The 144,179-nt window shown below is 34.7% G+C and overlaps 5 protein-coding genes and 1 long non-coding RNA gene across 6 annotated transcripts in view; 4 read left to right on the top strand and 2 right to left on the bottom strand.

Annotated features, from left to right (window-relative positions):
* LOC123669906 (protein krueppel-like) overlaps positions 1-6,556 on the top strand; it is a 10,194-nt gene extending 3,638 nt beyond the window's left edge. Inside the window, exon 3 of the mRNA XM_045603422.1 lies at positions 5,688-6,556. Coding sequence (XP_045459378.1) covers positions 5,688-6,556 — 869 coding nt within the window. The remainder of the gene's footprint in view (positions 1-5,687) is intronic.
* Positions 6,557-28,137: 21,581 nt separating this feature from the next.
* LOC123669905 lies at positions 28,138-47,271 on the top strand. The gene is made up of 2 exons (XR_006745823.1): positions 28,138-28,260; positions 47,034-47,271. It is a non-coding gene; the product is annotated as an uncharacterized LOC123669905 (long non-coding RNA).
* Positions 47,272-53,790: 6,519 nt separating this feature from the next.
* Positions 53,791-66,958, bottom strand: LOC123669904 (cysteine--tRNA ligase, cytoplasmic). Its single transcript, XM_045603421.1, has 12 exons — positions 66,861-66,958; positions 66,545-66,748; positions 64,834-65,100; positions 64,527-64,743; positions 64,002-64,212; positions 63,511-63,743; positions 62,314-62,547; positions 61,952-62,087; positions 59,608-59,810; positions 58,457-58,619; positions 55,324-55,520; positions 53,791-54,411 (listed from the first exon to the last, which is right to left on the bottom strand). Exons 2-12 carry the CDS (start codon positions 66,724-66,726, stop codon positions 54,289-54,291), a joined length of 2,166 nt encoding a protein of 721 aa, XP_045459377.1. The 5' UTR covers positions 66,727-66,748; positions 66,861-66,958; the 3' UTR covers positions 53,791-54,288.
* A 7,862-nt stretch (positions 66,959-74,820) lies between these two features.
* LOC123669903 lies at positions 74,821-82,560 on the top strand. Its single transcript, XM_045603420.1, has 7 exons — positions 74,821-75,057; positions 75,606-75,776; positions 75,892-76,205; positions 76,895-77,048; positions 78,125-78,242; positions 79,604-79,737; positions 81,184-82,560. Exons 1-7 carry the CDS (start codon positions 74,935-74,937, stop codon positions 81,283-81,285), a joined length of 1,116 nt encoding a protein of 371 aa, XP_045459376.1. The 5' UTR covers positions 74,821-74,934; the 3' UTR covers positions 81,286-82,560.
* A 5,447-nt stretch (positions 82,561-88,007) lies between these two features.
* Positions 88,008-121,158, top strand: LOC123670214 (intraflagellar transport protein 88 homolog). The gene is made up of 19 exons (XM_045603723.1): positions 88,008-88,220; positions 89,466-89,605; positions 98,044-98,170; positions 98,258-98,362; positions 98,455-98,568; positions 100,216-100,319; positions 100,566-100,675; positions 101,294-101,412; positions 103,150-103,307; positions 104,017-104,272; positions 104,634-104,889; positions 105,732-105,906; positions 106,582-106,684; positions 107,398-107,508; positions 108,404-108,512; positions 108,952-109,047; positions 115,260-115,331; positions 118,429-118,474; positions 120,980-121,158. Exons 1-19 carry the CDS (start codon positions 88,008-88,010, stop codon positions 121,098-121,100), a joined length of 2,535 nt encoding a protein of 844 aa, XP_045459679.1. The 3' UTR covers positions 121,101-121,158.
* Positions 121,159-121,363: 205 nt separating this feature from the next.
* Positions 121,364-132,314, bottom strand: LOC123670401 (branched-chain-amino-acid aminotransferase, cytosolic). Its single transcript, XM_045603899.1, has 8 exons — positions 132,299-132,314; positions 125,422-125,669; positions 125,073-125,282; positions 124,550-124,780; positions 123,570-123,753; positions 123,342-123,464; positions 122,909-123,063; positions 121,364-122,782 (listed from the first exon to the last, which is right to left on the bottom strand). The coding sequence occupies exons 1-8, from the start codon at positions 132,312-132,314 to the stop codon at positions 122,594-122,596; spliced, it is 1,356 nt and encodes a 451-aa protein (XP_045459855.1). The 3' UTR covers positions 121,364-122,593.
* Positions 132,315-144,179: the final 11,865 nt, after the last annotated feature.

The raw sequence follows: 144,179 nt of genomic DNA, 5'->3' as shown, positions 1-144,179 counted from the left end.
GGTATCTGGTTTTTTATTCACATGTCTCTCGTCAACAACGTGAGGCAAGTCGAAAGTGTGTCAGCAGGGATAGCGTACCTTATACTCAGAATATCGAAATGGTATTCATTGAAGGTCATACAGGTATATGCACCGACCTTGACACACTCAAACAACGAGGTTGAGGCTATGTATGAGGACGTCAATAGCTATACATGCTTCAAAGACTTACTTTACGGTGGTGATAAGGCATTTCAGTGCAAGAGTGGGCACGAGAGTGGAAGAACGGAACCACCGATGCTGCTTGCTTGCTAACTTCTTGGAGAAGGAGAAATTAGTCATGATAAACTCCTTCTTCAGGAAGAAGCCTTAAGAGATTAACTTCATATTGGCAGACAAACGGCACATATTTAATGATGTCTCCTTGATCAACAGGCTCAAAACTAGAAGTGATCACCAAATGGTAAGAGGCACATTAAATATAAATGTCAAGCTGGAACGGTCCTACCTAATGAAGTGTACACTCTGACTATCATTGGCCTAGTCCGTCTATTACAGACGATTTAGACAGTGTCAGACAGACACTGTGTTACCTAGGACACTCTTCAGGAAAACGCAGAGTTGCCTAAGCTTAGCGCCACCCTCTCAACCTTACTAGCTAGGCCCACAGGAACGACGATACCTCCTCTAAATCTCCCGTTGCCAATATGGACAACGACAAGAGAGTCAAATTAACCCCACACTGTACTGAAGATATCCCGGACGTCAGCCAGTACAAAATCAGAAGGGCCCTTAGTCAGCTAAAAATAAATAAACCACCGAGAGATGACGATATCAAATCAAAGCTGCTACAAGCTGGAGGCAAACCCCTCCTAGTGGCACTCCAAAAGCTTTTTGATGCCGTCATAGTAGCGGAAGGCGTGGAGCAGAAGCGTGGTGGTTTTGTTCTTTAATAAGGGTGATAGAGCCTTATTGAAGAACTATAGATCCATCACGCTTCTGAGCTACGTCTATAAGCTGTTTTCGAGGGTCCTTACTAATCGTTTTGCTCGCAGGTTAGACGAGTTTCAGCCTCCCGGACAAGGCGGATCCCGAAAAGGCTACAGTATCATGGACCACATACATACGCTGCGGCAGGTTATACACAAGACCGAGGAATAAAATCTGCCATTGTGTATTGAGTATGTGGACTAAGAGATAGCCTTCGATTCTATCGAGACCTGGGCGGTGCTAGAGTCTCTCCAGCGGTGCCAGATTGACTAGCGGTGTATCTAAGTGTTATAGTGTATATACAAAGCCGTAACCATGACAGTCCGCGTACACGGCGGAGGCACTGAACCTATTCCACTGCAGCGCTTAGTTCGGCAGGGGGATGTTATATCCCTGAAACTGTTTACCGCTGCACTGCAAGACGTGTTTAAGCTGATGGAGTGGAAAGGGCTAGGTATAAACATCAGAGGCGAACACCTCAAACACCCTCGATTTGCCGATGACATAGTAAAACTGGTGTAGTCCCTGGAAGAGCTCAACACTATGCTAGGTGACCTTCATAGCGCCTTAAAACGGGTGGGTCTTAAAATTATGTCTAATGCCCATGTCACACCCGAACCCGTTGTTGTTGAGGGCACAGCTCTCGCAGTTCTCGACGAGTACATCTACCTGGTACAACTGATCCGTACGGGTAAGTCCAATTTCGAGAGAGGTAACTCGTAGAATCCAACTTGTTTGGACAGCGTTTGGCAAATTACAAAATATTCTTTCAATATACGTCAATGCCTGAAGTCAAAGGTATTTAAGCAGTGTGTGTTACCAGTGATGACCTACGGCGCTGAGACGTGGTCTTTACATGTTTTTTTCCATCGGCTCAAGGTCACTCAACGAACGATGCAGAGCGCTATGCTTGGTATTTCGCTACGTGACAGAATTTGAAACGATGATATTCGTAGATAAGCGAAGGTCACCGACATAGCTTTCAAAATCTGCAAGCTAAAGTGGCAATGGGCAGGCCATATTGTTAAAAAAACCGAAAAACCGATGAAGAAGAAGGGTTCTTGAATGGCAACCACGTCTCGGCAAAAGAACCACAGTCCGCCCTCCAACCAAATGGTCTGACGACCTAAGGAAAACAGCGGGAAGCCGCTGGATCAGAGGGCACAGGACCGAATGGAGTGGTGAGCATTACAGGAGGCTTACATCCAGCAGTGGACTTGTAAGGGCCGATGGATGGATGGGTGGAATTAAAATTTTAATAACGACACCATTTTATATTGTAATATTTATTTGAAAAATAGTTATCGTGTCAATTTGCGCAACAGGTCGGGGCGGAAGCAACTTGCAACGGCATGATTGCGACCAAATGTTTCCTTCACTGCGTCGGCGTAAACATAGAGACGCAGTGAAAGAAATACTGTCGACTTAGTTTTTGCTTGATTTTTTTCGCTTCTCATGCTGATAAGTATGCTATCGATAGTTTTGGGATTCGTGTTAGTTTAGGCCAAGTTTTAACCCGCGACGGAAGTGATCGTGACAAATTTAGGATTAGGCGATATAAAATATATTAATACTAGCAACCCGCCCCGGCTTCGCACGGGTGCAATGCTGATACTTAGTATTTCTACAGAATGTCTTTATATATAATGTTTACAGCTTTTTTCATTAGATAATACAAACATGTTTACTTTAGAGGCTACTCTTTAAATAGCGACATACATATATTGGCCATGTGAAAAACACTCAACGCTCAAATCTAAACCTGCAACGTTGATGGTTGGACCCTGCGATTTATTAACGATTTATAAAATTTTCTCAGTTCTTTTTTGAACGCACACCATAAAACTAAACGTATGATTACACAAGACATTATTACAATTATACGAGTATATACAAATTGCCATACTATTACTGTATGTTGCAGTAAAAAATATATTTTACTTACTATTCGACGACGACTATGTTTTTTTTTTTTTTTTTTTTTTGAATATCATATCAAAAATTGACCGCTCCAGCGGGGTTCGAACCCGCGTCTCCGACGTACCGTGTCGGCGCTCTAGCCAATTAAGCTATGGAACGATACACCCGCTCGAGCGAAATTTTCGATATGATAATTTTAAATTACGGTTTAAGCGAACCGTGGCGCCGTCTATAGTGAGCTCTTTACAGAAACCCGTAACTATTCAAAGTTTCATATTACAATGAAAATCTTTGACAGGAGACGACACCGTGCTATTTTTAATATCTAAGATTTTATTTTTATGTTACCCACATTAGGAATTCTAAACATTTTTGAATATCATATCAAAAATTGACCGCTCCAGCGGGGTTCGAACCCGCGTCTCCGACGTACCGTGTCGGCGCTCTAGCCAATTAATAAATTTTATATAATAATATAATTATTATTTAATATAATATTAATGGAGCGGTCAATTTTTGATATGATATTCAAAAATGTTTAGAATTCCTAATGTGGGTAACATAAAAATAAAATCTTAGATATTAAAAATAGCACGGTGTCGTCTCCTGTCAAAGATTTTCATTGTAATATGAAACTTTGAATAGTTACGGGTTTCTGTAAAGAGCTCACTATAGACGGCGCCACGGTTCGCTTAAACCGTAATTTAAAATTATCATATCGAAAATTTCGCTCGAGCGGGTGTATCGTTCCATAGCTTAATTGGCTAGAGCGCCGACACGGTACGTCGGAGACGCGGGTTCGAACCCCGCTGGAGCGGTCAATTTTTGATATGATATTCAAAAATGTTTAGAATTCCTAATGTGGGTAACATAAAAATAAAATCTTAGACGACTATGATTTTCGATAATTAAAAATACTTGCCCTAAAGTAAATTACCTTAACTCTAAATTTAAAAAAGATCGAAATACAATTGATAAATTATGGTTATAATCTAATCCTATCCAACCTAATGTACTTACTATAAGTGCGGTTTAAAAACTACCCTTAACACCCACTAAAGTACGAAAATATAATTCCAAAAATGGAAAAAAATTGTCGCACTGAAAAGCACATTTTGCCTTAAAAAAGAAATTTACTTCAGTATTTAAATACTATCATACAATTTCGAATATATATATTTTTTAAATTTATTATCGCGTACTTATAAGTTCAGATTACGGTGTCGCGATGAAAAGCAGGTTTTTTATTAAGCAATAATTGTTATTTTCTTTACTAGAAAGCTCCGAACAATGCGCGCGATCGCTCGGCGTAGTGCGCTTTTTTTCGGAGTCTAGTGCTATTAGCCCTAGCGGCCTTGACAGCGTCACTGCGTGTGGCCGGGTACTGCGACCCAGCCATAAAGAAAAAAGCCCTTTAGGGGGGCACAGTATGTCCGTTCGTCCTGAGGGTGTCTCCTAGCGAGATCGCACCTCGGCTTAGGACAAAGTCGGTGTGGTGTGGCTCTTACGGGCCGCCGACCCTCCGGCTGACTGCTACAAGTATGTCCCTGTATTTTAGATTATAATCGGTATTAGAATATAATCGGTAATATTTTCGAAAATATTCATTAAATTTCATGTTGTAAAGCGCCATAATAATGTATATTAAATGCACAATGTATTTAAGGTTCTTAATTGCGTAAGGTTTAATGCTATATGGCTTAAAATCGCTACGTTAATAAGCCATTATTTCTCGAAAAAAGAATGGATAAAAATTGGTAATTGTGATTTACCCCTAAGAGATTAACATATACCATCGCAGACTTTTTTGTAGACCTTTTTAAAGTGTATAATACTGTATTTAATTATTATTTGCAATGTAAGCGCAATAATGTGCTTATTAGAAACCTCTACAATTATCAGTGATTCTCTACTATATTGTACACATGTATGATCTTCTATATATAATAATACGTGAAGCAAAAAATTTGTACCCCTTTTTACGAAAATTACGCGGACGGAGGAGTATTAAATTTTGCACACTTATAGTTTATATAGAGAAGGTTATTTTTAGCTATGCATCACCAATCAATTCAGCTTATCGCAGTCCACTGCTGGACATAGGCCTCCACAAGCTCGTGCCAAAAATGGCGTGAACTCATCTGCGTTGCCCATAGTCACCACGCTGGGTAGACGGGTTGGTGACCGCAGGGCTGGCTTTGTCGCACCGAAGACGCTGCTGCCCGTCTTCGGCCTGTATATTTCAAAGACAGTAGATTGTTAGTTATCCTGCCATCGGTCTGCTATTTAAGTTTCAAGGTTGTAGTAGAACTGTATTATCCCTTAGTCGCCTCTTACGACACCTACGGGAAGAGAGGTGGCTATATTCTTTAATGCCGTAACCACGCAGCAAATTGTGCATAAAAATACATTAAAAAAAACATGTGACATAAAAAAAAAAACATTCACACACTACGATGTATTTGACACACAGACGCATATTATATTATTTTGCTGATTATCAGTCTGTAAGTCAAATTAAAGAATTTAAAAAAAGGATCTTTATTTTTATATTTTTTTTAATTAAAAAAAATAATTATGGTCGAATTCTGACCTCTGGGCGACCACTAGTACATATAAACCTTTCTCTTAATCACTCTATCTATTAAAAAAAACGCATCAATATCTGTCGCGTAATTTTAAAAATCTAAGCATACATAGGGACAGGCTGACTGGAAACGACTTTGTTTTATACTATGTAACTAGTAATCTTTAATTTTTTTATGTAACTTTGTTAATTAAATAATAATTGTTCGCAGGTGTGTCGGTAAGGTCGCTGTCAAGTATGCGTGAAAAGGCATTGCCAATGTTAGCGGAACACATACTAGCTAGCCGAGCTGCTGCCTTGGTAGCTGGTATTCCAGCTAATCTCTACTCGGGAGCACTATTGGCTGCTTGGCCACCGTCGCCTCCCGCTCCATTACTGCCACCGCCTGCGCCAGAACTGGAACGTGTGCGCAAACGCCGACGCACTCCCAAACTCGATGATAATTCATCTAATGCACCCCCATCACCTCCGTCGTCTGGATCTTCCCCTGGTGCTACTGATCCACCCCGAGATAAGCTTTTCACTTGTAAAGTTTGCTCTAGATCGTTTGGTTATAAACATGTCCTTCAGAATCACGAACGCACGCACACTGGCGAAAAACCGTTCGAATGTGGCGAATGTCATAAACGCTTCACACGGGATCATCATTTAAAAACACATCTTCGTCTTCATACAGGAGAAAAACCTTACAGCTGCCCACATTGCCCGCGACATTTCGTACAAGTTGCAAACCTAAGAAGACATCTTCGCGTTCACACCGGTGAACGGCCATACGCGTGCGCTCGCTGCCCCGCAAGATTTTCAGATTCAAATCAGCTCAAAGCTCACGCACTAGTACATGAAGGAGACGCGCCTTTTGCTTGTCGTTGCGGAGCAAGATTCAGGCGGCGACAGGCTGCTGCCTTACATCGATGCTCAGGTAACGGCTGTGAGCCAGGCACACCGAGTCCCCCAGCTGCTGTTGCACCAGACTGGCGCTGGGATGAGTGGCCTGAACAGACGGAACCAGAAGACTTGTCGCTCCCGCGAAGACCGGCAACACCGGATTCGCCAACTGATTTACGCATGCACTCTGCGTAGTGGGTGCTTGCGTCGGGCCTAGCGCCTCGCGACGCTGAGCCGGTATACGAGTTCCTCCCATGTAGAGCCGCGCCGACGTTGTTCGACACCAACTTTTACTCACTGGCTCTCCTCGACATTATTTATTATTATTATGTTAAAGGAATACGTCTTACTGGTAAAGTAATACAATTTTAACGGTCTTCTATCCTTTTTGTGTAAATTCTTTAAAAATTGTAAAACATCTTATATTACCTTGCTAGATAGTGATCTTTTAAAGTAAACTTTTTTAAAACTTCTATTGTATATCATAAAAAAATGTTTTGTGAATGTTATACTCTAGAAGTTAACTGTCGAACAATTTGCATAATCGCAAGGCGAGGTAGTGCAAAAACCAAACTACTTTTTGTTCTTTTGTTTCCAATAGCAGAAAGGACATGTTACACAAAAGATATTTTTTGATTTATTATTGTTTTTGTTCTTTATAGTACAAAAAAAAACGTGTTCACTTCAGCCGACATTTATTGATCTGCAATCGATGTCCTTCCTTACGCTCGACGAACGGTAACCGGAATACGACTGAGGCTGAGAAGGCCACGACATTGCTTCATTATTTCAGCTACAATGATTACTTAACAATCGTTGATTATTAGGTATTGATTCAGTTGAAGGGCTTTCACGACAAATACATCGCTATTGTCTGCACCCTGATCCATGCGCCTTTCAATAACCAGTTCTCCATTACCCTAATTGTGCTTATTTCTTATATTTTTTTTTTTGTGCATTTGATTGTTTTACAAGTATTTATTTGTTTGGTAACAAAAAGCAAACCGTTATGTAACTGATTCTATAATAATGCTTTGATAGGGGACTGTTATTAGAAATCAATGGAGGTTTAGATGTAGTAATTACTCTAGATTCGAGTCAATTTCGAGAGAGCGAGAACGAGATAAGGGACGAGCCGACCAGGCGCGGCAAGCTTCTGTATATAAAGCTATTTCTATAATAAAATTATTTATTATTTATCCGATAGTTTGTAGGAATTGATATATTTTACGACTATCGTAAAAACGATTACTGTTAATATCGTATCTGTATATATTTACGGCCAAATTGCACGGGTCATTGTTGTGCGCATATTTCTAAGATCACCAGTCAACACTGCGCTAGTGTATGTCGAACGACGGACACAAATATTTATAAAAGTGTAAGCTGTTAAGCAATGTACATTGCAAACTATTATCTCTAAAGAATATATTCTTAGATTAAGATTCTGTCTAAATTTTTAATTAAAAAATACTGTATATAATATGAAGATGAATTTCGCAATGTACATGGTGTTACATGTGCGTGTGTATACGTATATGACGGAAGACATGGCGACGTTCGACGTTACGGTAGGTAAGTATGTAAAGATACTGAATATTATGGCAATTTGTTCTACGGGTATTAGTTTCCTATTAGAAGTAGTATGATTATGTTCTTCGTTTTAACCCAATTTAATGAATATTAATTGTTTTACATATTTTAGCGCACATAATTTATACTTATTGTATAAATATAGGTATTTAAGCAGTATTGATTGTTGATTATTATTATTTTATTTTTCACTAGTGGTAAGGGATCATGAAAGGGTTTTCTCTAGAGTAACATTTCAACGTATGTTTAAGAAAATATTTTTTCCAAAGAAATTATAGGTACAAAATTAAATATGTACAAAAAATAAAATAAACTAGAATTAGTAATTTCAATGTTACAATGTTGTAATTATACTATTGTAGTTAGCGTAATAATTATTTAGTGCTGTGCCATTATCTACCTCATTCGAGTGGTGACATCGTGCCAGGGTAAAGAGCCAAAGTTCTCCAAATATTTTCTAATGTTCACCTCTTTTGAGACAGTGTTTAAACGACAAGTATATCAAGCACATAGATCAAGTAAAAAAAATAGATAATGCACCTAGAAAAAAAAAAACTGAAGCCACTTTTTTAACTATGTGTGAGTGAGTGAAGTGTTGACACTTGTTAAAAAAAGTTTTTGTTTAAAAAAAGTCCCTAAAAATTTGACTAAGTGGTATTAAACACAATTAATTTAATATAGTTAAAATGTGAAAATAAAAATTTGTTTATAGTTTTAAATATATTTACTCCTTTTCTCGATTCAAATTGTTAAACAAATCTATTGTAGCCATGTTTTGATTTATTTAATTATATTAATCTGTGTCAATGAAAATTGGCGTTTTTGAGTAATTGATGAGAGGCAAGTTCCTGTTTTAAGGACGTCGAACTCTTTGCTGTAATGAATTAATTTTATTTTTACATTTTTTTTTAAATAAAGTTCCTGTTTTTTTTTAACTTTTCTCTTAGTTTATGTTTTTTAGTACCAAAAATTGAATCTTGGTTAACGACTGATTTAGACTCATCCGGTAGGTCCTTGAAGAAAAAATACAACATTAAAATACGTAGTAGTAAATAGCAGTATGTACTTGATGGTACTCTGCGAACTCCACGTTTTGTACCGTACATGTCAGCTTTATCAAAATGGTTTGAACAAACTACGCTAGATGAGGATGGCTGTCGTTGTAGTTCATTTCGGCTCAGTCGTAAAGCAGCTACCCATTCATTTCCTATTAAAATATTCGTTGGAAACCTAAAACCATGACATTTAGTAGTAAAATATGAGTAGTTAATTCACAAATTTAAACAGAAACAAACGAGTTAAAAATTCATATTTAACTTGACTTCAATTTAGGTAAAACATAAAATCACACGATAAAAAAATACAATAATGACACCCACTTTATAAAAAATGAGCGTAGTTTGATGCATATGACTGCGTGAGCGCGTGTGTTTACTTGAAGGAGCCGAGTTTTGTGGCTTCACTAACAACAAAGGCCGCGCATTATCTACCTTTTTTTACTTGATCTATGATCAAGCGTTATCAGTAACGTTACATCGAAGACGATTTTACTGTTTGAGACTGATTATTCCAATGTACTTTTAGTTTGGTCCTCGCCAAGTATAACGTTTTTTACTTGTACCTATAGAATTATATTTTTAAAAATGTAAACTATTATGTGATCGTCTTATAATCTGCAATAGATTTGAGTTCCTATTTTATTAATAATTTTTAAATTTATTGTTTCATTACAATGTTGTTTATTTTAATAGTTATTGAATGTCCTAGAGTTCTGTGCCATGTTAACTGATATTTTTTTAACTGACAAATGCCTATACAAAAATTTGTGATAAAAATAAGTAACATGCCATTTTCCAACAACAAATTAACTGCCATTCATATAAACTACCTCAAACGGAATTCAGGTGTTCTATTCTAAAATAGACTTGATTTTAACCTAACCATTTTACTTGTACAAATTATTATAAGGTATGAATATGACGTAATTATGGTATCACAATAAATGTATTTCTTTATAAATGTCCATTACATGATTATTAAATAAAGAGATGTTTGTTATTTAATTTGTCTTTTATTATTCTTTTGCTGGAATATCGACATTATTTTTGGCTCGATTTGTAATGCTTGGTGCAATCAGCTCATCCTCATTTGTAAATGCAAAAATTTATTCCTAAAAGTAAATTTTCATACAAGTTGAATTCATCGTCGCTGTAGGTAGGGCACAGCAACTGAGGTAGGGCACAGCAGTAATTTCCTGCTCAAAATATGGAGCAGCCCGACTGGGGTAGTACCTCGACCTTACAGAAGATCACAGCAAAATAATACTGTTCTCAAGCAGTATTGTGTTCCTGTTGGTGAGTAAGGTGACCAGAGCTCCTGGGGGGGGATTGGGGATTGGGTCGGCAACGCACTTGCGATGCTTCTGGTGTTGCAGGCGTCTATAAGCTACGGTAATCGCTTACCATCAGGTGAGCCGTACGCTTGTTTGCCGACCTAGTGACATAAAAAAAAAAAAGACTATCGTGCAATACCTATGCATAAGCTAAAAGTAACTATCAACTCATACATAGTACACGTGCTTCACAAATCACAGTTTACGTAAATACAATTGAACAATAAATAAATCGGGAGCGTGGTGTTTAATAATAGCTCTCCAGGAGTCTTCTGCGGATCATGACGATTTTATGAGTTTCTTCTAAATAAACCTTCTTTTTAACGTCTCTTACTGTAGTAACAATGTAATTTGTCTTTTTGCTTTAAACATCCATGGAAAGGAAACCACTATTATTGCGTTCAGCTTCTACCTATGAATGCTTTCTGCAATCTACAGGAAAAAAGTAAACAAATTGTTAATCATTCCAATAAATTGTGTAACATTTTTTTCCTCATAATAAAATTTTAATTATGCTTTATGATATGTATGATATGACGAGTATGGTTTTGGAATTTTAAGGGAAACGTTGAACTCTTTAAATATAATTTCACGCACTGTTCTCAAATCAATCAACATTGAAATTTTTTTCTCATAAAAATAAAAATAATCTTCAAGTTTTCAAAGAAATATCACTTGATGTACAGAGTGGGTGACAGGTATAAAACGTATTTTATTTTTACATTGTTCATTAGTCCGGTTAAATAAGACCAAAAATGGGTGGGGTGAGGTTACAGAAATTCACGCTTGGCTGAAAATTGGTAGGATTGTTCAAAACACTATCATAAATGAACGGGGTTTTCATGATTTTCAGCAAAACGGTAACTTTTATGATAAAATTAGTCCAGATAAAAATTGTAGATCAGATAATTATCTAAAAAAAATCCTGGATATTTTTTTTTCTGAGAGCCACCGTTTTTGAAATATAACGATACAAAAAGTTTTATATATCTATACTCTATACAAATAAATAAAATTGGAGTGTTTGTTATGTTAAAATAAGAGCTTTTTACTAAATGCTTATGGATGTATACACGGTACATATACCAAAATAACATTTTTTTCAATTTTTGTCTCTCTGTCTGTCTGTCTGTTTGTTCCAGCTAATCTCTGAAACGGCTGGACCGATTTTGACGGGACTCTCAGTGGCATATAGCTGATGTAATAAGGAGTAACTTATGGTACTTTTCCACGCGGAGCAAGTCGTGGGTACAGCTAGTGTATATATATATATTACTACACATATAGTGTCGTATGTTTAACTACATATTTTATGGTTCAGATTTCTATATAACGAACTGAAATACATTCATCTGGATCTAAGCTTTGCTTTCTTATTAAGCTAACAGAAACTAGACCTTTGGATAGAGACCAAAAAATATTAGTATATTCTAAAAGATTAGCAGGCTGAAGTGGTTATGAGTTAGCCACATTTGTTGGAAACCAATAATAATAGTAGTAGACTTTTTTAAAGTAGAGACAGCGCCTTAAAAGCGTTTGAAGTGATCGAAAACCAAGAACTGACGATTGTGTTTACTCGCAAAAAAAAAAACGACTTCAATTACATCAACAAGTAATACAACGTAAGTAGATGAACAAAATTAACAAATTTTCGAGGGTTTCCCTCGATTTCTCTGTGACTCCATCATCAGAGCCTGGTTTCCTTATCCACCTGAGATATCTCCTTTCCAACAAAAAAAGAATTATCAAAATCGGTTCATAAACGACGAAGTTATCCTCGGACATACATTAAATATATATCTTTTTTTGAAAACGGTTAAAAATCAACCTAAATGGAATGACCTTAGTGAACCTATAGATGTACAATCTATCAATCTGGCTAGTCAGCCAGATATATAAAAAGTTTCATTATTCTAAGTTAGTTATTAAGCGTTTTTATTATTATTATTATTTTAATTCAGTCGAGTTTAATACACCATTTCTATCAAGATGTTAAGGTTGGCAATCCTTATAAAGTTTGAGATTTTTTTTTTAGAAAAACTAGAATCATTATTACGACTACTTTTTTCATTTTTCCGAAGATGATAGTTATTAAAAGGCGGATATTTATTAAAATGCTTGATTAACACATTCATATAAACTTAATATTATATTATAAAAATATAAAATATGTAAGTAATAAATATTTATCATTCAAGAGAAAACTTGTACGACGAGACCTCCGCTGCTCAAATACGAGAGAGATCACTACTCTTACGGTCTTACTTATAAACGTTTCTTAATTTTTAATCAATTGCTTAACAACGGATTAGCAAAAACCTCACTTATAAACACTATTTAGCCTTAAGAAGTCGCTAAGTAGTGTTTAAGAGCCATTTCACAAAAATCGGTAACAATCCGCGAAATTGTAATATTTTGACGTCGTTAATCTCAGTGTTGGATGCAATAATGTAATTTATATTCTTGAAATATAATAGAGCAACCTTTGTTGTAGTCCATAGTCAGATCAGAATTTTGATTTATATTATGTGTATAAAATTATTAACCTTTTCATCAGCCTCCTCCCTGGGTAAACGGTCGCAATGTATACTTTGAAGTCCTACTTTTCAATAACCTCTACGTTGAAACCATTTTAAAAAAATATCATAATATGTGGAATATAATTTTGTTGTCCACTATCATAGATTTTTATTCCATTTGTATCTCTATTAAACGATAAAAAAAATTTAAAGTTACGAATATTTTCCAAATAAGTACAATTTTAAAAGCGATATTTCTCTTAGAAACCTAAGAAATTTTAACGAACTATCTTCATCAAAGTAAACTTACATCATTAAGGAATACAAAAAAAATAATTAAAAGATGTAATTATTTTTAATACATTTTATATTAAATAATAAAAAGATAGTATATATTGTCACGCATCAAGCCCGGTAAATCAGTCGAGCGCTAGCGCTCTTAGAGGTAAGGTTCACGCCAAATTCTGCGCAGCCGTCTCTTTCGCTCACACGCGCCAAGCGCCTGTTGTTATAGCGGATAAAACGCATTTGATACTTTCATAATAAAATATAAATAAAATAAACATATTACGAAAATGACTGTAAAATAATATAATGATAATTTCTGTAAACAAATGTATAATTTAATTTTCTTTTCTCACACTATCAATACAAATAGGCATTTCAATCTGTTTGTCTTGTTATTTGTTAATTAATATGTTTGTCGGTGTCGATGTCATTAAATGCTTTTTTATTCATATCGTAAATATTAGATTCATTCGTAAACTGAAAAAACTAAATCAATTTAAAAAAATTGTTTCATAAAATTGATTTTTTTAATTTTATTTTAAATTTATTGACTGTTGTTATATAACATACTTGAAATTTTTAACAAATTAATTATGTAAAAAACATTTTATACCATAGTTATAATTTTTATTATACATCAGAAAATGATCACGATGGTCTTTTGGTTGTCACACTATACGTACTAGCACAAAGATCGCGCGGCTCGTACGACTCGCGCGATGCGACCAAATTTACCTAAACTTGCAGAGCGTAAAATTGTGAAATGGCTCTTAAATAGCCGTCAAAATTACACACTGCCGAGACATAGTTTAACTCCTGCTAAGCGGCAAGATGGCGGATTTCACATAAATCAGCTGTTCTATTATGACGTTTGATCTACTTACTTGCGTGTGTTTGTTAGAAGAAAAAAAAATTATCATTCTTTGTTCGTTTCTTAACTAAGTAACAGCTTATCAACGTTTATAAGTAAACAAAAGTCAAACATGGATTTATAGCTTAAGAGCGGTTTAACTAAGCGGTGGCTAAGTATTGCTTAGCGAGATTTTTATAAGTAAGACCGTTATTGAGCAGAATAGGTGGACCAAAGTTTTCCAAAAAGCATTGGGTAGAAGCCTTCTTGCGAAGCTCAAAACAGCGGATAGCAGAACCGTTTGCTCCCGTCCTCAGGTCTGAGAGGAGGTCGAGAAATTTTACGGATAGCTCGTCGAGCTCACACAAGCCTGAGACTTGGGATACCAAAAATCCACGTGAACCATTGTTGTACCATTATTCGGAGGACATCCCGGATATCGAGGTAGGTGAGATTAGTGCAGCGCTCGGGCAGCTTAAAAACGGAAAAGCCCCGGGGGATGACAGAGTTACGACTGATCTCCTCAAAGCCGCAGGGTGACCTGCCCTTAAAGCCTTGACTTGGTGAGACTCTTTAACGCCGTCATCCACCGAGGTACAGGAGTGTGACGGTGCTGTTCTTTAAGAGAGGCGATAAGTCTCTGTTAAAGAATTACAGACCGATCTCACTTCTGAGCCACGTCATAAGTCTCATCATACCTCATCGTCTCGCCTCTAGATGTTTCATGCGTGCCAATGCGTCGCCACGGACTGTATCGCCACGCGTCCAATCAGGTTTACCGCTCGCTCACCTATAGATGTTTCACATCAATAACATTTTAAACACTTGAAATTATTTATATTTCCTAAGATAAGATAGATAATGAAGTTTTAAGTTTCTGTCGAGACCGAGGCTGGTCTGCACTCTCTGTAGAGATGTCATATCGACTGACGATATATAGAGGTACTGAGATGTATATACGACGCAGCGACGATGACCGTTCATATCCAAGACCAGAAACTAAGTCCCATTTTTCTCCAGCGTGGGGTAAAACAGGGAGATGTAATATCACTGAAACTGTTTACCACTGCGCCAGAGGATGTCTTTAAGACCTTGGATTGGAGGAACGAGGAATTAACATCAACGGCGAATACATCTCTCACCTTCGTTATGCCGACGATATCTATACTAATATTATAAAGCTGAAGAGTTTGTTTGTTTGTTTGAACGCGCTAATCTCAGAAACTACAGTTCCGATTTGAAAAATTCTTTTAATGTTAGATAGCCCATTTATCACGGAAGATTATAGGCTTATATATCATCACGCTAAGACCAAAAGGAGCGGAGCACCAATGAAGAATGTTATAAAATCGGGGGTTCTTTTTTCCTTTTGAGAGCTTACGCTGCGTGCGCTGTGAAAACAGTTAAAGTTTCGCAAAATTCATGCATGACAGCATACATATTAAAAATTAAAAAAAAATTGATATCTGTTATTAGTCACCTAAACTGAAAAAAATTGATGTGAACTATTTACAATGTACATAATTGTGTTTGCTCGCAAACGAAAAAAAGCCGACTTCAATTAAATCGACAAGTAATACAACGCAACTAGTCGATAAAATAGTCAATTAAATGCGCAATTATTAGGGAGAGCTCATAAAGTACTCGTTTGGTCTTGTTCAAATCTATATGAACCACATGACAAACACCAGCTTTCATAAAAAAAGATCATCAAAATTGGCACACCAAGTAAAAAGTTGTGAGGTCACATCTAAATTAATATATATAAATTACGCGTCACGTTGTTTGTCCGCGTTGGTTACCTAAACTACTTAGCCGATTTTAATGAAATTTTGCACAGATATGTACAGCTGCCCAATTTATCTAAAACTAGGTAAGGGACAATTTTTTTTTAAATTTATTTATATATATGTTCACACGACTCCATTGGAACAAAAAATGCTAAAAGATCGATTTCGAAAAATTTGTCCCTGTGTTTTGAAATAAGGCAGCCGTGTAACTTTGTCTAACTTAAAAAATAGGCTGTATTTTATTTTGATATATATATAATTATTATGTTCACGAAAAAAAATAAGGTGGTGCAAAGTTAAAATACAATCGCATTGAAAACCTTTTTCTTTTTTTGAAGTCGCCTAAAAAGAAATATTAGCTAAAAATAACTACTAGTTTACTTATTATTAAATATTAATTGATACAGATCTAATATTTATTATTAGTAATTAATTAAATATTTTTTGTTTCGTTTTTATTACGCTAGGTGTATCTAAACGCTCTGTAGTCCATCAGTAACGTAGTTCCTCGTTGGACGGGATTCTACGGGTGCGCCGGATGGGGTAAGAAGCACTAATGTGGAGGTGGGAGGAGGACCCGGCGGAGCAGCCGTATGGCACACGCGTTACGGCTGCCTTGCGCCCAGTCTTAGAGCGGTGGATGCGCCGTAAACGCAAGCCGTCTGACCTTCCGTCTGACGCAAGTTCTCCTCGGGCACGGCTGCTTTGGTGACTACTTGTGTCAGACGGCCCAAAGTGAGCCGACGACTGGATGAAATGATTGTGGCGCGGCGGTGGACTCGGCCCAGCACACCCTCGAGGTGTGTCCGAGAGGGGAGGTGTTGCGTCGCGATCTGACGACAGTCCTTGGAGGGGATTTGTCACTACCGAGCGTCATCACCGCGATGCTCGGCGACGACGAGTCCTGGAAGGCGATGGTAGACATGATCGTCCGCGAGACAGTAATGTCTCAGAAGGAGTATGACGAGCGGGTGAGAGAAGAGGCCGCCAACGAGGCCTCTCTCCGCAGGCGACGAACGGGGGTGTGTAGGAGGCGCTACTTAATGCGCCTCCAGTAACGCCCCTGTGCCAGTGTCGGGGCGGGATGGAAATCAGGCCCTGCTAGACATGGCGTCATCGGGATCATCGATTGTTCAGTCGTGAGCCGGACAGTCCCCATGGAGGAGAAGTCTGGCCTTTTCGCCGAGGCCAGCCTGTCACTGGAGGGATCCTGTTGCCTGCAGATCCGAGACCCCTCCAATTAAAGCGGCTGTAGGCTCCTCGTAGGGATTTGGTCGGTATTGCACCCCCAAGTGCTGAAGCCGACATTCGGTCTAGGCCTACCCGGGCTTCCTGGATATCACCCGTAAATCCCCCTGCGATAACAAATAAGAAAAAAAAAATCAGTAACGTAGTAACGCTCTTTTCTTGCGTTATAGTAAACGTCTTATGATATGTAAGCAAATCCCTGCAACATCTATTGGTTGTACCAAAAAACTCTAAACTTGTTATAATTATTAACAAGATAGAAAAAGTACTAAAAATACTTTTAATTGGTCACAGATAAAAACAATACAAATACCTACTAAGTACCTGCTATTGCATAAGTTTATCACTAGATTTATTCCTTTAATGAGCTGAAAACTTTAATAAATTGCAACATTTTGTTTATTGAATGTCAAAACAAATCAATGTTGTATCTATTGATGAAAACTTAATCAAGATGAAGATAATGGGTGTCCTCAATAATAGTGTCACAGAGGCATATCAGCGACAGAGGCGAAGCGGGTGAATTATAATTTATTTGGAGAAGTGGCAACGAGCCGCCCGCGCCCTACACGCCGGCCTACCCTTTGCTTTCGCCCTTCGTTACGAGCTCGCTACAAAAGCGTTGCAACTCTGATTTAAAAGAATTTATGAATATTTTTTTGCAACTCCAATACATTAGTATTTTTTTAATTGCCGCTTTTTCGTGTGAAAGTTTAGCAAAATAAATTACATAAAGTTATAACTTTTAATTTAAAAAACAAATAGGAAAAAATTGTAAATGTTTCATTGATTATTTTAAGCAATAGGTAGACGAATATCGTAGTCGAAAATGAAGACAAATGATTTTATTATTAACAGTGTAATTTAAATAATGTAAAATCCGAAATTGAGTTTTGTTTGGATGTTCTGTATTGGTTTAAGAAAAATAAAATGTAGCTGTGGATTTTTGTACAAATAATTAAATAAATAAATAAATAATTTTTTCGTTTAAAAGTGTTTTATGAAATACGTGTCTTGCTTGATTTTAGTAGGAAAAAACTCAAATTGTTAAATATTGCATCGCCAAAAAAGTGTAACTTATATTATTAAAAAAAGATTTCAGCACAATTAATAATTATAATTCAAAATGTTTGTAAAAAAGTTAACAAATGAAAATCTCAAATAAATATAAACATCAAACAAAATAATTATTTTAAATTAAAAAAGCAATTACTTGATACGTACTTATGTAAAAAATAAAAATATAAATTTATTTCCAAGTACTGAGTGAGATACACAGGTCAAAATAATTGAAATATTAATTAAGCTACAACTCTTTTGTAGTGAACTTCATACTTTCTGTTTTTTTAGGCAGGTTACGTTCAAAGGAGCTTGCGGGGCGCGGGTCCTGCGGGGGGAGTAGAATTAAGAGGGAGACGGGGGGAGGCCCGCCCTGGATACCGAGAGGAGTTTTAACCAATTAATTTTGTTCCTCAACGCAAACTCCGCTATATAATAAGGTATAAGTAGGCATTAACTGAGGCGCGCCGATAGCTGGCCCGACCGGGGGCGACTTTGCTTTCTCCTTGCCTCTTATAACGATGTTTTATTTCTTGTTAAGCTCTCCGTTTCTCCACTTTTAATATTTAATAGCATTTTCATGGCTCATGTTTTATAGCGTTCTTACGAATTCCTAACATTATTGATGTTGTTTTATCGATGCCATTGTTTTTAAATGATTCTATCATTAAAATGGGACGCGACACTCATTATATGGAGGTGACGAAACATTAAGGTCTAATTTTATTACTCGAAGACAATTAAGTGTATATTATTCAAAATATTAAGGATTGTATTTTGTCAAAATTTTACTATACAGAGAAACACTTTTGCTGGGTATACGCACTATTTTTTTCTAACGTATCACGTTCTTTAAGAAAAACACACATCTTTCCAAAATTCATCCTTTAGTAAATAGTAGAAGGGATTCCTACCGTACGCTGCAAGCGTAAAATTATTAAAAAAAAATTTTTTTTAGTAAAGCAACCGCTCGCGCCCGACGTTTGATAGCGACTCGCGCGCGTCAACATGACGCTCTTAAAACATCCTCAACAACGGTATTGTATTGTTAAAAAACAGAAACTCATAAGAAAAAACAAACCACGGAATACGGTTAAAAACAGAACGCAGCACGCGAGTCGACCGAGACACCCTTTCCCCTGAGCGTCGCGAGCTACGTTTTTTGTCTAAGTGGGGTTGAGTTTTTTATCGCGATGCTACATAAAAATTAATAAATGAACGTGCTCATAATCTTCGGCTTGGAACACTTTCGTCTTTTGTATGTGTTTTTTTTTTGTTCATTTGTTTTTATGCATAGTGGCGGAAACGAAACGTGGATATTGATTAAGGTACGTCCGCTCCGTTCCTAGCCTCGCGGTGACAGGTGTTGCACTACATACCTTCATAAGTTAAAAAAAATGTAAATATTCTAGACACCAAAATAATTTTTTTTTTTAAAATATGAGCAAATTAAATAGTATATAGAGACACAGTAGCAAGGAACTCCATTATACCTACACATACGTAATACCGTGAACTCATGTTTAAATATTTTTATTACATATGAAACAATTACATATACTGTAAAACGCAAAAAATTTACTCTCAAATAATCTCTAAATTTTAATAAGTTGGGACTATTATTTACAGATTTTTTAAGAATTATTCCTTTAAAAAATATTTTAAAATCTTTTACCTACTTAGAAAATCAAATAATAATAATCGTTATGAATGCCGGAAGATGCACCGGGAAGCCACTTTTTGTTGCTCGGCTAATAACGTGAAGATATTCTTTTTACCCACATTCTGTTTCATATGAGCAACATTTGCCACTCCGTCTGTGCTCCCGAGACGAAGTCGTACCTACTGAAACCTATAATTAATCTGCAGTGTTTGAATCGTTTTGATTGACCATCTCTCTAAATCTAAAGTTTAATAGTTAACTTCATTTAAAAAATATATTGATTTGCTTTTATTATTTCAATCAAACTGCATGCAGCGTGGTGGGAGTTCCAATCGTGTCACATCGACATTTTAAAAACACAATGATTTTAAAGGATCTTTGATAAACGACATAAGGGTTCAATCCGCATCAATAGTTCATAATCAGGGTAAGCAAATACTCGTCAATACGTTCGACGCGCTTTGTGCTTACAAAGAATTTGTGATGCATTTTGCGAGTCCGCTGCACGTGTGTCGAGGATGTCTGACGTTGCAACATACTTAATCTCATGAGTTTTTATTTGCATAAGTAGGTATTATTAAAACTTTCTAAAAATATATTATCCAAAGTAATCGACAATAATAAAACTATTCATAATATGTTCAACGCATAGTAGAAATTATTAAGTGAAACAGATAAAATATTAGAATACTATTAATATTGATAAATGATAGAAGATAATCCTTTTAATAAAGCTTCAATATAGTGAAATATTTGTTATTGTAGAGTTTTATAAGAACGATGAAGTATAATGGCGCGAGCTCGTCCCACCACTCCAGTTCGAAGCGATGATGATAAAAAAACCTCCCGCGCACCGTCACGCAGCAGACTTTATTTTGATAGTGAATTCGGTTTACCGCCGGCCATTGTCGCGATGTCGTTTGATTATTGATTTTTACGCGAAATATTCCCTTTTTAAAACATCCATTCAGCGAATTCATATTTCCTTTAACAAAATATATTTAACGTTGACGTACAAAGGAACTGCACAATGTCATTAATAACGCGTATGGAACTTGTCGCGATCGAGTGTATTCTTGTGAACAAAAATTCCTCCTGCGATTGTACCTATAGGTGATAGCAAGTCATCTTAGTGTTATTGTTCAACGCGTTGCATCGACAAATCAAATACTTAATTAGTTGCTATATAAAATAAATTGATAGGTAATTCATCATTCAGAAAGAACTGCGGTAAAAGAATCTGTGAAATCTAAGAAGGGTAACTCGTCATAACATTTCACCGTTAACCTAAAACTGTATAATAATATACTTACTGTTATATTTATGACACTAGGTGCATTGTTTCTATTTTCAAAAAAGTATTTTAGTTTGACTTTTAAAAAATTCTGTATTCCTCGTATTCTTTTATAACCTAAAGGTTCTAAGAATACTTACAATAATTTATAATACTTAATTTTAAAGCTTGACGACCAAAACAATTCGACCAAAAACAAAAAATAATAATATAAAGATAAAAATTAAATGTTCGAATCCTTCGGTCACACATCAGTTACTATACTGCTCTACATACTTATTTTTAATCGAAAATTCTCAGAGCCAGTTTTACCAGTAGTGTATTTCGAATAGGACCTGTTTCTCCTCAATTAACAAATTACAACTTTTAGATTAATATTTGCGAATAGAAATATTTCATAAATAAAGTGGAACTCGATGGCAAAAAAGAATAATATATCAAAAACTTTTTATCTGTTGGATAACATCATCCGTTATTGAAAACGTGTACATATTTCTGGTCACCCCTTGGTCAAATTGAAGAAACTCTTTGAAAAATGTTAAAAACCAGCTTATATTTTATTCAGAGATAGCTACTCGTATATGAAGCCGCGATAATTTATGTATTGAGTATGAAAAGAATGATGACTACAATTTCATACTCTTCTTTCTTACTGACAACTATATTTACAAGGTAGTAGACCTATGTCAAAATAAATACTAGGTCTACTTTATTATCATAGGTAATTTACATTGTGTGTGTTAGATGTAAGAAATAAAATAAATTTAGAAACTTTTATTAAAAATTGAAATACATTTTATTATTTACCATTACTTCCATTTCACGTAACAAATACAGACACCAAAACCTTACATTTATTGAAAAAAATAAAAGATGAAAAGACTTTCGCGCAAAGTTGTTTACTATACGCATAATCCTTTAATCCTCCAAGTATCACTCCCGTACGCCGCCCAGTAGCCCGGTAACAATGCCTAATTGTCACTTGTATATTGCTCTGTGTAGCTACCACGCCGACAGACGCCCGACAAAGTGTTTGTTTGTGTTCTCTCTCCAGTTGTTTAATGTAACAACACCGTGACCACTGGCTATGTTTGCATTTAATCCGTTTGTAATTCCCTTTATTCAATGTTTCTATGATAGTACAAAACACCCTTTGCGATTATTATTTAAGGCGTTTGTGTACTGTAAACCGTAGCATGTTTTTATACACATATTCAATTTATAAATATTTCTTATGAATTTTGACAACTAAATACAAGAATACGAGTATGGCTTGACTAGCCCGTTGGCGCAGTTGGCAGCGTGGTCATGCTTGCCGCTACAGATTTTGTGGGTTTGTTTCTTGCTTGGAGTTTGGATGCAACATATGTACATAATACATATATTACATATTATGAATTACTATCAAAAATATATATATTGTATCGGTGAGCTGGTGCCTATAATAAAGGCATTTATTTCTTTAGGAACCATATGTTTTTTTTTCTACAGTTCTTCACTGTTTTTACCCCTAAATAGATTGCATCGTTTCGCGCATTTTTATTTCGATTGTTCTATTTCTCACAGCGTGGCAATGAGCATTTTTAGATATTTTATGAAGTTACAGTCCTTTTGGCGCGTTAGAGAAAAATGATAAGAGTACATTTTTAAGATGCACGCGCACACCGTCACAAAAAAACCGACACCCTGAAGTTAGCTAATCAACGAAGAAGCTAGCAGCTTGAAGATGGCTAGGCAATGAAGTAGTAGTAGCAGCCAATGAAGTAGCCAATGAAGTATAACTTCTTACGTGCGTAAGTTCGATCTCGCACATGAAAAACGTTTGTATGGCATACAGATGTTTCCGTGGTCTGGGTGTTTGTGCAGTTCTTGTGGGTCTAACCACCGTGCCTCAGAGAACACGCTAAACCGGTCGGTCTCGGCTGTTATCATATACACCTGATAGCAATCGTTACTCATAATATGGAAAGGGATTAAGTTCAGATCCTTCTTCTACATGGGGAAAGAGGCCTATGCCCAGCGTAGAATATTACAGGCTAAAGCGATGTGCGTGCATAAGTGCACACACACTTTTTTTGTAGATTAGTGCTTTAAAACAAACGGACAAACTCTTACGCTTTATAATATTCGGGTAGATAATTTAATTTCCTCTTCACCTTTATTCAAAACAAAGATTAGAAGAATAAAGGAGGCACCTGAGCCATGACCTCGTTTGAGGAAGACAGATTATAATTAAAAAGATCTCATAAAATGTCCTGAGTTCTCAAGAAGGTCTCTTTATCTTTGAGATAGAAGATACGAGCGTAATGAGATATGTAAATTGTTTCGGTTCATATTATAAGAGTCGATAGCGATCTAATTGGATTATCTAATTTAATATTAACACTGTCGCTTGCAAATAAACATTCAATGTACGTACTTAACAAGTACATAAAAAACTATAATCTTATTATGACTATAAAAACTGAGGAAAACAATAACAAGAATTGTTCAGTTTAGTGCAGTAATTCAAAGATTATCCGCTTATATTATTTTAATTTAATTCAATAATTATTGAAGATATATAAAAACTATATACAATACTATTATAAAAGATATATAAAAACTTTTTTCTTTGTTTATATTTTTTATTACACAAAATATCCATAAAATATGAAGGTATTAGGTAATACGATAAAATTCCATTGAAATACATATAGGTAGTATCTACAAATTAGACAATGCCATCAATTTCTGTTTAAGCTGAAATAACTTTCAAACTGACTTCACTAATAATATAACTAATTAAAACGACACAAGGTGTGTTAGATTAAATACGAATCTTTTCTTCTCTATAACCTTTTAAAAAAAGGTCACAACTAAAGGGGCCATTTTTTTTTGAACGCCAAAAAAGAGTTTAACAAAGGTTTAAAAGAATGATTGTGCACTAACGGGCGCGCAACTTGATAACTTTAACACCTTGATCAATGTGGGTTACTAGAATGCTGCAAACTGTAAATTTTTTACTCCGATTGCCAAAAAATGAACGGGTGTTGCGTCGGAGTAAATTGACACCATCCGGCAGCGAGGTCTAGTTGAACGATGAAAACTATAAATAGTGCTATAATAGATATTTTTCCAATTTATTTACTTCGCAAATAATATTGGCGAAAAAAACTTAAAGTACAAGTACTTACATTTATATACGATTATAATATAAACTCGTATACTTATCACGTTAGGAAACAAACTCCACTGTTTCGTAATAACACATTTTATCGGTCAATATTTTCTATTTAAAATTTTAAAAAATAGTGTTACAAAGTGATAATATAAGTTTTAACTTTTGAACCTATATACATATAATGATATTAATTAATTTGTATTATTGTTACTACTATACTAATTACTAAATGCCATACCGATGTTACTGGGTTACTTACTGGAGAATAATTAGGAAACAGAGATAAAGATATGAACTGCAGTGTTTACAGATAACAATATAATGTAATAATATTCGCTATCAGTAAGTGCAGCAGTATAATGGAGCGACCTTGAATAATAATAAAAATCAATAGACTAAAGGGACAAGTGCATTAATACGGCATCAGCTGATGTTCTATTGAAGAGTTCAATGCACTTTCTATTGTTCTCTGCACTCGCTCCATAGAGAAAAAACGTGTGTAAGCGTTATAAGCATGTCGGTCCATATAAAAAAAACTTAACCCTTCCGTACTGCGGCAGGTACCCCACATACAACCCTTTAGAAAAAAAGCTAACAAAAACGTTCAGGGTAGCGAAAGGGTAAAAAAGGGTTGTTATTACGCATGCGCCGTGTGGGATCACTGCCCTCGTTTCACTTTTCAAAATGATTTTTGAATAATATTTCTCATTTTAATGACATCGGATGAAATTTAAAAGATGAAAGCATAAGTTGCTTTGCGACACAGATTTTGTATTTATTAGGTGATTTATATTAGTGTATCTGTACCTATTAATATCTATTTTTAATTTTATAAATATGTATACCTTTTTCTATATATTTAATCTATCCTAAAAATATAAGAAACTTTGTAATACTCGAAAAGAGAGTATGATATCTTACAAATCTTTTGTGATCGCAATATTATTCACAGTTCATTGAGGTCCAGTGTGTTGGCGAAGTCCTGTAAAAGAAGAACATTTGTATGTGACATCATTATTACAATTTCACGAGTCGTGCTTTGATCTGTAAAAGTTTTGTCATAACTATATAAAACTTTTGCAAATCGACATAATGAATAAATTCGAAAAGTATTTCCAAAACAAAAATGACCAAAATATATACCTACCTGAAAAAGTATGTCACAGAGAAGTTACAATTTAATAAATAATGAGTACCTATGTATAGTTTTGAATGAATATAGGTAACATATATATTTCTGCGTAAGTACCTACTGGAAAACTCCAAAAACCATTTATAAAAAAATGTATATAGTTTTACATACATATAATTAATCTAAAGTTGTCATAGGAACAAAAACCTGAGATGCCTCAGTTATGTCATCAGTGTATCAGCATGTTTTTACGAAATAAAATTAAAATTTTGCACACTAAAATTAATTACCTATAAGAGATATGTGAGTAGGTATCTATACTATACAAGTAAGTACCCGGCAAGTAATTCAAGTCACCTGCGATTGAGTTTTTATTTTAATCAGACTCATAATTTTTATTAGATTTAATATGAAATAGTTAAAACGGCAATATGATTATAACTTTAAAAAACGGTCAAAGTAATAACATATAAATATAAAAAGAACGTTAGCGACAAATGCGCATAATTTGATAATAACATAAGCAGTCATAGTAAAAACACGAACATTGCTACCAAATAACGGAGTGAGACTATAATTAAGAAAGATAAATATCGTTTATTACTGTTAGGAAAGTCGATTAGAAAAAAACTACCCCTTTCACCCCACAATTTGTAACCCGTTGTGCCCGTGCAGTGGGCGCCGCGCCACCGACACGCATAAAAACCTACGCGGGCTAAATGTATGGAATACACTTCTTATTTTATTATATTTTACTACCTGAAAAAGTACATAGAATCAAAGATAATATTGTAGTTTGGCTATCCTTAAAGTTAAAAAATTTCAAACGTAAACACATTATTGTCTGTAAGTTCATTTAAACTCAATAAATATTTAATCATCAAATTTGTAATCATTACAATAGTTTAGATAAACGAAATGTATCTATTTTTAACTTTAAGAATAAGACTTTACATAAACCTACATGCACATGACGACAATTGTAAAAATTATTAAAATACATAGTTTTGTTTAAGGAAGCTTAATACTTATTATATAAAGATAACGATTATGTAAACTATACTTATAATATAAATGTACTAAGCTAGAAAATAAAAAGCGCTTTCCATTAGAATATATCGTCGAGTAAAAAATGTTGCAGTTACATAACGCTTTTCCATAATAATAGAATCATTATCGAAAACAGAAGAGTGGGCAGCTGATTTATTAAGCGGTAATGGTCTCTGTCATAAATAGTTTTTTATTAGAAATTTTTGATATGCGTGCAGTTACAGCCGGCATTTTTATATCTAAACTTTTTTTTGGGGGTTTTGGTTATTTAATACTTTTATGAATATTCTATGTACCTATTATAATTTTTAAAATATGTGAAATGTTTTGTGTTTTTTACGAGGGTTATTTCATTTTTTTTTTAATAAAATTCCGCATACTGTCTGCACTTTTCTCTAATATTCTTACTAAGTATAAATCATATTGTTCTTTTATTTCTTTCCGTACGAGTATTTACGTCAAAATCTCGAAAACTACAAAAACAATTTTGGTGAAACTTATCACAATTATAGCTTATCAACTTGTTCTGAACTGAGCTATAGGCTACATTGCATCACTCGTCTTCCGTCTATCTTCCGAGTGGAGCTATGATAATTAACTATGAAGCTCAACTGTGGACAGGGGCTAATATGAAATTGATTAATAAGAAAATTAGTGTTAAATATTTTACATTTGGATGTAAATCTTATTCTTTTTAAAGTAATTAGGAAACATAAATTTAGTTTGTAAAAAAAACTATGGTACCTGAAAAACATGGACTTCGTAAAAAACTATGGACTTCGTAAGTAGGAATTGATTCTTGAATAGTTTTAAATTAATAATATCCCTTAATGTATTTTCGTATTAATTTCGTCATATATATAATTATACTATAAGAGTTCTTAGTTTCTAGTCCAAGTGAACTATGTCTGTACGTCAGTCACATATGTTGGACGACCTTGACTAATGCACGAGAGTTGAATAGTAAATCGGCGTATCGCGTAGCGTGAATTCGTGATTTATAGTTCGAGTCAGAACAAATATTAGCGGATGCAGTCGGAACTTCGGGCGCCGTGCGCGGCAAGTGTGCCCCGTGCAACGGCCTACGCAGAACTTTTGAAATCTCGACACATCTACTTAAAACGACTTTAAAATCAGCGATTCCCCATTGAAAAAAAGAGTTAATATTGATCGTAGATTTCTCGTCGTGGGGTGCAGCGGCCGGCTGAGTCACCCCACGGTTTTTTAACTCACCCTAAGTTATATTTTTTGTAAAGCCCCCCTCGCCCTCCCGGCCCGCTTTAAAGGATGAGTAGTCTCTATGGAAACGGCTCGATCTAATTTATAGCCGGGAGAAAGTACGAATTGCTTAATTAAGAATTTAAAATGTGTCTACTAAGCAATTAATTAAAAATTTCGAGTCTGCAAAATTTAAAGCCTACATTTCTCGTCGCTTCGTAATAATTCTTAATTCTTACTGTTGAAACTGGAACTTAATTAAAAACAAAAAAAGCGCTCCTATATTTTTACCGAATGAATTACAATTGCGAAATGAAAAAGAAAAAGATAATAAGTTACGACGAAAGTTTGAAATAAATTATTAAAATATAAAAAATTCGGAGGTGGAATGTTTTTTTTTTAGTTTATATCGGAGGATTAATCGTGTGACGTAGACGGTTTATGAATACGCAAGGGTTGTTTAGCGTGGGTGAGCGCGGCGGCTCGGCGACGAGGGCACGCGCGCCGCTCTGTGGGTCACGAACACACGAGCACGCTGGGCGCCGCGGCCAGACGGAACGCGGGCGTGCCCGACAGTTGGCGTGTTTTTTTTTTGTGTTTTCCACTAGAAACGCTTGCGCAGATAAATAATACAATTTCGGTAAGTGCATATTTCAGATTTTTTAAATTACATAACTTATCAAATACTGAATGTTATCTCGTTAAGAATAGTATAGCCACTTAAGTATTAAAATTAGGATAAGTTACTCTAATTGTAAATGAAAATATCAATGTACTTACACATATTATCAATTATACATTTTGAAGTACTCAAATTAAGTTGATGCTAACATGTTACAAGATGGCACATACATTGATAATGTTTTTAAAAATCCAAGGTTATTGTTATTATTATTATTTTGGTATTTCCGCTTAATCAATTGCACTATTCCAATCGATGAGCGCGCAACCAAAGCTGCCGTCGCGAGTTCATGTTTTTTTAGCAACGTTGAATTTTAAATACATTATTCAATTATGGAAAATATCGTGAGAAAACATGCAAATTTGAAAAGAAAATCTGAGGCATATTGAATTTAATTCACATATAAGAAAATTATCATCGATCTTTAGGGGAAATCTAGTTGATTGAACTCTATATTATTGTTTTGATTAGCATATATATATCATATCATAGACATTTTGAGATAGTACTACTAGTGCAGTTTATTAGTCTACAAGCAATTTTTTTACAGATTATTGTTTCCATTCTTTATCTCATGTAGTCTAATACCCCTGTAAACTAAACGAATGTACAATCTATGATATGTCTAAATATATGCTTACGCATACAAGACGATGACAACAACTAATACCTCTTACAAGGATACAATTCCTCTGTTTACATTTTTTTAATGAAAAGCTTAACGTGCTCTCCGAGGCACGGTGGGGATACCTACAATGACAGACATCCAAACCGGAATAATATATTTGTACAAATCGAATATCAATCCCGAGCCGAGAATTATGCCTTTTATAAAGCCTAATGTGTCATGATTTCGTGCCAAAGCTATGGGACGAAAGTAATTAAATTTTGTATATCGTTAGTTTGAGCGTGGGGAGTGGTAATAAGGAAATGAACGGAGTATGTGGAAAAGTGAACGGGCGACGTGCATGATGATGATACATATGAGACAAGATATATACATATATGAATTTTTATTATATGATTTTGGTATGATTTTTTTAAATTAATGTATGACGTATCTTTTTGTAATTTCATCAAATATTATATTCTATTAATTCATAAAACTGTAATACGTAAAATCTAGCTTATATCAAAATCTTCTAGCTTATATAAAAAATGAATGTATATAAGTGATTATTTTATTCAACGGTAGTAAATTTAATACCTGAGTTTTATTTAAGTAGCGCGCTTCAGCCTGTAATATCCCATGGCTGGGCATAGGCCTCTATTCCCATGTAGGAGAACTCAACATGAGGATCAGAGCTACGAGGAGACTGAGTAACGATCGCAATCAGGTGTACATAATAACAACAAGAACCGACGGCTTAACGTGCTCTCCGAGGCACGGTGGGGAGACCCACAAGGACTGCACAAAGGTAACAACAGGATTAATCTCCCTATTCACTGCTAAAAAAATGTGAGCCGCCACGTGACGGCTGGCAGATGTGAAACATTTAATAAACATTTATTTTATTTATATGTGTACGAAAATCTATAATTCAAAAATTTATTAAAATCGTATAGTATAGTAGGTACATATATTCCATCGAACAGCGTGGCGATGCGTCGCTATGGCTTATTTCGCACCCAAAACAATCATGTTTACCCTCGCCTATAGATGTTTCATGAGTGCCAATGCGTCGCCACGGACTGTATCGCCACGCGTCCAATCAGGTTTACCGCTCACCTATAGATGTTTCACATCAATAACATTTTAAACACTTGAAATTATTTATATTTCCTAAAAAAAGATAGATAATGAAGTTTTAAGTTTCTGTCGAGACCGAGGCTGATCTGCACTCTCTGTAGAGATGTCATATCGACGGTCATATATCAAGGTACTGAGATATATGTACGACGCGGCGTCGATGACCGTTCATATCCAAGACCAAAGAACATGACCACTTTTCCTCCGGCTTGGGGTAGGACAGGGAGATGTAATATCACCGAAACTGTCAACCCCTGCATTGGAGAATGTCTTTAAGACCTTAGATTGCAGGAGACGTCAAGGGCAAATACATCTCTCACCTTCGTTTCGCAGACGATATCGTCATCTTTGCGGAGACGTTGGATGAGCTAGGCCAAATGCTGGCCGGCCTAAACGAATCCTGCCGACGAGTCAGTCTTGGTATGAATTTGGACAAAACGAAAGTTATGTTTAACAACCAAGTCATACTGAGACCAGTATCGATCAACGGTATCCTTCTCGAAGTTGTTCAGGATTATGTCTACCTAGGCCACGTCATTCAACTAGGCTGAAACAACTTCGAGAACGAAGCTGATAGAAGGAATTAGTCGGGCTGGGCGGCGTTTAGCAGGCTTCGTCGTCTTTACTTCTAAGATTAATAGTAAAAATTACAATGCTATCACACTAGAAAATCAAATAGGTACATAATGTAACACACTTTTATATATTTGTAATTAAAAGCTTAAAAATCCATTTTTTTAGCTCTGAATTCAAAATAGCTCTTACATAAATTATCATTTTCCATTCCTGTCCTCGCGTACGTGTTACTTTTTTTCCAAAGCGATGCAACAAGTAATATTTCTAAGCTTTTGCTCAAAAATAAAATGCTGAACTTATAAGTTTAAATATAACAGCCTTTTTGTACTAACTTTCAACTGTGAAATAATTTAAAGCAACCCTAAGAAAAATATTTTTTAAAATTACGGAGCTCTCATTGTTTCATTCCACACAATTTTAAGAATTTTCAAAACCTTTCTTTATCTAGTTTATTGATAAATGATGCATCAGATCGTCACTCCTTTTAACTAGGTTTAAAATAAAGTAGGAGGTCCTCAATTTGACTGAATGTTTTTTTATGTGCCACCTCATAAATTTTTACTGGGAGTACAGATTTTTATAAATCTTTTTTATACGAAAGCTGGCGCTTATCATACGGTCAATTTTAATTTAAGGGAGATTTGACAAGTAGTTTTTGAATTATCCCTAATAATTATTAAAATATGTTCATCATAATTAGATTGACTAACATAGACCATACCCAATTATAATAGAGCGTGATTCATCACAGCGACATATTTGCTGGTCTTGCCGATGTTGATAATTAGATAGTGTGGGCAAGGCGAAAAAAAATACAATGGCTACGATGATGCCTAATGAGCCATAAAGAAGAAAACGATACGTAGAGCAAGGCGTAGACAAAAAGGGCGCGGCAAGGGTGAGGAAAGCGGGGGAAGCGCGAGGAAATGGCGGGAGAGCTAAATTAATTTGCGCGCTCCCGCCAAACAAAGGCACGCTAATGGAACGCGGCGAATGGAAAAAATGCCACCGTCCGCTCTCTGGCGACTTATTTTTTTTTTTTGCTAACACAACCTTTGACTTTCCCAAATGAATAACATTACACCCGACGAAGTTTGTCAATGAGCGTTTTGTTTAGATTTGATGAAGAAAATTAAGCTATTTTGGTTTGCCGTAATCGCTTATTATTGTTCTCTGTGACTTGTCGATCTTGAATTTTCAGTAAATGAGTAAATATTTCTTAGAAAAATAATTGTAAATAACATTTGTAAATTTATATTTGTATGTTTTTGTTTTTGAAGAGTTACTTATAAATAACACAACTAATTATAACACAGTATGGCCTTGTAATACGCTTTAGCCTTTAATATCCCACTACTGGAGATTGGCCTCTTTCCCCTGTAGAAGAAGGATCAGAGCTTAATCCACCACGCTGTTCCGATGCGGGTTGATGGATAATGCGGGTTGGCACATAACCCGGCGGTAGATTATTAACTTAAACAATATATTTTTAACGCTTATATTATTTAACATAATCACTAATATTAAAAAATAAATAAATCAGTTATATCTTTTGTTTTATCTCCGTGCATTATCTCCGCTATCCGAGGTGCACAAGCTTCCGGAAACAATGAGCGATGTTCATCTAAATGAACTAACTCATAGCTCACCATTTCGTCGCGAAATGATATAAATGCGTCCTCATTAGCTATGCTCGTGTGATTTATGAGAGCCCAATTAAAAGTTGAGAGCAGTGAAGACTTAAAATTAGTGGAAATTTTTAACATTTATCAAGACATCAGCGTTGCCTCGCGCAACGTGAAACTTCCCAAAATTTAAATTAGAGACGATTTTTACAGCTACCTCCCGAAGGAGGTAGGGGGGTACTACCCTTTCCTTATAACGAGGAAGGCCTCATGCATTTTTATGTGCTTCTTTTTTCGCCAGCGTTTTAAACAAGGGGGTGAGCATGGGGAGGCTGGGGGTGAACTTTTTTATTCGCGTCTTGATAAGTTAGGGTTGAAATTAGACGTTCGAGTTTCGCTCGCGGAATTCATAATGACTAAAATTAATAAGTTTTCCTTGGAGGGTCCTTCGAACTGCGATACGATCGAACATGATTTTCTACTCGAGAATTGGTTTGATCGACTAAGAGCTACTAGTAATTACGGTACGGAACGGTTACTAGAAGACTGAATCGAACTTATTATAAATAACGCTTTTGCTTGTAATATCCCAGTGCTGGGCTATATGCCTCTTTCCCCATGTAGGAGGTTCAGAGCTTATTGGTATAAGCTGTGGTAGTGCTACCACCACGCTGCTTCATTAATTCTCGACGAAAGTGTGTGCACTAAGGTCGGCGATTTTGATGCTGATTTTTTCCTCGAAAGTACAACTAAAAAGGAGATGATCCTGAAATTTGAGCCTGATATGTATAAATCCGGCCGCTGGAGAATATTTTGATTTTTTAAAAAAGTCAATTTTTCGGTGACTTTCAAATATTTGTATCTCAGCTTTTATATAACTTAAAGACTCTTGCTTAGCAGCATTCTTCCCAGTAAGACTTCTACTTTTATGAAAAAATTGATATTAGGTCTGAACTTATTCGGGCTTATAGCTTCCAACTAAACCACTACGTTGGTTAAATTCTACCTATTTATACAACACTATTATATATACCGTATTTGAATTTCCTCAACCTGCGGAGCAGAAAGTAGGGTCACTAAAAACTGCGCGAACGCGCGAACATATGTACTAAAACATATGAAACTAACCTAAACTTCTAACTGTCTTACTTTTTAAGCGTCTTCAAAAAAGGAAAAGGTTCTCAATTCTCATTTTTTTATGAGTATACCTCATAACTTTTTACTTAGTGTACCGATTTAGATGATTGTTTTTTAATCTTTTTGAGTTTTTTCTGAGTTTGACAAAAAAATATTCATATAAATAATGCACATTTATATGACTATTTTTTTCGTCTACCTACGTTGTATTACTTGTCGATTAACATAATATATCACTTATTGCTTCAAATTCATCATAGATATAAACAGCTTATATTTATTATTAGTGGGTTTACCCATGTAAAGATTTTTTTATTTTTATATATTAGTTATTTTATCTCACCCACAACAATCGCTCTCGTGTAGTGGTGCATGTAGTCGCCTAAAATACCGACGGTTTGCGTGTTCGATTCCTGCTCAGGGTGGATATTTGTATACAAACATTTCTTTCCGGTTTGGAAGTCTATCCTCGTGGGTCTCACCATCGTACCTCGGAGAGCATGTTAAACTATCGGTCCCGGTTGTCATCATAAATAGCTGATAGTGATCGTTACCCAAAGTTGGGAACATATACGACAACCCGCGGTGGAGCAGCGTGGTGGGTTAAGCTCCTATTCTTCTCCTATATGGAGAAAGAGGCCTATGCCCAACAGTTGAATGTTTAAAACTTCGATAATAAAGTTTTTTTCGTGTTGTGACAGGATATCAATAAAAATTACTGATATGTCCAGCTCCAATCATGGGTGGTATTTCTAAAAACGCTAAAATGTCTTTTTTTAACGAGTAATTCTCATCAAAAGAATAAGTATGAACTTTCACACTTACAACGTTATACCGCTCGATAATTGTAGAATTACCATACAAACTTTCTCCCTTTATAGCGGTCTTGCGAATGCCAAGAACTCTAAAATATTTATTTATATATTTTAATTGAAAGATTTACTACTTTCAAAATTCACGAATTTTAATAAAAAAATATACTCTATATTCACCCCCTTTAGAGATTAAATCCTACCTTATTTTCTGTATAGAAAAATTCGCCCTACTCATTCATGTGAGCGGTGATGAATCATTTACTCAGTTTGCTGCTCAAAATATGGAGCAGCCCGACTGGGGTAGTACCTCGACCTTACAGAAGATCATTGATAAATAATAGTGTTTTCAAGCAGTGTTCTCTTCTTGTTGGCGAGTAAGGTGACCAGAACTCCTGGGGGGAATTGAGGATAGGATCGGCAACGCGCTTGCAATGTTACTGGTGTTGCAGACGTCTATAAGCTACGGTAATCACTTACCATTTGTCAGGTGAGCCGTACGCTAGTTGTATATAAAAAAAATAGAATATAATTTTGTATATTTATTTCATTAAACATAATTGGTCCTTTTCTAAGTAACACATTTAATTATTTTTTTAAAGCACAAGAATCGACGAAAATCTTTATCAGGACCCGTAATTAACACAAACACAGACTACAACAAATACCTATCTAACAAACCTTTGTCATGAACCTGCAAGCACTTGTGCAACAGTGATTTACTGTGTGTACTGTGTCAACCAGTTGTCAAAAGTAAACAAGATTGATGCTATATAATATGGCAGCGTCGTGAATATTTGGGAACAATGGGTGCAACGGATATGACAAGGAATCAAAGAAACTCGATATCAAATGATATAACAAGAAGCATAATTATAGAAGATGAGGCTATAATGCACAGGCGTGAATATATATAGGTGGTTGCCGGGCAACTGTATACGTTTAACAAACGGTCTAATCAAATCTAAAATTTAATAAGAATTGTAATTAAATAATAATTGTGAAAGGACTCTGAAATAAAGCTACTTCATTGTATTATTTAGTAATGTCGGCTCCTGATGTTATATGTACATACTGCAAAAAAGTAATTAATTTATATTATAAGAATATTTGAGTACCTACTTATAATTCATTCTTTTACCTTAATTTACATTCATATGCAATAAAATATACCTATACATTTCTTTTTTATCCGTAGGCACAGTCGGCTGCTTTCCGCATCAAGGTGGGGATATGAGTTCAATTCCTACCACGGGTCTGGGTGTAATGTTCATTTTAAAATGTCGTCTGTCGTGATGTAAATCAGTTGGCTGTTAAAATAGGCATTAAGTTGCTTTACAGCTGTTTTTGAAATGGCCGTGTGTGTAGTTGTATACGTATTTAAAGGCTAAAACTGCGTATACAACGTGTTATTAAATTGGCGTCCTTCCGTTTAGAGCCATATAGAGATACATGAAGGCATACCATAGTCGAAATTATACGTGAAAAAAATGAAGCTGTGGTAAGTACAGCTCATTACTACGTAACTTTAAAATCGACAAATTTGAAAAAAAAAACGTTGAGAAAACATGGGTAAATTGACTACAAATAACCGACTTAACTGTAAAACTCGTGTAACTTGGTCATTGATACGACACTAATGTAAATTTTAATTTATTTTATTTTATTAAAGCCTCAATGCAAGTAAGTTGCATATTTAGGTTATGATACTGATTCTAATATCGCAGTTAAACGGAAGGATGCAAGCTTAATAACACGTTGCTTAATAACAAAATTTAGATGATATTACTCTTTTTATATTTGTAAGCACCTCGCGATTTTAGAGATGTTGATATGTTTGTTTCATAAAGCTTGATGTCATAATTTACTCCTTCATTACGTACCTTTCTAATGATGGTATAATTAATACAGGTTCAATAAAATCAGAGCTTGTCGGTTACTAAATAACCAAACAAAGCTTTTCTTTATATGTTTATTATCCGCCAAAAGGCGGTAGAGCAGCGTAGTATACTACGCTTAATCCATTCTTATATTGTATTTAAATATATTCTTATATTGTCTTAAACCACTGTGGGACAATTAGTTCTGTGAAAAGCTTTTCACTATTTCCTATTCAAGAGGATCTCAAATCTAATTGTCCAACAGAGTGTGAGGTAGTTCAATGATGTTTACAATAAACGACATTAATAACTTTCAATTTCATACGATTTATGATAAAAGTACCTATGTTTAAATACAATACTTTGATGTTAAACAATGTTTACCTAACGCTACCAACATTACGAGTATGTTATAGAGATCCACACTACAAACCACGGTAGCGTGAAATGTTCTCGGACACACGGAAAAACTGGCGGATATCGTACTTGAACAAGGAAAGTGAAGCACATGGCGACACTTGTTGATTTTGTGTGAGCATGCGCGCTCACACACGCTCACATGGTCCACTTTCCACGATTATTCTCGAGAATCATTAACAGCTACAGAGTTTTTTGTCGATACATAATAATGTAGATAATATTACTTACTAATAAAATAATATAATAGGACAAAAATTAGTTTGTAGAATGTTGATCGTGAACAACTAATATGTCATCTTATTTTATAGGTACTTAAAAAGCAATAAACAACTTATATTTGTTAACAAGGTACCTATTATGAAAGTATATAGGTTATCATCATTATAAATTGCTTTTAATGGCTGAAGATTTGCGAATCAGATGTTAGCAATTACAGCAGCGGCAGTAGTCATTAGGACAATCAATCCGAACTGGAGCTGCCCGGAAGGGAGGGCCGCTCGGCGTATTATAATTCGCGTCTAATAACGTCGTTAACAGCGCACATTAAAACAAAACAAACAGCAGCGAAGCGCGGGCGCGGGCGGGCGCCATCCTTCCTCGAATCCGTGTCATTAATTTACGTAATGCGTAGGTACGCGCTATCCCCAAATATTTAAGAAGCCTCCTTCGGGAGCGCCCGCTCCTCCACTATTCCTCCCGCGCCCCATTCCTCCTCCCACGACTCGCCTGCCGAGAATTATGGCGGCCGCCTTGTAATTATATTTTTTAATTTATCTTCCTTAGCGAATACAATGGAGGCGCCACCCCGCCACCGAAGCGCTTCCTTCTCATGCTGAATATTGTATCAGGCCGCTGAAAAAAGGAAAGAAAGCATTAATTACAAGCGAGAGCGCGGCCGACACTACGCGTTAAATATTTGATGTTGTCTCTTTCTTGTCCTCTCGCCGCTGGCCGCGCGCCGCGTTCCGCCGTCAATAATTAAAACACCTATCAACTCATTCCTCCTTCGTTGACCCGTCATTATCTACTTCCTGAATGGAAAATGCTGTAATAATAAATAATAGATACACAAACTACCTATTAATTAAATAGACATTAGTAATAATTAATAGTTACGTATCTCCAAATTAGGCATATTTTTTCAGTTCATATATTATAGGTATGTATCAAGTTAAATTTAAAAAAGTACTTCAAACCTAATAATTATGTCTTATAAACTTTATTAGTTTTATGGTTACATAATTAATAATAATGCGTAATTCAAACTGTTTCTTTAGTAAAATTTTGGATATAAATTTCTAAAAATTATTTTATCCTATTAATTAACAAACAGAAAGTTTGAATTGAAAAATTATGTGTGATATTTACGTTTCGTCGTACTACCATAGTAGAGCAGTTGGAAGTAATATAAACGAGATTCTACGTATTTCTAAAACTGATTTATTACTAAACAACAGTCACAAATTAAGGCAGATTCCGTAGCGCGGACACCGGGAGCTGCGAATACTTAACGCAAGGAGACAAAGTATAAAGTAGCGACCCCCATCCACCCACTGAAAAACGTCTCTAATATTCTTTTAGAAACGGTGGCATTTACGGGCTATATTTTATCCTGAATTTGCATACGCTCCTTTTTTCTTTACCCGTCCTCTATTTTATGGGTGAGTATTTTTTCATCCGAGGGTTAAGATACAAAAGGGTAAAGCGCGGGGCCGCTGCGATAATTAAATTGCACCGCGCAGTAGGCGAACAGCGTTAACATTACACGTAGCTTTCGGATTTTATACTTACTCCACTAGCAGGAACATAAATACTGCATGAAGAATTTTGTATTCATATCGGTCAAGGGACAATTGTGTAAGAATATGAGATTGTATTAATAAGCTGTAATAAACAATTCTTAACTGTTTTTATTATAATCTGTAATATAATCTTAAAATAGGTACAAAACGTATGAGCACCCCATACGAGATGTTTTTTTTTTTTTGTAATATGTCTTATAAGGAATGCTAGATATCATTATTTGAAAAAAAAAAATTATGTGGTATCATGAGACAACAGGTAGGAACGAAGTTCCTTCGGATAGTATAGAAGCAACACAATTAGGAAAAAAATTTATATATTTTTTTTTAGTTCTTGAAAATAACAAATACCGTAAAATAAAATAAATCAAACAAAATAATAATAATAATAATAATAATTCAAACTATTAGGTGAAATAAAAAAATGTGTCTTTATTTATTTTTTTCGACACGAAATTACATAAATAATTTAAAAAAAAGTTTACTAGTAATACTTTAGTTTTACAAACGTCATATTATACAGTCGTGTGATTGATATTACGTCACTTCCGTTATATATTTTTCTTACGGTTTTAGTATCACATTTTTTTCAGTTCGGTGGCCCAGCCAAATGTCAAGCTTGCCGTAAAGAACTTCGTTCCAAAAAAATAGAGTATTTTATAAAAACTAAAAAACTTGTTATAATATTTGTTTTTTTTTGCCTACGATACGCAACGTGAACAACATATATATATATATATATACTATATAGATATTTGAGAGAATGTAAAAAAAAGAAAAAACTGGCGTAGCAGCATGAAAAAATATGAGGAATTTAAAGGAAAAACATAGTTAATAATTAAGAGCGCAACGTAGTACTGATGTTAACAATGGGAATGTAAAGCTTGAAACCCATTCATCACTTGAATATCATTCACTTGTGTGTGATATAATGGTTACAAAGAAAGCAATGGCAAATAAATCAAACACGATCACACGCTGATTACGGAACTGCTTGAACCGTCGACAACTAAAAATAATTACCTACTACCTACCTACCTACTTCTCAGTCTTGCGAATGACCATTTTACTAAATGCATTAAGTTGATGAATAAAGGTGTTAGATACACCATGACAATTCCATAAGTATATATTGTCAATCGGTAAGTAAAAAACAATTACATGAACTTGTCGTTAAATGAAAATTAATCTTGATGAATCAGCTGCACTCTCAGATCAAGTAAGATATTTGTATGGCACATACAAATACTTTTTAAGTTTGGGGCTTGACCCGCGATCGCTAGGGCATCAGCTGGTTGTTGTGACCACTGCATTTGGTATATAAAAATTACTTATTACACATTTTAATGAGGTAAAGAATAACAGGATATATCCTACTCAAAATCTTGAGCTGCCTGACTGGGGAAGTACCTCGATCTTACTGAAGATCACAGCTAAATAATAATATTTTCACCCGTGACCAGAGCACCGGTGGCGAGTCAAGTTGTACAAGTCATAAGCGACAAACGGGCTTAAGTCACAGTTATAACTCTCCTCTGTCACAACTTTCCTAATACCATTAGGTTTAAGAGTTATGAATACTTTAGTAATTCATTAAAATTACTCATTTAAAGACCAAATTTTCTAAGAAGGCTTGGATCTTAATCTGCCATACAGTTCCACAGCAGATTGGAAATTATTTTATATTAGTTTTTTTATGCTAAAGTGAAATAACAAATAAACTAAGCAATTCAAGGATGCCATCCACTTAAACCTATCAATATTATAGTTAGATAGATCTGCACACCATACAAAACGAATCAAGTAGGGAGAAACATTGTACAAACGACGGCACATCAAGCCAAGCACGCGGCGTCTTATGCCATAGAGAATGTATCACCCGATGCGCAGGCGACTGAACACGCTTGCGAAAGTGATACATCTACTCTTTATCTAGAATTCTATACAATAAACATGAAACAGACGAGACCATGCACAGTTGTCTTGGAATTTCTTTCTCTTCATGTATTTTATTTAGGAAGTTTTTCCCTTAATTAAATTAAAAAAATTAAAAGAATTTAGTTTAAAGAAAGTTTATTAAATTTAAAAATTTAAAATAATTAAGTTTAAAGAAAGTTTATTAAATCTAATGTCGATTTACATGTTCTATCCGTCGACTTTACCTGAGAAGTTACAGGATACCTGCATCAATTAATCAATCGTTAATTTGTATGCATTATATTACTTGTAACAATATCTTTTTTAATGCCCGAAACCACGATTATCGCAAATTTTAGTGCCATTTTAAAATTAGTCTAAGATAGGCAAAAGACTAGATAAATTTAAAACAGAAGATTAGAAACATCAAATCATCTTTAAATTGCAATACGGTAAGGAGACGACTTACGACTTATTGTTTAAAACTAGTGGTCGCCCAGTGGTCGAAATTCGACTTAATATATTTTTATGCATACTTAAAAAAAATATTAGCATTCTGGACTCCTTCTCTCTATAAGTCTGTATAAACTATAAGTGTGCAAAATTTTATATTCCTCGATCCACGCAATTTTCGTAAAAAGGGGTACAAAGTTTTTGCTTCACGTATTAATATATTAAAAGGTAGATTATAAATTCTGGTATTAGATTTTACTTCAGTAGAAAATTATGTATTCTGTCAGCCGCGATAATAATTTAACTAACAAATTAGGAGAAATCTTACCCTGCTCTAAGTCAAATTACCATAATTGCTAATCAAATGTTGTAGGAGCAGCCGCGGCGTTGCTTCGGACTAATTAGGAATTCTAATTTTCTCTCTTGTTTCACAGGCCTTTTGAATTTGTAAAATATTGCTGTTGCTTCAGGCTATTAAATGAATTTCATTCTTGTAGGGGACATTTCTAGTCCCGCGAATTTCTAAGTAATTAAAGAATTAAGTGATTTATTTGGTTTGCTTAAATAAGAAAAATAATATATATTCTTTTTTAATATTTAATATAATTATGATAAATTGTATAAAAAGTCTTATAAGTCTTTAAAAGTATTCTTAAAAATATATATTTGTAATTATAATATACCAAATAATACTTATCTATTTATTTTATGCTTTATATTACATAAAAATAAACATATTAGGAGTAAATCCTTGAAGACGATAATGCTGAATGAGTCTCTGAAATGACATTAATTCTTTGCGTTAGTTCCTCAAAACATGACATTATATATATATGTATATATATATATATATATATATATATATATATATATATATATATATATATATATATATATATATATATATATATATATATATATGTACCTGTAATAAACAATTCTTAACTGTTTTTATTATAATCTGTAATATAATCTTAAAATAGGTACAAAACGTATGAGCACCCCATACGAGATGTTTTTTTTTTTTTGTAATATGTCTTATAAGGAATGCTAGATATCATTATTTGAAAAAAAAAAATTATGTGGTATCATGAGACAACAGGTAGGAACGAAGTTCCTTCGGATAGTATAGAAGCAACACAATTAGGAAAAAAATTTATATATTTTTTTTTAGTTCTTGAAAATAACAAATACCGTAAAATAAAATAAATCAAACAAAATAATAATAATAATAATAATAATTCAAACTATTAGGTGAAATAAAAAAATGTGTCTTTATTTATTTTTTTCGACACGAAATTACATAAATAATTTAAAAAAAAGTTTACTAGTAATACTTTAGTTTTACAAACGTCATATTATACAGTCGTGTGATTGATATTACGTCACTTCCGTTATATATTTTTCTTACGGTTTTAGTATCACATTTTTTTCAGTTCGGTGGCCCAGCCAAATGTCAAGCTTGCCGTAAAGAACTTCGTTCCAAAAAAATAGAGTATTTTATAAAAACTAAAAAACTTGTTATAATATTTGTTTTTTTTTGCCTACGATACGCAACGTGAACAACATATATATATATATATATACTATATAGATATTTGAGAGAATGTAAAAAAAAGAAAAAACTGGCGTAGCAGCATGAAAAAATATGAGGAATTTAAAGGAAAAACATAGTTAATAATTAAGAGCGCAACGTAGTACTGATGTTAACAATGGGAATGTAAAGCTTGAAACCCATTCATCACTTGAATATCATTCACTTGTGTGTGATATAATGGTTACAAAGAAAGCAATGGCAAATAAATCAAACACGATCACACGCTGATTACGGAACTGCTTGAACCGTCGACAACTAAAAATAATTACCTACTACCTACCTACCTACTTCTCAGTCTTGCGAATGACCATTTTACTAAATGCATTAAGTTGATGAATAAAGGTGTTAGATACACCATGACAATTCCATAAGTATATATTGTCAATCGGTAAGTAAAAAACAATTACATGAACTTGTCGTTAAATGAAAATTAATCTTGATGAATCAGCTGCACTCTCAGATCAAGTAAGATATTTGTATGGCACATACAAATACTTTTTAAGTTTGGGGCTTGACCCGCGATCGCTAGGGCATCAGCTGGTTGTTGTGACCACTGCATTTGGTATATAAAAATTACTTATTACACATTTTAATGAGGTAAAGAATAACAGGATATATCCTACTCAAAATCTTGAGCTGCCTGACTGGGGAAGTACCTCGATCTTACTGAAGATCACAGCTAAATAATAATATTTTCACCCGTGACCAGAGCACCGGTGGCGAGTCAAGTTGTACAAGTCATAAGCGACAAACGGGCTTAAGTCACAGTTATAACTCTCCTCTGTCACAACTTTCCTAATACCATTAGGTTTAAGAGTTATGAATACTTTAGTAATTCATTAAAATTACTCATTTAAAGACCAAATTTTCTAAGAAGGCTTGGATCTTAATCTGCCATACAGTTCCACAGCAGATTGGAAATTATTTTATATTAGTTTTTTTATGCTAAAGTGAAATAACAAATAAACTAAGCAATTCAAGGATGCCATCCACTTAAACCTATCAATATTATAGTTAGATAGATCTGCACACCATACAAAACGAATCAAGTAGGGAGAAACATTGTACAAACGACGGCACATCAAGCCAAGCACGCGGCGTCTTATGCCATAGAGAATGTATCACCCGATGCGCAGGCGACTGAACACGCTTGCGAAAGTGATACATCTACTCTTTATCTAGAATTCTATACAATAAACATGAAACAGACGAGACCATGCACAGTTGTCTTGGAATTTCTTTCTCTTCATGTATTTTATTTAGGAAGTTTTTCCCTTAATTAAATTAAAAAAATTAAAAGAATTTAGTTTAAAGAAAGTTTATTAAATTTAAAAATTTAAAATAATTAAGTTTAAAGAAAGTTTATTAAATCTAATGTCGATTTACATGTTCTATCCGTCGACTTTACCTGAGAAGTTACAGGATACCTGCATCAATTAATCAATCGTTAATTTGTATGCATTATATTACTTGTAACAATATCTTTTTTAATGCCCGAAACCACGATTATCGCAAATTTTAGTGCCATTTTAAAATTAGTCTAAGATAGGCAAAAGACTAGATAAATTTAAAACAGAAGATTAGAAACATCAAATCATCTTTAAATTGCAATACGGTAAGGAGACGACTTACGACTTATTGTTTAAAACTAGTGGTCGCCCAGTGGTCGAAATTCGACTTAATATATTTTTATGCATACTTAAAAAAAATATTAGCATTCTGGACTCCTTCTCTCTATAAGTCTGTATAAACTATAAGTGTGCAAAATTTTATATTCCTCGATCCACGCAATTTTCGTAAAAAGGGGTACAAAGTTTTTGCTTCACGTATTAATATATTAAAAGGTAGATTATAAATTCTGGTATTAGATTTTACTTCAGTAGAAAATTATGTATTCTGTCAGCCGCGATAATAATTTAACTAACAAATTAGGAGAAATCTTACCCTGCTCTAAGTCAAATTACCATAATTGCTAATCAAATGTTGTAGGAGCAGCCGCGGCGTTGCTTCGGACTAATTAGGAATTCTAATTTTCTCTCTTGTTTCACAGGCCTTTTGAATTTGTAAAATATTGCTGTTGCTTCAGGCTATTAAATGAATTTCATTCTTGTAGGGGACATTTCTAGTCCCGCGAATTTCTAAGTAATTAAAGAATTAAGTGATTTATTTGGTTTGCTTAAATAAGAAAAATAATATATATTCTTTTTTAATATTTAATATAATTATGATAAATTGTATAAAAAGTCTTATAAGTCTTTAAAAGTATTCTTAAAAATATATATTTGTAATTATAATATACCAAATAATACTTATCTATTTATTTTATGCTTTATATTACATAAAAATAAACATATTAGGAGTAAATCCTTGAAGACGATAATGCTGAATGAGTCTCTGAAATGACATTAATTCTTTGCGTTAGTTCCTCAAAACATGACATTATATATATATGTATATATATATATATATATATATATATATATATATATATATATATATATATATATATATATATATATATATATATATATATATATATATATATATATATTTATAAATGCCTCACAATCAATGGCCCCTTATAGGAGGATAATTATGTGTCCATTATTACGTCCAGTGTCTGAGAACATTCATTACATAAACACGAACGCCTAGATGACGACTAAGATCTGTGCAGCCTGTAGAAAACACTTATCATGAACGCAGATCGAACTCATGACCGCTAGCAATTAGCTACAACTTGCAGTGATCTCTACGCCTAAAATATCGACAATGACCGCTGTAGTACGCTGCAGTATGTTTGAGTAAATTTTGCTAAATAAATAGTTTAAACATACACAGACGGTCATCTGTTCCTAAGATAAAGCTTGTGTTGTAAGTAACAGCCGATTGATAAGCTTAATTTTTTTTTCAATAAATAGACATAAAGAAGTAAATAAAAACATATATTACAGCCAGACTCGGGGCGTGAATCGTATTTACAGCCCCCGGAACTTAAAGCACTGTACGAAGTCACTGCACACTGCGCCTTGGGGGTAGTCTTCGTTTGTTTCTTTTTAAAATGAAATTTTATTGGTTTATTGTCGAAATTTTGTGAATAGAATCTCTCTGAATGTTTCTCTGATATGTAAATAGTGTAACCAATACGAAATACCTGTATGGCTTCTTTTTATTTTAATTACTGGTTTCCGCTACGAATGGAATCAATACTTTCTAACATAAAAAGTACGCATAAGAATTACAGACGTTAAATTTCTTTGAAGTTCTACAAGACATGCCTCCATAAAAATCTTGGAAACTTAATAACATTAAAAGTATTCGAACTCAGCGTTGCGCGAGTTTTTAATACCCTCACAAGTCTACTTATATAACACCGGCTCCAATTAAAAGCGCGACAGGCTTAAAAGCGAAGTGAAGAAAAATATGAGTAGATGGGGAAACATGGTCGTGTTTACGGAAACCTCCTCCGGCAAATATTATCGCGAGACGAGCGCGATCAAATATTCAGAGGACGCACTGAGGCGGCGGCGGTGCGGGACGCAACCCTCTCTAACTTTCAAGCCCTTCCCTTTGCACGCCCTACACTAATTACGTTTAGAGTTCTTAAGCGAAATTACTTAGGCCCCTCGCCACCCGCGCCCGTCCCGCGACCCCCTTCCGGAAATGAGGCGCGCTGGAAAAACAAGAGGAAAACGTTATATTTATAATGCGCTCGCTGTCTTTCTGAGCGTCTCAAATCTGGGCAATCTCAAAGAGATGTTGATGTAATGATTTTTTCTTCATTTTCGCAAGTATTCTGTTCATGAGCGGTTGCTAAGTGAAAAGCAATTAAAACACGGGCGAGTGATCTCCACCCCCTCCCTGTATCCGGGGGCCGGTATCCCATCCCATCTTGAGACTTATACAATCAACAAAAAGGAATTTATAATAAACTTGATTTTCTGTTCTTACCATTTTAATTGTTGTGGCTAAATTACTATCAAAATATTGTTCTTTTATTGTTCCGAAAAATTTCAATGTATATCTTAATTAATCGTATATATTTAATATTACGATTTATACGTTACATATTTTTAATACAACAAGAATTTGAATAAATCAGCTTAATTAACATAAAACGACAATACAGCAATTTAGTTTATGTGATAATTGAAATAAATATTTATTATTCTTTCATTTTTTTTTCAATAATTTATTAAAGCATAATTGTACGTTCAAAAATGTTATTGAAATTATTTTAAATACTACACCAATTTTCTATACAAGCTTCGCTTCATCACATTTAATGCGGTGGATCTATTTTAATTTCCTAATTTTTAAATTTGCCTCAAGAGAAGAAAGCCAGGCAGATTTAATTATCAAATCGGAAACAGGCGTCAACGTGAATATTGGAGTGTTTGTCATAGATTTATCAGGGCTGTATAATTTCCTGTTAAACTTTAACATCTTTGATGTTACATACTTACTTAACTACCTACAAAAATTATTTTTAAGAATATCAAAACATTATTAAATATTTTAATAATCATCGTCTAATAAAATTAATCTTTTGACAATATCGTAATCAATCATTTGAATGGTTTTTTTGCAGTTTTTACTATAATTAAGTAAAGTTGCGTTATGTTAATAACCAAAAAATTTGAATTACAAGAAAGTGAAAAGTTATAAATAAAATAAAGTTCCTTCAACATAAAGAAAGCATTGCCACTGTTTACTGAAATTTAAATAATTAATGACTGAGTTAAATTAATATATTTTTCAGCAAGCAGCAGACAGGAGGGTTCGCGATGAAAAACAAGATGTAATTGCAACCCTGCCCGCGAGCACCACTGCCGATTTAGCTCCGTTTCCTGGTTTTAGGAGCACCAAATTAAAGGGAAACACCCATTATTCAAAATAAAAGCTTCAAAATTTTCGCTATGAATCTTAATATTTGAACATTTAAATTGGTGCTTTGTTTAATCTTCAAAAGAGAATCACTAATACAGTTCTGCATTGAAGTCTGTTTTTTTTTTAAAAAAAGCTACTAAAAATGTCTCTGCAGTCGCAAACTACTGGTTTCTTTAATAATATTATCTAAAAGACCGTTACATTAAAATTCACATGATTGCATATGAATTATTTCAATTCTGAATGTTAACAGTGAACTATTCCGGTAACTTGATTTTCGGTAAATTCAGTTCGGTGATCCTTTACAGCAAAATTACAGTATCGCAAAATCTGTACGAAATTCGAAAAAAGGAACAATTTAGATATTCAAATGATTGACATCTCGCCGGGCGGTCAACCGCTACGCGCTTTGACGTTTTGCAAAGTTCACCCCTCTTCACGGAGCTTCCGGATTTCAATTGTTAGCAAATCTGACCGCGATCGATTTGATTGTGATCGCATCTAAAAACTATTTAAATTATTTACCGTTTTTGTTATTTTTAACGATCCCTTGGGAACTTCCGTTATTATAATGAAATATCCAGCGAAAGTGACATGGTTATTTTTGCATGAGCGAGTCCCAACCATCACGAATACCTATATACGAGTATGTTTGTATTGTATCGGTTTACTATGCGTTTATCCGTATTGCTTTTAAAGTGCCATCTAAGGAAAAAGTAAGATATAATAATGATAAGATTTAATGAAGGAAGCCATTACACCAAAAAAATGCATAACATAAAAAATGAATAACATAAAATAACAATTTATTTTTTTTAAGTAAGAAGACTATTCGCTTAAAAAAATAGATTACGACATTGTACTATTAACACGCTGCTACCTATTCTGCAGTTTAGCAGTTTTAATCAAATATAACAGACTTTGTTCAAAAGTCAGTAAACATCTACTTTGTTAATCCGAATGAACTTAAATGGTCGACTCGATTAGTTATCCTTATACTTTTTGAATAAAACCAGGTCGGCAAACAAGCGTACGGCTCACCTAATGGTAAGAGATTACCGTAGCTTATAGAAGCCTGCTACACCAGAATAATCATAAGTGCGTTGCCGACCCTACCCCCAAACCCCTCAAGAAGCTCTGGTCCTTACACACCACAGGGACACAACACTGCTTGAGAGCAGTATTATTTAGCTGTGATCTTCTGTAAGATCGAGGTACTTCACCAGTCGGGCTGCTCCAGATTTTGAGCAGGATATATCCTGCTATGTCCTACCTCAGTTAAAGTTATACTAAAACAGCTTCAAAGCGTTAAGGGTGAGTGAGAGAGTTAAAAGATACTAATCTAAAAGAATGATGAGTAAATTTTTATGTACTTACCATATGTATCTGACAATTCTGACATATTAGTCTATAGATATTGGATACATTGAAAAATTTCCCCATTGTACTTCGTTTTTGCAATTTCTTATTTTCACATAAAATCCTTCATTTTAACAAATTATAATATACTTACTTAATATACATAGCTGGAGTGCATCCAGTCGGCCATCTATACAAATAAATAAAATTGGAGTGTCTGTTTGTAATATTAAAATAACCGCTTTTTATTAAATGCATATGGAAGTTTACACGGTACAATATACCAAAATAACATTTTTTACAATTTTTGTCTGACTGTTTGTTCCGGCTAATCTTTGAAATGGCTGGACCGATTTTGACGGGACTTTCACTGACAGATAGCTGATGTAACAAGAAGTAACTAAGGCTTGTTTTATTTTAAAAATTGATTTATTTTATAATTGCAAACTGAACAATAACTATTTTGTTAAATTACACGCGAACAAAGTCGCGGACTCAGCTAGGAAAGAATAATATTAGTCATAAATATAGACAATAATATAGACAATATAACACATATAACATATAGTCCTATGATATTCTACTATGTATATGTCTATATTTATATGCCTAAGCTAGGATATTATGATTTGCTCATGTACCTATGTATTTTCACCCTATCTATATAATTGTTTATTATTATTCATCTAGGTATATCCTAAATTACTATTTACTAAGATACTCTAAACTCACCACATATTATTTTTACATATTTTTAGTAATCAAAGTATGCTACAATTAGTCAACATTTGAGTAAACTTAAATTTACCATAATACATTAAGTCAATCTAATAGGTATGCAAACATATTACATTTTTAAATATATACTTATATTTAATGGATTAAAACCAGATAAATTAACAACATCATGACAAGAAACGGACATATTAATTATTATCCTGTGTCTAATAAGGCCAAAAATAGTGGCATGCGCTAGGCGTAGTTGCAGATGGCAGCCAGCGCCGGTGCAACTCGCGTGCGCTACTTGTGCCACCCTACCAAAACACCATTGTCGTTCCCCACTTATAAAAAACTCACCCAGATTGTTTACTTCATTTTTACCTTTTTTTAAACTTCTGTTCACCTTTTTATGTGTATTTTCGTCGCCGCGCACGCCGCTACCGCCTTTATACTTATCTCATTGAAGCGTTATGCGTCTCTTTTGTGATCAGATATGTCGTAGTAATTAATTTTTAATGTTTTGGTAAATAGAAGATAATCGACGGATTTGTCTAACCCACTTTATTTATTGCCTATTTGTTAATTTGAGAGTTTTATTGATCAATCAACAACACACTTATTTCCTATTTTTATTGAAAACTAGTAAATTTATTTTGTTTATTGTTTATAATGACAAGTACACATTTTATTATGTTAGTTAACTTTATATCGGCTATAATATATAGTAAATACTTAAGTTTCTGATAATAAAATCAATAATCAAAATCAAAAACAACTTTATTCAAATAAGCCCCATGAACACTTTCGAATCGTCATTTTGCTAATTAAAACTTTAAAAATGATTATTATTTTTGTAAAAGTAAAGCTACCACCGATTCAGAATGTAGATTATGCAGAGAAGAATCGGCAAGAGACTCCGCAGTTAAGTACTCTTTTGAATGTGCTGGTCTTAGAATACCTACAATTGCTTCAATAAAATTACTTACCTACTTCAGCAAGGAAGGAACAGCAACAGCACTTTTAGTATCTACTAAAGATTATTTGGTATTTTTAGGTACGGAACACAAAAAATATTTGTTACATCCATCATTCCATCTTTTAAACAGGATTTTTAAACATCAATAAAGGTTTTATTCTTAAATATTCATTAGTTTCAGAGTAGGACGTGTCACCAATCTTGATCTCATAAAAATATGGATAATTACTTCTGTCTATCGCAGTCTACTGCAGGATATAGGCATCCAGAACTTCGCGCCAAAAATGGTGTGAACTCATGTGTGTTGCCCATAGTCACCACACTGGGGAGGCGGGTTGGTGACCGCAGGGCTGGCTTTGTCGTACCGAAGACGCTGTTGCTCGTCTTCGGCCTGTGTATTTCAAAACCAGCAGTTGGTTGGTTATCCCGCCATCGGTCGGCAGTGGAACTGTGTTATCCCTTAGTCGCCTCTTAAGAACCCACGGAAAGAGGGGGGGTGGATATATTCTTTATTGCGGTAATCACACAGCAAGATTATTAAGAGTTTCTAAGTTCGACTGTATTTTTCATGTATGTTATCTCAGAACGTTTTACTGGGTGGGCCGATTTCGATGATTCTTTTTTTAAATCAAGGTCATGGTTTTTTTCTTATGGTTGTTGAGGTGGTTAATCAAGATCTGATAACTCCTTTTTGAGTAATCTTTGACACCGCGTATTTACTTGACTGTTTTTTTGTCTACCTACGTTGTATTACTTGTCGATGAAGAGGAGGGTGGCTATATTCTTTACTGCTGCTGTAGCCAAACAGCTTACTTATATACAAAATATGGCAATATAAGCCAAATTCTCATATATCTCATAGCCTCTAATAGCTCGGTAAGTCTTTGAGAATTTGATCTGCATGCATTTGGTACGCTTATAAATACAATACAGAAACAGTGGAGAATTTATTATTTTTTTGTAAAATTAAAAAAAAATTATTAACAAGAACACAAACGAACTGTATAAGGATTTTTATCATTCTACCAGTAAAGTAATGAAACTGTCCTTACGAAAGTTTTGGCATTATTGAAGCTAGAAAAAACCAGAAGTTCCTTTTTTACATTGATAAGCTTGCTTTTTTGTTAAGAATAAGAGTCTATAGCCTTCTATGAATTATGTTTGGTTCCAGAATTTACAAGCTATGTTTATGCTATATTTAGCTTCAGTAGTGGTGTTTAATCTTCAAATCCGATCTGAACTTTATTGCTATTCCGAAATGAACTCGGTCAATTTTTTGAACCTTTATTTCTTGAGAATTTATATAAGCCATCGTCACGGATACAGAAGGTCACTTAGTTAAGAGATATTAAATACTCACTTAGCAAAATGGTCCCCACTGAATTGAAACAGTCCTATGTTAATCTTCCTGTACCACGGATAGGGAGATAATTACCCTTCTACGGATAACGATCATTATTACATGTGAAGGATAACAACCGCGATCAGCAACTTTACTTTTATTGTAATAGATCACAGCGGAAAATATTTTGTACAAAGTCTAGACTTACTGGAGAATGTACTCCAACTTATGAATCTCAACCAAAAAATACTATTGAGCTTCTGAGGATGCCTGTGTTTGGTAATTCTACGAACCAGTTAATTGTCTTTTATACATTCATTTGTAGGTCATCAAATTAACCTACACCTCTTGTCATGGGTGCCGTTGTTTAAGTATATTATACCTACAGTAAATCACTATCAAGAATGGACAAGTGGCGGTGGAAGCTTTCCTTTTAATAATTGTAATGTTCATGTTTTATATATCATTTTTAGTAACGTGCCGGGGTAGGCAGTGCCTTTCTGCCTATATGAAATGCACGCTACGGGGCTGGGCGACTGAACTGAAAGAAATGTGATACTAAAACCGTAAGAAAAATATATAACGGAAGTGACCTAATATCAGTCACACGACTGTATAATATGACGTTTGTAAAACTACAATATTACTAGTAATTTTTTTTTTAATTATTTAAGTAATTTTATACTGTCGACAAAAATAAATAAAGATTATTATTATTATGTACGATTTTTATTTTTGTGTATTACATTAGGAATTCTAAACATTTTTGAATATCATATCAAAAATTGAGACCGCTCCAGCGGGATTCGAACCCGCGTCTCCGACTGACCGTGTCGACAGTCGACACGGTCAGTCGGAGACGCGGGTTCGAATCCCGCTGGAGCGGTCTCAATTTTTGATATGATATTCAAAAATTATTATTATTATTATTGCTTATTATTATTATTATGCTGTGTGGCTACGGCACTAAAGAATTTAGCCACCCCCTCTCTTCCCGTGAGTGTCGTAGGAGGCGACTAAGGGATAACAAGGTTCCACAACCACCTTGGAACTTAAGAAGCCGACCGATGGCGGGATAACCATCCAACTGCTGGCTTTGAAATACACAGGCCGAAGACGGGCAGCAGCGTCTTCGGTGCGACAAAGTCAGTACTGCGGTCACCAACCCGCCTGCCCAGCGTGGTGACTATGGGCAAAACACATGAGTTCACGTTATTTTTGGCGTAAACTTGTGGAGGCCTATGTCCAGCAGTGGACTGTATAGGCTGTAATGATTGATTATTATTATTATTGTTTGATTTATTTTACTATATTTGTTATTTTCTAAAATACTAAATTTCCTAAATACTTTTGTGTACTTAATTAAAAACCAATCAACAAAATTTAAAAAAATCAAGAACTAGAAAATATATATAAAATTCAACATTTTTTCTTTCAAATTGTGTAGCTTCGTTCCTACCTGGTGACCCATGACACCACATAATTATTTTACAGAGCTCGATATTTCGACATTAGCAGTGTCCATACCGGACTACCTACTTTCTCCTACGTTTGCTGCGTAAGCACTGGTCACCACTACCGTCGTCACTTTCATCCCCTACCATTGTCCCTTGTTTTACGTACACTCGACACTCGGTCCTGTGTTCTACGGACGAAACTCACAGTATTGATTTGCGAATTGTTCATATCATTCATGCGAATTGTTTATATCTATACTAATATTATAAAGAGGTAAAGTTTCTAACTTTGTTTGTTTGTAGGGGTTAATCTTCGCAAATACTGTTCCGATCACGAACATTCTTTAACTAACAGAAAGCTACACTATTCAGGAGTGATGTAGGCTATATTTTATTGTTATTGAACAAAAAATTCAGTGAAAAATAATAGTATATGTGATTCAAGTCGGAGAAATATGAGCGAGATGAAAACTTCACCATATATGTATTTGCATCACAAAAATAATTAACGCCCAATGAAGTGGCTACGGGTTGGGCTTCCACGGATCCACGGATCTACCCGCAAACTTTAGTCTCGTGGACAAGACATTCGTAGCTAATGTCGCAAATATCGAGCTCCGCAAAATAAAAATAAAAAACATGGTAAATACCCCGTTTTTGAATAATTTTAGCAGTAAAGTGAGATGTTTATTTTCATAATCTATTGTACATAAGCAGGTAATGCAGGTAAGTTGTCTCTGAAAGGAATAGGTCATTAAAAAAAAAACCATTATATATTAAATTAATATTAGTTTATTAGAATTTGTTTTAAAGAAAAGGTTCACCTTTGTTATTTATATCAATATTGTTTGTTATATTATTAATGTAAGTGACATAAATAATGACGAAAACGAAAATACTTTAGAATACTATATTTTTACCTAAATTGTAAAATACTCTCGAAAGTTATTTATAAGTACACTCAAATGAAACTGAAAATATTTTTAACTATGATCTTATAGGGTAATATTTATGATTGAGTGACATGACATGATACGGTGATAAATTTAAATTAAAAATACCACTATTGCCTCGATGAAAGATGCAAATGTTTTTAATAATATTTAAAATTCTGCTGTAAATGATCGCTCGTAATGTAATAAATGCATTTTTTTTTCCTTATAAAAAACAATGTATATATTAAGCTGGTAATCAACTTTAGCAAGTAGAAAAACAAATATACCATATTATTTAGTCCTAAATTATTATTATATGTCATTTATTAGATCAGCTGTCATGTGTTGACAGTCCCAAGGTATTCGTTGTATTTCTTCTCTTGTGCTTGCTGGAGTTTTTGTAATTTCTTTATGAGTCCTTTACTTAATTCTTTGCCTTTATCGTCGTGTGTTGGCAAGCCCTGAACAAAAAAATATTAACTGTGAATTCCACTAAAACAATGCATAAACAAAAAAAAAAAAAAAAAATACATAAATAAAAACTTCTCAGTTACTATCGACTTTCGTATTTACACGAAAAATAATATTGGGTGTGTTAATTAATCTCGGGATTTCGAGATTAGAAAGCCAATTAAGCAGAGTACAAACTAAAATTTAACGACATAAATCCTAAGAATGCAACACTAATGATAGACATTATGGACCTGCACCGGATAAAAAAATGTGTGTGTGTGTCAGCTTCGACGCACGACTGGAGTTTACTCCTTCAGATCGACTCTCTAAATAGGCACAAAAAAGGCTTACTAGTCAAAAAAGGCTTACTAGTCTAGTAAATAAACGAATCAAATAACGCCATGTCGATATATGAGATAATCTAAATAGATGGCGTTACGAGAAACGTAACGAGGTCATTTGTTCAGTAGATTTTACTCCTCAAATTTTTTTCATACGCTTAAGCCTGTAATATCCCACTGCTGGGCATAGGCCTCTTTCCCCATGTAGGAAGAAGGATCAGAGCTTAATCCACCACGCTGCTCCAATGCGGGTTGGCGGATATATTCCCTACTATGAGTAAGGATCGCTATCAGGTGTACATGATAACAACCGGGACCGACGGCTAAACGTGCTCTCCGAGGCATGGTGGGGAGACCCACAAGGACTGCACATACACCTAGACCACGGCAAACACCTACCTGTATGGCCAATACAAATGTTTGTCATGTGCGGGGACCGAACCCACAACCGCCAGCTCAACAGGCACAATCCATGGCTATAACCGTTGCGCCAACGCGGCGCCAAATTTCTTTCATACCGGGGGCCTTATGAGAAAATCGATTCTTAAGGAGTAGACTCCAAAAATAATATAAAATTACATTTTCATCGAATTGAGAATACTTGTCCTTTTCTCTCTTGAACATTTCTGTCGGCGGTATCTTCTTCTGTTCTTCTTTAGCCCGCTGTGCTTCCAACAACTCCTGCTTCTTCCTCTGCTTTTCCGCTTCTTGTTTCTTCTTCTCTTCTTTTTCTCTCATCAACTCCTCTTTACTTACTAGTTTCACCACCGTTCTATCTAAAAACGATATATTAAACAATGAATAAGGATAATTCGATTAAAAACTATTAAAATAAAATTAGACATTCAAACATACACGTAGAAAAAACTTTATAGCGTTATATTTTGTATAGTATTGGAATTACATTGGGTGCAAATAAAAAAACATGAGTTTCTTAATAACAGTACATACCGGGTGGCGCAAAACTACCGTTAGGGTTTGAATGTTTAATAACTTTTTAAATTAATTTGTATTTTTTATTTTTATATTATAATTTTGTGAAGAAAACTTGGGAAATTTGAAATAGAACAAATACACAATAGAACAGCGATCAAAACTTGTTGAATTTTATTTGAAAATCAACGGTTAATTGATTTGATGCAGCGTGCTTATCGTCATTTTTTTAATGTGCGTACTGGACCTTCGGCACCAACAATAAACCGCCTGGTTGAAAGTTTTCGACAACATGGTACAGTAAGACACCTTCCGTGTACCGGAAAACCACGTACGGTCCACACGGAAGAAAATATACAAACGTGTTGTGGGTAGTGTGCAGTACAGTCCAAAAACATCAACAAGAAGACTTGGCACAACTGGGGCTATCGCGGAGGTCCGTTCAGCTTGTGCAAGAATTGAAGTCGTTAGAGTACCAACAACGGCATGATTATGCCATTTCATTCCGACAAAAAGCAGAAGAAAATTGCGATTTCATTAACAATTTGATAATGAGCGATGAAGCTCCTTTCCGTTTGAATGGTTTCATAAACAAGCCAAATTCCAGAATATGACCCATGGAGAATCCAAGAACAGTTCATCAGCAACAATTACACCACAACATACACAAGTGTACTGTTTGGTACGGTGTATCGTCTGAAAACCAGATCCGGGCGGGCACGCACAACGCACCGGGCTTGTCCTCGAGGCGCACGCCCAGCGCCGGCAGCACGCAGTCGCGTGCACACTGCAGTGCGCTAGCTCTGTGGAGCGGCACGCACCGGGCTCGTCCTCGAGGCGCACGCCCAGCGCCGGCAGCACGCAGTCGCGTGCACACTGCAGTGCGCTAGCTCTGTGGAGCGGCACGCACCGGGCTCGTCCTCGAGGCGCACGCCCAGCGCCGGCAGCACGCAGTCGCGTGCACACTGCAGTGCGCTAGCTCTGTGGAGCGGCACGCACCGGGCTCGTCCTCGAGGCGCACGCCCAGCGCCGGCAGCACGCAGTCGCGTGCACACTGCAGTGCGCTAGCTCTGTGGAGCGGCACGCACCGGGCTCGTCCTCGAGGCGCACGCCCAGCGCCGGCAGCACGCAGTCGCGTGCACACTGCAGTGCGCTAGCTCTGTGGAGCGGCACGCACCGGGCTCGTCCTCGAGGCGCACGCCCAGCGCCGGCAGCACGCAGTCGCGTGCACACTGCAGTGCGCTAGCTCTGTGGAGCGGCACGCACCGGGCTCGTCCTCGAGGCGCACGCCCAGCGCCGGCAGCACGCAGTCGCGTGCACACTGCAGTGCGCTAGCTCTGTGGAGCGGCACGCACCGGGCTCGTCCTCGAGGCGCACGCCCAGCGCCGGCAGCACGCAGTCGCGTGCACACTGCAGTGCGCTAGCTCTGTGGAGCGGCACGCACCGGGCTCGTCCTCGAGGCGCACGCCCAGCGCCGGCAGCACGCAGTCGCGTGCACACTGCAGTGCGCTAGCTCTGTGGAGCGGCACGCACCGGGCTCGTCCTCGAGGCGCACGCCCAGCGCCGGCAGCACGCAGTCGCGTGCACACTGCAGTGCGCTAGCTCTGTGGAGCGGCACGCACCGGGCTCGTCCTCGAGGCGCACGCCCAGCGCCGGCAGCACGCAGTCGCGTGCACACTGCAGTGCGCTAGCTCTGTGGAGCGGCACGCACCGGGCTCGTCCTCGAGGCGCACGCCCAGCGCCGGCAGCACGCAGTCGCGTGCACACTGCAGTGCGCTAGCTCTGTGGAGCGGCACGCACCGGGCTCGTCCTCGAGGCGCACGCCCAGCGCCGGCAGCACGCAGTCGCGTGCACACTGCAGTGCGCTAGCTCTGTGGAGCGGCACGCACCGGGCTCGTCCTCGAGGCGCACGCCCAGCGCCGGCAGCACGCAGTCGCGTGCACACTGCAGTGCGCTAGCTCTGTGGAGCGGCACGCACCGGGCTCGTCCTCGAGGCGCACGCCCAGCGCCGGCAGCACGCAGTCGCGTGCACACTGCAGTGCGCTAGCTCTGTGGAGCGGCACGCACCGGGCTCGTCCTCGAGGCGCACGCCCAGCGCCGGCAGCACGCAGTCGCGTGCACACTGCAGTGCGCTAGCTCTGTGGAGCGGCACGCACCGGGCTCGTCCTCGAGGCGCACGCCCAGCGCCGGCAGCACGCAGTCGCGTGCACACTGCAGTGCGCTAGCTCTGTGGAGCGGCACGCACCGGGCTCGTCCTCGAGGCGCACGCCCAGCGCCGGCAGCACGCAGTCGCGTGCACACTGCAGTGCGCTAGCTCTGTGGAGCGGCACGCACCGGGCTCGTCCTCGAGGCGCACGCCCAGCGCCGGCAGCACGCAGTCGCGTGCACACTGCAGTGCGCTAGCTCTGTGGAGCGGCACGCACCGGGCTCGTCCTCGAGGCGCACGCCCAGCGCCGGCAGCACGCAGTCGCGTGCACACTGCAGTGCGCTAGCTCTGTGGAGCGGCACGCACCGGGCTCGTCCTCGAGGCGCACGCCCAGCGCCGGCAGCACGCAGTCGCGTGCACACTGCAGTGCGCTAGCTCTGTGGAGCGGCACGCACCGGGCTCGTCCTCGAGGCGCACGCCCAGCGCCGGCAGCACGCAGTCGCGTGCACACTGCAGTGCGCTAGCTCTGTGGAGCGGCACGCACCGGGCTCGTCCTCGAGGCGCACGCCCAGCGCCGGCAGCACGCAGTCGCGTGCACACTGCAGTGCGCTAGCTCTGTGGAGCGGCACGCACCGGGCTTGTCCTCAAGGCGCACGCCCAGCGCCGGCAGCACGCAGTCGCGCAGCTCGTCGCACAGCGCCAGCACGTCGCGCGCGCCCGCCGCCCGCGCCGCGTCGCGCACCGCCGCGCGGAACGAGCCCAGCGCCTCCAGGTACGGCATCACGGCCTGCTCCACCTGCGGACCGGCACGGCCTTACTTTATACACGCTACCTTAGGCTTGGCAAGGAAAAACTTAAACGCCTCGCCTCACACCCGACAGGACTACTGGGCTTTTCTCTTGCGACGGAAGTCAGGAAACGCAAACGTGTATCGTTTTCAAGAACGAACACCCAGACAGTACAGTAAACCACAATATTGCGTATACAAATGTATGCCTTGTGCAGGAATCGCGCTAACGCGTCGTTATTGATTTTAAGATGTGATACTAACACTCACAATAACCACTACTCACTATTTTTTACCTAATAAAAATAATATCTATACAAGTAAATAAAATTGGAGTGTCTGTTTGTTATATTAAATTAACCGCTTTTTGCTAAATTCATATTGATATTTAAACGGTGCATATACCAAAATAACATTTTTTAAAATTTTTATCTCTGTTTGTTCCGGCTAATCTTTGAAACAGCTGGACCGATTTCGACAGGACTTTCACTGTCAGATAGCTAATGTAATAAGGAGTAACTTAGGCTACTTTTATTTAAGAATTTTTTTTTTTCTTGTAACGCCACGAACTAAACAATATTTTTTTTTAATTCCACGCGGACGAAGTTGCGGGTACAGCTAGTTTTATATATAAACATTTTTTAATATCATATCAAAAATCGATCGTTCCAGCGGGGTCGAACCTGCATCTCCGACTGACCGTGTCGGTGCTCTAGCCAATTAAGCTATGGAACCATGTATCTGCTAGATTGAAATTTTTGATATGATAATTTTATACTCGGTCTAATCGACATTGGCGCCGTCTATAGTGAGTTCTTTACAGAAACCCGTAACTAGTACACCCGTAGTTTTATATATAATCTATATCTACATTGGTTTAAAAGTAAAAAACAAAAAACCTATCAAGCTGGTACAAATATATATATATATATATATATATATATATATATATATATATATATATATATTGAAGTAGTAATAAATATCTAATACTCACGCAAACGTCGCCAGAGCCGGACACGGGAAAGCCGATGCCTCCGCGCGGGCCCTCTACCGCGCCGAACACGTGTAGGATGTCGGTGACGTAGCGCGCGGCGGCCGCTAACAGCGGCGCGGGTCTCGGCGCTCCTCGTAGGAACACGTGAGCCGCTCCTACAAGCTCGCGTAGTGCGTCCAGAGCCGCGCGCGTGTCGATGTTATCTGTCGAATTATTACATTGATTTATTTTTTTATTATATGTGACACTCACACGGTCCTCTGTTCCTAAGATCAGTGTTATAGTTTATTGCTTGTGTTGTTGGGAACCAGAGGCGGCTCGTCCTAAAGAGCGCTGGTTTCAGTGCACTCCCACGAAAATTACAGAGGTAATCTTAAATCTATATTTATAATCTGTATATTACATACTATCCTTAGATTACATTCTTTCTATTCTACTATGCCTATACATCATCATTACCCTTAATCCGTCTATGGTAGACGATTTAGACAGTGTCAGAAAGACACTGTGTTGCCTAGGACACTCTTCAGGAAAACGCAGAGTTACCTAAGCTCTGCGCCACCCTCACGACCTCACTGGCTAGGCCCACAGGAACGACGAGTCGATACGTGTGGAGCCAGTTCGGCTGCAGGAGTCTTTCGCATATTAAAGCTATGCCATGAATGCTTGACGGAGACCCCATTCCGGGTTTCAAATGAAGTTTTCCTTTTCCAGGACCCTGATGAATTTGAGCCAAGTTTATCCCTCGGTCGCCTCTTACGACCCCCACGGGAAGAAAGGGGGTGGTGCTATTCTACTCGGCCGACACCACACGGCATATGCCTACAGTAATAGTCTATTATATTACGTACATTTGGCTTTAAGTTGTAACGAGTGGAGCGCCAGTGATTGCGTTCCTATGAAACGAAGTTTAGTACAATTCCTAGCATTTTACTCAATGTGCGAAAGAGACAGCCCGACGCGTAAAATAATAGATTTCATATGAGAAATTAGCCTAATCCGGAGCAACGCTCACGCGCGACGTTGCTATACCATATACCGCAGGTTCGGCCGTGCGGCACGCGGGGCGAGCCACGCGCCGCGGGGATAATTATGCACTGTTGCCGTTCTTATGTACACAAACGCGTCGGTTTCGTCAATTATTTTGCAGTTAATTTTCTTAAATAAGTATTAAAAGGTTTGTGTTGGAAAAAATGAAAAAATACATATTAGAAAGTTTGAAACACAGACCATAGAAATATACTTATATTACTCCGTGGTGTGAAGACTCAAAATATGTCTCGAAATGAAATTGTACGTTAACTACTTACTAAAAAATGTATTACGAAAACTAAATCTTTTACGCGTATTTTTAAATTTGAACAAATGCCCCTCAAACCCCCTATCAAATCCCCTTGGTTGTTTGGGTGTGAAGAAAGCAATAAATGATTTTGTTTTCCGTGTTTGGTATTTGGAGCTGGCGCCTGCAGTGGTAAGGTTGTAAATCTGCACGGACGGAATAGATTTTCTATATAAATAAATGAATGTTAAGCTCTAGTTTTTCGTTTATTTTTTTGTGAACCCCCATCAAAAAATGTCAACAGTTATATACTTTTACTCCATTTTTTTTTCTTTTGTTTCATATATGTATATCACTGGCCGTGGTAACCTTGACAGCGTTACCAGAGTAACAAAGAAAAATATGTTGTTTACCCATTATATATACAGCTAATCGATCTATGCGATTCTATCTATATTAAATTTTTAAAAAACACTAAAAAAAGCGCGAAGAGCCAAATTGTAGGACTAAGGACCGAGCCGTTATCCTATAAGTGTGTTAGGATGTTAAAACATGCGATAAACATTAACATTCGGGTTGGTTGCATCAGCCGTTTGCCAGAACTAACCTAAAAAAATTCTCTGCCATATCCCGTATATCGAAGATATATAATAGTATATGTGAGAAAGTGGATGTTTTAATGATAAATTTTGCCTTCAAAAAAGTTGTTTTGGTATTGCTTAGGGATTAATTACTTATAAATGATTTTTGTGTTTGCTGTTTATGTTTGTTTTTAACTTACTACATTTATTTTTAATTATACTCATCTGTGTTTCAATTTATAGATATAATATTTTAATAATACTAGTGTTACATCTCTTTTTGTGCATGTTGTGACAACTTAAAATGTTGCGCATTTAAGCTTAATTTTAGTACCTATAGTTTTTATGTGAAAAATGTAATGTAGCAACTACTGTTTGTCCAAATGAAATAAATAAATAACGTTATGATAGTATTTAAATTTGTAATTTTTTATCTCAGACACTCAACTCATCAAAAGTTGTGCTAAATTAAGCAATATCATACCACACAATGCAATATGGACTTGTTCTTTTGCATGACTGAGTTTTGCAGCCAGCTGTTGTTCTTCCAATCCCCAAGGGCCTCCACAACCTTCGTCGTACCCACTTCGTAAAGCATCTTTTACTGTTAAGAAAAACTCCTAAAAAATGTTACAAAATCTATATATTTAAAAATCTCGTCTCACGATGTTTTTGATGACCGCGATATTTCTAATAAAATAAAATTTAAAATTTATTTTATTTTATTAAAATTATATAATACAAAGTTCGCCAGGTAAGCTAGTATTTTCTAAAACATGTCAGATTATGTTAAAACTATTTTTTTAACTTACAGAATTATGATCAAACTCAATATAAAGAACTTACATTAAATAATTTTTCAGTCTGTATAGCCATCTCCATAGTATTTTCTGAATAGTCTAAAGTCTCCTTCCAACCATGTAGGAGAAAAGCAAAGCGTAGTTGCCTTGCTGTGTGACGTTTTAAAGCGTCCGAAATAGTTACAAAGTTCTTTAATGATTTCGACATCTTGCAGCCAGCAATCGTAAGATGGCCAGTATGAAGAAAATATTTAACCCAATTAGGTTTGTCAAAATGGGCCTGTAATCCAAAAAAATAAGTCTACCTCATCTAGTCATGGTTACGGAAACGCTAGTCAATATAAGGTATAAATGTAAATACATAGCACCTAATACAGTGCAACCTCGATATAACAAATCTGAGGGGAACAAGAAAATATTCGTTATATCAAGTGATTCGTTGAACTGAGGTTTGTTATGTTGAGGTTAGTTTGGTCTAAACTCGTTATAAAGAGGTAAAAAAATAGTTTTATTTACTTACCTCAACATTGCATACTCATCTTGTTATAGTGAACAGCTTCTACTAATAAATGATAACACATTTTTATCAAATTATTGCATGTTTTTTCTATTTAAAAACAATTAGGTAGGTATCAATTTTTTTTTCTTGTATTAATAATCAAAATTAAATGCACTAAAATCCGTAAAAGACAAAAAACCGAAAATAATCATGTTTCGCTTTTCTGTGACCAATAAGGAACACTTTTTACGTCTCTGAGCCATTTTAACTTAAATCTTTAACAATAGTGACGAGCAGAAGTTTTTACATTACTTTCCATCAAGCGACAATGATTGTTTTACGGACAAAAGCCTGTCGAAACACGTCGCGAAATTAATCACATACTATGAGATTAAGAGTTATACATTGGTCGGAACTTTATATAAAAAGTTTTGGGTTGACAAAATTCGTTAATTAGAGGTATTTATACTTTTTCTCGATAGTTGAGAATTCGTTATAAAGAGGTTATTCACAAAAAATGTTCGCAATGTAAAGGTATATTTTATATTGACTCTTATGAACAATTCAAAGGGATTACGAAAAATTTGTTAAATCGAGGAAATCGTTATTGAGGTATGTTATATTAAGGTTGCACTGTATTATGATTGTATAACTATCTGTTCAAGTTTTAAAATCCAACCAAATCTAAATAGTTATATCAAAATTGTATCAAATATAATAAGTGGGTGCATAAAAAATACATACCTCGCTTTGAGCTAATTCATTGTCATGATGAGGAAATTTAAGATCTACACCACCAGTGTGTATGTCCAGGTCTGAACCAAAGACATCGGAAGCCATTGCTGAACATTCTATATGCCAACCAGGGCGACCAGCACCCCAAGGAGACTCCCAGGATGGCTCGCCTGCTTTACTACGTTTCCATAGGGCAAAGTCATTTGGAGATTTTTTTTCAGATGTATCACTGCTGAGGTCACCTAAAAATAACAATTCTATTAATAACTTGCTGACATGATATATATTATCATACATTTATTTATATAACTTATTATAGTATTTATAACATATATTTAGGCAAATCTCACTAAATGTCACCTAGGGAGAGGTCTAAACTGATGGAAGAATAGCTCACATAATTAATGGATGTCCCTTAACACACTACTTTAGCTAATAATATTTTTAATATGTTGAATTAACTATTAAAGAATATACCAAAAAAAAAATGATGATACTACCTTCTCCTTCCTGCAATGACTTTGTATCTCCGTAAGCTTCTGGTACTAAGCGAGCATAGTGGTGTTTATCCCTACTGTCAAACTCACTAACATTGAAATAAACAGAACCATTTGATTCATAAGCCAGTCCGTTGTCAATAATCTTTTGAATAAATGAAATAATTTGGGGAATGTATTCACTAACTCTTGTTAAAACATCTGGAGGTAAAATCTAAAACAATTATGAAATATTTATAATGCATTACTACACAATTTAAGATATTAATTCACATTATCTCTATCACAATTATAAAAAGCTGAGAATTTCTTAAAAAATTTGGCATGTGTAATATACTCAAAGTAAAAAAATAATAATAGAAATATATAATAAGTATATAATATAATAGAAACTTTTGTTTAGCTTTTGTGGCATCATAGATATAACACAGCTACAACATTAGCCCATTATCATTTCATTAACATTGAGCATATTTTCTCATTCTATATCTTTTTCCATTTTTACTACATATAAAATATTAGACTTACATTAAGTGCTTTCATATCTTTATGAAATTCATTTTCCCAGTATCTAGGCAGTTCAGAGAATATTGCATTATCTGAAACAGTTGAACCATATTTACTGTCCAACCATTCAGATATTGGATCTTTTGCTAATTTTAACATTTCACACTTTGATGAATCGATTTTAACACTATTATTCTCCTCTACAGCGGCTTTAAGTACTTTCACAGCAGAGGCAACACTGTGAAACGTAAATAACAACATAAATTTTAAAGGTGTTAGACTAAATTGATATAAATAAAATATTTGTAGTACTTTAGTTTTTACTTACCTATCTAACATTTTTTGCATTGTATTTTTTTTGTCTGGATCTGTTGTTTGCTTTACCACATCCTCGTAGAAATTTACAACAGTAGTTGCATCATCTATAATGTCACTTAATGTTCGATTTTCCCTGACATATTTTTCATATAAATAATTTTGTCTTGCTCTTTTTATTATTTTATCATCAATATCTGTTATATTCATGACATATAAAATATCATATCCGAAATAATTTGACAATACCCGTCTTAATATATCAAAAGAAATGTATGACCTGCAAGAAAAACACAAATATGAGACCTTATTCAATTACTACTATTTGTTCATACTCTATGTAAAGAATTATATTTATTAATATAAGGTGTTGGACTGCTAACTGCATTCTTTCAAATGGGGGTTCTATAGGTGTGTTCTATTAGATCATGTTCCACATTGAAAAAAAAAAAATACTAGCCTATTCTTAAATTTGGCTTTATTTTAAATACATGAGCTACTTGATCTTGATCAACTCATCCCGCATACCTTTCGTGAGCGCATAAGCACGGCTATAATTTACAATAAAAAACATTCTATGAGAAAAAGAATTTGTTTCCATATGTGGCAGATAGTATTAATATTTCACTCTATCAACATTTTTAGTGCTAAAAAAATCGAATTGAACAGTTATGACGAATGACAATTATAAAAATGGGTTAGGATTTTTATTTTTACATGGAACATGATCTACAACACTTGCAGCCTATTTGAAGAAACGTAATTAGGAATCAAACATTCTATAATTATATTTATTTAAATTTTCAATTGTTGACATGTATATACATATATAATGTTTTTGATTTATCCACTCAAGTTCAAATATAATTTATAGTGGATTACACTTGAAGTTAATAAAGTGTTTTCAATGTGTTTAGTGTTTCATATGTAGATGCGTTGAAGAAATAAAGGTTCACTGCTCGTTCCCCGTAGGTGATAGCGTGATAATTTGTAGCCTATATGTTGACCCGACTTCTTAATAATATTTGTGCTAAATTTGAAGTAAATCCATGCAGTACTTTTTGAGTTTATCCCGGACATACATACAGACAATCAGGCAAAAATTCTAAAAACTATATTTTTTGGCTTCAGTATCGATTGTAGATCACACCCCAAGTATTCTTTTAAAAAAAATATTCAATGTACAGTTTTGACTTTCCTACCATTTTATTATATGTATAGATTATGTATGAAAATAAATAGTAATAATTGCATTGTAAACACAAGAAGGAATAGCAAAATTGTAATTCCGAGTTTCCGACTGCACAAAGTAAACATCTCCTTTCTGGGTTATGGTATTCGCATGTATAATAAAATTCCACCAACAATTTTGGAATTGTCTAAATATAAATTTAGTTTTTATTAAAAAAAAGTTAATAGATAAAGCTTATTATTCGGTGGAGCATTACATAGTTGATAAAGATGTGTGGACTTAGTTGTGGTGTTTTATACAACATGTTACTAATTTTGTACCAAAATACAGTTCATATATTAGTTTTCAAATGACTAACTGCGGAGTTTCTTGCCGATTCTTCTCTGTAGAATCTAAATTCCGAATCGGTGGTAGTTTTACTTTTACAAAAAAAAAAATAATTTGTAAAATGACGGTTCGAAAGTGCTCTTGGGGACTATTTGAATAAAGTTATTTTTTATTTTGTTTTTGATTTCTGTAAGTTTCATCTTACCGCGCATGGCCCATGTGGGATGCATCGTAAACTGTTGGACCACAGCTATACCAGTTGACACGATTGCCGCTTGAACACAAAAATACTTCTTTCTGCCTTGTCAGACTATTCAAAAGTTTCAATTTTGATCTTTTTTCGTCACTAGTAGGCGGTGACCAACTCGGCTGAATTCTTTTAGACATCTTTAACTATAAATCAAATGAACTGAAAATACGAAAAAAACAATTAGTAAAATGTGAATACAGCATAAAAGTTATATATTATAATGTTTTCATTTATGAAATGATAATTAATTTGTTATAGATGTGCCACGTACTACTTAACTAAAGAAACCATCAGCATTTCTCATAAACCCATATGCATTTTAATGAATAATCACGAAGTGATGACTGATTTGACTGATGATCAATTTTTGAACTATGACACTTTCAGTTGTCATTGTCATAAGAACCTTTTTTATTAAAGCTTCGAGCTCAAGTCTTTTACAATTAATAGTATTGTAATTTGCTATTGCAATCTAAATATTATAAATATACAGATAGGTTATTTTGTATTATTAAATTTAAAATACAACGTGAACAAGGATTGTAAACAATTCTACGAAAGCAATATTTGATAAGTATCGAGTAGTTACAAAATCGATTATACACTATCCATTTCTATAGTGCGTTCAACGAGCCGAGATACCAAATGTAAACAAACCAAATGCGAGGTCATTCAACTATGCAGGGTATTGTAACCCTTTTTTTTCTCACACAAATTTTTAAAATGTAATACATATTTATGTTTTGATAATTACTGAATTAAATATAATTATTTATATAAGATTTAATACTTCTCAAATAATAAGTATCGAAATATAAAAATCACCCCGAGCGCTTCAGGACACGGAATGAAATAAAAATAAATAATACAAAATCAAAGGGCCGTCCGCGCTTCGATTGTTTTCAAAGCCAGTTAAAATATCATTTGACCTTGCAGAGAGACGTGCAGGAGATAGCAAACAAAAAAGATAGAAAGAGATAGACTGTATTTTGTTTGTTCCGTCGTCGCTACGAAAATATGATGGGCTTTGTTTACATTTGGTATCTCTTCTCGATGAACAGACTTTAAATACTTTCTTTTGCAGGTATCATCACGGGCACGTTCCATTAAACGCCCGCAACGATTGTAACACCCTCTGTATCGTTCCGCCTAAGGCCCATGGGCGTTGCGAGCGATCGCTCGACGTCATAGATGACGTCACTGTTGTCGACCACATTGCCCACAAAATATTGATGGGTGGGCTTTCGACATAACGTGGCGGGAATTCGAAAAAACAACTGTCAATGTCAAATTGTGAATGTCATCAGAACTTAATGAACTTTCCGAATCGTTATCTCTCATTCGTTTCGTCAAAGACAAAACTATAAATTCACGGGAATCCGCGTTGAATTTAACTCCAATCCATGCGGAATATTTACTAACAACCCCCAAGGCTGCATGTTTTTTTCATGCTGCCATATTGTAAGTACACAGTACTCAAATATGCGTTCCACCTATAAAATTCGCTTACAACGCCCGCGGCGTTTTTTACATTAGTCGAGCGGAAATTTCAATTTTCAGCGGTCTTGGTTGGTGGCCTTAAGCACGTAATACGTAACCCACATGTTAAACTGATTCGTGATTTGATACGCGTTAGTGTTACTCCAGTATAAAATAATAAAACTTAGTCTAATTTGTATAAATCTTTCGTGATTTAAATATAAAGTAATTAATCAAACACAATAATAAACTTAAAATTATTATTTCCGTTATTGGTACCTATATGCAATCATTCCTATAAATTGTTAATACAATTATACAGAAAACAATTTAATTAAACTATGATAAAAAAACACGTGAGTAATTTTATCATTATAGAATTATTTTACTACACGAGTTGATCGATTGATTATGAGTAATACAGCGCAGTTTTTTTTTTTTGTATATAAGTAATATACATCCACGGGCTTTTAAACCCATGTCCTTTTTTATTTCTCAAACATGCAATTTTTTTTTTTAATCAAAGTAGGCGTTACTCAGCAACATCATTGTTTAAGTTGGACTAACTTAATGTATCCAATAGAGACGTGAGTCCGCCGACCGGTTCTTGTTCTAACGTATGATATATTTTTTTTAACTATTCTAGTATTTATTCTAGATGTATAAATTTATATACGATTTTTTTTTTATTACTATTATATTTTTTTTTTCTTATTTTTTTTTTCTTTTTTGTTAAAGTTATTTTATATAATGATATCTTCCATTATCTAACGAACAACACATTTTCCTAATAATAATATACTTAACATTTTTGAATATCATATCAAAAATTGACCGCTCCAGCGGGGTTCGAACCCGCGTCTCCGACTGACCGTGTCGGCGCTCTAGCCAATTAAGCTATGGAACGATGTACCCGCTAGAGCGAAATTTTTGATATGATGATTTTTATTTTCGGTTTAAGCGAACCGTGGCGCCGTCTATAGTGAGTTCTTTACAGAGATCCGTAAATATTCAACGTTTCATATTACAATGAAAATCTTTGACAGGAGACGACACCTGATATGCACATCATGCACATGCACACCTGATAGCGATCGTTACTCATAGTAGGGAATATATCCGCCAACCCGCATTGGAGCAGTGTGGTAGATTAGGCTCTGATCCTTCTGCTACACGGGGAAAGAGGCCTATGCCCAGTAGTGGGATATTACAGGCTAAGCGTAAACTATACTAATAGTATAAATAGAAAAAGATTTGTATATGTCGGCACCTGTGCTATCGTAGGTAATTAGCAAGAGATTTATAAACAACAGATGTACCGATCACGCCTCTTAGTACATCATTCGATACTCACCTACCCTCACTCATTCTATTACTCGAGTTATTCTGACGTGTATAAAACGTCCGAAGCAACCGCGGCTATGGCAGTCTTGACTCTAGCTCGGCACGCTGCGCTTGTTGTATCCTGCTAGTAGCTTAACCTAGACTCTTTCAATAATTAATTTTTGCAAAAAAATTAATTTTTATATGTTATATTACGATACGATCTATAATTTGACTAGGCAGGGCAGACAACTCGAGCAGTGAAGGTGAGCGTTGATGCGCATCTCAAAGGGGGCCTCCTTAAGCCTAGACCTAGGTTGGAATTCCTGGGAACTGCTTTGAGTTTCTCAATCTGCCACACGATGGATCCAGCACCTATACGGTTAATACATCGAATGTTAAGAAGTTAGTACACCCCCCCCCCCCTAATAACTATTTAGTGTTACCTTACTTTACTATTAACCAGTATGACCTCATTTCTACATATATTTTAGTTAGATAACAATCGGCCAGATATTTAAAAATATTTTCCAATCCAACCACCAAGAAAATCCTACATTATTAATGAGAAACATAGGCTAAATGTCAACGGGAGTAAACGGAACTATCAAAATCACAAAAGCAAAGTTAGTAATTCATAACATTATCCTTACATACCGTGCATCATAGCTATCACCAAAGATAATTTTCTTCCAGTATAGACAGAGATTTGAGTAAAGGGGCCTACTCAAAGCACTGCCTGCAGGGCCTGCTTGCAGTTACTGCCGCAGAGGATGTTGCTCCACAAAGCACTGCAAATCATTTACGCGGCATACGTTGTCGTGTTCACTGGTGTTCTCTTTGTCCTTGCCTAAATTCGCCAGTTTTTATAAAAGGCTCCTAAATTATTCAAACACCAAAAAATAGCATTGGGTTTGACTGTATTGAGTACTTGTAGCGTTCAAAAGAAAAAAAGGAAGCACTGGTGTAAAAAAGTTTTATATTTTTCATGTAAAAGCGACATAGCCTGCGACCGCATATCTTTGTTATGATAATGATCATGGTTAGTTTTCCAAAGACATGGCAAATCCCTATACAATTAGATTACGTCCCTCCACACGTCTTTTTCTCGCTGGCTCATTTTTCTTGAAGAAAACAGAGCCAAACAAATAATATAATAAAACCAAACCAACTAACCACCAACTAACTGATTAATTGCTAAATGACAACCACTGACAAGACAAACCCCAGGTCAAATAGAGTAGACAAACGTCGCAATGTACCGACATAAACAAAATGGTGGTCTAAATCGGCCCGACCGAGCTACACATGTCCCTGATTGCAGTTTACGGAGTGGGGAGATCGTGTGTCGGGCTGGCAGAACGACACTGCGGCCCTGCGACAGGGTGAACAATTAAAATATCGGCCCTGCATGCATACATACAATACGATCGGCAGTGGCACTGCAAGCAGGGCCCTGCAGGCAGTGCTTTGAGTAGGCCCCTTAATTTTACTCTGTGTTCGGGAGATACCGCGTTGTCTATTATTGATGATATGTCATTCACTTCTACGGAAGTAGAAGAGACCTACCCCACCCCAGCCCGCAAAATAATGATATTTGTAATAAAAAAAATACTAATTGATAGATTTTGAATTGCTCAATTCAACTACGTTGTCCTTTTAAATTGCTCACCTCAAATTATATAATTAAAAATCAAAATTTAAAAAAAAAAATCAAATATTTTCAAACTCCTATATCTTTCGATGTATACAATATTTTAAATTGCTCAAAGTGTTAAAAAACTGCTCAAGTTGCATTTATAATTGCTCAAGTATAGTTTGGAACAGATCCACTTCCCTTAATTTTTAAATAAATATAAATAGTTTGCACAAATAAAATATTGATATTTGTAAAAAAAAATACTAATCGATACATTTTCAATAGCTCAATTCGACTACGTTGTCCTTTTAAATTGCTCACCTCAAATTATTTAATTATAAATTTAAAAAGTCGTTGAAAAATATTCTTTTATCAATATTTTCAAACTCCTATATCTTTTGATGTATACAATATTTTAAATTGCTCAACGTGTTAAAACCCTGCTGAAGTTGCATTTATAATTGCTCTAGTACAGATTTGAACAGCTCCACTTTCCTTAATTTTTAAATAAATATATAAAGTTGGAACAAATTTAACGTTTATATCGATAAAGTGAGCGCTGCAGATGCGCATAGACAACGATAGGAAGCCAAAAAAATTGCGGATATTCGTAATAAAAAGATGCTAATCGTTCGATTTTCAATAGCTCAATTCGACTACGTTGGCCTTTTAAATTGCTCACTTCAAATTATTTAATTAAAAATCAAAAAAGTCGTTGAAAAAAATTCATTTATCAATATTTTCAAACTCCTATATCTTTTGATGTATACAATATTTTAAATTGCTCAAAGTGTTAAAGAACTGCTCAAGTTGCATTTATAATTGCTCAAGTTCAGTTTGGAACAGCCCCACTTTTTTGGCAGGCTGATTTCATACTTTCCTCGTATAATTAAAATAATTACCTACTTTTATTAGTTATCAGGATTCACATACATTGTTAAAGTAACATTACTTTCCAATGTTATCCTCCATTGCCGGTTGCTTCTATTAAATAGTTTAAGGTGAGCAATTTAAAAGGCCAACGTAGTTGAATTGAGCTATTGAAAATCTATCGATTAGTATCTTTTTTATTACGAATATCCGCAATTTTTTTGCTTCGCATCATTGTCTATGCGTACGCGCAGCGTACACCTGTCTTATGATATAAACGTTAAATTTGTTCAAACTATTTATATTTATTTAAAAATTAAGTAAAGTGGGGCTGTTCCAAACTGTACTTGAGCAATTATAAATGCAACTTCAGCAGTTCTTTAACACTTTGAGCAATTTAAAATATTTTATACATCAAAAGATATAGGAGTTTGAAAATATTGATAAAAGAATATTTTTCAACGACTTTTTAAATTTATAATTAAATAATTTGAGGTGAGCAATTTAAAAGGCCAACGTAGTTGAATTGAGCTATTGAAAATCGAACGATTAGCATCTTTTAATTACGAATATCCACAATTTTTTTGGCTTCCCATCATTGTCTATGCGCATCTGCAGCGCTCACTTTATCGATATAAACGTTAAATTTGTTCCAACTTTATATATTTATTTAAAAATTAAGGAAAGTGGAGCTGTTCAAATCTGTACTTGAGCAATTATAAATGCAACTTCAGTAGGGTTTTAACACGTTGAGCAATTTAAAATATTGTATACATCAAAAGATATAGGAGTTTGAAAATATTGATAAATGAATTTTTTCAACGACTTTTTTGATTTATAATTAAATAATTTGAGGTGAGCAATTTAAAAGGATAACGTAGTTGAATTGAGCTATTGAAAATGTATCGATTAGTATTTTTTTTTTTTTACAAATATCATTATTTTATTTGTTCAAACAATTTATATATATTTAAAAATTAAGGGAAGTGGATCTGTTCCAAACTATACTTGAGCAATTATAAATGCAACTTGAGCAGTTTTTTAACACTTTGAGCAATTTAAAATATTGTATACATCGAAAGATATAGGAGTTTGAAAATATTTGTTTTTTTTTTAAATTTTGATTTTTAATTATATAATTTGAGGTGAGCAATTTAAAAGGACAACGTAGTTGAATTGAGCAATTCAAAATCTATCAATTACTATTTTTTTTATTACAAATATCATTATTTTGCGGGCTGGGGTGGGGTAGGTGTAGAAGAGGAGGAAAAAGAAGAGGAAGAAGAAGAAGAAGAATTTCTGGGTGGGATTTCCCTTAGTTTTTAGCCTGTTCTCGAGCAATCAATAGAATAAATACTTCAATTTTTTATATTAAAATTAATCACAGCAAAGTATAACAACAGTTAATTACATATTATTTATTTATTTATTTATTTATTTATTACAGTTTACATTTATTGCACTTACAGTATACAACCAAGGCGTACAATAAACAAGCATAAATTAATAACACTACAACAAATACATTAAAGAAATAACAATTTATCTTATAATACGAGTATACACATTAACATAATTCTAAATACTTAAAGCAATATTTAACAAATTCAGACGAATTCATAGCGAATATATCAATACTACTATTGGAGGCCAACATATTATTAAGTATATATATTTACAATTCACACCATAAGAACTAAATGTTTACAGATAGTTTTTTACAGATAGTTAAGAATTTAAACATTATTTATTGCAGGCAGTTGGGCATCTAAATTATGATCCTATACTTTACTGGCAAGAACAAAAAACTCTATATATCACCATGTTCATTTAATAGCCGTGGTGTATACGAGTATTGTGGGATCATCTGTTCCTTGTGAGCGCCTTTTTTCAACTGCCGGCATCTATTTGTATAGAGTAACTTATTCATTTTGTTGAATTTATTTAAAAATCAAATCATGATTAAAAGTTAACTTTATTTTATTATTATTTATATTGATAAATTTTTAATAGCTTAATTCAACAACGCTGTCTTTAAAATTACTCACCTTAAATTGTTTAGTTAAAAATCAATGAAGTCGTTGAAAAAAAAAAATCATTTATCAATACTTTCGAACTCTTATATATTTTGATGTATAGGTACAATCTTTTAAATTGCTCAAAATGTTTTAAATTGCTCAAAATGTTAAAAACTGCTCTAGTTGCATTTATGTGCAGCTTGGAATAGCTCAACTTTCCTTATTGATTTATTCCTTGTTAAATGAATATAAATAATTTGAACAAATTTAACGTTTATATAAATAGATAGGTGGGCGCTGTGTATGCACAGACAGTGACGCGAAACGAAAAAAAAATGGCCTCAAGTGAAATGGAGCTGAAATATTACAAGCATAACATCATCTATTATCAGGTATTTTTATTACTTACTAGCTGTGTCCGCGACTTCGTCCGCGCTGATTTGATCAAAAAAGTTTTTGTTCAGTGTACATTTACATTGTAAATACAAACTTGAAAAAAAATCGATTTGTAGAAATCGATCTTTTGGACTTCGATTATTGTATGAATCGGTTCATCAGGTTACGATTCGAATCGATTTAAAATCGATCTTTTTTGGAAAGGATCGCCAACCCTAAGTTACATTTTAATGAGAATCTTTTCATTCTCGATTCATAGTTGTGTGGGGTGTATTTTTTCTCTTTCTAAAATACTCAACTTTATATGATAGTGAAAGAGACAGACTATTTAGTGTGAACCACTAAAAATATATAATATGTCTTATAATTTACATTTGATTTCTTACCTTACTACTTATACACTAAAATATAAATTGTTTTGAAAAGGTACCTAATGTAAAGTTAGTATCCCACATTCACATTATCATACATAGTATGATAATAGTTATATACATGTATATAGGTATTACTTATAACATAAATAACAAACGCGTTTATCCACTGAACTACTTTGTATAATTTTGCTACGATCTTCTACGTTTTAGTTTTTTAGTAATCCTTACTACTTTACATTTAATAAAATGGCTCTCTGTGCTTGCAAATGCTTAAATGTAATGCTAGAAAGTGATTATGTAGAAGAAATATTTGATATCGGAAAACTGGAATTATCTTTGACGGAACAAAGGGATATTTTTTTCAGTGAGGTACGGTCGGTAAACATGATTTAGCCTTGACTTCGTGATGGTCTTTTGCTTCCAATGTATAATAATAAAAGGTTATGGTGTCTTTTAATATAATATAAGTAAGCGTATAACATCTAATCTATCTATAAAGTAAGTATGTATTTAGAAAAAACAAAGATGCATTCATAAAATTATTCTTATTTTCGTATTTTATTAATTCTTTTTGTATTTTGTAAATGAGTGGGCGTATTATGTAATATTTAAATGTTTACAAGATCAAACACATGGTGTTATATATTATATTGTTCCTATATAACTTTTAAATCTTTTTTATTTATACTAAACACACAATTTTCTTACTGAGGCTTAAAGCCTTAAAAAAACATTTAAATATTTATATATTTTAACCTGAATCGTATGTCTATTAAAATAAATAGGATTACGTTAAATAAAGATAATTTGATTTCGTTTTGTATCTTACCAGACTTCTGTTTAGATAATAAATTACTACTTCAATATGACAAGTGTGTTTTAAAATATATCTAAAACTCAGTATTAACTTGTTTCAGGAGTTGCTGTCATGCTCTTTAAGCTCTTTAAAAAGTCATGTGGTGCAGCCAGCTTTGATCAGCCACCGTGTTGTAGGCAGCTATACTATTGAATCATGTCTTGCCTGTGAACAAAGTACACATGCTATATCTTGTGAAAAAAATAATGTTCTAATTGTAAAATCTACTCAAGTTAGTATAACAATAGTATAAAACAAAAAAAAAATTGGAATTTCAAATTGTTAATAATTTTTATTTTGATAATCATAACATAAACATATATGTAATATAGTTATTCATTTTACAGACTTCATTGGAACACATAAATAATTTAAAAAAGTCTGAAAATTTCTCACCAGTATTTAATGTATTAGTGCCAGACTTAAATAATGACATTGAAATGAAAGAGAATGTAGACACAAGTAATCAATTAATGTTTGATAAAAATGGCTGCTCCCCGTCTATTCAAGTGATAGGATCTCTAAGGAAGCAACTAAACCAAACATTACAATCTCAATTAGAAGCTATAGAAGAAACCGTAAGACAATTCAGAGATCAAAAATATGCAGAATATGAAGCTTACAGACAACGCGCTCAAAGAGATCATAAAATTTTAGCTAGGTAAGTAATAATATATGAAGTAAAAAATAGGAACCGAACGTACACTTGTTCAAACACATTTCGGAAGTCTAAATATAAAATAAATGTATTAAAGTTTATAGATGACCTTAAACTAAATTCTTTATTAGTTTGAAAACAATTATCTTTTTTCTTTTATATTGGTAACATTGACCAGTGCATACAGTATTGATGTTGAATACGCTTTAGCCTGTAATATCCCACTACTGGGCATAGGCCTTTTTCCCCATGTAGGTGAAGGATTAGAGCTTAATCCACCACGCTGCTCCAATGCGGGTTGGCGGATATATTCCCTACTAAGAGTAATGATCGCTATCAGGTGTACATAATAACAACTGGGACCGACGGCTTAACGTGCTATCCGAGGCACGGTGGGGACACCCACAAGGACTGCACAAACACCCAGACCACGGCAAACACCTGTATGGCTAATACAAATGTTTGTCATGTGCGGGGATCGAACCCGCAACCACCAGCACAACAGGTACAATCCATGGCTGTGACTGTTGCTCCAACACGGCTTATGTTGCGCATTTGATGTTAAATACTTAAAGTTAACTAGTAGTTACTAGTAGTTACTAAATTATAAAATATGAATTATGTTAATACAATAAATATTTGAATATTAAAAACAAAACTACTTCAAACTATTTCTTGTTTGGAAATTACAGTATTGTAAGTAAGAAACACAGCAATGTTGAAAAAGATAGTTGGGCAAATAATGGTAGCTTAGATAATGGACCTCCCTCACCTCTCCTTCCACCACTGCAAAGAAGGAGATTATCTTCAATCAAAGATGCAAAAAAATTCAATCAAAATGTTAAGGTATGTTTAACTTGTCATCTATATACACCCATCTGTAATTAATACAATGCTCCTTGTAATTCATTTATATAACTGTCTTAATATAAGTTATTTTATTGGTGAATTATAGTCTTATGAGTAAGTATAGAATCTCAAACCTATATAGATAAAATCGAATTGCTGAAATGTATGTACAGTCATAACTTTGAAACAATGCACCAAACTGTATGATTCTTTTCTTTTTGTGTTCATTACTATCAGGACAAGGTACCACAAAATAAAATAATAATACATTCACAAGAAAAAAAAAACGACGGTAAAAAGTTTGCCAGGTCAGCTAGTATTAACTAATATGAGAGCATTCTTATATTTCACGATTGGTTTGAATGGTATTATCATCTAATGACCCACTAATATCCTTTGTAAATGTTAAATCCATTTGAATTCATAATAAAATTCGTTAATTTAGTGGGAACAACTATTTATTATTCATTGATAATTTGTTTTATCTAACTCTGTAGCTGTTTTGCCATAAATTAAAACTAATAATAACATTATTGTCTCATAATAAATATTAATTAGTAGTTATACCGAGTTTTTTGTTAACTATAATACAGTAGAGACTTTTTTTTATATCACTAGTACGGCAAACAAGCGTACGGCTCACCTGATGGTAAGAGATTACCGTAGCTTATAGACGCCTGCAACACCAGAAGCATCGCAAGCACGTTGCTGACCCAATCCCCCCCAGGAGCTCTGGTCACCTTACTCACCAACAGGAACACACTGCTGGAACAAACTGCTTGAAAGCAGTATTATTTAGCTGTGATCTTCTGTAAGGTCGAGGTACTACCCCAGTCGGGCTGCTCCATATTTTGAGTAGGAAATTCCTACTGTGCCCTACCTCAGTTAAGATCGACTCGATTTACTAGACTATTTATTGTAATTGGCATTTGGATAATCGAAATTTCTCTGTGGATGTTCTTTTCTGAGTGGATTACAGCATAGTTCACAATTTTGAATAAATATTTAAAACTTATTAACAAAAAAATGTAATGTGCAATAAAACCTATGTTATGTAATTTGGTATATTACAGACAAATGCTCAAATACCACATGAAGAAGATTCATTAGATGCCGAAGATATATTCGACCTAGAAGGAACGGATTCAAGGAACTACATGGCATCTGATCAAGATGATTATGACTCCGATCGTAAGTTAAGATTTAAAATAATTTTTCATTATCAACATAGACAATTCGGCTTTTCTGGCAGAGTGTTGAAGAAATACTATTAATACAAATACTTGATTATGCTGATTTATGTTCTACTCTGAGATTATGTTTAAAATGTACTACTTTATTTGTTATTATGGATTGAAGTCACTGTTTTGAAGAGAGAGTAAAGAAAAGAATTCGGACCCTGTTGTGAGCATTAACACCTTATATACTAGGTAAGGCTTTCGATTGAGAACCGTCGAATTATCTAAGCACGACTGTTTATCGACATAATTTCGTTACAAAAAAAAAAATAACCCTAACCTATCTAACTTCCAAATTAGACCGTTTATCGACATAATTTCGTAACAAAAAATAAATAAAAAAAATAAAACCCTAACCTATCTAATTTCAAAATGACGGTTCTTAATCTAAAGTCTATTTGGATGGTAAATGATCTGTCAATCCACAGTAGAGTAGCGTGACAACTTTTTATCGAACCCTTCTAGATGACAATGAGGTTTTCGGCTAATAGCTATAATACGATAATGACTATAATGTGATAATAAAATGGATTTAACCTTTGCCTTTAAATTTGATATGATATGAATCTTAGAGTATTGCATATTTAAAAAAACATAAAAACATTATAATAACAATAAATAATCTTTCGGTAGATAGGTTAACTGTTATTTTTTTATGACTTAAAATTTGTGTCAATGGAGCATTGATTTCGTCAATGTCACTGATCACTGACAACGTATGGAGAGATTATAAAGGAGGTTGATTATTGCCATTAACTTGTAATTTAATTACCTACTACAAAGTAAACCTGGAAATAATCGTCAAATATAAATTATTTATCGATTATATATTATACTAGCTGTGCCCGCGATTTCGTCCGTGTGGAATTTAACAAAAAGTTTTGTTCAGATCGCAGAGTTATAAAATAAATAAATTTCTGAAATAAAACTAACCTAAGTTATTCCTTACTACATCAGCTATCTGCCAGCGAAAGTCTCATCAAAATCCAGTCGTTTCAGAGATTAGCCGGAACGAACTGACAGACAGACAGACAAAAATTGTAAAAAATGTCATTTTGGTATATGTACCGTGTATACATCCATATGCATTTAGTAATGGGCATAGACCTCTTTCTCCATGTAGGAGAAGGATCGGAGCTTAATCCACAACGCTGTGCCACTGCTAGTTGGCGGATAATTTTGGGATTCATTTGTTATAAAATATTAAAAAGGACTCCTCGTGCTTTTAGCTTTTATTAGTATCTGCTTGTTTATGAATTTTGCAGAAGCACAAAAACAAATAGACATAACAATTTTGATAATTTTCATTTTTAGAAGAAAGCAACGTCGAAGGGATACACATCGTGAGAGCTCGCGGTGCCGCGGCCGGGGACATAGCTCGCTCTCTTCCTATAAACATGCCCAACCACCCCATGGAGCGACCCACGGTTAGGGAACTAGATGATTATGTAAGTATAACTTGTATAGGTTATTTTATATAACTATGGTTGCAAACATGCGTGCGGTCCACATGATGGTAAGCGGTCATAGTAGCCTGTATATATAACATGAGAAGAGTCGCAAGGGTGTTCCCCAGGAGCTCTGGCTAGCTTATTCATCACAGGAACACAACACTTGAGAACAGTATTATATGGTTATATGCTTCTGTAAGGTCGAGGTACTTTACTGATTTGGCCGCTCCAGATTTAAAGACAGAATGGTTATCGGTAACCGTTAAAAATGACATTAATATCATCACGAGGTTACATAGTTTTGAACATAATATATTAATACTAAATCGTTCAAGTAAGTTATTAATATTTTTAAGCTAAGTAGTAAATTTCCGACTGATGTTAAAAATGTAAAACCGATAAGACCAGTGGGTGTTTAGTTTGTTTGAATGACATTCGTTATTTATAATCAACTATTTATAGGTTTTTTAAGCGGCTTAAAAAAAAGGAACAGGTTCTCAATTCGACTGTATTTTTTATGTGCGCTACTCATAACTGTTTACAGGTGTGCCGATTTAGACGATTTTCTTTATTCGAAAGCTGATTCTTGTCTTGTGATCCCATTATTTGAGCAAGAGATAACGGGTAGTTTTTGAGTTATAATTGTGTTTGCTCGCAAATCGACTTTAAATACATCGACAAGTAATACAGTAAATACGCATTAATAAAAATGACTCAAAAAGTCCTCGTCGGATCTCGATCAAATTTAAATGCAACCGTATGTCAAGCACCAGAAATGGAAGTTTTTTTGTTAACAAATAAATTGACGACGGATCTGGTGTAATGGTGCCCGTTTCGTGTCGGCGGCGCCTAAACACCGACGGACGCGGGTTCGATTCCCGGTCGTAGTGGATATTTGTGTTTATCCAAAAATTTATTTCCGGTCTAGTTGTTAGTCCTTAAGGGTCTCCCCACTGTGCCACGGAGAGCACGTAAGCTGTCGGTCCCGGTTGTTACCACCTGATATCGATTGTTACTTATATTAGGGAATATATTCACCAAACCGCAGTGAGAAACGTGGTGGATTAAGCTCTGGTCCTTCTCTTACATGGGAAAAGAGGTCTATAGCCAGCAATGGGATATTAGAGGCTGAAGCGAAATAAAATGTGTGTATTTGTGTAGGTGTATATGTATATGTATGTATATGTGTATATAATATATACTTATGTTTATAACTGATAGCACTTATTTTGCGTCTCTATCCTCAATAACAATCAATTCTAGTCCTCTGCCCAAAGGTTGCCTGGAAGAAATCGCACCTTTAGCGATAAGGCCGCCCGTTGCAACTAATGCAAATTTATTTATTTTTTTAACCTCATTAAACTTATGTTACTTTTGTGTTGGTGTGCAAATAAATAAATAAATAAATAAAATGACTACTAATCCTTATCGTGGTCTCGGCAGGAGGAGACACAAGACATCGCGGCCAGCATCAAGGCGCTCGCGCGGTCCGTGCACGGCGACGTGTTCGAGCTGCCGCGCCCGCGCTTCTCCACGCAGATCTAGCGCCGCCGCCGCTAGCGACTCTACGCGACACTAGCTTCAATATTATTGTACGAGGGTATTGAAGCGATTGGCCACTGGGATACCGTGATTGAACCAAGTTAACACATATGAGTAATAATGTAGCTTTCAAGCAGTGTTGTGTGACCAGAGCTCCTGGGGGGGGATTGGAGGTTGGGTCGGCAATAAACTTGCGATGCTTCTAGCGTTGCAGGCGTCTATAAGCTACGGTAATAACTTACCATCAGGTGAGCCGTATGCTTGTTTGCCGATCTAGTTGCATATATAAAACGTATATTAACTTGAAGTTTAACTATCGTTTAATAGCTTGGTCATGTAGAGTCGACTATTGGTATTGACAGTCTCGGGCACTAGGCTGACCGTAAATTATCAGACGTGAGTGTTAACAAATTTTCTAATACGACTAGACAACATTTCGATAAACACAAGAAGTAAGCAGAAAAGAATCCTTATTTAGACATTCTTCTCAGAAAAAAAATTGTTTTCGAAAAAAATATTCTATTGCGTATGAGCAATTTTGCAGTACAAAGTGTTTGGTTGAACCGTGCCTTCAGATTTGCAATAAAAAAATCTAGCAGAAATTTCTGATCATGTGCGGGGTCTTCGAGGACGTGTGCGACGATTCGACAAACTCGAGTCGAGGTTTATACTGCCCACACATTGGTGCTTCTAAAATGTGATCGGTGACCCTAATACATACATACAGACAGCAACATATTTACTATGAAACTACTACCGGCAGTTAACGTCGGTAGTTTTACGATGTGATCGACGTGCCATGAACCGTGGTCGGCCGGTTACGTAGAGTTCTAGCTTTATTTAATCATAGATGTGTAGTTTTATTCGTACGACATATTCAGGTTTAAGATAATAATAAAATTAAAATGTGGTTGTAATCTTGTAAGCTTCCATAAAACATATATAAGAACTAATGTAGTACGCGAGTAAGAGGCTATGGATGTTATTAATGGCAGAGTAAAATAACTAATAAACCAAAAACTTTGTTACAAGTGAGGGTGCGCCGTCCTCGCGTAAAAGAACTGATTCGTTTTAGTGACGTTTGAAAAACGTATTTGTAAAATATAATTATCATGTTGTTTGTTAAAGCACTATCGTGATAATTATCAATTTAATACATGACACATTACCCCTCCTAAGATGAACCTTGCCCTATAAGAAAGCTGTAAAAAGGATAATCAAGATTATTTTTTATAATAAATTCAGTTTTCTTAATTTTAAATAAAATTATTGTTTGAAGTTGTGCTTAGAATGTTTTAATTTGATATTTGAATCGGTTATGGACAATTTAGATTCGAAATTATGAATATCTGCTCAGAAACAATACACGTGTGTGATGTGCAATAATTAAAAGTTTTTGTAATAGAATGTTATCTATAATGTCAACTAATATCTAAAAATTTTATTCAAATTCCTTCTAGTATGCGTATAATAATGGTTTATTAAGAATTTATTTATTTATTTATTTATTTTATTTATTTATTAAAAATTAATTAAATAAATAAATTAAATAAATTAATTAAATAAATAAAATAAATAAATAAATAAATAAATTTAAAAAATAATAGTATCAATTTACGTTTTATTGAAAATATTCTGACAACTTATATTTTTCTTTTAAATGTAATAGATGATTGTTTTCATATCATATTATGTAAAATTAATCTAGGTTAACCTTGTTACAGTGAGAGTGAATGAAAGCGTATGTCGGTAGCTTGTTGAAAGTAATATCTATTTGTATTCAAAGTAACATCTGTTAACATCTAAGTCATATCTCTGTTATAGAATTCAGAGTTTTTTTATTAATTTTTATCGTCGTGTTATCTTAATGATAAGTGAAAAATGTACAAAAATATGAATACTTGCATTTCTTACTAGTCTTCTAGGGTCACGAAACAAATCATAGTTAAAAATTGTTTACAAACCCGAATTGTTTATACAGTAAAGATACAGTTCTGTCGTCATGCTTACTTAAAAATTTGGAATAAGTTTATTTTTATATTCGATATTGAATGAGTAATACAGAATAGGACATAGAATGAACCGAGCTGGCAGTAGACTGTGTGTTTCATCTTTAGTTCGGAGTCTTGCACATGTCAGTCGACGTAGCGGTGCAGCGGCGTATGAGATCAGTTATAATGTATGGTTTTATTATCAGTGTCTTCCAATAGCACTGTATTTTCGAATGATTTTGTCTCGTAATTTTAATGTGATGTCAGTGTTTCAGTCAATTGTTTTAGTGTAGCTATTATAAGTATGTTTCAATGGTGTGACGTTATTGAGATGGACTTTGAATGTAAGGAATAGTTTGATCATGTAATAAAAATGACAGAATAATTTTGTCTTTCTTTTATACTTAGTCAACCAGTATTTTAAGGAAAAAATCCCCATATAGGTATTATAATATTAAACGTAATTATAGTTGTCGGGGGTCAAAGGCGTGCAGTTGCAGTAGTGTCAATAACAGCTGACATTGGCGGCAAAAACTATTTCATTGGTTTCAATAAATGTGGCGGTACAGTTTACTTGAAATCTGGTTACGAGTGCGACCTTTAAACCTAAAAATAAGTTTCTTTTCTAAGATCTATTCTTTTTAAGATCTAAGATATCCTAAGTTAAAGACACTGCAACTTAGTTTCGTACCTACTTCGTAGGTTAACCAATGACAGGTCTGTGACAAGGGGCGCAGGAAACTTCAGAATACTGTTTTGTAAGGATAATGCGGCTCCTCTTCATAAAAAAGTAATGCTTAGAGCTTGGTCCTTAGTTTTATCCGAATCTTAGTAAATAAAATAATCGGTATCTTAGCATTATCTTTAAATATGCTTATCTGCCAGATATTGGTTTAATTTTTTTTTTGATCAAGTAAAGCATTTTGCAATAATTGTGACCGTTTTCTTTGACAAATAAATTTATATCTACTGTAATATAAAATTGAAGATTGTTTGGACGCGTAAATCTCAAGTACTACTAGTTTGAATTGAAAATTTATTTTTGTGTTGGATAGTCTGTTTACGGAAGAAAGCTACAGACTATAGGAGCTGAGCATTAAGAGGAAATGTTACGAAAACGGGAGAAAATATATTTTTTTGTGAAAGCTACCCAAAAATCATCATCATCATCATCATTATAATTTCAGCCTATTGCAGTCCACTGCTGGACATAGGCCTCCATAAGTTCGCGCCAAAAATGCGTGAACTCATGTGTGTTGCCCATAGTCACCACGCTGGGCAGGCGGGTTGGTGACCGCAGAGCTGGCTTTATCGCACCTTAGACGCTGCTGTCCGTCTTCGGCCTGTGTGTTTCAAAGCCAGCGGTTAGATGGTTATCTCGCCATCGGTCGGCTTCTTAAGTTCCAAGATGGTAGTGGAACTTTGTTATCCCTTAGTCGCCTCTTACGACACCCACGGGAAGAGAGGGGGTGGCTATATTCTTTGGTGCCGTAGCCACACAGCTAAACCCAAAAATCAAGTATGACGAATCATGTACGAATTGATCGTTATCAAAAGTTTAAAAAAAGTCCACGACAGCATATGTTTACCTTTTTTATGGCAAAAAAGGTTGTTTGCTCGCAAACGAAAAAAACCGACTTCGATTAATTACATCGACAAGTAATACAACATAAGTAAACGAAAAAAAAAAAAATAACACACTAGTCTTCACTACGATTTTCGAGGATTCCTCTCGATTCCTCTGAGATTCCATTATCAGATCCTGGTTTCCTTATCACCACCACCACACTTGGTAGATCTCCTTTCCAACAAAAAAAGAATTATCAAAATCGGTTCATAAATGACGAAGTTATCCCCGAACATACATAAATATATATATGGTCGAATTGAGTAACTTCTTCCTTTTTTGAAGTCGGTTAAAAATAATTTAGAACACACACACACACACCTCAGCCTATCGCAGTTCACTGCTGTACAAAGGCCTCCACAAATTTGCGCCAACGATGGCGTGAACTCATGTGTTCTGTCCATAGTCGTTTAGTCATTTTCAGTTTAACTTAAATAGAAATATTAACGATAGAATACTTGATTATGTTTTGTGTAACAAATACGTGTGTGTATCTGCATGTGACGATCTTCTGGTACCAGAGGACCCTCACCATAAGTCGTTAGAACTAACTTTGACCTGTGTCCTTGATGACTCACTTGGAACTACTCGCCGACTTAAATATTTTTATGTCAAAGCAGATTACGAGGTCATTTCTTCCTCACTAAATGAAGTGAACTGGGTGATGGACCTGAACAATAGCCCTTTGGACAATGCAGTCGATATATTTTATGCCCACTTATATAATGTTAGAGATAAACATGTCCCTCATAAAATAATAAGTTTTTCATCATTTCAACCGTGGTATAGCTGTGCACTTAAGAAACTATTGAAAGAAAAAGAAAAATATAATAAAAGATATCAAGTTTATGGTAATATGGCTAACCTCGATACTTTTCAACTTCTTCGAAGTAGGGCTAAACGTCTGGAACAGGAGTGCTACAATAATTACATAAAACGCTCGGAAGATGCGATAGTTACGCAACCAAAAAAGTTTTAATCGTTTGTAAAATCCAATAAAAAGGGCTCTAACTCACTTCCGTCTAAATTATACTACGAAGGACATTCTGAAGATACAGGTCGAGGCGTTTGTGATCTTTTTGCTTCGTATTTCCAATCCACTTTTCTTTCTTTATTGTCATATAAGAATAACTTAAATTATTCACCTCTAAACCCAAATAACGTCTCTGTTTGTATTAGTGATGTAGAAATCAATATAGATTCAATTTTGAAATTATTAAAGGCATTAGACTTAACCAAGGGTTCAGGACCAGACCAGATTGTACCCATCTTTGCTGTCAAATGCGCTGAATCAATTTCCGTGCGTTTATCTATTATATTCAAGCGCTAAATCATGGAGGGACTATTACCTCGTATTTGGAAATCCGCATTTATTTCCCCGATACATAAAAGTGGTAGTAAAAATGATGTCAAGAACTATAGACCTATATCTAAATTATGCCTCTTCGCTAAAGTGTTTGAACGCATAGTGTATTCTCAAGTTTATTAATCATTATCATCATTTTTTATTCCAGAACAGCATGGATTTGTAATAAAACAAACAGTGTTTTCCTCATCATCATCATCATCATTACAGCCTAAACAGTCCACTGCTGGACATAGGCCTCCACAAGTTTACGCCAAAAATAACGTGAACTCATGTGTTTTGCCCATAGTCACCACGCTGGGCAGGCGGGTTGGTGACCGCAGTACTGGCTTTGTCGCACCGAAGATGCTGCTGCCCGTCTTCGGCCTGTGTATTTCAAAACCAGCAGTTGGACGGTTATCCCGCCATCGGTCGGCTTCTTAAGTTCCAAGGTTACCACCTTGGAACTGTGTTATCCCTTAGTCGCCTCTTACGACACCCACGGGAAGAGAGGGGGTGGCTAAATTCTTTAGTGCCGTAGCCACGCAGCACAGTGTTTTCCTAATAAATAAAAATAAAAAATAAAATAAAATAGTCACCACGCTGGGCAGGCGGGTTGGTGATCGCAGGGTTGGCTTTGTCGCACCAAAGACGCTGCTGCCCGTCCTCGATCTGTGCATTTCAAAGCCAGCAGCCGGATGGCCATCGGTCGGCTTTTTAAGTTCCAAGGTGGTAGTGGAACTGTGTTATCCCTTAGTCACCTCTTACGACACCCACGGGATGAGAGGGGGTGGCTATATTCTTTGCTGCCGTAACCACTCAGCAGCAATTTAGAACATGTTTTCCTCAAATTAAGTCAATTAGTCTGAAGTATTAGAACTTCGTATTAAACAGCTAAAATGGAATAAATACGGTAAAGAGTACTTTATAATGTCAATTATTGTTAAAAAAATCAACGTAAATTAATTAAATGTTTTAAGACCTTACCTTTCCTGCGAAGAAACCTTTTTTTGTCGATATCTCCATAATTAGTATAGAATGATTTTCGAAAAAAAATATAGTTTTAACTAGCTTACCCGGCCACGCGTTGCTGTGGCTCAGTAATTATAATAGATTGAATAAATTTTTTACTTATTCTTTTGATACAACCAAATTAATAGTTTAAAAAAAATTAAAAATAGATTCATTCATATGGGATGAAAATATATGTAAATTCTATATTCAAACGCGCCAACTCTAATCTAGAAATAGAAATATGGCGCCATCTACCGGATATCTGTGCAACGTAGATGCCAAACCGCCATCTATTAGGATTTTATAGAACTAACCGATAAATAATAAACATTTCATTTGTAATAACAAATATTGAGACCAATAATTGAGATAAAAACCACCCTATCTCCCAAGTTAGACCAAATTACAGATGCTTACTAAATTGGATTAGTATTTTCGGAGTTTATCGCTAACATACATTTTGACACGAAATTTTTATATATTTAAAATAAGACGGCGCAAATATGCTGAAAAATGCTGAAACTAAAAACGATAAATTTTGTAAATGTAGTTTTGGCTTAAAAAACCTATATCATGAATGAAGAAACAATGACGTTTGTTGCTGTGGTTACGGCGTCACAACAATGAGTATGTGTTCTAAAGAATACACGTGCACACCACTGCGAAGGATATTTGACTATAAACTGCTATTTTAAAAATCCAATTATTCCAAAAATAAAATTATTTTTTTGAATAATTATTATTCATAATGATTGGATTAAGATATAGTGCGTCTAGACGTGGTATAGATAAGCCCCCACGTACCGCTACTGTGATCGACGATGACGATGAATTATATACAGGATTTAACGAAGTATCCCCAGCGTTAGATACAAGAAATCTTCGTGAAGATCAAGCTTTTCAGCAAACGATAAGAACTGCTGGAATGGGCCGACAGAACACTAGCCGAGTAGGCACTGGGGTTAGTGACGCATTACATTTAAATATGTATTGAAATTTCTTTTTGTGTTTGTACCTTATAAATGTTTTAATATAATTTAGTTAATGCAAGATATTTGAGCATAAAATATTATTTATATTTCTCTGGAAATTCCCAGAAAAAGAAATTTAAATGCCAAATCTAATGTAGGTATTAATTTTTATAATATGAAACATGCACAGATCGATAGATATATTATTTATTACCTAAGTACCTGGGTGACCAAGCTTAGCTCGGTATTTTTAGTAAATCGTGTTTTTTGGAAATCATATTTAAATACAAACTACATATTTATAAAATATAAATAATATTTTATTTACCGGCAATAATTAAAAATATAATAAATATAAAAAATCAAAAATAAAAAAGTAATTTAAAAAGAATAATGATAAAATATGAATAATATTTTTCGATTTTACCGACATAATAATAAAAAATAAGAACTGGCTACTTAAATAAAAAATAACGAGTGCAATTAGAAAAAAAAAGAAATAATAATAATCAAACTGGAAATTTGAGAATTTGAAGCATGGTCTTTTCGGACGATCGCGACCGGCCGATTTCCCACCTGAGCTATTACCTCTTTATTGACAAGTGCGAAATTTACTTTTGTATTCTAAGGATATTGTAGCCATTTTTTTCATTATCTAAAAACTGGGGTAAAACGACATTTTCTAAAATGAATCTTAGCTAGATTTATTTATCTCCCCCGAAAGCGCTGCATACTAAATTATGAAAATCGTTGGAGCCGTTTCCGATATATATATAAAAGAATTGCTCGTTTAATAGTATTAGATACTATATATTTTAACTGACTTATAAAAAAGAGAAGGTTCTCAATTCGACTATTTTTCATTTGTGTTAAGTCACTTTTTACTGGGTCGACCGATTTTGATGTATCTTTTGTTTTTAAATACAAGCTGGTGCTTGTTTTGCCATCAGATCTAGATCGGACGAGTAGGTATTTTTTGAGTTACCCCTAAAAATGCGCATTTAATTTCTTATTTTATGACTTATATGATATATCTACGTTATATTTCCTTTTGATGTAAATTGAAGTTGCTGTTTTCGTTTGCAAACAAACACCATTATTTAAATTCTGATTTTAATATATTCAGAAAGATTTTTAATAAACATAAAATATTGATAAAATAAATGTTCGTAGCTTTTGTGACCAATAGTCGTGATACTGGCGTCATATACTTACACTCACTCATATAGATACAGGCGTTCCGACTGGGCACTGTGAACGTGCGAGGCGCATCTCGCGCCGGCACGGCTGCGGCTCGGCCCGTCACGGCCGTGCGAGCTGCAGGCTACACGTCCACCCGGGAGGCACCCGCCAGGGACGAGAAAAAAGAGGACAGGTTTATCTTAGAGACATAAACATTCATATTGATTATATTTGAAAACTGTTATTATTCAGATTGAAATCGGATTTGTAGTTAATACCGTAACTTTAAGTTTGGCTTGGGTTCTATTTATATTAATGCTAAAATTGCTCTTGCATGATGAAATGATGTGTATGTTTTTTTTTTTTAATTTAAATTTTAACATCCATAGGCTCTTGAGTGCCCATGCCTTTTTTTACTTAAATTTTAATTTTCAAGTATTGAGGCGTATTATTTTCAACATTGCAGTGTTCGTAGTGAGTCCAAAACCGACCGTGAGAGATATATATAATTATATAATAATAATAATTAGAATAATTATTAGAATTAAATTACATAACAATAACTAGAATAATCAAGATGATAAGATGATAAGAAGATGTGTATGTTTAGTAACCAATGTGTAAACATTGTTTACATATTGGTAGTCAGTCAGTCATTTCAGCCTATTGCAGTCCACTGCTGGACATAGGCCTCCCCAAGTTCAGATATTGGTAGTTCTTAACAGTGTTTTAATATCATATCAAAAATCGACCGTTCCAGCGGGGATCGAACCTGCATCTCTGACTTACCGTGTCGGTGCTTTAGCCAATTAAGCTATGGAACGATGTACTCGCTAGATCGAAATTTTCGATATGATGATTTTATATCCGGTCGAAGTGACCGTGGCGCCGTCTATTGTGGTAATTAACAGCACTTGTAATTATTCAAAGTTTCACATTACAATGAATTTTTTGACAGGAGACGACACCATGCTATTTTTAATTCTTACGATTTATTTTTGTGTTACCAACACATTAGGAAAACCAAAACAATTTTTTAATATCATATCAAAAATCGACCGTTCCAGCAGGGATCGAACCTGCATCTCCGACTTACCGTATCGGTGCTTTAGCCAATTAAGCTATGGAGCGATGTACTCGCTAGATCGAAATTTTCGATATGATCATTTTCTATTCGGTCTAAGCGACTCTCTAAAATAAAACGTAAGAATTGGTAGTTCTTCTTTTTTTTCAGCCCTTTTTAACCTCTAGGGTGTAGACCTTGCACCCACGCATCTACAGTCTTCCTCGTGGACGCTTTTCATCTTTGGTCATGAAAAACTCTTTCTGGCGACATGATCAGCCCATTGTTATTTCAGCTTCGCCACACGTCTGATGACATCTATGACTTTGCTATGCTCTCCAGCAAGAGCCAGTCGTTTGTTTTTCAGTCTTTGAACGCAACATCTAACATCTTTCTGTCCTTTGATCTTTGGGCGATACCAGTGACGTAGCGAGCTTAATTCGCGCCCGGGGCACAAAACCATTTTATCCCCCCCCCCCGCCCTTCTAAAACCACGTAATATGTTCAGCAATTTTTTGTTTTGCGGATCATTTGGCGCCCCTTTATGAGTAGCACCCGAGGCATAGTGCACCCCCTTTCCCCTGCTCGCTACGCCACTGGGCGACACTGAGTTTGTTTAGGATTTCTTCCGCTCCATAAGTGAGAACTGGCAGAGCATCCACGCTGGTCGTGTATACGAGCTTTTTGTTCTGGTGTTAAATGCATTTTGAAAACGTAGTCACTTTTTTTGTAGGCTGCCCACGTTTATGCGCATCTTATGCGCATATTGTTCTTGTTCGTCTGATCTTTTCCCCATCACCTCCTAGATATACATATTTGTCCACCCTTATAATGCCCACATCCTCTACGCTAATATCAGTAGTAATGTCAGGGCAAGTGGTCATGACCTAGGTCTTATTAAAGTTCATTTCTAGTCCGTACAGTTGAGAAGCACGATCGGGTTTTTGCGTCTTGGTTTGTAGCTGTTCGGGGGGTTTCAGAAAATAAGACAATATCGTCTTCGAATCTTAGGCTATCAAGAATTTTGCCCTCAATGCAAATTTCATATTTGTCCCAATGTTTTTTTGACGACGCGTTAGCGCAGCGGTAATAGCACTGGCTGTTGCGCTGGCTGTCGCGGGTTCTATTCCCGCTCACGACAGACATTTGTATCGACCATATAGATGTTAGTCGTGGTCTGGGCGTTGTGTTTGTGTATTGTATGTGTTTCCGGACCTCCAACACCGGAGGAAATCCTACTTCTTGTTAATTAAGCGCCTTAAAATATCTTTAAATACTAGGGTGAATAATTTGGAGAGATTGTAATCTCCCTGTCCTCTCTTCCTATTTTAATCCTCTCCTCTTCCTATTTTAATCGGCTTACGCCGAGTTGCACGAAAAGAAATTAAAATTTAAGTAGTGATTAAACTAATTTAATCGCAAGAATTGTATGAAATTCTTGTGATTAAATTAGTTGAATCTCTTCTTAAATTTTAATTTTGTTTCGTGCAACTCGGCGTTAGTTTCTGATGACAGGTTGATTTTCATGCTAGCATTTTTATAGGTGTTTTTATATCGATATTGGTGTTATTTTCTCCTACCCAAGCAGGAAACCCCCAGAGTTGACAAAGGGGCCAGGCTTGGGCCACTACTGGGAAACCTAGCTTCGGCGTACCAGTATTGGCCCATGCCTGGGCCAGGCTGCTAAACCCAGCCTCGGCCATGCCAATGATTATCCAACCTTGGGCCAAGACTGGCTGACCCAGCCTCGGCCATGCCAATGATCACCCAACCTTGGCCCAAGACTGGGTTACCCAGCCTTGGCCATTCATTGGAGATCCAAGCGTGGGCCAAGACTGGTTAACCCTCCCTCGGCCATGCCAATGATCACCCATCCTTGGGCCAAGACTGGCTAACCCAGCCTTGGCCATTCATTGGAGATCCAAGCGTGGGCCAAGACTGGTTAACCCACCCTCGGCCATGCCAATGATCACCCATCCTTGGGCCAAGACTGGCTAACCCAGCCTTGGCCATTCATTGGAGATCCAAGCGTGGGCCAAGACTGGTTAACCCAGCCTCGGCCATGCCAATAATCAGCCAACCTTGGGCCAACACTGGCTAACCCAGCCTTGGCCATTCATTGGAGATCCAAGCGTGGGCCAAGACTGGTTAACCCAGCCTCGGCCATGCCAATGAATACCCAACTTTGGACCAAAACACATTGTAACGAAATTCGAATAATAAATGTTTACAACACCAAGCAATGTAAAAAGGTTAATAATGTAACCGAAAAAAAGGAATAATTTTAAAATAAAGAAAGACTATTGTTATATTTGTTTGTTGTTTTATATAGAACTTTAAGAACTAATGAATTAAATAAGTATGCGAATCAAACATTATAAAAATAAAAATATAGTTTTGAAACTCGTGTCATCATAGCTTATAGTAGATTACGAATACCTGTTGTGCGAACAGATAAAGTTGTATATTCTATTGTTGAGTTTGTGTCGTATAAAACTATATGAATAAATAATTTAATTGAAAAAATTAGCTAACATTATAAAAATAAAGTTTTGGAAGATCCGAAACAAAACAACCTAGTATTAAATACTTATTGTTGTGGAATGTTAATTAAAGTAAAAACTAAATAAAAAATGAAAACAAAAAAGGAATGTCGGAACTATTAATATGTGTGTAAGAAACAAACCTGAACCGATATATACCTATATAATATTATAAAAATAAAAACAAAGCTTTGTAACTTATAATATATTAAAATAGATATATGAGCATTATAAGAATAAATAAAAGTAATATAATATTAGACTATTGTTGTACATATTTAAGTTTATTTGCAAAGTAATCGATAAAATAGTTTTCACGTCTTAATTACTTCAAAACTTAATATAATTATTTAAAACTTTAAATTGAGTTTTTTTTCCATAAATTGATAATCTACAATTTAACTATGAGCTAAATAAATTAACTGTATAATTTAAAATACTGAAATGATTTAATTTTTAATTGATAGAAAAAAAATATTAATTTTTACAGTCAGTCAGACACGTTTATTTTTCTTTATTATTATTATTTAAGAATTATTAGAAGCCGTAAATTAATATACTTAATATAAATATGTCTATACACGGAGACAATAGAAAGTGTAGCAAGTAGCAAAGCAACTGTTCACGTGTCGCATCGTGTTTGATCTTGAATGCGCAAAACCTTGCGTAGTAACAGATTTTCGGGTCTGCGTAAGCGCGCACTGTCGCCTTGCGTCCCTCTCCACCCTCGCACACGCTTCTCGTGCCCTAGAGTACAATAACGAACGAAATGGATTCGTTTGTCTATTTTATTAACGTTTAATTTTGTGTCAAAATAATGCATCAACTTCAGCCAACTTTAAGACGAGAGAAGAATGATTTATTTGTTTATTTATTTAAATTCTTTATTGTACAATAAATACACTAAAACAAATGTGTACAAAAGGCGGGCTTAACGCTAATACATTTTATACCAGTCAACCTTGGTATGTGCAAGAATGTGTAGTGTGTAGGAGTACAAAAAAAAAATAAATACAAATAATATAATATAATATATATGATTTTTGATGTCTTTACATATTTTTCAAAAGAAAATAATAATCGAGAGTTTCTTTATTATTAATACACGATTCAATTATTCATTTGCTGACAAACATATACTAGTATATATTTTATAATATATTTTGAATTTCACGGGCAACCGCAGAGGTTGGTGGAGCATTTGCCTTAGCACTTTTGTCTACAATAGTACCTGCGCAAACGGTGAAACGACAGCCATATTTTTTCATAATTATTTGCTGCGACATACGCTACGCTACTTTTGTGTTGATGTTGAATCAGTCGAGCTACGTGCTTGCTTCACTCAACCTTTTTAATTTCTTTTAGGTTATTATTAATTTTTTTTTACTTGTATAATGACGGAAATTGTTATAAATAAATTTAAATTGTTAAATTAAACAATAAAAAAATTATAGAGTTAGTACTAATCTCTTGGCTTACTGAGAACGAAACTACCTATGTGTTTGTGGCCACCAAAAAAAGATGAAGACAAAAGGTGAATAAATGGGTTGAACTTGAAATCGTGCCTTTCATGAGATGATTAAAATAACCAATCAGATTATCAGCTAAGCTAGTGAGTATTTACGCACATTAATTATTTTATTTATAGTATTAAAATTATCTCGAGACAATACCTTGTAATTAACCTTTTAATAGAAATCAAAATCGAATTTAATCTTTTAGAAGTTTTAAATTGTACAACGTAAATTTGTTTTCGCTAATGTTATTGAATTTCAATTCTAATAATAAAAGTAATGGTGCTCGGTGTAGTAGTAATCGTGTAGTAACATAATTTATTGGCGTTTCAGAGGATTATAATCAAGGATCACGCCGATTAAAAAATCCTTTAAAACAAATGATGTTGAGAGCACTGAGAGTGAATCTATGATTGATCCTATGCTCTTGTAGTAATTCCTTCTAATGACAATTTAGAAGGAACCTGATAAGAACGATGAAGCTGCGTGTAAAAGTATAATGGAACCTAAAGGTATAACTTACTTAATATTTCCTGAATTAGTTATCATGTAATAATAATTGAAAAGTGATACGCGTTTTAGAAATTACACATGATAATTACAAATTGACTTATGTTGTTGTTGTTTTTATTAATATTGTTATTATTATATTTACTTATAGACCAGTACATTTAGCTTTTGAAACCTAAAAAATTATAGTAGGATGAAACCCATTGGAAAAGAAAGAGAATACAACGAAAATGATAGGAAAAATAAATGTCGGGCTAAACTACAAGTCTTACGGAAATAAGGTAAATGGCAAAGTTGTAGGTATTAAAAAGATATATACATTTTTTATTTACACTTTTTTCTTATAACCTCAAAATTTATCATTTAGGCCCTAAATGACCTAGGACCTACCTAATGCCTCTCTAGGAGACCCTAAATTTTAGGGTGTCTCCTAGAGAGGTCGCACCTCGGCTTATAACAAAGTTGGTGTGGTGGTCGAAGCGCGCGGTCTTCGACGCGCTATTACTTTTATTATTATTTACGGGCACGCGCCCGCGCCGCCCGGCCGGTACCGCCGCAACCGCTATATCCCTGCATTTTAAATTTGTAATATCTTCGAAACTATTCATTTAAATTACATGCTGTGAGCTGAGGGCCATATTGATCTATATTAAATGCATAACCTATTTAAGGTGCTTAATTGGATAAGGGTTAATACTGTATTGCTTAAAATCTCTTCGTTAGTGAGCTATAATTTCACGTAAAAAGTAAAGAAATAAAAAACGGTTATATACTACTATAATGTATTTTTTTTTTTCACTTTTTACCATTATCAAAGGCTAAAAGCACTGGTCAATTATTGTACGAAAATATTATACATTTTTAATTTTAAAATAATACATATTACCACGATCATTTATTGTACAATTTCCAGGCATCACAAACTACCTACGAACATCTTGCGAAATATTTGCAGCGTATTATTTGCACTGAAATGTCTAAAGTAAAAAAAAAAGCGTCAATTACACCATTGGACAACAAGTTAAAAAAATATTAGAAGACGTCCAGCAGTCAGGAGATGCACCGAGTAAACAAAGAGCTTAGAATATTATCGGTGACGCCTTGCCATACAAAGACATTGCGACATTTGTAGTTTTATAAATCTTTAAAAGATAACGAGGAAAAACGCAAAGCATTGGTATTTAAAAACTATCCAAATATTATTCACAAATATTTACAAATTATTAAAATATTGTTAGCAAAAGATTGAAAAATTATAGGTTGTCACCGGTAGAACAAGCAATTATTTATATTAATATATATGATGATGATTTATATTGTATTGTTAATTACAGTCAGTGAAGTATTTTAATGTAATTTAACTAGTGCATCATTATAATAAAAATATAGTTACTATCAACATGTATTTACAATTATTAATCCCATTTTTTTATAAATGGAAAATATTCGACATTTAATTTTTTGGGCAGTAATAGCAGTTAAGCGAGGTCTAATATTGGCAATAAAGCATGGCCTAGTCCTGGGAATTAGGCATGGCCCGATCTTGCCAACCAAGTCAGGCCCGGTCCCGGCAACCAACCCTGGTGAAGTCCCGGCACCCAAGCCTGGCCCATCGTTATCCTTCCAGACTTCTACCAAGACTGGGCCAAGCCCGGCTCAGTCCCGGCAACCAAACCTGGCCCAGTCCCGGTAACCAAACCTGGCCCAGTACCGGCACCCAAGCCTGGCCCATCGTTATCATTCCAGACTTTACCAAGACTGGACCAAGCCTGGCTTACACGTCTGGCCCAGTCTCGACAACCAAGCCTGGCCCAGTCCCGGCAACCTAGCCTGGCCCAGTCTCGACGACCAAGCCTGGCCCAGGCCTGGCCCATCGTTATCATCCCAGAGTTCTACCAATACTGGGACAAGCCTGGTTTGCAGGCTTGGCCCAGTCCTGGCGATCAAGCCTGGCCCAGTCCCGGTGACCATGCCTGGCCCAGTCCCGGCGACCAAGCCTGGCCCAGGCCTGGCCCATCGTTATCATCCCAGACTTCTACCAATACTAGGACAAGCCTGGCTTGCAGGCTTGGCCCAGTCCTGGCGATCAAGCCTGGCCCAGTCCCGGTGGCCATGCCTGGCCCAGTCTCGGCGACCAAGCCTGGCCCAGGCTTGGCCCATCGTTATCATCCCAGACTTCTACCAATACTGGGACAAGCCCGGCTTGCAGGCTTGGCCCAGAGTTTTATATAGTTGGGCCAAGCCTGGGTCAGGCTTGGCCCCGTGGTATTTTCCTGTATGGGTAGTGATCTTCTATTAGACATTTTGTTGAAGGCCGTTTCAATCTCAATTTTATTCATAGTTAATTTGTTAATAATGCTGCAACTCGAAAAGGATTTTGTGACTCAAAGTCCCTTCAAAAGTTTGACTGTCATTCTAGGCATGTTCTGTTTTACATATCTCAAAAGTTTAAAATAAGAAAAACAAAATTAACTTGAATAAATTTTAATGGGCTAAATAAACTTACTCTTTTTGTTTTTGATCAACATTTCATATGTAAATGTGACTTGAAATAAGCCTATTTCTGTTTCACATTTTTTTTTCATGAATTTCGTTTTTGTTTTATACTATAAATATAAAGCAAAAATTTCTTTTTACTGAACTTTAGGCGTAAAATATAAAAATAATTTATATTCGTATTTAATGATTTTAGAAAAAACGGAATCTAAACTTTGTTCGGTCATTGTCTATACTAAAACCATCAAACCACTAAAATTTTATTATTTTATAAACAAAAATTAAACACAAGTTAGATAAACTGATCAGTTACATTTTTATTAATGATTTAAAGATTTTTGAATATCATATCAAAAATTGACTGCTCCAGCGGGATTCGAACCCGCGTCTCCGACTGACCGTGTCGGCGCTCTAGCCAATCAAAAGCCTAATGTGTGGGTAACACAAAAATAAAATCGTACAGATTTAAAGATTTTTATTATATTTTTTACTTTAACATTCCTAGTATTGAAGATAAAATAAAACAAATGGAATCCAAGATAATGACCTTGGTAGAAGAATCTTGTATGATTAGCGCACGTACAGATTCGGACGACCAAAATGAAAGCAAAAAGGAACAAAACTTGAGCCAGGCAAGGATATATTTACATGCGGATACAATTTTAACTTAGGGTGTCATTTATCATTTCAATCGTTTTTTAAATTGTTCAATCTTTTAGGCGTTAGCGATAGCTCAAGAAGCATCTACGCTAGAGAAACAATTAATACGTATGCAGGAACAAGCTAACTTAGGTGACTCCCATAATTTGGACCTTACTTTTGCTGTAAGTATATTATCGGTCGTGTAAATATAATTTTGCCAAATAAATATATGAAATAAATATATGAGTATTTTTTTTTTGTTAATAAATAACAGGTGCTTTGTAATTTAGCGGATCAATATGCGTTAAATGAAATGTACACGGAAGCTCTGAATACGTACCAACTTCTTACCAGGAATAAAGTTTTTCCTCACGCAAATAGACTAAAGGTGATTTGTTTTATCTTTATAAATAAAAGCGTCATCGATTATCAGTAGGATAAATAACGCATAGAACAGACACAAACACTTAATTAAAAACATCGTAATTTATATACTTCTTTATTCTATATAATACATTATTTCCTTCTGCCCTCTCCTACTCATTCCAGGCGCCTTGGCACTACAGCTATGCTAGATATACCGAAATGTAACACAAAATGTAAGTTAAATACATTTTCGTACCACTTGCTCAAAAAAGTGACATTCTATGCCACAAAAAGCGAACATAACAATAGTCATTTTTAATCTGTTAAAAACAGGGAAAGAAAATTGTACTGAATTTCATTCATCCTCTAGGGGGAGAATGTGATTTAAATTTGAAATACTTACCGAAATTTATACTGAACTACATCTGTGTTTACACCATTGAGTTTGTATATAAAGCATTATACATCGTTTTGAAAAAGGAATACGCATTTATTATGCAGTTATGATTATTAAATAAAATTACTCTCTATCAATAATTGGACTAATGTTTCGAATGTTAACTTTTACTTTTAATTGTCTTTATTTTTAATAAATGCTTATCTCATATTATTATTGTGTTAATTTTTTCGCAAATGGTACGAAAAGTAGAGTATTTTCCTCGGTAATAAAGCTGTCTTAGTCTTGGGTGAACTTAAATCCCTGGCTACGAGTAAACCTCAAGTCCTTCGTTACACTCGCAATTTAAATCGTCACCCGCGACAGAAGACACTGCTTTATCCCCTTGGTTAATAATCTACTATTTCGGTACGCGCCTCCATACTATGGAACGAACACCCAAGAGACATCCAAACTAGTCCTTCCTTTGTTTCCTTTAAATACAAATTAAAGAAACACTTGCTTTCATTAGCTAATGTGTAATCATCTGTATAGAATGTGTATGTATTTACTTATATATTATTGAGAGTACGTATATGTTTATGTATGTATAAGTGTATTTTTGTATTTTTAGTATGTAGTATGTACATTTTTAAATATATACATAAATTTATCAAATTTATAATCTTTTTTTGGATTATTTTTCTTGTTCTTAAGTAAATACTTCATGCACTGTTTGCCTCGCTATATAAAGGTGCAAATGCTGCATGACTATGGGTTGACTGGAAGAAATCTCTTTCTGAGATAAGTGAACCTTTGCCATAAACCTTATTATTATGTTATGTTTTTACATGTATTTTTTGAGTGCAATATAGTATATAATATTTAAAAACGTCGATGTCTGCACAATCTCTAAAAGTAAATTCAAAACTAATATTATAAAAATAGTATCTGAGTCACCGTAACAATGTATAAACTATAGGTAAGTATACCTATATGTACTTTTATAATGTGTAGTTATATATGCTTCTTCTACTATGTTATTTATATATGTGTATGGCTGTGTTAGTTAACTGCGTCTCAAAATCACAATTCTATTATAAGCATTTTTTGTGTATCGGAATGTACTGATTGTGCATGTTGTGTTCTTTTTTTGTCAACGATATCTCAATAATACCAATTTGTTAACTTTAGGGAAACCTGTAATTGGCTATATTATTTGTTGTATGCTATGTGATAAAAATTGTTTGTATAAGCTGTTGGTTTTCTAAATAAATAAACTTTTCTGTAAAGGTGAACATGGGTAACATATATTTTAAAATGGGCGAACATCCTAAGGCGCTGAAACTTTACCGCATGGCTTTAGATCAAACGCCAACGGCAGAAAAAGACTTGAGGTATATGTTTCATATTTTATGTTAAATTTTAAATATATAAACTACTAACAAACTCATTAGATTTTCTAAAATTTTCCAATTTTGTGCGTAATTTCCTTAATTTCCCACTACGTTAGAACCTTCTATAAAGTAGTAGAAAACTTAAAAAATATATATGATATCGTTCTCCAGTTATAGCGAGAGAGAAATAAGGAAATAAGGGGTTAATTTTTTAAATCCATAGATAGTGTATAATTGTGATTACAGAATGAAAATTATGCACAACATAGGCTTACTTCTGGTGCGTATGGGCAAATTCCGCGATGCTGTGACCAATTTCCAACACATAATGCATGAACAAGGAGATTTTCAAACGGGTAATTAATAACTCTCCTTATTTAAGGCGTAGTTGATGAATGGTCGCGATAAATAACTTTAATGCAGAAAATAATTTTCAAAATTGGACCATATACTCGTACTAGTCTAAAATCTACAAGTTTAATTGAATAAATGTATTTCCTGCTTCATAAATATAATAATATGGAAACGAAATCTTTTTGTGGTAGAATGTTTTTTATTGTAAAACAACGAGTGGGCTTTTGACCACATGACTGAAGTAAAACTTCTTGAGTTGTCCCTACAGTAATAATCTCTTCACTAACTTAAAATTCTGTTCGCCTCGCCAGATCACATTTTTCGTAACGCTCTCGTCACCCATTCACCAGCTTACTGCCCAAGTCAAGCGTGCGTAGAAAAGTTTTCCTTCAATTATAGCTAAGCTTACGCTCTCACGATAGGTATCATGTGGAACGAGTTTATCAAAGCCAAATTGAAAATGGGCAAGCAACTTTTTTTCACATGAAACGTGATCTATTTAATACAACTACAGAACCCTCCATTTGAAGGATCGCAGTTAGAAGTCGAATAGCTTATATTATTATATAGGTATTTTTATAAATTTATTGTATTATAAACGGTATATTTTCTTTTTGCAGGACTGCATTTAGTACTGTGTTCGGTTGCCCTGGACGATGCCGAAGGAGGCAAAGCGGCATTTCATGCAATGCTTGATGTAGAGCCACCCACTTATCACCATGATATTGGTATTGATGATGTAAGTTTTCATTACTTATTTTATTTTATAGTAAAACTTACAATACACATATAATTATTTTACCTGACATATGCTTCAGCCTGTAATATCCCACTACTGGGCATAGGCCGATTTCCCCATATAGGAGAAGGATCAGAGCTTAATCCACCACGCTGCTCCACTGCGGGTTGGCGGATATATTCCCTACTATGAGTAACGATCGCTATCAGGTGTACATGATAAAGACTGGGACCGACGGCTTAACGTGCTCTCCGAGTTACCTGATATAGCAAATACAAAATCACAGCTTACTGAAACGTGTATCAGTAACAAGTATAAACGATTTTCTTAAGAACAGAAAAATTTGTTCCATAACTTCTTCAGCAATTACATAAATTAATTTGTGTGTCAAACTTCTTTCCTGTTTTATTATATACATTTAAGGTTCGGCAACGTTCTATAGACATCCACTAACCCGCATTGGAGCACTGTGGTGGATTAAGCTTTGATCCTTCTCCTAAATGAGGAAAGACGCATATGCCCAGCAGTGGGATATTACAGGCTGAAGCGCGAAGCGTTCTATAGATTTTTTAACTATCGACAAAAGATGAAAATTAGCGTTGCGTAATCACAGTTGTAATGTCTTGTATGACTGCTAAGAACAAAGGCCCCAAATGTGAACCCTGTTTGTAAATCGTAAAATATACTCCACTGACTCAAATCCATTCACAATAACTATCTGTGGTCGCCTATCTAATCGATCATCTGCAATCCAATCGATTTTTTAACCGACTTCCAAAAAAGGAGGAGGTTCTCAATTCGACTGTATTTTTTTTATGTATGTTACATCAGAACTTTTGACCGTGTGGACCGATTTCGACAAAAATTTTTTTGATCGAAAGGTGGTGTGTGTCAATTGGTCCCATTTAAATTTATTTGAGATCTAACAACTACTTTTCGAGTTATATCTAATAATGCGTTTCTACTTGACGCTTTTTTCGTCGACCTACGTTGTATTATACCGCATAACTTTCTACTGGATGTACCGATTTTAATAATTCTTTTTTTGTTGGAAAGGAGATATCTCTAGTTTAGTACCATGATAAGAAAACCAGGATCTGATGATGGGATCTTAGAGAAATCGAGGGAAGCTCTTGAAAATCCGCAATAACTTTTTACTGCTTGTACCGATTTTGATAATTCTTTTTTTATTGGAAAGAAGATATCCCTAGTTTAGTACCATGATAAGGAAACCAGGATCTGATGATGGGATCCCAGAGAAATCGAGGGAAACTCTTGAAAATCCGCAATAACTTTTTACTGGGTGTACCGATTTTAATAATTTTTAATTTAATCGAAAGCTGATGTTTGTCATGTGGTGACATATAAATTTTATTGAGATCTGATAACTACTTTTGGAGTAATCTTTGATAATGCGTAGTTACTTGACTATTTTTTCGTCGGTCTGCGTTGTATTAGTCGTCGATGTAATTAAAGTCGGTTTTTTTTCGTTTGCGAGCAAACACAATTATGTAAAAAAAACTCCGGTAATATTTGTATGTTAATATATATTTGTAGCTGACAAATATATAGTAACATACTAATGATATTATTTGTATTTATTATTATCGGTTTATAAGGTGGTAATTTTTGTTGAATGGTGCGACGTAAATTGATGTACGATATCTCTTAAATGAAATATGTCAAATTTTATGATAGATCTTATGGTTAAACATAATATTCCGCCTTAACGTGCAGGAAAACGACGCGTACGAGTGTGTCGTTCGCGACGTGGTGCGCGGCGACCGGCTGTCGCGCTGGTCCCGCGCCGCGGCCGCGCACGCCGAGCGCTGCCTGGCGCTGGCCGCCGCCGCGCTCATGCGCCCGCCGCGCCCGCAGCGCGACGACGACCAGGGGTGACGCGCTACTAGCCTGCTACTTTTTTTATGCAACTAGGTCGGCAAACAAGCGTACGGTGTGCCCACATGATGGCAAGCAGTTTCCGTATATAGCCTATAGACGCCTGCAACACCAGAAGCGTCGCAAACGCGTTGTCGCCCTCGACTCTCCCCAGAAGCTCTGGCCATCTTACTCACCACGTGAATAGAACACTTCGTGAGAACTGTATTATTTACCTGTGATCTTTTGTAAGGTTGAAGTACTTCCCCACTCGGGCTGCTCCAGATGTTGAGTAGGATATTTCCTGATGTGCTTTACTTCAATAAAGACTATTGTGCGTTGTCCACTATAATCAAAAATACTTCAAATCGCCTTTGGTTGGTTTAAAAGTACAGCCCTAAGTTAAAAATATTCCAAATCAATACATATGGCATTCTTTTTTTTTATTTGAACGACGACAATGTTGCTATCATGTACATCAAGCTGCATTCTGCATTTTGTTTAAATCTTCTTCTGATTACTAATAATCCAAATGTTCCTATTTTTTTATGTAGTCGTTTTCTAATTTATACAAAAATATATACCTTCCAAAGGTGTTTAGGTTTATTACAAATTAAAAAAACAGGCATTAAAAAAAAATCAATATATCATCATCAAAAAAATTAAAGTTTCAAATTCTTTATTTTAACATTAGTTACTGATAAAAATAATATTTATTATTAACAGAAATGCTTCGTGGTGCGTGGAGGCTTTACGAGGTTATTCGGGCGGAGGCGCCGGATCTCGTTTAGAACTTGGAAGCGCTTTGGCAGCACTAAGAGGCGCCGCTGGCGCTCCCGGTGGCGCCGGGTCGGGCTCTACGAGTGCAATGGCGGCTGGAATGCGAGCATTGCAGCGACTGAAAGCCGTCGCTCGCGCTCATCCCAATGATCGTGTTTTACGGGCCGAAGCTAACACTGACGCAGCATTCGTTGCTTATGCGGTAAATATAAATACTCCTGTATAGGAAATGTCACTTCTCTTAAACAGATCGAAGTGAATGTGGATTTTTTTAGATGACGATTTCGGCACACGAGCCCACGGTCACTTGATAGTGAGCGGTTACCGTAGCATATAGACGCTTGTAACAGCACCAATAAGCATTATAAGCACGTTGCCGACCCTACCCCAGACCCTGTGCATGATTTCTGGCAATCTTACTCATCACAGGAACACAACAGTACTTGACAGTACATTTAGCTGTGATCATCTGTAAGACTGAGGTATTTTCCCAGACGGGCTGCTCCGAATTTTGTGCAGGATATATTCTGCTCGTCCCGTCCTCAATGAATTTCTCTTTTAAGCTCGGCAAGTTCTCCGAAGCGCGCTCCCTGAGCGAGGCGGCCTCGCGCGACGACCCTTACAGCTGTGCAGCGCGCGTGTGCAGCGCCCTCGCCGAGCTAGCAGCCGCTCGCCTCGCTTCGCCCTCTGCCCCGCCCTCTGCCTCGTTCTCTGCCTCGTCCGCATCGCCCGTCTCGAGCGCCGCGCGCGCTGCCGCCGGTCACCTCGTCGCCGCCACGCACATGGACCCCACCGATTTGATCGCTATGCACGATTCGGGTAAGAGACCGATATTATGTGACCTATTTTTTAAATTTACGTTCTTTATTTAGATATATATACAACTTCTTTTGAAACGCATACTTATACACATACATATTATATAATTTGAACCCGGGTCTCCCAACTTACAGATCATTCGGTTGAAATCAGTCATAACTCAGGCAATCTTGAGTAGATCATATTTGAAATTTTCGGAGAATATATTTTAAATGTTATACTTTAAAAATCTGTTGAAAACGTAAAATGGATTATTTTTCAAAAATGTAAACTAGATAAGCATTTATATTACCGAATCAATTTAAAGGTTTGGACGGTATAAAATATTCGTTTTCATAATAACATTTAAAAAACATGCATTTATATTTATTTATTTTATTTTATACTTTATTGTATTATTATTTATTCAGTACGAGTATATTGATTGTATCTCATTTTAAGTGAACTTCATGTTTCATGTACCTGTTGCGCTGGCGGTTGCGGGTTCGATCCCCGCACATGACAAACATTTGTATTGGCCATACAGGTGTTTGCCGTGGTTTGGGTGTAGTCCTTGTGGGTCTCCCCTCCGTGCCTCGGAGAGCACGTTAATCCGTCGGTCCCGGTTGTTATCATGTACACCTGATAGCGATCGTTACTCATAGTAGGGAATATATCCGCCAGCCCGCATTGGAGCAGCGTGGTGGATTAAACTCTGATCCTTCTCCCACATGGGGAAAGAGGCCTATGCCCAGTAGTGGGATATTACAGGCTGAAGCATATATAAATAAACTCTTCTTAAAGCCTATTTGCGTTTCGGTCATCTCATAAAACCGAACGGAATAACGGCTAGCTGTCCTCAGCCCTCGCGCTGGAGCTGACGGGCTCGGCGGGCGAGGCGGACGGCGCGCAGGCGCGCTGGCTCCGCGTGCACAGCTCGGCGGACGCCGGCGCCACGCTGCGCGCGCTGGCCGCCGCCGGCCTGGCGCGGAGCTCGCGCGCCGCCGCAGACCATGCGGACGAGACCGCTGAGCACTGGTATGAGACTATAGCACCGTCTTAGACCCACCCTGGGTCCGCCTGATGGTAAGTGGATACCGTAGCCGATAGACGCCTCCAGCAAGCGCGTGTCGACCCTATCTCCTTACTTTCCCCAATCATTCCAACCTATTGCAGTCCACTGCTGGACATAGGCCTCCACAAGTTCGCGCCAAAAATGCGTGAACTCATGTGTGTTGCCCATAGTCACCACGCTGGGCAGGCGGGTTGGTGACCGCAGGGCTGGCTTTGTCGCACCTAGGACGCTGCTGCCCGTCTTCGGCCTGTGTGTTTCAAAGCCAGCGGTTAGATGGTTATCCCGCCATCGGTCGACTTCTTAAGTTCCAAGGTGGTAATGGAACCTTAGTATCCCTTAGTCGCCTCTTACGACACCCACGGGAAGAGAGTGGGTATATTCTTTACAGGAAAGTGGAGGGTGGCCTACTCCAAATTTTAAGCAAAATATATCCTGCTGTGCCCTATCTCAGAAAGATGTGAAATTTTGCGAGGGCTTAATATTTTTTTAAGGTTGAATTTTCTTTTCTTGAATCTATGTAGTACCTATTACGTATAATTCTATATAGGTCTAGTCATGAATGTAAATTGTTTATTGATCGCCTATTTGTTAGGACATCAGTAGTGTTGTATATAAATATTATATTAAATTATTTAAAGGTACAGTATAATAGGCAACTGGGACATCGGAGTGTCGTGTGCACTAGCACAACTACACAGCGAAATGGGCGACACTCAAACTGCCAGACATCACTATCAAGACGTAAGTTTACTCTTTTGTCTGCTTTTACAGTATGAGTAGTATGAGCAATAGCGAATGAATATTTACATCACACAATAATAAGTGAATGCATTTATTTTTACGTCGTTTTTTATTTATTCTATTTCGTTGTGTAGAAACGTCTCGTCTATAATAGTTTTGTGTATGAGAGAGATGTAAATAATAATAAAGGAACCTAGGAAACACTTAAAATTTCTCTCGGCATTTTACGTGAATAAACAAAACATATTTATTTTAAGATTTTAAGTAATACAGATGTGAGAAGCAATAATTTTGTTAACCATGTGAAGAACGCTTCCTACTTATTTACGCGTTGTGTGTGTTTTTACATTTTTTAACTAATAAAAGTAAATTTTTGTATGGTGATTTTATTTTATTTGAATGTTTTTTATTTTTGCCCCTTGTAGACAAAATTTATGAATGTTCCACTGCTGTCAAAAGATTTTTTCTGTGAAAGGTTGGAGTGTAAATTGCTACGCTAATGCACTATGGGATGTGTGAAAACACTGGTTTCTGGTTTTCAACATCACCCCCGAGTACGAGATAAAAATAGTACACATGAATTCTAACCGGCGATCATCAGTAGTTGGCTTATAAGTTCTATCCCTAAGGTCGTGTAGAGGGGGGCAATAGGTATTCATTAAATATAGAGTTGTATTTCACATTCGTGTTCATGAGCATACATTCGTGTGCAGGTGGAGGCGGCGTGGGCGAGCGAGGAGGCGTTGCGCTGGCTGGCGGCCGACGCGTCGCCCGAAGCCGCGCTGCGCTACTGCCGCCGCGCCGCGCGCTTGCAGCCCGCCTCGGTGAGTGCACGCCTCTGCTGCCGCTCTCTTGTGTATTCTACACGCTTCACAAGCCAGCCAAGCAAGCCAGCAAGATGTAACCCCTGTGTCGATGGTCTGGTACCATGCGCAATACATGAGCACTACAGATCACGACAAACATCTGTTTGGCCTATCAATTGATCGAACCAGTGACCATTAGCGTATCAGCATTTCTGTGGAACACTGCCTAAGACTGACCAAATACGCTATGTTTTGTTACAGTAATAAAATGAAAATGTCTCTTTCACAGTATTAAGAATGGCTGTTACAATAATATGTATATAGGCTTAGAAAGAGTTTCTAATATAAATTCAACAATTTTTACAGAAAATGATGAAATAATAGTAAGTGAACGAGAATGGTCTTACTATCTATTTAGGTAGTAGCAGTTACTTTAACTCTTATTTATTTACATTAACTAATTATTTATTAACTTTAAGCGACTTATACAAAAGTGTTTTGCAGCCAGGCAGGTTTCTTGGCAAAAAAATATTTTAATAAATAAAACTATTCTTAGTAACACGTTAGAGTTTTCCGAACTTTCGCAAAAATATCAATTTTTCTCTTATTTTGTCAAGGTAATGCCAAATGTTATTTATATTTAAAAAAAAAAAAAAAACATGTTTGTTGTTGATCATTTTGAGTTCCCAATATTCGAGCACTACTGCAAGCGCCATGTTAACGGGTGCACTACCAACATTGAACATGAAAATTGCATAAATCGATTCAACTATTTTTAATTTATTTTTCATTGGCGAACAGTTCATTTTATTATCTTACTTTAGTTTCAGAGATTTTAAGAAATGGACATTTTTTTAATACACTTATACTATTATACTTTCAACAATAGCAAAATATTTCCTCATTCTCACAGCCAGAATGGGGTTTGTTGATGGGGAGCTGTCTTCGCGCTAGTGGACGGTATCAAGAAGCACTCGCACTGTATAAGAAACTCAATGCAAGGTTTCCTGATAATATTCAATGTAAGTTTTTTTTAACTATAGTGTACATTGTACTTAATTTTGAGTATAACAGATAATATGGGTATCATAAGGTATTAAATCTATGGGAAGCTAACCTGAAGCATGATTGAATCATAATAAATATCTAAAAATAGCTCTAAATTTATATTTTACAATATTTTTTGCAAAAGTGAGTGTCTTCTGTAAAAAATACATAATTTTATAAATTTTAATATTTACAACTTTTATGTTGGTCAAATTTAACGAAAAAAATCAAACCACAGACTATTATATTTTGTGACGTAAAAACATAAGATATAAAACATCCAACTTGCTCTTGAGTTGGATATGGCGTGAAATAATTTTTGTATCCATTAAAAGCGGAAAAATAAGAAATAAGAAGAAGGGCTGTAAGAAAGTCACCAATTCTTTAAGAACAAATAATTTGTATTTTCTACAGGTTTGAAGCTTATAGTGAAGCTGTGTGGAGACCAGGGTCTTGCCGAGACCAGCGCGTGGAACCGCGAACTGCAGAGACGCAAGCAGCTTGACAGAGGTCGGGAGCCATTAACAATAGCGAAATTGTTTCATACGTTTATTATAGGCTATAACATAGAGGCATAGACACTTCAAATAATCTTGTCGTCAAGCGATTTTTAACTGACATTGTAACAGCGTGTGCATAACACGAGGCACCGTCACATCAAGCTTCGTGGTACGGTTTCGTGGAGCATACGCTACTGTCTTGTGCGCTATTTTGTTTCTGGCAATATTTAAACAGAGCTGTTAAAATTCCCGACATTAACATTCACACACACACACACACACACACATGTCGTACTAGTTAATAATGATAATAATATACTTTATTGCACATTTAAGTAAACAATAAAATTAGCATTACTAGCCAAATTGTACAACCAGGCGATCTTACTTCATGGCAAATTTTATGAACTTTTATTAATTGAATTTTGTGAGGTTAAAATAATTTATAGACCAAGTTGATATGTTTTAATTCGTTAAAATTTGTCAACCTACTATTTTTACTTATTTAATACCTCTAGGATCACATGATTTACACGCAGCGACCAACATACATTGTCAATATTTTAAGACAATAACACTCAAACTACTGCGATAAAAAGTAAAAATAACTCGTACGAATGACCTTTAGGTTAGACAAAACTTTTTAACGATAACGAATGGGTTTGTTATCTGGAACGTTTATGAAAAAAAAAAATTGATAACTGACAATGGGTATAGTTATTGTTTATCACTACAGTGTATTTCAATTGTTGACAAACAATCGAAAAGAAGCCTATTTATGTTGGCTTAGGTATATTGAATCGAACGTGTTTTTACTCACGCATTACCGCACACATACACAAACGCACGGATACACGCACGCACGTACGCATACACGTGCGCACGCACGCTCATACGCACGCACATAAACGCATGCACGCTTAAGCTAGCCATCGACGCCGACATTTTAAAAATAAAAACTACACTAGTGCACTCTTAATCACCGCGGACGCTGCGAGCAAAATGACGCGATTGGTTGGAACGATGATTACACACACACACGAGCAGTTCAGCGCGACCAGTGTTGCCAGATGGGGCGATTTGTCGCGAATTGGGCGATTTTTTTTATGGATACGCTCCTTTTTTTAAGTTTGGGCGACAAGTCGCAAATTAGGCTCTTTTTAATCCTCAGCGTTGACAACAAGTTAAAAGTACAAAAACCGTTACAAAAAATATTGTTTTTTTTTTTAATGTAAGCTTCCTTTAATTTTGAAATTGAGTCAATATATTATTCATTTAGTCATTTTATCTGTATCTTTTATTTTATCTTTTGTATCTTGGGACATCATGTAAGTTAATAATATTTTAAATAAATAATTTTTAAATTTCGAGTCTGTTATGATAGACTGTCATAAAAAACTTACAGACAGATGCTAGTGTATTTTCAAACTTTCATTGTGCGACTGCTAAGAATATTTTGCGTCTTTCGATCATAGATGGAGCGACTTGAATCAAAACTTTTTGGCAAGCCTGGGCGCGACGCGCCGAGTTGGATGTTCGTAGCGCGTCGTCACTTAAAATTCTGGAGCGATGGTTCTACATACAGTCACGATCAAATTTTGGAGAACGCGAAAAACTGATCAGTTAAACTGACGAACTGAAAAATTGATCGTCAATGCACGCTCGCACGCATACATTATATTATAATCTACTTATTGACGCTATAGGCTATAACACATTAAGCTACAACTCATAGAAAAGTAGCGGAAATCAAGCATCAATAAATGTGATATATGTCGCCGTTTAATGCGGTAATAGTAGTCTTTTATAGTTACTTTACAGTCACAGTCATTAAATTTCCCATTTTCTATTTTAAGCAGCATATCTGTAAACAGTCCCACAGTAACGTCGCTTTCAGGTGTAATCTCATATTTCTTGTAAGCTTACGTACTCATACCATAGAACAGATATCTTAAGACTGGCTTTAATTTCGTCGGCTCTCGTTCCTCTAGGTACCACTAGTAATGTCTGACGAAAATCTCCTGCTATCAGTACTGTTCCGCTATCCATTAAATTTCCATGATCCTTAATGTCTCCTGTAAAGCTTCAATGCCTCCTATGCTATTATATATGAGCCTATGCTATTTCGTCCCAAACTATTATTTTGGTATGTTTCAATACCTCAGCGAAATTGTTCTGTTTGGGTATGTTGCACATTGGGTTTTTAAAACAGTGAACTTGAGAGGCAATTTAAATGCAGAATGTGCAGTTCCACTTTCGTCCAGCAGGGTTGCATCAATCCCAGATAATGCTACGGCTAACGCAATATTGCGCGTGCTCCTTATTTTTGCGAGGATCAAATCAATCAGAAATTTTTCCAATGCCCCTAGAGCATCTAAAAGGAACATTCCACCCTCATTCTGTTCTATGCTTGTAATTATTTCCAGAGGCTAACTTCTGTTCCGCAGTCAAAGTATACTCATTGTTGGCGACTACGTTTGCTAACACTTCCAAAATGTAATTTGGGTCTCTTAGATACTCCCTTTTCTTATGTTTATACTCTACTTGGCTATGGCAAACTATTCTCCCTAAGAGAGCGGCCATCTAAAGCTTGTCTCTTCAATAGATAATAAACATTTGTTGAATGTGTCGTTCGAAAACTGGTCTACATCTACTTCAATATTTTTTTCAACTTGACGCCTTCTTCAGATTTTTTTTTAAATTAATCCCACAGATTTAATGGATCTGATATTTGACAATGCCCTAATAAAACTGAAAATAGCTCTCGCATAACCAAAGATGGAAACTAAGGGTTCACAGTTCCGCTTATACTTATTTAATATAAATACGTAAGAAACTCAGAGAGTATGTTCGAAAGAAAGATATACAACGTACTCTCTGATCTTCTAACATTTTTCAATTATTAACTATTTGGTTTGGGTTAACTAAGCATTTATTTCGCGTAGGTATTTATTTTGGTAGATAATATTTATTTCGTACAGGCCAATTTTTTTCAATTATCCTGTTTTGTCTTCGAGTTTCATAAAGGTAAAAAGTAACAAAACTTAACATAACTTTATTAATTCGGCGGGAGACGCGCCCAATAATGCGCCTCGGGCAGTCGCTACTGGGTCAAAAATATTACAACAGATAAGTTGCGATAAACTGAAGTAAAAAACTTTAAAAAAAACAATCTTTTATTTTACGTGCCATGTGACTAATGGCAGGTAACTATGGGCAAAACACATGAGTTCACTCCATTTTTGGCGCGAACTTGTGGAGGCCTATGTTCAGCAGCGGACTGTATAGGGCTGAAGTGAGTGAGTGATCAAAGGTGATTGACAAAATCCGTAATTAAATGATTGTGGAAGAAATGTCAGTTTGGTACAAAATTGATTAAATATGAAAAGTGTTGATAAATATTTATTTGATAAGTAAGTAATTGTACATTATGCACTGTAAAATTTCGTAAGTAAATCTTAGCATTTAACATTTAAGACGTTTTATCAACTATTTATAGTATAATTCCGCAATGGTTTCATTGTTTCTTTTAACTTATTTCACATGTACCTAACAAATGCTTCTGTCTTGTAGAAAATCTTCTAATTACTACGATTTAACAATAAAAATTTCATAGTTAGACAAACACATTCACCGTCCATCGTTAATAAAGCATACGAATATATACTTTCAATCCGATTATAGAAAATCTGGAATAACATATCATATAAAATGTTAGATTTACCAACAAACGGGCTTTTATAGTAACATAATAATCCAATGTCGGAACGAACGATGTCGAGGACATAACAGCTCATAAATAATATTGCGACCCGCACACACTTGCAGTAAATAGCTGTCTTATGGAGGTAAATTCTTGACGAAACGATATTGTTTATAAATAAGTAATTATGATTGTTCGAGAATATGTGGGTTAAATACGCCGGCTACGGCTTCATAACGAATACACCGAAATTTCTTTAAAACTTCGCTATCCTTTGTTCTAAAACGTTTTAATGGTTTAGTTCTGGTCTAGTTTCTCTCCTAACAAAAACACCACTGTCATTACAAATAAATAAACACATTTGTCGACAAATATTGATTTATTTGTCATGTTAAAAGTAAAACATGCGTGAGCGTTATCTAGGACTCCGTCATATATTTACATCTCGCAGATTCTATCGTAAATGTTATAAATTGAGATGTTTTGTTAAAACATTGTAATGTTGTTAACCATTCGTTGTTTTTGTTTAAATGGTACAATGGCATCAAAAGTAAGAACACTATCTCCAACTTTGAACCTCGATAACACAACTTTATGCTTATGTGACGTAAATGGATAGGCACATCAAAATTTACGTAAATTTAGGATATTATTTAATTAGGTGATGATTTTTAATTATAGACACGTCTATATTTAAACATCATCACCTAATTAAGTAATATCCTAAATTTACATGTCTAGTTTGCTTAAAGGTATATTAGTTAATTTAAAGTTTGCTTTAGAAATCAATAATGGAAGAGCACACTGGTTCATTGTGGCACAGGCCTTGCCTATCACAAGAACCAGGGAACTCATTATTTTCTATGTAAATATTTTTATGAATAAAGCATTATTATAGACGTTTTATACCAGATATAAATATTTTCGAAGACAATCGATTTTATTTCTGAACTTTAGTAAAAACACTTCCATCGCGATATAGCCCGCATTGGAATTTATGGCTTCTGTTCCCTTTTTGTAACTTATATATGGGTATTAAGTAAAAATAACAAAATTATTATTCTTTTTAAATATATTAATTCACCTGCAAGACGAATACATTTTCAGATATTTCAATTAATTTATTTATACCACCGTAAAAAATTGTTTTGTCCTTATCTAAAAAATGTGATGAAACCGCTTCCTTAACCTCATCGTCAGTTGAAAATTCTCAACCACGCAGTTTTTTCATTTTTGGAAAGAGGCAATAATCACTTGGGGCCAGATCTAGACTGCAGGATGGGTGATTTAAACCAACGCAACAAGACTCCTGTAAAAGGGAACGTTGTCATGAAACAACAGGACATTAATTCTTTCTGAGTCCCATATGATTGTCGCCATGAGTTTTCCGACCGACTATACATCTTAAACTTCTTTGGTGGTATTGTACCCTTTTTATGCCACTGCATGGAGTCTTGTTTAGACTCAGGGTCATAATGATGAGCCCAAGTTTCATCACCAGTGACAATTGAATTCAACACGCCATCCTTATCTTTATTGCAAAAGTTCAAAAACGCACGGGAACATTCCACGTGCTATTGTTTTTGCGCTGGCGTGAGCATTAGCGGCACCCATCTTGCAAAATAACAAGATGATTGTGTAGAATTTTGAAAATTGTTGTTTCCAATTTTTTGATAATTTCTGCAAATTGTTTCTTCTTTAGACGTCTTTTTTAGTAGAGCATCTTCTAATACTAATTTTTCTACTTGTACAATAATTTCTGGCGTTGTCACTTTATCGGGGCGACCCGGCCTTAGATCGTCTTCAAATGTTTTTCTGTCCTGCTTAGCAAATTATGCAACTTGTAAACCATTGATTTTCATGGGTAAGAGTCCTCATAAACTTATGTCATCTCATTCATTACGGTTTGGATAGACTTTTCTTGCTTGGTAAGGAATTTTATTACCGCGTGATAGTTGATTTTCTCTATATTTTGCACTTTGTTGCCGATTGAGTTCCTTGGTCAACGATAATTCAAGGACAAAAGATTCGATTTAATCAACAACAATGACGAACATTTCATAAAAAAATAAGTTTTTGTTTTTAAAGACCACAATTATTTAATATATAAATTAAAAAATAATATACGAATCCACTAAAATTCTTTGTAAAATATTCGAATAAGCCTACATATGCTCATATCTTTATTTAAAAAAAAATCTACTACGCTAAAGATGAAAATGTACGGATAAAAAAATTAAGATATTGTCGTCAGTGTCGAACTACCTAGCTTTACTAGGCAGTCACAGGATTGTCGATCTGTCTTAAGTAATAACTTGCCTGTAGGATAAACATATTTTAATGCATGATGTTTAATAAAAGGCATGGGCATTTTAAAGCCTGTGGATGTTAAAATTAAATATATTTTTTTAAATCAACTACATTGTTACTAATGTTAGATACAATAGTCGTATGATTTGTGCTCTTTACAAGACTTTAATTACTTTGACAATATATTTATGATGATTCCACGTCCGCAGTGAACACGGAGTCAGCCGAAAGAAGCTCATCGCTCTCAAACAGGTCGCCCGCGCTGGACACGCTAAATCAAGGTTTATGAGTTTCTTAAACAACCAACTATTTGTTCACTGAAATACACAAATAACTCGATTACCATGTAGTAAATATTGCTATGATTAAGTAATTTGATGATAAATGTTTAAATACCAAATTATTTTATTTATTTTATTTTATTTTATTTGGATAGCTTACAGCTTATTATAACTATAACTAATACAGAATATGAATAAAAAAAAGCTAATAACAAGCTACCACACACACACATATATATATATATATATATATATGTTTAAGATGACACTTTTATTTCTGCTATTTTACAAAAAAAGACATAGGTACGATTGTATTAATTTAGAACTGGCTGTCTTTTAACATTAATTAAATAAAATTTAAACGGCAGATGAGGTGTAATGATTTTTGGGAGCTCTAAAAGCGTTAAATATGGGGAATACCATATTAATGGTAAATAAAATACTGCTTTTAAGGAGTGTTGTTTTCCTAATGTACCTAAGGTTGCCAGAGCTCATGGGGAGGGTCGGAGGTAGGGTCGGCAATACGCTTGCGACGCGTCTTTGTTGCAGGCCTCTATACATATAGATATATATGTATAGAGGCTAGATATATATGTATAGAGGATATGTATATGCTACGGTAACCGCATCCTATCATGTAGGCCGTACGCTTGTTTGCCACCCCAGTAGTATAAAAAAATAAACCAGCAGTTATTATCCTTATCTCATAAGATAAATTAACCCTGATAGATGAGGCACATTACTGTTGTTTATTATTATATATTATTACTAGCCGACCCCGCAAACGTTGTGTTGCCATATATTTTATTAACCTTCTTAACCCCCCCCCCATAACTTAGGGGGGTGAAAAATAGATGTTGGCTGATTCTCAGACCTACCCGATATTCACACAAAATTTCATAATATTCATATATACAACGTAGGTAGACGAAAAAAACAGTCAAGTAAATACGTGGTGTCAAAGATTACTCAAAAAGGAGGCATCAGATCTCGATCAACCACCTCAACAACCACATAAAAAAACCTTGATTAAAAAAATAATAATCGAAATCGGTCCACACAGTAAAACGTTCTGAGATAACATACATAATAAATACAATCGAACTTAGAACCTCTTAATAATCTTGCTGTGTGATTACCGCAATAAAGAATATAGCCACTCCCTCTCTTCTCGTGGGTGTCGTAAGAGGCGACTAAGGGATAACACAGTTCCACTACCACCTTGGAACTTAAAAAGCCGACCGATGTCGGGATAAACATCCAACTACTGGCTTTTAAATACACAGGCCGAAGACCGGCAGCAGCGTCTTCGGTGCGACAAAGCCAGCCCTGCGGTCACCAACCCGCCTGCCCAGCGTGGTGACTATGGGCAAAACACATCTGTGAGTTCGCGCCAAAAATGGCTTAGAGAGGTCTATTTCCAGCAGTGGACTGGGATAAATTTTGGAATTGGAAAAAAATTGGATTGTATGAATTTTTTGGAAGTCGTTTAATAAGTAGACACGAACGTTTAATACGCCTAACTGACAGCAACCAGATTTGTCATGGAATTATGAGACACGAACCTTTCATGTTAATGGCATAGAGCAGATAATGTGAACTGGTTAAAACCAGCTTTTTCTTCGTTTCTTTAATGTTGTTTTGATAACGATGAAGAACAACAACTATTTTACACTATTACACGGCAAATAGACACTTTTCTGAAATACAGAGTATCGTGCGTAGGTACATTAAATATTTCGTATTATTTAACAATACAATGTTTGGATTTTAAAAAAAACTTGCTCCGGTTAAATCGATTATTTGTGACTGGTGCGCGGACCTAAGATAAGTGTAACTCGTTTTTACCAGCTAACCAGTAAATTAATATTACTTGTTTTCTTGAGGAACAGAATACGATAACAACAGGTCACCTTTTTCATGTTAATATATCATTGACATTTGCTAAGTAAGATAATTATCTTCCTACATGAAACTAGTAACAAATTCAAAGGTTAATTGTTTACCGATCCTATTAGAAAACAAATTCATTGGCATTTTTAAAAATATTTTAAAGTTAAATACTTTAAAATATTTGATCTCATGTACCTAGATTCAATTCAATCGTTATTGTAATCACCTGTATACTTATCTTAGACCAGTCGTAAGTCCTCTAGATATTATTTTATTTTAATGAATAAGTGCTTCTATTTTGTTGGTAGATATTGTTATGTACCGATATATAATTGGTATGTGTCTTTTTTTAGTCGAGTTCAAAAAAGGAGGAGGTTACTCAATTCGACCGTATATATATAATATACTAGCTGACCTGGCGAACTTCGTATCACCTTATTTTTTCCTGAAATATAATAATAACATAATATATCATAATAAAATATAGCCTATATTTTAAGTTGGATCGAACTGCACATGGTGTGCGAATTTTATTATAATCGGTTAAGTGGTTTAAGAGTCCATTGAGGACAAACATTGTGACACGAGATTTATATATATTAAGATATTTATGTATGTTCGGGGATAACTTCGTCGTTTATGAACCGATTTTGATAATTCTTTTTTTATTGGAAAGTAGATATCCCATGTGTGGTACCATGATAAGAAAACCGGGATCTGATGATGGGATCCCAAAGAAATTAAGTGGAAACCCTTGAAAATCTGCATAACTTTTTACTGGGTGTACCGATTTTGATTATTTTTAATTTAGTTATTTAATAAAAGAAAGTCGATGTTTATCATGTGGTTACATTTATATTTCATCGAGATCTGATTACAACTTTTGGAGTAATATTTGATAATGCGTATTTACTTGACTATTTTTTCGTCTACCTACGTTGTATTACTTGTCGATGTAATGAAATTCAGTTTTTTTCGTTTGCCAGCAAACACAATTATTGTTAAAGTTGTTTAGTAGAGAGTATAAATAAATAAAAGTAAAAAAATATTGGATAGGTACGCTAAAAATAAGTCACAAAAGTAAACTTATTATATTAAATAATTACTACAAGAAATTTGTTCAAAAGTATGTATATAACAAAGTATTTTATAATTATATTATCCTGGCCGGTAGGTAGAAAAGTGATGATGTAACCTGTTCCAGGGGGTGACGCCGGTGGCGAGGGGAGTGCGACGCGGCGCGCACGCTCGTGAGTGACCTTTTCTTACTTTTCATTTAGTGTTAGTTTCTTTTTACGTCATTTTGTTTGTGAACTGTTTTATAATAACATAACGCATTACACACGTCTAAGTAAATACACTCGCTACTTATTTATCATTATTATTATATATATCAAACAACTTAAGAAAACAAGCAACAACAACGGAGTATTTATTTAACTGAATGATGAATTATAAAATTGTTGAAAAATTACATCATGTCACAAAAATGTTGATACTTTTTAGATAAATGCTCGTCATAATTATTTTACCCTCATACCACTTGTGTTTATTATTTCATAACTGATAACTACGTGTATCGTTTATGTAAATACGAAATATCATCTACTAGAAATATGTCCCCAATGTGTTACATAATTATTATGTAACAGTTCATCTTATAAAAATTTAAAGAAAGAAATATGTGATTATTCATTTTTTTTACCTACATCCCCGATAGCAAAGTGACGTTTTAGGATAGTCCGTATGAGCTCAAATTTGTGATTTGGATTTTTTTTTAATGTCAAATAGGCAGGCATTTGATCACAATCTCACCTGATGTTAAGTGACGATGCGGTCGAAGGTGGAGCATGCCTGCCTATTTATCAGCCTATTCACTCTGGCCTTGAAGGCACCCAGATTGTATCGTTCGGGAAACACAGACGCAATTCATCAAGAACCTCCTCAAGAAGTTGAATGCGCCAACTAACGTAGAGTTTCCTATCTCATCAAAAAGAGTTCTCAATAACTGAGAGATGACGAGAGAAAAGAAAAATAAAAGTTTAAAGCAAACAATATGGCGGCCTCAATACAATGGCGGTGATCGAATCAGTAGTGTATGTATTCAGTCACTACTGAGACGAATCTATCTATACAAATAAATAAAATTCGAGTGTTTGTTTGTAATGTTAACCGGTGTTTACTAAATGTATCTGGATGTATACACGGAACATATACCAAAATATATTTTTTTATTATTTTTGTCTGTCTTTTTGTTTGTTCCAACTAATCTCTGAAACGGCTGGGCCGATTTTGACGGGACTTTCACTGGCAGATAGCTGATGTAATCATTGAGTAATATGCATAGACACATCTAGAATTTTTAAGTGTGGAGAGAACAAAATTTTAAAAAGTCGATGAGTAGTAGAGAATTAAATAATAGTTTGCGGAGGATTTAGCTAAATTTACATGAAATTTCTTTATTAAGATTTAAAATATTCATTATTACCTGTTAGCCTAGATGATACAAATTCCCCATCTTGGCTCACTACGGGTAGTGTGTGTACGCCCATGCAGACACCGGTAATTAATATTAAAAAAAAAACTAAATTTACTGTGAAGAAGCCACAAGTAAACACGCAAAGGTAAAAAAAAACAAAAACTTATAACTGAAACGTTCTTTTTGTGGATTATAGTTTAAAATAATAGAATAAGTGACTAGAATATTAATGTTTGTTTTATTCAGTTTGTGAATTCTGAATTAGTTTCAATATTCAAATCGGAGTCTCGCGTGAATTGCGCTGCGCAACACGATCCGTCATTCCTAATTTTCGAACGCGCCAACCGAGCACGTCATTTAGGTCAAACTTAATAAATATTAAACATTTTTCAGTCACTTATCAATTCCAAATCATGAATTTGTATTAATTTATAACGTAAATAAAATAAACAAATGCGCAGTTATTTACGTCTTTACAGTAAATTAACAGTTTGTTTTAAACGTTATGACTTGATTGATAATTTGATATGAAATCATCTATTATGTTATAATTGTCAAGATAATTTTTAAACAGTCCTATAAATAAGTAGGTACGATTATGCACTTTCAAATTGTGATTTTAAAAATTATTTGAGTAATTTATTACTATTGATTTAGATTATTATGTTTAATAAGAACAATCCAGAAAGAAACTCGAAAATTCTCTTTTAAAATAATTTTTGAACATCAGTTTTAATTTTTATTAATTATATTTTGACGTTTAATCCTACATAAAAATTATGAAACGTCTGACACTTTTTTATCAAAAAAATAATCTTACATCGTAATATGCTTTGTTTGTTAATGATTTTATCTGTAATCTGTAGATTTATCGTACACTTTATTTTTTTCAAATTATTTAAAACGTATAAATATCATTATAATTTATTGAATTTTATCGCTGTTTAATTTGTGCTATTTTTAGTTAAACCATACTTTTAATAGATAATAATAATATTTCTTCTAAAGACTGCTCTATATTTTTTTACTTTTTTATTTATACTTTTTTTTTATTGACTAGCCCATTAGCGCAGTTTGTAGTGACCCTGATTTCTGTTTCTTTTTTATATCTTACCAATCGGCTGTTACCTATAACACAAGCATTAAGTTGCTTACATCAGTAACAGACGACCGTGTGTGTGTTGTAGATATTTATTTATTTATTTATTTATTATACCTACTTAAGTATTTATTTGCTCATGTTAGTATTCAATTGAATACTTATCTGAATTTGCAGGAATGACAACGAAACACTCGACCATGATAACATGCAACCTCTGACACGGTCCGTCAGTCGGCCAGACAAAAAGAAAAATATAGAAGATTTCGATGACGACTTGCCTTTACCACCCGAGTGATGTGGTCGTTTAAATAAATTTGCTACTGTATGAATAAAAAATTACTGATCACTGATTATAAGTTATTTTATCGAACACTTCACCACTGATAATCGGTCGTTAAAATCAAGTAAATATATTTTTATTTAATATAGTATATTCGTTGGTCAATGTATCTGTATGAAATAGTGTATCTGCATAGTTTCTTAATCTATCTAATCTTCTAAATCTATTTTATTTTCAGGCTTTTTTACATTTACGTTGTGGAAAAATTAAATAAAAGATTTTAGAAATACATCTGTATATTTATAAATAAACATTAAACAAATGTAAAAATTCTTAAGACTAGTAAACAAAACAGTTGAAACTGCGATAGTACTTTATTTTCATATCACTAAGAACCTATGAGGCCTCTAATTAAAATAAAATCATAATACTTACATTATGTATTAAAAATTCGAAATTTTGGAATGAACATTTAATAGTTCATTTTACAATTAAAATTGTGATAATTGTAAAACTTAAGAGATAGGATACTTGGGATACTCATAAATAGTTAATTATTATACATTTAAAGTAGTGTGAGTAAATAAATAACAAAAATGTACAATATTTATTCTATGTAGTCGCATAAAAACACATCAACGGAAATCATTATTTACCTATATTGATAAATAAAATGTCGAAATAACTGAGTAGGCATCATCATTTTAATTGATTTTTACGAATTGTTAAAAATACCGGAATGTAATTGACTTGTTTTTGATGGTGCTTCAAAAAAATATATATGAAAATCCTTAAATGATAAAAAGGCTTATATCTTACGTATATTTTAACAAATAAATAACTACGTAAACATTTTCTAGAAACGTTTAGAACCGATAGAACTTTATTGTATTTTAATTAAGGAACCAACAAACTTTAAATTCGTCATCAATTTTTTATTTTATTTTAATTGACGTACACAAATCGAGAGGACGCTTTTCTATACCTACATCTGAAAGAAAATATTTTAATAACAAAATACCTATTTAGGTTAAATATTCAAAGGACCCTAAATACTTCATTTAAATAAAAAGTCCTTACAGTGTTTTTATTGTCTAGCTAAGAAAGGAAATAAGTTTAGTCGAATTAGGTATTTCTGCTCTATCAGACATTGTTAAATATTGAGCTAGAAACCATGACGGTCGATACACTAGAACAAGTTCACCCGCTGACCCGGCGACGTAAGACGTGTAATCTATTCCTTAATAAAATTAATACCATTAAAATATTAGCTAAGGCTTAAAATATAGTAAATATTTACAATATAGTACGGCAGATCGCTAAATACGCAGATATTATTCCTCCTTTCCTTTTTCACCTTCCGCCAACAGCTATTATCTATAACGCTATGAAATTTACGAATAGTTCTCCTAATTTACAGCTTTGCGGATTTCCACACTAATCGTTCACTGATAATTAAGTCACTCATATTAGTTCGGTGAAAGTTCACGAAGTATTGAAAGTTTTCACTATGATATAATTTTTGCGTAAGGGTGTTCTATGTGGCCGTACTGTATGGCGAGGAGCGTGTCCTTGAGCCGCTGGAACACTGGCTGTGCTTGCTTCATGGTGGGGATGTGTATGTTCTCGTCGAGGTAGCCCACGTTGCTGATCGGGGTCACCACCACCGCCGTGCCCGCGCCGAACATCTCCAATAACTATTTTATTTAAATTCACGATAAGCAAATATGGAGCTGAATAAACAGAGTACGTTTGTCTCTGGCTTTGTCACTAAATTTTTTCGGTAATAAAATATTCTTGTTCTAACTTTATGAAAAACTTACCCGCCCTTTTTTATTTAACTCGATCACTCGTTCCATAGTTATCACCTCCTCTTTTACCGTCAAATCTTCCCACTGGCTGGCAAGCTCTAAGATCGACCGGCGCGTGACTCCGGGTAAAATAAGTCCATTTAAAGGCGGCGTGCTCAATTGTTTATCTACAAAAAAAAATATACAGAATTTAATATTGGTCTAGAAAAATATTATGATGTTAGCGACTACGCTTATTACTTCAGATATGTAGTGAGAATATACCGGTCATAAGGTCACCGTGCTATCTTTACGATAACATGACAATATATAGCGTCTTACACGGATAATGGATTATGGCCTCTACTTGTGTTGGTAAATAAAATAATGAATGTATGCTACAACAGAATGAAAACAATATTAGCATTTCAAAAATATTGTGTTATATAGAAAGTTTTCTATTTACCTCCTTGTTCATTAATATAAACTATGAAGATATTCATAGCACCCACTTCAGTTAGTTCTTTATCTGGTCCAAATAACCATAACACTTGGTGATGTCCTAATTTAGCTGCGCGCGAAGTTACCGCTGCAAATCATTAAGTCTTTTAAAATTAAAAACGTAAGTGTAATCGATAATGATGTCACTGTTACAATTACAATTCCTAGTTATAATTTGTAAAAATTTTAATACCTATAGTTGGTCCATAGTTAGATCCAACTTTTCTATTGCCGACTCCTCCAGGGTATGCGCGGACAACATTTGGGTCCGCGTAAATAGAAACTGCTCCATCACTACTCGTCTTGTAGTAAGCGCTCACAGGACTTAATATAATAAACAACATAGCCGAATCTGGCTCCATTACACCAAACGTAGGCTGTAAGAAATAATTGCTTAATATGTACATTTATTGCGCAAAAATATTCCAGCGGTGGATGGAACTGTGTTTTATCCCTTAGTTGCCTCTTACGACACCCACGGGAAGAGAGGGGGTGGCTAAATTCTAACTTCCGTACCTTCCCAGAAAAATATCATTGTACATAAAAACACAAACCTATAGATATTATAACTAATAATTATATCTATTCAAATAACAAAAAAACAACATTGCGTAATTGTTACTGACGTAGTTAATTAATCTATGTGTAATGCGTTTGTCAGTCTTCGTGGGCGTTGCTATAATACTATAATTAAAGCAAATAATTAATTAGGGATTAAATGTGCTATCTTCTTTAAAGCACAAGCAAGGTCAAGTGCCAAAATGTTAGGAAAAGTGAATTACTTTTGTCTTATTTTGCCTATTCATTAAGATAAAGAGAGATAAGAGAAATTGTGAAATGAAAATGATAACGTTATTTGTCACCCATTTATCTTTTATTTATGTTACGATTCTTGTATATAAATTGATAAGAAATTCGTGGAATAAATAATAGAATTTACGTTGTAATGCATTTTAAGCAATAAGTAAAATGTAATACTAGAGATAAGCAAATAACTACTCAATAAAGATAGAAATTGACAGTTGTATGAAACACTGGCATGTTCACAAAATTCTTCGGAATTCGGTATTTCTACAGATTCATCTGCAAAAACACGATAAAGTAAAGAGTTATCATTGTACAGTTAGTTTCTTCTAAACTCGTGATATAATTCAAGTTAACTTGTGAACTTACCTCCGTGCCAATTAACGTAGGTCGCAGGTACAAAGTCGACGTTTCAGAATGAGGAACCCATTCTTGGTCGATTTGAATGAGTCGAATTAAGCATTTGATTAGTTCTTCTCCATCGAACGTTGGTAAACCAGACCTCTGCGCAGCTAAGTTCATACGCTCCATGTTCAGGTCTGGTCGAAACAACCGGATTTTATCATCGACACCTCTGTAGGCTTTCATACCTTCGAATAGCTGAAATATTATCAGCGCATAAGCATTTTCATTTCAAGAACATCAGGCTATAAATAAATTTATAGGAATAAAAATTCAACGTAAATAACTATTAACTAGGTATCCTATAGGTTATGTAAAACGTTTCATACTTAGTATATAAAATATTTACATTACGAATAAAATACAATCTCGTAATTAATAAACAGATGTTATGATTTTATAGTTAAGGAGTTCTTGTGAAAACACATTAGTAAACATGTTTATTCATTTGATAAAATTATACCGACGTCTTATGGGTTTTCCTACGTACTTGTATAGCATAATGTAGAGCTTTCGCTGCGGGGTGTATTGATAAATATTCAAAAGGAATTATTTCTGGTTTCTGCCATCCACCTAATTGTTTAAAATAGTTAATCTTGAGCATGTGATCTGTGAAATATTTTCCAAAACCTAAATCGCTGGCTTCTGGTTTCGGCTGCAATTGATATGGTGCTGCCAGTCTGACTTGGAGGTCGTCATACTGTAAATAAAAAATAAATAAATATGAATTATTATTATTATATTTATATTTCTCTTTATAAGATTTTGAGACATCGAAATTTGTCTAAATTTTTTTTATTATTTTTGTCATTACTAACTTGGTGATACGAATTTAATACCTTAAAAGAAAATTCCGGTGTTATTTCTGGACGAGGTTTTGTTTGCGGAGCAGTCACCGATTCCGGTTCAATTTGTGCGTTCTCCTCCAATTCTTTGTAACGCAGCAACGAACTGCAGTGTCGTACTGTTTGTATTTTGTGCTGGTTTTCATAAATCCATTTTACTAATACCTGCAAAGGTCGAAGTAGAAGATTTGTTTTATTATTATTTTGCTTTTGGTTAATATAAGTCGCTTTGATAAAGTAATCTGATATAGATATGCCTGATTATTCAAATAATAACTAGACTATATAATATTATACTTATACTATAAACAGTTAAAGATTGACGACTTATTTTCAATTAGTACTTTAAAAAGGTTAAAAATTATTTTGTTTTTTTTTTTTTACGAAAATGTGTTACCTTTTTGATTTAATATCTAAATTTTGAATTTAATTTTCAATTCTCATTTTTTTGTAAATAAATAAATATTAATATTTTTATCCACTATAATGTCAATATTAATTACGATATTGTTTTTAAAGTAATTATAGAACTAGTGTACTAGTACCTACTAATAAATATTATTTGACTAATTTCTCGCTTTTTATTTTTAAGATAAGAACAAATTAATGAAACTGTAAAACATTTACGGATAAAATTTTAACGAATAGATAATTTCGCTACCGGGAAAAATTTACTACATAGTGTATTAAATCGTAAATATTTAGAGCTTCTGCTCAATTTTAGGATACCTTTTTAGAAACGTACGAGCAGGGATATTCCGGTATGGGTTATTTACCTTTATAAAACGGTATTTATCGAATCAAAATAACGGTAAGAGAATCATTCGGTAACCGAATCATATCGGTAATACAGTATCGAAATAAACCGGTAGTAGGCATAACTTTTGCGTCGTAAGTTTAAGCGGGCAATTCCCGTTCTTCTAGCTGCGCTGCGCTAGCTCGGATTGCGGTCCGAACGTACACCATATCTCTATCTCATTCGCTCCCGTGTGTTGCGTGATTTTACTTAAGAGGAAAGGGTACCGAAGAGACTTTTCAAAAATAGGTATTTGAATAAAATGTTTCTGTCGCGCTGCATGCCGCTACCGCGCCCCGCGCCATCTCCGCCCCGTTTTTTCTATGTGTGACTGTCGTGTTGTTAGTGTGCGTGCGCCGGCTATTCAGCTATTAATTGTTGACGATATTTTAGTATTCGCATCTTTCGTTTGTGATTGACTACGAGTACATATAGCGCATAGTGCTATTTTTCTGAATTTGGTTTGTTTTATTGAATTTGTTCTGCATCGTATTGCTGTGACTAGGCTTACTATTATTGAATTTCGTAAACTACATAATATTATGTTTTATTATTTTGACTTGGATACTCTTTGTGACTTGATACATGTCTATATTTTTGTGGGTAATTATCGAAATACCTAGGTACTTTATTTATGAATTAGGTATGTAATTACATGGTTGAGGTGTGTGTAAGAATGGGTAATGAAATACATACATAATTATAGTGTATACATGTAGTACATAGTATAAGTGTAAGTATAGTATATATATGTAATGTAGTACATACACAGTATAAAATGTTTGCCTTAGTACCTATATAGTTTGTAATGTCTCATGTTTGTCGCAGTTATTAATACATAGGTATAGGTTATATATATTAATTAACATATAATTGCGGCGATATAACAATGGTTAAAAATAATATTATAAATAAAAAAAAAAAACAAGAAAAGCCGCCTGCGTGAAGAACAACTATGAGAAAGTCAATTGAAAAAGCTGGAACAAGATAAAAATTCAATAATTACACAAAGATAGCTAAATAAATCACACCAATTTCAAACATTATGTACTGTACACTTACAAAAATCATGAAGGCGACTTTTTCAATTATTATTTTATTTATATTTTTTTAGTTAGGCAAATTACGTAATCGATTGAATTTTTTTAAAGAGTGGTTGATTAACATGACATAACATAACAATACACTTTATTGAACACCAACAGAAAATAATAATACGTATCAGATTGATTTTTAACCGACTTCCAAAAAAGGAGGAGGTTCTTAATTCGACTGTATTTTTCTTTTTTTTTGTATATATGTTACTTCAGAACTTTTGAGTGGGTGGACCGAGTTCGACTTGTACGCAAAGGAAAAAAAGCCGACTTCAATTACATCGTCATGTAATACAACAAAGTGAGACGACAATATAGTTAAGTAAATACGCGTTGTTAAAGATTACTCAAAAACTTGTTATCAGATCTCGATGAAATTTAAATATGACTACACGATAAACATCAGCTTTCGATTAAATTTAAAATCATCAAAATCGGTACACCTAGTAAAAAGTTATGCGGTATAATACAACGTAGGTCGACGAAAATAGTCAAGTAAAAACGTATTATTTATATTACTCGAAAAGTTGTTGTTAGATCTCAAATAAACTCAAGTGAGACCAAATGACACACACCACCTTCCGATTAAAATAAAAATTGTAGAAATCGGTCCACTCAGTCAAAAGTTCTGAAGTAACATACATAAAAAATACAGTTAAATTGAGAGCTTCCTCCTTTTTTGGAAGTCGGTTAAAAATAGAAACCGATTTTACACGTCTATAGAATTCCTAAGTCGACAAGCTTGAACAGTGAAAGATTTAGTATAAACGAAAGAGGAGTGAGAGGGAAATTCAAGAAGTAAGCTTTCCTCAGAACGAAAACTGCGTTCATTGGAATCACTAAGAAATTTAAATCGTCGTTTTAGATAAGCAGGTACAACAGGATTAAAAAGAATAGAGTAAAGTAAGTTGAGAATATACGTATTCCCGAAGTAGGAAATTGGGTGCCACTCAGGGCGTAACTACTGCCGTATCAGCCGTATCAATGATACGGGGCCCTCTATTTACAGGGCCCCTAAGGTGTGTAAGCAAAAATTAGTAAAATGTTATCCACAATGTCACTTAATCTTGTGCTTCCTGGAAAAAAGAATAAAAAAACTGTCATACATACCTATAGAGTTTTAACTTCAGAAATGACTGAAGTCTGAAAAGCAGTCCCCTTTTATCCGAGTCAAGCGTGCGCCCAATTGTTGATAACATTCTGTATCGTTTATTTCGGGATTCAGTTGATCATTATGAACAATCAATTAATCTTTTTTATATAAGAATGGGGCCCACAAGCAGACGAAGCCATCTGATTTATAACGGCTACCGTCGCCCATGGCCTCTAGAGAAAAGATGTAGACACTAGACGCTTTAAAACCCCCAAATTTTAGCAAGGTCATTCCACACTTTGAATGTACGTGGAAACATTGCGCACGAAGCTCGCACATTGGTTGCAAACCACTGGTGGATACAATTAGCACCACTAGACTTCTTGACATCGAAAGAATGCAGAACACGACAAACGACACTGCTCATAGAGCACATTACGCATCGCGTGTTCGCACCGTGGAATGCTCGGTGGTGCTTTTCCCTCATCGTCAAGAGTTGAATTCGACGCAAAAAGAGTGCAAAGAATTTCGCTTACTTTTTCGCATAATATGCCAGAGAGCCTTCAGGTTCGCGCAATGATGGAAGTTTAGACTAAAAAAAGTTACCTTCGACAGCTTTTGTAAAAAACAAAAGGCATGGGTTCCATTTGGAAAGCCCAATAGTCTCTCGCCAATTCTGCTGTGTTTGAACTTTGCCCTAGCGATTTACTACCTGTAAGACCTGGAGGCATTGAATCTCTTCTTCAGGTTATGCGCCTGTGAATCCCCCATATAGATGCGGAAGATTCATAGGAATTCACTAATAGTATTGGCCTCACAGGCTGAAGCGAACGATCCCCCGCATCTATTGCTGCAGATCAAGGCTAATAACTCTCCAGCTTGGAACTACAAGCTCTTTAAATTAGCTTAAAATCCGAAATTCAAAACATTCATTCCATTAAAGAACTCATGGAATTATTACTGATAAAATTCAATAGCCTTGCATCCAATTTTCCAACTTGATGTTTTTCAAAACTAAAACTGATAAAAAATTACCTAAGGATTTCGATGGAACAGGAACAGCTACAGCAGACTACACTCACTATTGTCTATTCTAGGAGGAAGTTATAACTTATAATCAATAAATATTTATTTTAATTCAAAGCAAAGCATTTTTTGTGAGAAATCTTTACCCATCATTTGCCTGCCCCCCCACTAATTTTGATACAGGGCCCCAAGGTTCCCGGGGTTCCAAGGAATGCTACGCTAGTGGGGCCACTTGAGTTTTTTACGCAATTCAGAAATATGATTCTATTTGCGAAGTCCAAATACGAATCGCATAGGTACATAGATTCGACCAAATTTAATAATCTGCTCCTCAGTAATGTCAAGATAACAGCTAAGCAATTTTTTACCGATGAAAAAAAACAGAGGAGGGTCTAAAGTCGCTACGTCCCTATATTTATTTATGTTTGACCATGCATAGCTTTTTACAGAGTATTCCGAAATTGATAAAAAAATATATTGGAAAGAGTAAACCCCGAAGTTGTTTTTCGCCTAGGAGGCGAGGAAGAAGCGCGGCTCGCAGCTTGCTTGGCACAGGCATGGGAAAGAGCAGTCCTAATTTTTTAAACTTTCTTATTGTATTTTTTATTAGTATTACGGTAATAATAATCATAATATACTTTTTTGAAATCCTTGTATTGAGCCCTTTCATTTGATACCAAAAACAAACAACACAGTTATTTACCATAATTATCATTGTTATTTGTTAGCGAAACCCTTCGTTAGCCCAGGTTTGCACAGTGTTACAATAAAAACCGTATATACAAATACGGTTTCATTGTAGTTATGAAAAAAGAAATTATTTAATTCTGTTAATACGAATTTTAGAAAATATCGACTAAAAATAACATCACTAGTGTATCGATATAATTGTCGACTATGAGGCATCACTTCGCTGGCGTATATACGTATTGCTTTGACCCTTCCCTCCCCCAGACCTATCCCCCAAAAAGCAAGAAAGGGACAACTGCAGCTCAGACCGTTTTAGGTATATAATTTTTGACCAAAACAGTGTTTCGTAGTCGACTGTTTTCTCCTCAAAACATGGCAATTTTTTAAAAAATTTTTTTTTAGAAAATAAAAGAAGACTTCGGCTATGCCCCTATGTTTTCATTTTTTTGAAAATATGCATATATTTTTTTTAATGAGTGTCTGAAAATGTACAAAAAATTATGCAATATTTCGAGTTTTTGAAGTCTCCTAATTCCTATGATAATAAGAATATGAAAAAAATCAAAACATAGGGGCATGGTCATGGCAGCAAAGAGTTCTATGTCACAAAAATATTTGATCTAGTGTCATTATCCAGGGAGAAAACAGTCGACTACGTTTGTATGGAGAAAGACCCGGTACCCTTTCCTCTTAAAACTTATTTATTTGTGATAGACGACAGGCCCCGGGCGTGGCGCGAGCAAGTTTTCATTTCTTTTTCGTTAATGTTTACATTGCATATAACGAATAATTCAAAACAAAAAACTTAATTACTTTCATAGTTAAAGAAGCCAATCTTATGAAAAACCAAGCATTATCAATAAAAGCAAAGGAACATTACAGATTCTTCATTTCAAACGATGGCTCACAGATTTTGTCACCCTCTGTTACTTCTCCGAATCATTTAAAACCGAAATACATAACGTTATATTTCGGTATTACAGTTTAATCGGTAACCGTTTTATTACGGTTTTGGAACCGAAATAAAACGGTAACCTTTTCAATCGGTAACCGATTCATACGGTAACCGTTTCAAACGTTTACCTTTATGAATCGGTTTGGCGAACCCTGCGTACGAGTATAACCTTCTGCCCGTTAGAATGAGCATCCACTGTACTAGAGGCATTCAACACCAATAGACTTTTTAGACGCATATGGGTATTTTTTACCTGACTTCAAATAAGGAGGAGGTCCTCAATTCCATGGTACATATTTTGAAGTAAAACTTTTTTACGCACGCTTGACTCGGGGAGTAAGCTGGTAAATGCGGGACGAGAACGTTACGAAAAGTGTGATCTGGCGAGGCGAATAGAAGTTGAGAGGGAGGTATAAGTTAGTTGGAGCTAAAGAAGATTTACTTTAGTCGTGTCTTCAATAAGAGGGAAGAAATATCAATAACCTTACATATTTCGACATCTAATAACGATAATAAAATATATAACATTTTCAGTAAGTATCCACATGAAGTGCCTTTACTTCATATAAAACCTGGTAAATTTACCGAAAGTTACTACTCATTGACAAGTCTTAGAACCCTCACATAATGTTCATTCGTGATCGCATATTTTTAATTCATTAAAAATAAAAATTGTGCTACTGTGATAGTATTTTACTAAAATTGTTGAATAGTAAACTAACAAAAAAAAAAAAGTAAAAAATATACAAATCATGACAGTCGTCAGTCAGTGTCACGCTCAGCAAGAAAGAGGCCTGCAGCCACGCTCACAAATGTCTGCACCACGATGTGCACCTTGGAAAAAGGATCAAAAAACTAAAACTGATTGTAATTAATGCCATAAAAAGATGTGAGAATATACCGTTTCCATTTCTGAAGGATGTAGGTACTCAGAAAGTAAGGTCATATAAAACATTTTCGACATGTCATATAAAGAGGCTAATTATTTTTATTATATTTTGAATGCTTCTTCTTCAAAAATAATTATTATCATAAGTAAAATTATGCTATGTTATTTTAGTGTTGAACTCGTTTTTTGTCAAAATTTTTAATATAATACCTATATATACATTAAAAATATTTCGTTATTTTATTTGATAAATATTTTATTCACACAAGGTTTCATTAAAAATATTATTAAATTTAACAAAAAAAAAAAATGTTATTTTTAAAATAACCATTAGAACTCCCCATCTTTAAAAGCTTGTATTAAAAGCTTTTATTTACCTTGCAATTTGTTAGGGTAGAATCTTGCAACTCAATTTTAAAGTATAATTATATATCTTTAACCGATTGAGCTGAAATCAATCATCAAACGTATAACAAAAATGTAAATATAATACGTTTGTGCACGCTTATCTCAAAAACGGCTAATCCGATTTAAATGCGGTTTTCACGAATATATCGTGGTAAGCTTTACTTATTTATGACATTTAGTATTTGTTCCATGTCAATCGGTTCATAAATAAAAAAGTTATGCCAATTTAAAGAATTACGTTGAACATGTAAATAAATACTCAAACAACGGTGTTAACAATCCAAAATAAACTAAAAGATATATCCAAAATATGCTGTCCAAAGTCACTATTCCACGCGATGAAGTCGTGGGCACAGCTAGTTTTGAATATACTTCGTTTAGTTTGAATGACAAAACATGGTTAGAAATTTACCTACGTAGATAAACAAGTAAATTAAATAACTTAATCTAATTGATTTAATTGACGCCAAAAATGGCGTGAACTCATGTGTGTTGCCCATAGTCACCACGCTGGGCTGGTGGTTTGGTGACCGCAGGGCTGACTTTGTCGCACCGAAGACGCTGCTGCCTGTCTTTGGCCTGTGTTTTTCAAAACCATTGGATGCCATTGGATGGTTATCCCACCATCGATCGGCTTTATAAGTTCCAATTACGACACCCACGGAAAGAGAGGGGAGTGGTTATATTCTTTACTACCGTAGCCACACAGCTTGTTGTTGTAAATATATATATATATATATATATATATATATATATATATATATATATATAATATGTTTATTTTTTTAGGGCATGTAAAATAAAAGATTGTTTTTTTTTAAATGTTTTTTACTTCAATTTATCGCAACTCATCTGTTGTAATATTTTTGACCCAGTAGCAACTGCCCGAGGCGCATTATTGGGCGCGTCTCCCGCCGAATTAATAAAGTTATGTTAAGTTTCGTTACTTTTTATCTTTATGGAACTCAAGGACAAAACATGTTATGTTAAGTTTCGTTACTTTTTATCTTTATGGAACTCAAGGACAAAACATTGCTATCTTAAGTTTCGTTACTTTTTATCTTTATGGGACTCAAGGACAAAACATGTTATGTTAAGTTTCGTTACTTTTTATCTTTATGGAACTCAAGGACAAAACATTGCTATCTTAAGTTTCGTTACTTTTTATCTTTATGGGACTCAAGGACAAAACATGTTATGTTAAGTTTCGTTACTTTTTATCTTTATGGAACTCAAGGACAAAACATTGCTATCTTAAGTTTCGTTACTTTTTATCTTTATGGGACTCGAGGACAAATCAGGATAATTGAAAAAAGTTGGCCTGTACGAAACAAATATGATGTAAAATGAATACGCGAAATAAATGCTTAGTTAATCCAAACCAAATAGTTGATAATTGAAAAATTTTAGAAGATCAGAGAGTACGTTCTATCTTTCTTTCGAACATACTCTCTGAGTTTCTTACGTATTTATATAAAATAAGTATAAGCCTAAAGCACTCTATTCTTAATTTTTATAGAAATTGCAATTTTTTGTTTGTTTATTAAATTATCATGGTTAAAAAATGATTCAATCATAATATCTTGATATATTGAATCTTATAGTACAAAAATAGATCAGACTTTGCAGAAGTGTTAAAGATGGTGATTTACAATTTATTACAAGAAATAATAACAATTAAGTTTGCATATATCGATACCTCGGGGCTCAAAGGGCGTAAGCACCAAAACTCGATTTTACAGGAGAGCCAAAAAACAAAAAACAAAAAAATATTTTCGACATAGCTTTCTCAATTATTGTCCTAAATAAACCATTCTAGGACCAAAAGTTTTATTTTTTTTTTTGATGCAGAACTTTGTATAATTATATTTCAAATAAATTTAAAAGTAACAAAAATAGCTTGTCTATACGCCTCGGAAAATCGAATGATTGGGGCGTTTACGCCCGAAAAATCAATGGATATTTGATTAGTGATGGTTGTAACCGTATTTAAGTGTACAATCTATGGTTGTAACGGTCAATTTTCTCACTATTTCTATCAGTTTGTAGACAGCTGCTTTGTTTTCTTCATTTAGGTAATCGATTTAAGTGCAATTTTTATGAACTTTATTAACTTTTGTATATAATTATGTACTTTATTAACCTTTTTATAGATTTTATTACCATTTATCGACTCAGATAACTAATTAATTATACAAATACCTAATTATTGACTTTATCTATACTTAATAGCCTAACCTATCTAAAACCTATTCCAAAACTCATTTATTATAAAAAAAAATGATAAATAAAATTCACTTGTTATTGAAAATATTGTTTATTAAACAAAGTAAGAAAAAGACTTATTTTTATATAATTTCAGTTGTAACGAAACATCTTATTAACGTAAAGCAGAATGAACGATTAAAACTAAATTGTACTGAAATGGCAAGTACTTAGGTATCGCTACAAAATTTTGCGCTAATGTCTAATCTTCTGTTTAAAATGTATAGAAAATACAAGGAACTCTTGAGATCAATTATATATTATTTATGAAGTCTTTTGGTAAAAGTTATTAGGTAATCTTAAGTATTGCTACCTACTAAAATAGCAGACTCATTAAAATTTGACCATCCTTGAATAACGAATGTTTGACAAACATATTGATTATAAACAAATAATCTGTGAGGCTAATAAAACAACTGCTACTATTAAAAATCTATCTTACAATGAGAAAAATAAGTGCATAAACAAAATAAATTTCTGAATAGGATTCAGGGACAATGATAAATTCAATAATTTTTGCGTCACCTGCGTTACATATTATTTAAACAATTTTAGTCATTAATAGACTGTGGAACCATTAACATTACACATACATTTAATAAAATGACCAAAACTTAGGTACCTGCACTTACAAAACTAGAAATATTAAATTTGGTTAAAAATATTATCACACTATAACGTTTTAACTTAAACATTAATGACCCTTAATCAAGAAATCACAATCACAAGCAAAGCTCTCAAGCAATCACATAATATATAGGTAGATATGGTTGACCAATTAAGAGATAATTGTTAGACGTATGTGTCATTTTATTTTAGAATACATAAATGTTTAAGGGTGTATCTGGTAAGTTGATTCTTTAGAAATGGTTATGTTCGGGCTTAAGCACCACGTAAGAATATTCGTATCATCTACGGTGTCGTTTACTCCCATCACGTTTATGATTATTAACAATGATTGCTGTTACGACACAAAAACTGAAAAAATATGTTTTATTTTTTACAAAAAATAGGTCACTTTTTGGCAAATAGGAAGACTTTAAATATACAGATCGATAGAGGAGAAAAAAATAAGTAAGGCTGCATTAAAAAGTCAATTTCGCCAAAATGGCGGTTACGCCCTTTGAGCCCCGAGGTATCGATATGTATAATTTTTCTATGTATATAGTGATAATAAACGTTTATTTGTACCTACATACATTTATGCATTTATGTAATGAATTCAACTTAAAACTACTTACTTGACGTAGTAAAATAAGGGGCCACATCAAAAGTCTTTATCAGATGAAAAAAATGTTTAAAAAATAATATGTTAATTGTGATCTCATGCCAAAACACACAAATTTTTAGATTTAAATAGTAACAAATTTGTATTGTTTATATACATAGATTCTAGATCTAGGAACAATGAAAAAATAAAAATAAGTTACATCAATATACTATAATATATATTATAATAATCTAATCCGAAACGGCTTGACCGGTTCTCATGAAATTTTGTGTGCATATCGGGTAGGTCTGAGAATCGAACAACATCTATTTTAAGTAAATCCCCTCACACTTATAGTAGATAGTTTTTTGGCAAAACAACGTTTGCCGGGTCAGCTAGTCTAATATATAAAATTCTCGTGTCGCGGTGTTTGTAGATAAACTCCTCCGAAACGGCTTGACCAATTCTCATGAAATTTTGTGTGCATATTGGGTAGGTCTGAGAATCGTACAACATCTATTTTTAATCCCCTAAGGTATTTAAGGGTAGTCCACCCCTAATTTTTTTATTTAATTTTTAGATAAATTATTTATTTTTTATTTTATTATGATTTGGCGTTGAAAAATACATAGAACCCTAAATTTTCACCCTTCTACCACCAACCCCTATGTTTAAATGGCGTTTAGCGGCAAGACAACGTTTGCCGAGTCAGCTAGTATATATACGGTCGAATTGAGTAACCTCCTTTTTTGAAGTCAGTTAAAAAAGTCAGATGAAAAGAAATTAGTCTACGTCGGACAAAAGAACTAGAAAAATAAAATAGAAAAGACTAAAAGTAACTCAAAAAAAGTAGAATTGGAATACGAAATATAAAGAAATAAATTAAGCGAAAGACGAAACGATAAAAGGATTCATCAATAAACTATAATTTTAAACTACATCAGATTATTTATTTATTTATTTATTTTATACTTTATTGTACACCACAAATATATTACAAACAAAGCATAAAGATAGTTACAGACAGTGAAGTACAATGGGCGGACTTATGGCTAATTAGCCATTTCTTCCAGACAACCCATACATAGAAAGGAAAGTTATTATCTAAATTGGGTAGGTGGTGTAGATGTATAATAAACTTACATACAAATGTCTACAATCAAATACTTATAATAAAATAAAGAATTTATTATTATCATTAGCACTATCGTAAAAAATACATAAATAAATAAAAAGAAGAATAAAAATATAATATAATATATATATTCTATTATAAACTAATAAACTATGTAAGCAATGAACGTAAATTGAAGATAACAATTAAGTGAAATGATATAAACACAAATATACATATATTATAAACAAAATGAGAAGAGAAAAAAAAAAGAAAAGAGATTGCACCATATATACACTAAATCGTCTCCGTCTTAAGATAATAATCCTTAACGTTTTTTTTAAAAGTCAACAGTGATTTGGCCTCCCTTATGGCTAAGGGCAGACTATTCCATAATTTAATAGCCTGAACAGTAAAAGACTGACTAAAGTACTTGGACTTATGTACGGGTAGCTTCAGCATAAGTCTTCGAGATGTTCTTAATTCTGAAGCTTCGCCGAGATATATAAATTTATCTTTTAAATAAGAAGGAGAATTTGGATTAAATAGCACACAGTACAACAGAGAAAGAATATGTAGGTTCCGGCGAAGGCGTATAGGAAGCCACTTGAGCTTGGAACGAAACTCCGAAACATGGTCAAATTTGCGTAGACAAAATATGAACCGAATGGCAAGATTTTGAAGTCGCTCAAGCCTATTAAGTTGGTCTTCGGTCAAATTAGTGTAGCTCGCATCTGCATAATCTAGAATGGATAAGAGAAGAGAGTTTGCTAACATAATTTTTGTAGGGATTGGCAGAACGGATTTAAGGCGACGTAACGAACTCAGTGTCGCAAAAGTTTTCTTAGTAATTACCTTTAAATGATCCGACCATGACAGCGTCTTGTCTAAGTGAATGCCGAGATCTCTGACAGTGGAGCAGTAAGGCAAGCTAGTATCATTATAGGTAATAGGTGGTAAATTATTTGTTTTTGCGATCATGCCAGGACTGCCTATAACAATGACTTCCGACTTGCCAGGGTTGATACTAAGCCCATATCGCTTGCTCCAATCAGAAATTTTTTTAAGGTCCATATTAATTCATCAGGTCCATTAAAGATTAGAACAACTTTCAGAAAAAAAAAATAGTTTCGAATCACAATTATGCAAAATATAATTTTATATAGCATATGTTTCATATGCAAATGGTATTTATGTATTTGACTTGGCGCAGTTTTTATTGGCCCTACTTTCTGTTCCCTGGGTTACGGGTTCAATTCCCGCCTGAGTCTGGGTGTAATATTTGTATTTATAAATTTATATATGTATTATTTCTCTGTATATATTAAAAATATAATCTAGTTATAACAGTCGCCTGTTACCTGTAACACAAGCATTAAGTTGCTTACCATAGGAACAGACGACCGTGTGTGTATGTTATAAGATATTTATTTTTTCCATTTTTTTTTTTAATTTGCTTGTTTCCAGCTTTTGTAGGTGGCAAACAAGTTTAAGGTCACTGTAATCAATGAACGCCTGCAACACTAAGGGCATCGCAAACACGTTGCCAACTCTACATTCGACCCAACCCTGGGAGCTCTGGATACCTAACTCACTAAAGGATCAGAACACTACTTGCGACAATTATAATTTAATTGTGATTTGTTGTAAGATTGAGGTAATTACTATCCAAATCGGGCTGCTTCAAATTTTAAGCAGCGTGTGTTGCTCTACTCATATTATTTGTTAAATATTATTTATTTATTTATCAAAACTTTATTGCACACAAAAAAAGAAAGAAGATACAATTTAGAACGATTAGATAAAAAAATTAAAATACTATTCTTTTTTCAAATATGATTACTTTTCCAATATATTTTGATTATGAAAGTATGATGTTCCCTACATCCTACTTCTTATTTAAATGTCTGTATCTTATTATTGTATATTAATGCTACTTATCTGTCTACCTACTATTTTATTCGTTTTGTCGTATGTGTAGTCTAATAACACAATTTAATTTACACTCTTCTTAATTCGTTACTGTATTATACTTAGTACTATAACTATCCCGTTCTTATTTTAGAAATATAGGTACTTCCATATTTATTTTTGCAGCTAAATCCTAACTCCAACTTTATTCACGTGTCTATTTTTAAACTGAGCGGATGGCTAATTGTTTTCTAATAATTTAGGTATTGAGAAAGATTAAGGTGTTAGATTTTATAAAGTATTCATAATTTTTTTTTATGTTTTATGTAAGAAAAAACCTCATACCTTGCTTCGACGTAAAGGCATTTTTCTTTATCACAATTGTATAATTAATTCACTTAAAATATCACAATTATTAAATCAATACAGTAGCACCAGTTGAACTTTCAGTCGAATTTTAAATAGAAATTTTATAAATAACTTTTCACAGCAATTTAAATACTATTTTCATGAACTGTTCCCTGTTAACTGACTTTATTTGATCCACAACGCCAATATATAAAGAGCAAAAGATAAGATTGCGGGCTGACCTTTGACGTAGTCATTCACAAATAACACAAATTATAAGACATCGCTTGATAACATAGCAAACTTCATCAAAATAAAGATTACACGCCAAGTTATTTATTCAAGGGAACAATGTGCGCACAAATGGCTTCAGAATCACACCAAGACTGCGTAGGTCCTATAGGTGTCGACGTGGGGTCGAGCGAAATGTCTGTATTAGGTCACCGACTATCCATGTTTATACTTATTTTAATGAGTATGTTAATACTTCTAGCAAATGACATTCATTTACGCCGTACATCAGAAATTCGGGTGCCCCAATCAATAATAATCCCCAATGACACGACGTAAGTAGTTTATGGAAAATACTTTACTTCGAAATAAACTTTGATTTATGAAGAACTCTATGTATTAAATTATTTATACCTAACTAGCGTGACTTTTAGTGCGTGCTAAAAAAGAAGAATAGACTTTTTAGAAATAACTATACTTAACTAAAAATACTAAAAGAAAAACAATACGTCGCCCTATCTGATTAAAATTAAACACACTCATGTATAAATAAGACAAGATTACCACTATAATAATATGACATTCTATCATCTCATGACCATTGGTGACTAGAAGAGATCTCTTTTAGGGATAAGTTCACCTTTGCCATCAACTTTACGTGTAATTTTTTGTATATTCTTTTTTTTTTAGTTCAATAAAGTATATAATATAAACATATCAATTAATAATAAAATAATAAATAATTGTGTTTGCTCGCAAACGAAAAAAAAACCGACTTCAATTACATCGACGAGTAATACAACGTAGATCGGCGAAAAAATAGTCAAGTAACTTTGCGTTATCAAAGATTACTCAAAAAGTAGTTATCAGATCTCAATAAAATTTATATGTGACCACATGACAAACATCAGCTTACGATTAAATTAAAAATTATTAAAATCGATACACCCAGTAAAAAGTTATTGCGGATTTTCAAGAAGTTCCCTCGATTTCTCTGGGACCCCATCATCAGGTCCTGGTTTCCTTATCATGGTACTAAACTTGGGATATCTCCTTTCCAACAAAAAAAGAATTATAAAAATCGGTACATCCAGTAGAAAGTTATGCGGTATAATACAACGTAAGTCGACGAAAAAAGCGTCAAGTAAAAACGCATTATTAAATATAACTCGAAAAGTAGTTGTTAGATCTCAAATAAATTTAAATGGGACCAATTGACACACACCACCTTTCGATTAAAAAAAAATTTCTCGAAATCGGTCCACACGGTCAAAAGTTCTGATGTAACATACATAAAAAAAATACAGTCGAATTGAGAACCTCCTCCTTTCTTGGAAGTCGGTTAAAAAATAATAATAAACGCTTCACACTTAACGGCCCCCAGTAGGATTTTCTCCTGTGTCGGGGGTCCGGAAACACACACAATACACAAGCACTACGCCCAGACCACGAAAAACATCTATATGGCCGATACAAATGTGTGTCATGAGCGGGAATCGAACCCGCGACCGCCAGCACAACAGCCAGTTCTATGACTGCTGCGCCAACGAGTCGTCACTAATAACAACCACTAATATTTTCAGCTGCTAAGTTTTAATATAAAATATCGACAACTCGACGATTACGTCATGTCATATAGCGAAAAATCCTGATGCGTATACCTACATATGTACTATGTATATTCGCCTATCCACAGTGAATAAGCGATCTGTGTTAATAATAATAATAGTCTTATTCCTAAGGGGACATCCATTAATTACGTGAGCTTAGAATGGGGGGAGGGAATCCAATGAAATCTCACCCAATCTCATTTGTACCGGGGGATAATAATCGAAAATGTCACATCAACTTTAACAAATATAAAATATTATAGATATTAAAATATATATATATATATATATTTTGAGCACTCGTTTTTCCCGCTAAAATAAATCTCATAAAATAATCATTTAGTTTTTGCTTTGAATTTTATTTAATTTAAATAAATTAACTATATAGTATACTTGAACAGTTTATTATATAATCTCAATTATATTCAGCGTCAATCTGGGTCTAGGCAAATCTCACTAAATCTCACCTAAGGGGGGGGACTGATCGAAAAATAGCTCAGGTAATCAATGGATAAATCATATATAATCCTAAGCAGACAGAACTCTGCCAGATCAGACATTGTAAATGCAGTTACGATTTTAATAACGCGAATAGACTATAGTTTAACAAAATCCATATAAAAATGTAAATTAAAAGATAATTATCGATATACTTACTTAGGATATTTAGGTCATATACACTACGATAACAAAATAAGTTCATAATTAAGAAATTTAAATGGTTTTGTTATCAAACGCTTATACGGTGTTATGTTTGAATTATAAAATCCTAATAATTGTGTTTACAGGCAAACGAAGAAAAACCGACTTCAGTTATATCGACAAGTAATACAAAATGGCTAGACGAAAAAATAGTCAAGTACATACGCATTATCTAAGATTACTCCAAAAGTTGTGATCAGATCTCGATAAAATTTAAATGTGACCACATGATAAACATCGGCTTTCGATTAAATTAAAAAGCATTAAAATCGGTACAGCCAGTTAAAAGTTATGCGGATTTTCGAGGGTTTCCGTCGATTTCTCTGGGATCCCATTATCAGATCCTGGTTTCTTTATCATGTTAACACACTGTACGGATGGGACTGAGGAGTGTTAATTTAAAAAGACGTGTTCATAGCATTACTGCATGTTTATTACTGACCTTTAAATATAAGGCTTATAAGGTATACAACATACCTATACTAAATAATTAGAACGTATACAACTTACTTATACGTATACTACTATACTACACGCCCAACCAAAAAAAGAAAAAAAAAATGCAATGATACAATAATTGTATTTTTTTTTTAGTTTAAAAAAAATAAAAGCTTCAATGAGAAACAAAAAATTTCAGTAAAATTACATTAGTATTTTTTTTTAATAAAAAGCGTCGGTACATAGGTTGATTAACTTATACAACTTATCTAAATAAGTACTAAGTAAAGGAAAGAAATATATTATATGCTTAATTATAATACAACTTAGTGTTGTTTTTATGTACAGTTTTCTCTGCACCTTTGTATAAAATTATTACATTAGGGTTAATTTCCTTAACAACTAAATATGGTCCGATATAAAGAGGATCAAACTTTTTTCTATTTTCGTTTCTTATTAAAACAAAATCTCCTTTTTTGTATGAGATAGGATTAACATAACTATCATATCTTAATTTTCGCATATCCTTAGATTTAGATAAATTTTCTCTCGCTTGCATTTGAGACTTTTGTAAGCGAAACTTAAGTTCGTGAGGATAACTTGAATAATTATATAATGGCTCTAAAGAGTTTACTAAGTTGCTAGGGATGTTACAAGGTTTTCCATAAACTAATTCATATGGAGTATATTTGGTTTCACTATGTACTGTAGTGTTATAGGCAAAACACCAATATGGTAGCCATGTACTCCACTCGCGTGGTTCATTTTTAGTCTGAATTCTGAGAAATGATATTAAATGTTTGTGATTATTTTCTAAAGATCCTATTGTTTCGTGGTGATAAGGGGTGGAAAACATAGGTTTGATATTTAAAATTTTACAAACCTCACGCATTGTTTGCGAAACGAACTCGGTGCCTCTGTCACTTAGAATTTCTCGAGGTATGCCATGCTGTAAAATAAATTTACTTACCAATGTTGATGCTACGGTGTTTGTTTCCTTGTTTTCGAGCGGATAAGCCTGTATAAATTTCGTTAAATTGCACTGAACAGTAAGTATATATGTATAGTTATATAAATCTCTATCTAAAGGACCTACTAAATCTACAAGTATACGATCAAACGATGACCCACTGGTCTCGGTAATCACCATGGGTTCTTTGATGTACTTAAAATGCTTTTGCCGTTGGCATTGATCACATTTTCGTACAAACTCCGTCACATCCTTTTCTAATCCTGTCCAAAAATATTTCTGTCTAATATTATTAATCATACGTCGAATTCCAGCATGTCCACTTGTGGCCAACAAGTGATAGTCATTCAAGATAACGCGTTTGTCGTCATTTGATATTATTTTTCTTACACCTTGTATTACATGTAATCTTAGTCCGGACCATTCTTTACTTTCATTTATACATTTACTTAACTTCTTTATAATTTCTTTATTTTCATTTGTACGTACAATATATAAATTATTTATTTTTAATTTTTTACTAACTAAACACAGATCCCTCGCAAAGACACGTCGTGTACATTGTGATTGAGCCTCTGGTTTTACAAATAATATTTTTTCATTTGGTAAATACGCAAAATACTTGTTTTCTTCTGTCACACCACTTTTACACTTCTGCCACTTTGTCTTACTACCAAACTTTAACTCCACATAATCCTTCGGTTTTCTGAGAACTTCTACCACTCTTGGTTGATCAGACCAATCGTAATTTGAAGCCTCATCATCCGATTGATTTTGCGTTGTTGCTTTATTTGCTCTATTACGCATTGCCCTAGTCATTACCATCATCCTAATGTTAGCGTGTAAATCTTTCAATTCGTCACTTGTCACTCTTATACGAGATAACGCGTCTGCAGCTACGTTATCACGTCCTCTTACATACTCTATTATAAAGTCATACTCTTCCAGCTGTAATCTAAACTTCATCAAGCGACTAGATGGATTTGTCATACTAAAAAGCGA

The sequence above is a fragment of the Melitaea cinxia genome, chromosome 4 (genome assembly GCF_905220565.1).
Source record: "Melitaea cinxia chromosome 4, ilMelCinx1.1, whole genome shotgun sequence".
NCBI classification, from domain to species: Eukaryota; Metazoa; Arthropoda; class Insecta; order Lepidoptera; family Nymphalidae; genus Melitaea; species Melitaea cinxia.
This window is presented reverse-complemented; position numbering and strand designations above follow the sequence as displayed.

What these genes read in the sequence shown, in the direction of transcription:
- LOC123669903 (XM_045603420.1), top strand. Translation starts at nt 74,935, where the DNA reads ATGGCTCTCTGTGCTTGCAAATGCTTAAATGTAATGCTAGAAAGTGAT. An exon ending in GATCATAAAATTTTAGCTAG is followed by an intron (nt 76,206 to 76,894) that starts GTAAGTAATAAT and finishes TGGAAATTACAG; the next exon opens with TATTGTAAGTAAGAAACACA. An exon ending in TTAGGGAACTAGATGATTAT is followed by an intron (nt 79,738 to 81,183) that starts GTAAGTATAACT and finishes TGGTCTCGGCAG; the next exon opens with GAGGAGACACAAGACATCGC.
- LOC123670401 (XM_045603899.1), bottom strand. An exon ending in CACCGGAATTTTCTTTTAAG is followed by an intron (nt 125,283 to 125,421) that starts GTATTAAATTCG and finishes TTTTATTTACAG; the next exon opens with TATGACGACCTCCAAGTCAG. An exon ending in TAACTATGGACCAACTATAG is followed by an intron (nt 123,465 to 123,569) that starts GTATTAAAATTT and finishes AATGATTTGCAG; the next exon opens with CGGTAACTTCGCGCGCAGCT.
- LOC123670214 (XM_045603723.1), top strand. Translation starts at nt 88,008, where the DNA reads ATGATTGGATTAAGATATAGTGCGTCTAGACGTGGTATAGATAAGCCC. An exon ending in CAGCATTCGTTGCTTATGCG is followed by an intron (nt 104,273 to 104,633) that starts GTAAATATAAAT and finishes TTCTCTTTTAAG; the next exon opens with CTCGGCAAGTTCTCCGAAGC. An exon ending in CGCGCTTGCAGCCCGCCTCG is followed by an intron (nt 107,509 to 108,403) that starts GTGAGTGCACGC and finishes TCATTCTCACAG; the next exon opens with CCAGAATGGGGTTTGTTGAT.
- LOC123669904 (XM_045603421.1), bottom strand. Translation starts at nt 66,726, where the DNA reads ATGTCTAAAAGAATTCAGCCGAGTTGGTCACCGCCTACTAGTGACGAA. An exon ending in ATGAATTAGCTCAAAGCGAG is followed by an intron (nt 62,548 to 63,510) that starts GTATGTATTTTT and finishes TTTGGATTACAG; the next exon opens with GCCCATTTTGACAAACCTAA. An exon ending in ATTCTCAATTCGATGAAAAT is followed by an intron (nt 54,412 to 55,323) that starts GTAATTTTATAT and finishes TTTTTTGTTCAG; the next exon opens with GGCTTGCCAACACACGACGA.